Consider the following 144,179-nt stretch of genomic DNA (forward strand, 5'->3'; position numbering starts at 1 on the left):
TTCAGGCTTATTGGCTTTTTGCCTTCTTCAAAAAGTTCATTTGCAGCTGCAATGCTTCGTTCTCTCCAAAAACTGTCAAGTTATTTCTCCCTCATAATGGTACTAAAAGCTTGAGTACCCTGAGGATTATTAAAATATATATATTAATTGCATTGAATTAATGGAAATTTAAAATCATAATAATAAGGCAATATCCAATATTCTCTGTCTGTGAAATTGACACACTGTAATAGAGAAGATGTCCTGATACTTGCTGATTTTCTGAATATTTTCAGTGATAAATGTACACTTCCTAATATTAAGTTGGCTTGAGTTCATGAAAAGTCTGTCAGCCGGAGGCATTTGAAACAGGGCAATAAGTCAAGTAGACATCTCATAACACACCTATGAATTGTAACCTACTTGCAGGAAATAAGTTAAATTCCTGCAGGGACTGGCCACTGCCACCCGCAGATGGAGTGATGAGCATTGGTAAGACAGAGTATATTGCAGTGAGAAATGTCTCAAACAGCAATCTTGCTCTTGGTCAGGTGTTGCATTTTGAATTTGCAGTTTCATCGAGCACAGTGGACGAGGTGGAGGTGTGTATCACTTTATTTTAGCTCAGAGTCTCCTGGAGCAAACCCCACCAAAAAAGGCGGCTATGAATGTGGCTTTTATGATCTTTTAAATCACTGAAGGGATTTTGCTGCATCATGCACCAGTGTGCTTAAAACTGACCCAAGAAGCACAACACAGGATTAGTGCACAGACCTCATCACTGAATGAACTGCATGAATTGTGTGTTTCCAAAGAGTTTCCAAATGAACAAAAAGAAACATATATCTGGTAAAATTAAAAACAGGCTCAAATAATGATTGGAACTGTTCAGACAGGTGCCTGTGGTGTTTCTTTAACGTGTTGAGTTAGTTAAAGCTGCAATCCGGGGCTTTTTCCAGTAATAAATTGTTATTTTATCCACCTGGACCGTGGAGTCAGGTTACACAATACCAATTGGCAGTATTACCATGGTTGGAGATGCTTTCCATAGACTGCTATCAAAACTTTTGACCAGGTAGGACAAAAGTCTGCTAACTATCCAGTTAATGTTAGCCAACACAGGTTACCTGCGCTGGGTAGCTGAGTGCCACAAGCTAGTTAGCATATTGGCCGACCCAAAGACCTTACACTGAAAATAATTTTTGCCCAACCTGATTGATATGGCACACACTGTACGCCACTGTTACTGTCAAGGTGCAATATTTACACCAAGCGATGTTATTGCCTAATTTCATTATAAAAGTTACAATCATTGAACGTCAAACTACCTGGTCTGCATGGGGAAGCCATTTTTACTATAGGGGGAACTACTGGTGAGCTGATGGCACACAAGCAACACCAACTGCTACACATTCTGTATATGGTTGTTTGGTTGTAGTCTGAACATCATTTCAAATACTTTTCACCACCAGAGGGGGAGACAAAGCAGAGAAATCAGGGAAATCCTGGATTTCAGCTTTAAAGGGACACAGAGAGAGAGAGAGGCCAGTGTTTCTGAGCAGGTCGACTGTGCAGTCAGTCTGTCTAAACCCAGTTCATCTCCCCTTTGAAGCAGGCCACCAAATCACATATGTGAACCCTTTGCCTATATTAAAAAAGTAATGTCTCTTCACCTTTGGAAGTAGCGATTCAGATGGCTGGTTTGTTATTTGTAAGCATTTATTTGAGAAAAAAAAACAGAAAAAAAGAAAAGTGGCTAAACTGCAGAGATTGCTGGCTGGAGAGAGGTTGCAGGGTTCTCAGTTCTCAATTGGGGCTGTTTGGACATGAGTGTGTTTTTCTCAGAGGTTTCAGTGTGACCAGCAGGGCTTCCAAAATGGAGCAGATGAGAAGAGCTGCAGTCTGTGCCATCTCAAATCTCCGTCACAGCCGGCTCAACTGAAGTCTCTCTGTTTTAACATCACTCAGTTTTCTCACTTGTTGCCAATCTGCTTCCCATAAAACGGTGCCTGCAAGGATCTGTTTAGCAAAACAATTATGAGACTTCAGCTAGAAATACTCCTCCCCAGTTGCTGTAAGAAATCTCATTAAACTAGTCCCTATATGAAACCCAGTGATATGTTGCTGTTGTAGCATTTTTCATTTCTCTTTTCATTCGGTTGCAGTAGAAATAAAAAAAAAATTGACATGTTGTTAAGGTGACATTTAGTGAACGCATGTTTTGTAGATCTAAAACTGTGCCCAGAATGGTGCCATGTGCTTTCAAACCAAACTCCAGTTGCAGATACCAACTGATATTATTTCTATGTCAGAATTTCATCTTTCTTCCTTTCTGATGAAACTTTCCTGGCCATTCAATAATGCATGTCGATAACATAATTGTAGTAATTTGTGTCTTCAATGCCAAACTGAACCTTTTATGAGTAGTGAAAACCAAGAAATCAATGAAGAGGCTTATTTTCCACATATTCCAGGGAGATAAAATGGCGGTTTGGGAGTGGAAAAAGAGATTCATTCATCACTTATCAATTTCTTACATTCTGTTGTTGACGTGAGCCCACTGACAATCACCCTCCCACCGCTTGGTCTCACACACACAGGGCCAGCAGTCAAGTCTAATGAAAGCTATAGTGTTCATCGGATAGACGATGAACAGTTTGATGCACGCCGAGCAAACTTAGAGGTGTCCAGACTCTTCCTGTTAAATTGAAATTTGTTTTACCTGAGGGAAATTTAACTCTGATGGCATTCAGTAGAATTAGGCTGTATTGATTGTGAGAATTATGTATTCAAAAGGTGTCCCTCAGCTGGGGTCAGCTCTTTCCTTGTCTAAGTAATAAGAAAGTCACTACCATAATGAATACAGTCTGGCCCGGCAAATTAATTATTTTGATGTATATGTATAATTCAGCAGTGTCCTGAAAGTGTAATGTGAAATGTGAATGTGCCCACATAATATAGACCCTTGGTATAAATTCACTGTCAAGGTAAAATACTGTTTGAGAAGAATCCATTTAATGTGGATAAAAGTATTCAACTTTTGCGGATGTTCTGGTGATTGGAAGGTCTGCAGTTTAAGCCAGGCTGCAAGGACAAGTGGTGAAAGACGAAATGCTTGCTGTTGGCCAGTAACCATTGGTTACACAAGTCTGGTTTAATAGCTCAGTCAGCTGTCAGATAAACAGCATACTCTCACAGTGTCAGGCAACTGTAAACGATTAATCTATTTACCTTCCAAGAGTTTATCACCAGATATTTTCATAAAATCAGATGAGATAAGATAAAAAATAAACTTTATTGTCCCTGCAGGGGAATTCATCATGGGCATCAAATCCGCAGCACCAAGGACATAAAAACGGTCAAAGAAAGCAACAACAAGCAGCAGCGCAGGACAGAAACATCGTGCATCATACACCCAGCGCCATGTTTAAAAAAATGCAATCAATCGCTCCTTTAGATAATGCAGCATACACACATTACAGGGAAAAATATGTTTCTTACAATCATATAATCAGTCACTACACGCATGCAAAAAATTAAGATTATGAGTCCTAAGATCATAATTTTCTTAAAGCAAGTGAAGAAATATGCCAGTAGGGTTGGATAGGTTAGGATTAGGTTAGGTTTCCCTTGTTTCCAGTGAAAATCCAACTTGTTTCAAGCAGTTTGTAGAATCAAGTGTCATTTTCTTGATAGTATCTACCTTATTCTTCAAGATATTGACACTCATTTCTAGAAAATTCCTGAAACAAGTGAAACCGCTTTGGAAACAAGTGGAGTTATCTCACCCCATTTGCATCATTTTTCTCTTGTTTTAAGAGAAGTACGATTTGAACTGAATATGAGACTAAATGACTTGTTAAGATGGACGTTTTTTGCGGTGTATCATTAAACAGAGCGGAAAGTGATGGTACTTGGGTGTTGGCACTATGATCTTGTGACAAAACCTGTAACTTGTGGGAAGCTGCTAGGTTTTTGAACCAGCCACTGATCCCATAGCATAATGAATTCACATAATCAGTATTTGTTGTTTCATCCCAAAAGCTCTGAGTCGATGTAGGGAGTGCAGCTGTGTGTCCGAGAGCACAGGCTCTCTGCAGTACATGTATGTTCCAACACAGCTTCGTATCTCTGTGTAACTCAAGGTGTTTGTATGTGGCTGCCTGTTCCATGGCAACTTGTGGAATTGCCACTGGCTGGTAGTCTTCTGCTGATGCTGAATTGAAAAACATCTCCTTTGTTTTGTTTCCATCTATCAGGAGGAAATGGTCGTCCCACCACTGGGCAAAACTGTCAGTCACAGATGTATGCACTGCCATGTTGGATTCTGTTTTTATCAAGTCAAAGATGGCTGAGTCATCTGAGAAAATAACAATGTGGATGTTGGGAGTATTGATTTTACAGGAATTAGTGTAGCCTAGAGTGTAAAGAGAAGGGGGGGGGGCTGGGGCACCTCCAGTCTGAGAGAAAGTGTCATTAACTTTAACGAGGTGGGTTCGTTAAGTGAGAAAGAAGTGATACCACTTGAGTATGTGAGGGTTCACTTCTAATTCATGCAAGTGTCTGAGTAGCACGTTTGGAGGTGTGACACAGATGCAGGATTAAGGAACCGTTTTGTATGAATGACACCGTAACGGAAAAGTTCCTCATTCTGATTCAGCCCCAGCTGTAACCCTACAAACAACATCTAGCTTCATCCATGCAAACATGAAGAGAGTAGAAAGAAACTGTACCATTGTCAGCATATATGCTCTGCTTTTACTGCAGACCGAGGACTATAATGTGTTTGTCCACTATAAATACCCTGGCCCTCCATTGCCCTTACATTATGGTTTGTGCACAGTGTGGCTATAGAGGTATGCTAAAAGCATGCTGGTCAGCACTGGCCCACATTAGGATACTATACCACCATTACGTTGGTAATGAGCAACAGATGCACATAGTTACTGAACAACAAATTAAAAACCAGAGTGCATACAATGTACCATACCCATAGAAGGCTCAGTGTGTGTGTGCAGCCTAGCTGTGCAATGCAAAAACTCCCAACTACAACATGGCTCCGTATGTGTGATGAAACTAGTCAAAATTCCTCCCACACATGCTAATCCTCATTTATCTTTGAGACACAGAAAGCAGAGGAAGATGGCCACCTGTTCAGTTTAATCTCAGCATGAAATGTAATTATTTTGTGAGCTGTGAGTAACTTTGAGAAGCTTAAGCTCCATAAGTTAAAGCTACAGTCTCTGATGTGAGAAGAAAATTATGAAAATACTGCACTTGGCAAATTTGCACTTTGGCAGCCCAAAATGGTGGTGGGAGATCATTTGAATTTGAAGGACTTCATTACCCAGAAATCTCGTGATATCAGTGAACTGCACACTCACTGGACTTAAATTTCTTCTCCTTAGAAAAAAAATATTTTAATAATATTTTCAATAATATAGATTCAACCATCCTTGATGAGCGCTCGCTTGCTGCAGTTTAGTAGACAGTTTTGTATGTTTGATTTGTCACTTCTGGTGCGATGAGAAGGTTTCCCGCCAGCGACCAAACCTGACACCAGAATTTCATTTGGGCAAATTGGGCGAATCTGCTGGGTTTCAATTAGTGGAGATGGAACGCTCTTCTCTGTTGCAACCCCAATTCATGATTTAGACTGATAAGATGGGTGTATTTTTACCGGCTTTAATTTATTGCATTCATGAAGATGAACAATAATATGCACTTGTTTCAGCATGACATGTATGAAAACAAACAAGTAGTATCTTGCCCAAAATTAACAGAATTCAATTATGTAAAAAAAAAACCTTAGAAACGGCTTAGAAATTGTGATATTTAACCTATCGTTTTTTACAGAATTTTCATTGCGTCCAATGGCTTGCAAGCTTGTAAGAGCTGAGCACAATTAATATTTAGCATGACATGGCTGAAACACTTCTAAGTAATTTCTTTTTCTGTTGTAATGCATATCCATTCATGCATTGCTTGTTTTAACATACCCTCTTTGATAACACTATCACGTCAGAGCTGATATGAACCTGTAGGTTGAATTGCTCTCTTGCTTCAGTGAGGTTTGACATGAGGAATTATACTCGACCTTTGACGAAAAAATAAACATATTTGTCAAGCATGAAATGACACTGTAGCTTAATGTCTCTACATAAACCCCTTTGCCGTTTTTGCATAAATATTGAATGCCTTAAGTTTATCTTGAATGCTTTAAGTTTATCTTGTATAATGTGGTAAAACATTTTGTATTTTTTATGTGAAGTGAAAGCAAAGCACAACACTAAATCATTTGATGAGATCATGTCTGTTAGTTAGGAGATGGGATATTTATTGTGTTTTTACTATATTGCAACTATCTCATCCACAACTGCATTGTGTTGTTAAAGGATGATGTATTTAGGGATCTGCACAAAAAACAAAGGCTCGAAGCACAAGTACCACTGATTGAAGCAGCATTGTATTAATTTGAATGGGGCAGTGTTTGAATAATGGAATTATAACTGTCTATTTTTCAAAGATAGATTCATGAACAATAATGGATTTTTTTTTTTTTTCATTTGCTGTAACGAGAGCTATCATAATTATTTACTGTCTGCCTTCATCTTGCTCATTGCTCTCATTCAATTTTCAACACGGAATTTATGTGACTAGTAAATTTCTACCTTTCATGTTTGAGGTGTTGTGGGTGAAAAAAAAACGAAATTGGAATGAATTCAGAGGAGCAGATAATCCTCTTATTGTAATAGTGGTTGGTTGTTGGGCGATTGTTAAATAAAGCTGTCAGCTGTCAAGATGAGAAGTACTTTTTTATTTATTTATTTTAAAGAAGAGTGGGCAAGCCAGCCGCCTCTAAGTATTTCTGTAACAGTATCAAGAGAAGAGGGACAACAAAGGGAGTAGGGAGATGTGACAGTATAGTGTCATGGACATTGTGTTTTTTTCTTTTTTGTTGCAGGCTTGCTGGTGCATTACAGAGGCTTGGAAAAGCTAAGCTTACTGTGAAATATTATTCATTAGATTTTCCTTTTTCTTTTTTTTTTTTTTGATGTGCATAGTTGAATCGATCGGTGGGATAGGTGCAGTACAGGACGATTTTTATAGCATAAGCAAAATCTAACCTCACCAGTTGGAAGCGGTTGACACTCCACTCTAGCTTGCTCTCTTTATCTTGTCTTTTCTCTTGACATCATCAGCAGCATCATACTGCAACACCTCACTATAGTTAGTGATGTTACACCTGAGGAACAAAACCAGTGGGAGAGTCTTCTATATGCAGAAACTTTTCCCACAAGAAAGCAATCACATTACAATGGAGCAATCAATATACAGACTGAAAAACAATCTTTCTATTTGATTCCATTTACTTTGGTAAGGTGACACAATCTGACACACACACACACACACACTGACTATACTAGACTAGTGACTAGTGTAGGCACTGTGTAGGCTTTTGTGAGATACACAAAACAAACATGTAGAAAAAATACAAAACATATTGCACACGTAAAGGTAACGTAAAGCACAATGATGTTCATTCACAACACCAATAAGATTTGTTTGATTCTTCTATCACTGATAAGACTATGACATTCATTGTCATGCTAATATGCATTATGAAAGTGCATATTAAAAAATATACAACAGTGGTTTTGCCTCAGGCAAATAAAAATAAGAAAACAAAATTCTGATAGTCCATCTCCTTTGAGTCCTCTCTCTCAGTCTAAATAGGCCTGTTGAGGACTTGTGTACATTTGTGAGGATGTTTGGAGTAGGTGTGGAAGAGCGCTTGAATAACAATACTTTGAACTTACAACCTCTAGCCCTTTAGCCAGAATAATATGGTGTGGAAGATGAGGGAGAACAGTTTGGCAACAAGGTGCAACATGCATTTTAATGAAGACCCTTATCAACTGTGAGCAACATGAGTATGCAAAAGAAATTCCAAAGATATAACCTAAAAAATAATGCACTGTTTTTTAAAGATTACTTTATGGCCTTTCTGTATTTTGTGATTGGACAGATGGGAGAGATGCTACTAAGTTCATGAGCTAGTTTCAAATCCACGCCACCATGAGTACATGGTATATGCCATTTAGTGAATGCTTTTATCCAAAGTGCATATATTTTTAGCATGGGTGGGCCAGCTGGGAATTGAACCCCTAACTCTTGCTCTTGCAGTGCCATGCTCCGCCCACTGAGCCAAACAGGACGCCCCAAGAATGTTGTACTGTAAAATAAAAGGAGCAAAATAAACACATTAACAATCAGCTAGAATAAAGGCAAAACAGTCACTACTGGGTCCACAAACACCCACTCAGCAGAACCAAAATAGCACAAGGCTATGTAGCAGTGATAATGTCATACAAAACAAATATACATAACAAATTGCTCAAGGGAGGTTGAGGGATTGATCAAAAATAGCTTCAAAATACTTGCTTCTGATGACTTTTAAAAGAAGAAACGGTAACTTTATGATTTTCCAGAACCAGGCGTCCAGAGTTTTCCATTTTATTCATTCTCTCATGATGTAAGATTACTGATGTAAGAGCTGTGGCTGTGCTACTTCAGCAAGATGGCAAGAAGATCAAGCACCTAGTGAGGTTCTTTTCAAAGCAGCTTGTCCTCTGGCGACTCTGGCACAGATCTATCAAGAAAGAGATGCTTGCCCTCATCCTGGCTCTCATGCGCTTTGAGGCTGGGTCAGCTTCTAGCCTCCAACTGTTTACACTGACCACGGTCCTCTCTTAATACGACAAAGAAATCGTGCTAATGAATGCTGACTGTGTGACAGGAACGGGAGGTTGAAATCATTATTTTACTTGAGCATTTGCATTTCCAGTGTCACTACATGACGAATGTGAAAGAATAAATACGGCGAATCCTCGAGTGTGTGTGAAATTTTAATCAGACCAATAAACTGTCATTGGTCACGGTGGTTTGACTCTAAAGGAAAGCATGGGTGTCATTTTTCTATCCGGTTCACAAAAACACTGATAACATGCACATACACAAGTCCAGTTTATGTCCCTTGTTTGTGTTGAAATGGCAGGGATACACTTTATACCCCATTCAGGTTTGATCCAGTTAAAACTACAGTATTTTGTAACCCATTGACAGTGGTGGAAAAAGTACTCAAATCCTTTACTTTTCCTTTGAGTAAAAGTTCTGCATTCAAAAGTTTACTTAAGTAAAAAGTATAGAAGCATTAGCAGTAAAAAGTATCAAAAGTAAAAGTATTCATTCTGAAGAAGATCCTTTTCAGAGTGTTAAATTATTGATGAATTAGTATTAGTAAGTATTTTAATGTTGTAGGTCTAACTGCTCCATATACTGTTGGGGAGTTTAAACTCTAAAAATGCAACATATTAGTACTTGAGTAAATGTACTTAGTTACTTCCCACCTCTGCCCATTGATCGTGATTATTATTATTATCATTACCATCCTTATTTCCATTGTTCCTATTCTGCTGTCCTCATGAAGTCTGACGAATTCACGCAGCAAAGGCGGCGTGTCGAATCTTTCAACATATCAGCACAAAACAGTAAAGATATAATCAAGCATGACATTTAACGTTGAGTAAAGCTCTGTTGTTTCATCTGCCCTCTCTGTACAGGGACTTTGATGGGAGCCAGATACAGACTGTCTCCACTTTTGTTTCATGTAGTAATCTCACAACGCTGCATAAGCACTCGCAGTTCGCTTACTTGCGTGTTTCAAGTCAAAGCTGCGTTAGCGGTGTGTGATTCTTGAGACCAAGCACAGTGAAAGATGTTTTTTTTTTTGTTTTCTTTTTTTATTTATACCAGGTTCCCATTCATGACGCATTTGAATTACTCACTTCACAATACTCCCAGAACAGGGAAAGACAAAGAAAGTTCAAACCCAAGTAAGCTTGTCTTTATTGCCTGTGTTAACCTTCTCACCCAGACATGATTGCTTTGCCGACGTTGTAATGTATTTCTATTGTATTGCAGTCATCTCTGAACAGAGCGTCTTCATGGTCTGCTTAATGTTTACACTAGTTGCCACTTATCTAAAACATTTCTGAAAAACATCACAGCTTTAATTACCAATTAATTTCTAATGACAAAGAAAATGGTCATGTTAAACATATGAGACGACTGATTCCACAGGATGAGGATGAAAACATTGTTCATCTCTCTCTGATATACTGAAATAGAATGTCACATTATGTTGGTGAGAGATGGCAGGATTATCAGCGGTGTAAGAACAGTAATAAAAGATATTACACGCGACACGGTGATATTTGTCTGCATTTGCTTCTCCACAAATGCATTCTGTGTGGCTGAATGTCTCTCTTCATTTTGTTAGTTTGTATTGAATTTGCCACCCGCAAGAGATTTAATATCACTGATAAAAGCTTTGATTGAAGTCGACCAATCCAGTAATGTGAGGCAAATTGGTATAAAAGACAAACGGCTGATGTATATTCCCACAGTTAATGGTTTGATTTCACTGTCCTCCATCCTTTAGATCCCTACATGCTAATCAAATTAGGAGAATGCCAGATAACATTTTCCCCTCCACATATTAAGAGGCACGCGGACCACAGCTCACTGGCAAACCTTCTGAAACTGTTTTCAGTAACCTTACATTACAAGGTGCTTTACATAAAATAAAAACGAAAAACACTGAATACAAATAATAGATAAAGGAATAAAACAAAGGTAAGAGCGAGCAGTAGAAGTGTAATGAAAGGAAGGAAAACATACATACAGAAAAGCAGAAAAGCCCCACACAATATGATGTTAAAAGATGTTTTGTTTAAAATATGTTATAAAAAGATTTAAAAGAAGATAACAAGCAAAACAGAAAACCCCTGCATTACATTAAGATGTTAAAAAGGCCTTTTTATAAAAAAAATATGTTTTTAAAAGAGTTTTAAAAGAAGACACTGTGTTGGCTAACCAATAGAATTAGAGATTCCCTTTATTATCAGAAGCCTCTGCATAACTTCTTTTGACTGTTAATGTCTTCGAAGGGCAAATTCCAACAATGTCTCTTCCACTGTCAGTCTCACATGATCTTGAGAGGTAGAAAACTTGCATCCAGGCAGATTTGATCACCCAGCTGCATCCTCAGCCTCTGTGGCTACATTAAATATATCATATCTCCATCATTGTGAGTTATTCCATGCCCAAGAATAACCTCCTTCCAAAGTCGATTTGATAAGCCCTTGTGGGCCTTTTTTGTTCTTGCAATTTTGAGCAGTACTCTTTACAGCAGCCTCGTAACTTGAAGTAGTGTCGTCTTGAGGTGTGTTATATTTCCAGGAGAGCAGATTGTTGATAAAATCAAAGATAAACAAGCGGCCGTCCTGCGCGCCTCTGTGCCAGGTCTAGCCTGCTGTACCTCAAGGGGGAGATTAGCAGGTGGAAGACGGATTGAAACGAGACAGAGAGGGGATGATGAATTGGAGCATCAGTTCCAGGAAAATGATACACAGCACTCACCTCTGCTTTCCCATAGGGTCCTGGCACTGAGACTGAAGCTATTCACACGCAGATGTTCTAGCCGCTTTCCAGCTTTCATATCCCTATCTGCGCGTTCCTCTCTGTAACCTTGTGTTAGATCCTCAAATTCACTCAGTATAATTTCTATTTTTTATTGTCCCACATGGGGAACAGTCATTAAGAATTATAGAGCCATCATAACAACAACAACAACAACAACAACAGAAACATCAAGGTCAAAAAGCGATCAGATGCGATAATCGCAGATAGCGCAAATGAAGCCAGTTGGCCAATGAGATGTAGAAGCCATTAGATTTACTAGATTTCATTTTTGGTGCCTTAAAACAGCAGGAGGCAAAGCTTCATGCTCCTTATGGGATCCTCAGGGAATTTAAGATAGAAGAGACAATTCTGACTCTCCTTTGTACAATCTTTGTGCCCTCAGACAAATGACCTGACACTTACCTTAAACTCTGACAGAGTACAGTCATTTATTTATTTAAAAGGGACAATGTACAGTTCAAACATAAATGTCACCATTTGATGCACCGTACCAGATTATAGCTGCAAGCTAATTCACATCTGTAGTCCCTTGGCAGGTCAAAGCAAAGAAACAGCACAATAACAAACAGTACAGAGTAAAAACAACATACAAAGTTATACAAAAAAGAACACACAAGACACAAAATACAAAACTACACACAAAAGCACATCACAAATGTATGCTTGTCAAAAAAAAAAAAAGCAAGTCATGAAGACCATAAGATATCAAAGTCAGTGAGGACAGAGCTGAGCAGCTTTTAACAGACTTTTTAAGTTGGTTTTGAAAGTGCTGATAGAGCTGCAGCTCCTCACATCGTCAGGCAGGATGTCATAGGTTTACAGACATGAAAGTAATGTATTTTTGTATTTGTAATGTATTTACCTCTGGAAGACTAGACAGCATCACACCTCTTCAGATGGCATCGCTGTTAGCACAAAACACAGCTTCTTCCCAACAACAGTGCCAATGCACTTCAAGTTACGAACTTGCCTTAAAACCACTTCTACCCTAAAGGTCCCTCATGCGGGATCACCGTTACAAACACGTGTCGCAGCCAAGCTTTGTTCCTTATTTTAAATTCTAGTCAAGATCCCAAGGTTTCCCAAGGCAAGGAAATGTGTATAAAATGATGCACAAGACATCTGGATTTTTCCATTTGCCGGAACGATCCAGAACGGCGTTCCGGCACCTTCGATTAATAAGTAAATAAATCTGATTGGCAGTTTCATACATAATAATGTCAAGCGAGTTCACAGGGCTGCCAACTCTCACGCATTGACCGTGAGACTCACACAATTGACATTTTTCACACGCTCTCACGCCACAAGTCCATTTTCTCACAAAGTGAAAAACAAATTCATAACTGATAACGTCGCGGCGCGAGAAGAGACACTGACAGCGCAAGGACAGACGAGACAGAGCAGCACCGTGCAGCAGAGAGTTATTCAGACCATCTGAATAGCAAGAAATATACACAAATCTATTATATTGTAATTTATTCCCATGCATGGTGCTCAGAGTAATCTCAGTCAGCGGCTCTTCTGCGTCTCTCCCTCTCCTCTCGCGCCGTGCGCACGCAGGCAGGAGTGAGAGTGAGTTACTATGGTTACGGGGACGCTCTGTGTCTGTCGCTCTGAAACTTTCTTGCAATTCCCAAGGTTAGGTTAGTATGCCTATGCAAAATCATGAATGTAAGTACCTCAATGCTGAAATCTAGTAATATAACATAATTTTACATTTTTGGTTAACATTATACAGGGTTGCTGTTTCTTGACTTAATCCAAGAGGTTAGGTGGTGTAGAAATGCAGGAAATTTGTTTTAAATTACTATTTTTTTCTGACACCCCCCCCACCACCACCAGCACCACCACCAATTATGTATCTTACCCCCCCCCCCAACTGTCTGTAACAGGTTGCATCTGCATGTCAGGCAATCACTATCACTTTAGACCTAAAGATGAAAGCATAAAGCTACTAGTTTCTTTGGGTTGCATTGTTGTATGTAAAACGCTGACCATTCATAAATCCTTCAAACCAGACTGATGTCCTGAGCAGCAAGTGGTATTAACATTTGTTGCAAAAACCTAATGTGATTAGCGTTGCGGATGCAGCATTACATGTTGGAGTGGGTAAGAAAACCTTATTAAGGTCCTGTTAGGCGTGCAGACCGCTGTGGCTGCAGTGTGCCGTGCAGAGTGTGCCAAGTGGCTAGTTGTGCATAAAAGGAAATCATTGCTGTGGCTGAAGCTGCCAGCTGCTGTTTTGCACTTAAGTCAACTGTAATTGGTTTATTGTAATTACATAATACATTGTCTTTGTTTTTCATGAGTTAGATCGACTCTTCCCTGGTGGTTTCCAGGCCCCGAACTGGAGGAGAATCTATTCATCAATCTGTCTGTCCACTGGTGTGTGGGAGATGGCATTTGTGTGCATGTTAATTATCACTTGATTTCAGGTTTGGTTGCTCATCATGTGTAGGCTGAATATTAATTTGCACCATATTTTTACCAGTTTTACATGGATCACTGTTTACATGGATCACTGTTTTGCTGTGCACACTAGTTCTGTGTACAGGCCACTCCTTAGCTCTGGTGGCAGCAGAGCCCATAACTAAGGTGGCAAAATAGTAGTAAAGCTACGTTATTTTGTTTTAATAATTTAAAACTAACTTAAAAATGACTTAAATAACTTAAAACGGAGTTATTTTATTTATGTTTTCTCAGCCTAAATCAAAAGGTATAGAGAAGAGCGTCCCATCCCCACTAATTGAGACACTGCCCTATTTGCCCAGATTAAATTCTGGTGTCAGGCACGGACGCTTCTCCACCCACAGGAAGAGACAAATTGACAGTTAAGTGCAAAATACAAACTGTCTCCTAAAGAGCAGCAAGGGAGCGCTCCGTCCAGAGAAAGCTGGACTCATCGGATCTTTCGCCTCTCTCGTCCCTTTGGTATCAGTTGGCATAAAGCGATCACAGACCAGTCGGGTTGGTAAACATGAGTGTGTGCTGTGTGCAGTTTACTGACAACGTGTTACATGAATTCTGCGTATTTGCAGTTCAAATTTTTCAAACAGTTACTTCTTGCTGCCATTTGGCGCCGCCGATACGTGGAGTTGCCAAGTGAGTCTTTAAAGACAGAAGAAAAATCATTGATTGAGAGCCTTGCTTGAGTATTTGGCCCATCAAGACGCTGATATAAAAACATCAGTGAGTGTAAGGTGGCGTCTTTACACCTCCCCTGCTCCTGTATGCAAATTGTAAGGGATCTAATACACTTTCCATCTGTCTGAAAACCATTAGTTGCATCGACCAGCTGTTTATTAGAGTTAAAACCGGACATAAATCTCAGACCCTTCCAAGTAGCCTTTAAGTTCTCGCTCGGCCTTTAAACATCTCCACCCTCACCTCCTTTCTAGCTTTCCCCACTGCAGCAACAGCAGCATCACCAAAAGCTGCATTCGTTTTACACAGCAGCCCTCTTTTCTTTTTTCTTTCCAAAAATCCAAGGTTTATTATGAAAGGTTTATCTTTAGTAGGACTTATCTGAACAGTGACACAGCGATGCTTTGGTTCCTTCCTCTTAGTATTTTGGATGTGAATTCAAATGATGTTTATGAGGTGTAAGCACAGAGGGTATTTTCATCTATATTAGATGAACCGTTAAACAACTACACTCCTTTTTTTTTTTTTTTACTAAAAGCTCCCCAAGTCTTGGTCAGATGCAGCTTATATTCCTAGAGTTCACAATAACCTGACACAGCCATCCATTACACGAACCACACATCCATTACAGTGGAGTGTGGAGCCAAAACATCAAACAGCGCGTCCTTGTTCAAATACTTAACGGAGCTCGCAGTAGCCGCACACCTCATCCGTGGGCTCATCAATATTGTTTGTGGAATCGTGCAACACGGAGCGATCCATGCAGTCAAAGCGGCCCTGCAAGACATGAGAGCAGCCATTGATCCACTCTGACCTGCCGCTTCACTGCCTTCTTCCTCTGCAGCCCCGTCTCTGCAGGAAACCGATCTATTGTGCTGCGTTTCAAAGGTTTCAAAGGTCTGGGCATGGGTCCCTCAACACACCCGTATACTCCATGAATAGAGGGCAAAGCAGAACTCCGGGGTCATCCTGACTAGTTGGGACTTATGCTTTGGGGCAGATAACAGGCCAAAAAAACTGCTTAGTGGTTGTTTCATATTACAGCGATATTAGAAATCTCCCCGTATGAAGTTTAGGAGTATTAGCAGCGATAGGCTTCAGCCACAGAAATGCCCCTTTCTAGCAGAAAATGTCTAGGCATCATCGCTCTCACACCCCTCGTGTGGAAATGCAAGCGCAACTTATAGTATTTCCGCCTTTGAAGAGGATGTGGCTAATGTGATTTTTACACGTGTTTTGTTTGGGTCATGGCTCTCAAAACCGGCTTCGGGAATCTCTTTTTAATTGGTTTGCAAGACTTTCATCTGAGCTGAAAAGTACCTGCGTGTGACAATCATCCACATCCTTACAGCCGCACTTCTTTTATATTGCATTTTCTGTATTCCTCTATGAAACCACACAGGAGTGCTTCATCAGGGTCAGAGCATTACGCAACTGCTTTGAATTTCATATTTCTTCTGTACTGTGACACTGTGATGTGCCATTTCATTGAGTAATAGCAGAACCACAGCTAACATGTTTTAACCAAGCACAAGTCACGGACTAAAGTAAAAAAAAAAAACACATTCTCAGATCAAATTGTTTCACATTGGCACTCAATGCTACTTTTCATGCAAGTTACATTACATTACATTACAGTATATCATGTAGCAGACGCTTTTGTCCAAAGCGACTTACAAAAAGTACATTTTGTCAATAGTAGAATATCACCATATATCACTGTTTTCATCAGCTAAGCTTTCAATAGGAATAAGTGGCATTCGTAGAATCAGAGAGGTTTTTTTTAATTTTTCTTTTTTTATGTCTTTCTTTTTTTATTAAGAGTAGAAGGGGACAGATTTAAGACTTGCTGTTTTTTTCTTTTTATCAGTACACCCTAGATATTTTCACACACACATACACACATCTAAATGTTTATTTCTTGCTGATTTCAACTGTTTCAAATGTATGTTTTTATATTTGTCTTTCTCTGCACCTGGTGCCCTATAACTGTATGGCTCTGCTGTCACCGTGACAAGCCATGGTGTGTGTGCATACAGTTGACAAAGCAATTTTCTTGCTTTGAGGTCTAGAGCTGGAGCTCTTGGGCATGCTATCATCTCGAATCAGTACTGCGGCCTCCCTGAGCGGTAAAATGGCGATGTCTGAGAGGTTGATGGCCAGCCATTGAACTCTGTCGACCCCAGTCAGGGTATCTGCTCCCATCAATAGCTGCATCTATCTAGCGCTTTGGGTTCAGACACTATAAGGATCTCTTTCCAAAATCAATCCAGGCGTGGGGTCTTAACTTCAGCCACCTCTATTAGTTACATGGGAGAGGTGTTTGTGAATTATTGCTCCCCAGGTACTCAAAGTCTGAATGGGAATGATTGGAGCGCCTATGTTGAGAAAATGCCAAACCCTGTCATCTTGTGTGTGTGTGTGTGTGTGTGTGTGTGTGTGTGTGTGTAGTCATGTTTGCTTGGTGGTCTTCTTGACAATCATCCTCTCTTACACTATTCAAACATATTCTTTTCCAAAGACCACAGTGGAAATAAGCTTTTTTCGAGCTTTATTGTGTCATCCTGATCATTTTATCGATGTGTACTTGAAGATGTCCCACGCTATTTTTTAAAGATTATCATAAAAAAAAATCAACTCAATCAACAGCGTGTCAGTGCTGCTGCTCTTCACCACCGTTTGCCGGAAGATATTTCCATTACCAGTCATTTATTCTTTATCATGTTCTCTGATGCCATCTGCTGGATCCTCACACTCACACTGATCAAATTCATTTCCCTGGGAGTTCAAAGTGGCAGACCCCACTCACAGTAAGCTGCACACTGTGTACTCTATTTCTGTGTTTACTATACAGTACTGTATGCTGGATAGTTTGCATGATATTTGGTGATGTTTCCATATTGCAGCGGCAGAGCTATGGGGTGAGCAAAGGTGGTGATTACTTGTCCCTCCTCTGGGCTTAATCACCAATGCCCCTTTTCTGCTTATTGATTTGGTGTGGAACCTCTGATAAACAAATAAAGAGATACAAGGAGAAAAGTGGAGAGGTGAAATCGTTGGCAAGGCCACAAACCTGCAAGTCTTCTAGCCAAAAAGCCTAAATTTATGCCCTGTCATATTTAATACAAGTAGTCCCAACATACTGTAGAGATAATTCAGAAGTTTGGCTGGTAGTGGACAAACTGTCTTCCACTAGAATAATTGCGCACCACACATTCCTAATGAAAAATCATCATACTATTCCTATAAAATACTGTATCTTTAGGGATTTTTACTGTCTGCAGTGTCTCGATAGTGAGTTTATAGTGACCTTATGGTATTGTTTTACCCCTATGGTATCACTATAGTAGTTCCTGTGGTATATTTTTGTCCTATATATAGTAGTTGCATGTGATATTTGTATAGCATCCTTCTAAAATTTACCACAGCAACAGCAATTCTTTCTTTCTCAAAAGGGATGGCCCACAGCCAGGTCATCAGGCAGAGTAAAGAGAGGCAACGCTTTGCATGCTTTTCATTATTCAAGAAGGCATCAGGCTGAGTGTGGTTGCTGGGGGTGGAGTTTGTATCTCAGGGAGCCCGGTTGATGGAGACAGACCAAGTGCCAAAGTGCATCTGAACAAGTGGAGCTCGGAGGGACCAGTGAGGCAGCAACTTGGACGCCATTCACAAGACGAGATGGAGGAACCAAAATAAACGGCCCGCTGCTGCAGTCGAAGGTATTTATCATCCTCTTACACTCAGCTTTTCCAGGAGTTCAACTACCGGCGCGATAACAGTAGCAGGCTTGTTTACTGTTTCTGCCAGGAGTAAAAAAAAAAAATCAATTTCTCCGTTTTTCTCAGTTTTCTGTGGCTTTTCCTATTTGCTGTACAGTTACATTACGCCTCAACTTGGAAGTTTGGTCGTTGAATTCGTGTTGCATCGCGTTTATAGGCTACTAACATCGAGCTAACTTCTCTCTAGTGGAGCGAACTTAATGCAACACAATGTGGCCAGATATCCCTTTAAACTTGTTTTTTTTTTTTAATTCTAATATCTTTTAAGGGAAAATGTCATTTCTTTTTCACCCTAAAGCAAATAGATCCAAAGTCCATTTGTGTGACACTGTGTTCTCAAACTGAAAGCTGCAGCGAGGTTAATCTTTAAGCATATTTTGTAAATGTAATACTGTATATTGCCCCAGCTCTTCTGGCTGAAGGCGCCCAAGTGACCTTTTCTCTCCACTGGGCCGCCAGGGTGATGATAGTGCAGTGATCCGCAGATTTAACTGCCTGTAGGGGGCGCTGTGTTGTGCAAAAGAGGTGAGGCGACTTGAAAGGGGTCGCAAATTAAAGTACAAAAAGTACAAAGACCAAAGACTCTCTAGGTTAGATAAATCAGTCAGTGTGGTGAAAAACTGGCCTATCTTTGCGGCAGTCTCTTCCTGCAGTCTCTTCTGCATGACCAAGCACTGATCAATACCATAAACTGGAAATATAGCCTATAAAAATAAAAGGCGGGGGGAAATGGTGGGAAACTGCGCAATTAAAATAGCAGGAAAACAAAAAACAAATTGAGTCAAGTTGGTAAAAGTTTACTCTCCCTTGTGTCCTTTGATCTAAATTGCCCACACAAAATGTAAGCGCTGGCCTTAACTTGCACCCTGCATTTTACTGAATGTATTTCATCCATCAGTCACAAATATGAATAGTTGTGTCTCTTGTGGGTTTCACTACAGATTCATAGTGCAAAGATTATCCTTCAAGCTCCAATCTGTGGGTTGTCAGTTTGTCAGTTTTGCAATAAGCCTATACCAAGGGATTCTCAAACTATGACCTCCAGATGGAAAAACAATCTAGGGTTTCCCAACTTTTTCATTCCACTATTACTCAACTACAAATTCAGTTTGCACCATTATCAGCATTTCAGTTCAGTATGACTTGTCCTTAAAGGGAAATTGTTATGCATGTTAATGTGAACAGAAAATGTATTTGACATCAAAAATGCTGTCCAAAATTAGCTTCCATATACAATAAAAGTAATGATATGCCTTCACTTGTATCAGTAGTACTGTAAACCGAAAATGTTTGCAATACCATAATTTAGATTTCCAGCCTTTTGTTTACATTCAGAGTGAGGATTTTTCAGTCATTTAGAAATATAGGCCTACTCATACCATGAAAAGTTACTAGAAATTCGTTTTTGAAGGCAGGTTCAAACTGAAGCACCTCCAGGAAGAGCGCAGCCCGGGATCACCCAGGCATTTTTAGAGGAATAGTGCACTTCTACAGATTTCCAGCCGTCCCTCGTGAGAGAGAGAGAGTGTGTGTGTGTGTGTGTGTGTGCCTGCAGGCAGTGGATAAAACGGAAGCTTGAACAACTGAACTTAGCATGTCTTTCCTTTTTGATATTCATAATTCCTTCTGAGTTATTTAGATAAACCCCTGGGCCATCAGCCGAGCAAAAAGACTGAAACTATGACCGTTGACTTAAGTTAATGTACATCGTCATGCCTTGTATATCTCAAATATCCATCAAGAGCCATCGATAGGTGACTTTTTTTTTTCTTTTTTTTAAAGGGAGACAATGAGATGTTGTTGACCATGTTGATGCAGAATGCATAAGAACATAATCACCTCACTGTAACTGGATATGCGTGGTGTTCACCTCACTGGGTCTCCTGTTTTCCACGGCCACAGTGGGTGCGAGTGTTTCGGTATATGAAGCCCCTCCCACGCCAGGTAGATAATAGGCAGGTAGTGGAGGGAACAGGTGCAGTTTGCAGCCAGTGAATGGTCCTATTGTGTGTTAACCCTATACTCACACAGAACAGTGTGGAGGATAGGCGACCCGATGAATAATTACTGACTCTGGATGACGGCTTTTTGTCGGGTTTTCTCTCACCTGTCACACGGTGGAGTTATACATCGTCTTCCAATGCAATGTGAAGCTTGTTAGTAAAACGTGGAGATGGACGATGAATCAGATGTGGGTTCAGGAGGTTGTGGCATGCCTGGGATGTGAGGGAAGGGTGAACTGACACCCTTGATCCCATGTGGTGTTAGGTTGTCATCATGGAAAGTCCTTCCACTTTGCATTCAGGGGATTTGTAAATGTTTAACAGCACTCTGTACAGTAGTGTACTACTTCTCTGAAAGTCCTGAGAGGAAAAAAAAAATAATAGAAATGCACTGGGAGATTCACACACACAGACATTACTTTTCTTTAAGCTGTTGTCTGCATCCACCATCAGCAGTATCCTACTTGTTGCATGTGTTTCTATTCAGGAGGCCATTAGCATAGCTGGAATTAACCTTGAGCGGGTATGTACTAACATTAGGGCTTGATATCTATCAATTATTCATCATGCTCTGCTCTGCCTGTGCAAATCCAAATAGTTCTCACCATGGTAACAGCCTTCTGTGTCTGCTGGAGGGTATTGGTTTCCCTGGCCTGCTGACTCCAGCTCTGTTTCTCGGTCCAGGCTGCTCCGCTCCGCTCTGCTCTGCTCCACATTCTGACACAGATACACGCCATGGACCAATCCTGGTGTAATTTTATTTTACAGTTCATATTCGATTTTAATGTAACAGTTAGAGATGAAGTTCAAGTTTTGGTTCAGTTAGTTTTCAGACCTTTTAGATGACCAGAGTGTATATCAGTGTATTGATAGTTGATGAGGGGCCTGTTTATTACTGGAGGATCTTTTTTTCTTTGCCCGCTGTATGACAATGTTGACTGAAAACTGAAACAAATTTGTTGATCATTGACTTGTTCGTGTGGATTTTTATTTTACTTAAGTTATGTTTGGAGGCATAAAGTATAGCTTCAGTTGTTTTTTTCATGCACTTTTTTGTTTTATTGTGAAACAAGGTCTTTTTGCAGCTTCTTTTTTTAACTTTAATCTACAGCATTTATAATAAACTTGTAGGGTGCACTAATTTGAAAAAATCATCGTCACATTAGAATGTGCAAAATCCTGTTAATGCAGCACAAACAATTCACAATTGGTAGATGAAGTAGGACACTTTCTATAACAGCTAGTTTGTATTCCCCTAGTAATGTTCTCCTCACCACTGAAAGTAGACAAACTGTCAAATGGCTAAATTCTACAGATATTGGATAATTCTGTGTTTGTATTCTGTAATTGTGTGTGTATGTATAACTCCAGTTGTATGCATGTCAGTAGACCTGGCCGCACATTATTGGTAAAATATTAACCCAGTGACACCTGCACACGTTTACTAGGCCTGTTGAATGATGACAGGACTGCAACCAAAACCCAGGAAAAGCTTCCGTGTGAGAGAAATAATTTGCATCCCCTCACTGGATGAATTATGATCTGTTTTCTGTTTTCAATGAACAGTCTGTTTTGGCTAGGTTCAGGTCACACATTCACCCAGAAAACAGATAACTGTGTACATTTTGTTTGCACTGTAAACTGCAGGCCTGATTTCAGTTGTGTAGGCCAGCAAGAATTTAATCAGCATTTGCAGGTATGAACATCTCTCTGTCAAATCTAGACAAAACAGAGCCAAAAGTCAAATCTGTAATGTGATGAAACTGTACTTGACTGCAGTATTTAACTGTGAAATGATGCCATTATCCTTCAGTGCGTGTTTTCCTGAACAGTAGAGGGAGCACTATTACCACAACATCTTTTGCCGGTTCTTGACGTTTAATTCTACATTACAGTATCCAGTTGTCTCTGTGTGTAAAATAGTTTGCACTGATATCTTACAAGAATTTTAACGTTTGTCATTGTTTAGTTTCCCATAGGATTTTTGGTGTTGTGTTTACTTGCAAATATAAACATGGATATGGGGAGGAATAAACACTAAGTGGGACAAGATGCCTTTGAGATGGTATAAGATGGAAGAAGATCATTTCTTATGGACAGAGAAAAGTGTTTAAAATTAGACTAAAATTGAAGATTAAAAGCTCAAACAAAGAAACTTGAAAACTTGAGTACAGTAAATGGAGTACAGTAGTAGTAGGCAGGGGTTAGATGTTAACTGGCTTCCTTTTTAAGCCCATGTGTGTTTGTGTGTTACTGGAGAATGTCTTTTTTTTTTTTTTTTCATAGGTCTGCTGACTCAAAGTTCAAATCCTTGGACCCAAAACAGAAAGCACGCCTTTAGATGTTGTGGAGAAATTCTCTCTGGTTTGTTTGTTCTGCCGCTCTTTATAGTATGACAACACGATAATCCCTGTCCTGAAGGAAGTTTTTAACTAGGTCAGGAGCAAGCCGAATGGTAATTGTAATTCAGACTCCATTAATCCGCAGGAGTGTCAGAGAGACGATGAATGTGCTGTGTGTAGTGTTGGACATATTTCTCAGGTTTTGCTCTACAAGCATTCCAGTGAAAGTTTTCTTTAGGCTACCTTTTTCTTTGACAGGTGGATGAAAATTAAATTACAGCTGGACTCATTAGATTGTTAAAACTTGTTGCCATGGGGCTCCCTGATATCCTGGTTGACGTAGTGCAGCATGTTCGGTCAACTTTTAAAGGTAGTAATATGTTTAGGTATGACGTTTGACATTTTAATTGGGGGGCCGCATTTTTCTACGCCGTAACGCTAATCCGCGGAAAACAAATCAGCAGCCGGAGAACAAGAGCAGTGTGGGCCAGTTGTTCCATGTTCTAACTGTGGTTTCTTTCTAAAACAGAAAACGCCTTCACACACATACACAGGGTGTTTGTATTGCTGATGTAGGTCAGACTAGGAAAAACTGGTTCATGTGGTAGGTGTGTCCAGTTCATGTTCACTTGAGGGGCTGAAAAAGATTGATTGAATAGAGCGTGAGCTACAAGCTGTGTGAACGTTGGCTTTGGCTTTTCTTCTGAGTAACTTTTGCAGCAATTGATGGTTTCACACTTTTCTCTCATTTCCTCAATGACACCAGCCCTGAACGTCAGGAAATAACGCAATGGGAAGACTGGACGTGCAAGACACTGCTGGGAATGTGCAGAATCCATGGAAGCAGTATGGACCTTAGTTTTCTGCATGTGGAGGATGGAGTTTTCTATCCAAACATCACAAAATATGAGGAGTAGTCGTGTAACTTTTAAATACTGTTTTTTTATGACCTGATCATTAAAGAGGTGAATGTGCATCTCATTAGGGAATGAAAACAGCCAGGAGCGTGACACGTCTGTTAGCCTTCGATGTAGACTCTTAGACAAATAGAGGATATTTATTCAGGAATACCTTGTGGACATACAGTAGGCGGTAATGTTGTAGCTGTCAGAGCAACATTTGTTCCTGCTGCCTCTCTCTCTCTCTCTCTCTCTCTCTCTCTCTCTCTCTCTCTCCCTCTCTCTCTCTTTACTTACTGCTTTGCCCCCTCTCTTCTCTGCCTCTCGCCTTTTCGCTGAAAAGAGGAGGGGCTGTCTAGTAATCCAACACCTGCCCAATTCATGAATGTTACTGTAACTTGCTGAACTGCCCCGACAAGTGCAGGGGTTAAAACACATTAACAGAGCGGAGCTGGCATCTCTACACAGGAGACGTTTCGCTACTTGACTGAGAGAAAGAAAAGAAACCGGGCTTGTGAGCAGGAAAAAGGAAGAGGAAAAATTAAACATTACGCTGAAAAAAAAATCTCACCCCCCACCCCCCTCTCCTGACACAGCTTCAAATGACTGCTTTGGAAGAATGATTGAAGTTGCAGTGGGCTCCCTGCCATCCGACATGTCTTTAGAAGAGAGCGCTGTGAGAGACATGGCTGAGAGTGAGACGGATTGCTCTGAGGGACTGGATGAGGTTGTCCTGGGGCGCATTGCCAGCTTACCTCTGGATCTGTTCCCACCCAGGGACTTCAGAGGGAAGTTTAAAAAGATGCGCCATAAGAAGAGGCCAACCATTCTTGAAAGTAGGTACTGCTTTAGCTCTGCGGAGCCGCGCCGATTGCCTCGAGAATTCTTTATTTAATCTGTGAGAAATGGGACTTTGGAAAAATGCTGTGTAGACTTGAGTACCGGCAGACTGATATTGGACACATTTCAGCTACTAATACTGCCATCACTTTGTGAAATACCTCACCTCCCAGTTGTATTTGACATAGGTACCGAGGAATCTGGTGGCTTGTTAATAATGGACTCAGATAGTGGGAGGGTACATCACATAATAAGTGTAATAAGATGGGATTTAATTGGCAGGTTATAATTTGACATCATATAGTTTGAACTCTTTGTCACTGGCTTCACTTTCCAAAACCGCTCCTCGTGTCCTCAGAAAAAGAAACATCAAGGAAACTGATTAATATCCTTAACCAAGTAATTTGGGATATTAAAGAATAGAACATGTGAGGGGAGAGAGAGTGAAAGAGGAAGAAACGAGAGGCGCCAGGGGCAGAGAGTGAGTAAGAGGGAGTCAAGAGTTTGAGCTGATACCACAAGGATGGCTGAGCTGGACAGACATGCCTCGCATTCCTCACCTTCATCAGAGCTTGATAATGCTTTTAATAAGTGCTTAATGTGACGGAGCCCTCGCCCACTTAAAGCCTAATTAAGGAAAATGTTTACAATCATTTTTGTAATTAGCAATGCCTTTCTGATTGATGCGGCTTACAGTATGTGTGTATTACTTTGAGACCGATGCTGCCAATAAACAGATCTGCAGGTTTTGTGCTAATTATGAGTGTTTCACCTCAGCAGTTCCCATTTCCTAAGCAGTGACACGGCCCATCAGTATAAGCCCATGTCTTATATCTAAATGTTCGGTAGCAGTGTTACCCATGACAAGTTTAAAGACATCTAGATATGGTGTTATGCCCTAAACACTGTATTAAAGTTCCTCAAGAGTGACAGTATAGGCCTGATATTTTCACGATATCCACTTGTGGCTGTTATGATACCAACGCTGAGTTTTCTTCTCTGGCGTATTCATTAGACAAATCTGTGATCTACTGTGACAGCTGGGACATCTGTAAACCTGTACGTTTCACTGCTGTCCAGCACGGTGAACTCCTGTCTCTCTGAAAAACAGATCCATTAGACGAGCTATTACTGCTCCTCACATATTGAAGTTATGAAGAAGAAGCGCAGCCTGTCAGGAGAGGAGAGGCTCGTAAAGCTCATACCCCCAGTGTTATGAGGTATAAATGTATAAGGAAACTAATGTCTTGTTACTTCGGGTGTTGCAATATTTACTTGTGAGTTTTATTGCCAAGTTGTAGATAGTAGGGATGCACCGATACCGATACTGGTATCGGTATCGGTGCCGATACCAGGCTAAAATGGAATATCGGTATCGGAGATTTTACCCAAGACTAAAATCTGATACCGAAAGCCATGAGTAACATGTAAGAAATAAAAGCAAACTGTCTTGATTTTATGCATTTGTGGCACATAGAAGCCTGTATTTCTCAAACAGTGGGAAAAACAAGGATTTTATCTCAATAATTTTGTCCATTGACCCCAAACTAAGGAAGTAAGCCTGCGCTGTTCAGTAAAAGTAATGGATCAGATCGGTACTCAGTATCGGGCGATATTAAACTTTCATACTCGGTATCAGCATTGAAAAAGTGGCATCGGTGCATCCCTAGTAGATAGTCATATTATGACTTTAGTTGATATCACATAGTTTCAGCTCCACAATGATATTCTGATTTTAGACTATAGATACTGTATGGTTGGTCACATATTTTAGTATCTTTTTTCTTAAATGCTCTATATGCATAGTGTGGTTTATTTGTTTTCAAGCAGAAGTGGTTCCTAGTTTTGTCTTCTCTCCATTCAACTCAAGACGCGGGGAAGTCTGCGATGTCTCCATCCGTCCGCCTCCACTTTAACTTTTTCCTGTTTAGCAGCCTTGTTGAAAAAAACTCTGAAATTATTCAACTAGGGAATTACATAATCATTTGCCCCTGGGAAGGCCTCTTACTGGCCAAGTCAAGCTGACCAGATTATAACTGATGGATAAGGCAGGGAAGTGAATTGTGTGTGTTCAGCTTTTAAATGATCCATTAGGGCCATTTGCTGTTTTCAGTAATACTTTAATGAAGTATTTTGCTGTAATGGGCCAAACGATTGCCAAACAATTAGTCAAATTATCCACAACTATGAGACAACAAATTAGTACTTGTCAAATTATCCAAACAAATGTGTTGTCGCTGTTTGGCGAAACCATTGGACAAATCTGAAGCATTACGTTTTCTGCAGACAACGTGACAAAGATTCCTTTCTGAATGTGCCCAGATCATATCTATCCACAGCTTCATCATGTGGGAAAAATGCCACATTATCATATTACTGATAATTTGCAAAGAAAGGGCTGATTGAGTGTATAGTACGTGCTGTAAAAACCCACAGAGTGATACAGTATAGTGTAGTTAAAGTGTTCTTCCAGCACAGTGTTGTTACTGGTACATTGCATTATGTGTAGTCAGAGTACATGGTGATTACTTTAGACTTGAGGCATGTGGCTGAGAGGGCAGTGATACTGACATTGACTCATAACATTTCAAGATTCACTTCTAGATAAAAAAAAACAAAAGAAGCTAACATTCATAAGGCATAGCCACTTACCTTCAGTGAATCATTGAATTAATGCGTGGAAACACACAGTACAGCTGAATGATGCAATAATAGCTGGGAAATGTAGATTTGTGTGAATTGTATGAAGCCTTTTCACCAAATATATCATCACCATGTGATTGTGATAATGAATATCAGCACTATGTTCTGTAACCTCTGAGAGCTGCTGTTTTTTTTTAAATTTTATAGTATCAGTAGCAACTTCAAAACATGAGCACATAATGCTTTTCCACTGTGCTCATACCACCCACTATGCTGATTGTTCAGTGTGTGATTTGTTTCCATAATTAGCTGGTGCTCAGTTCCTCTAAAGCGTTTAGGTCTACAGCATTGAATGACAACTTCACACTAGCGAACGAGTCACAGAACAAATAATAAGCAATGTGTTTTGTGAATAAATTGTACTGTGGATAACTAAAAACTCTCAAAAACGTCTGTCACTTTTCTAAGAAACAAACAAAAACCAAAAACAAAGCGTGAAATGAATCCTGAAAATATTGATCTCTTTATCTCACAAAATGATTGAGAAATTAAAGTTGGCCCAATCTTTAGATGTTGTGTTCAAGCCATCAGCTTCATGCAAAATCATATAAACCCATAATGGTATGACATAGTTAATGGTATGTTTTGCCATGTTGCTGGGAACCAGCTGTACTGTTCATTTTACATTGTCAAGTGAAAATGAAACATCACAGTCCTTTCACTGCTTCATCACAAAACTGCAGCACAAAAACAAACTCAGCAAATACGGGAACAAACAGGAAGAAAGAAGCAAGCAAGCAAGCATTTTATTATTTATTATTTATTTACTATTAGTTTTATTTTTAGTTTGTGGAGATTAACATTGTGATTCTTCATTTGGGCAAACTGGAGGAGGCAAAACATTGAAGAAACAAAAAAAAATCAGCTGAAGTGGTTGTAAATTGATAGTGTTCATTTCTTCACCTTCATCTTCAACTTTTCATCTTGAGTTAGTGTTGAAGCAGCAGTGAGCAGGTGAACGGGGTGAAATTAGAAGAGACAGGAAAACCTCACTGCAGCTGTGGTTGAACAGAAATACTAGTGAGGAAAAAGTCAGTTTGTCAGAAGGATGTGTATGGGTGGTTGACAACTAAAAAAAGTTTTTGGTTTTTTTTTTTGTGTGTGATTTTTTTGCCGACCCATAAATATCCTATGGTGTGACATCTCAATATTGCGCAACGAGAACCATTTCCCAAAACAGTGTTACCACACTAACTGAAACAGAAATTTACACCCTTGAGGTAGTGTTAATGTTGTTATGACTGAATATTAGTAATTTTATTTTTTCCAGCCTTTTGCTGGTGTTCCAGAGTGCTTCACACAAAAGATTAATTCATCTTTTGTGTGAAGCACAATGTTTTGTGTTTTAACTGTTGCACTGTTGTTCCTGTATGCTACACCATAGGACAAAAAAGTTTGTTTGTTGTCAAATCAATCATTATTATGTTCACTTATCAATGTTATACGAGTGGGGTGGGGGTTGGGGGGGAGGGGGTATATGATTAGAAGTATTGATTGGGCTAGCCTGCACCATAGTATGTCAATGAATTCTTAAACTTGGTGGCATTCCCCTTTAATGTGAAATGCTTACATGTAGAATCGTTATCAGCATAACCAGTCGAACTGCTCCGCAAAGTATACAGTGTCACCAGTCATGATCTTAACATATTTAAAAACGAAAGCAGCCTGGCTCCATTCCCTGGAGTGCAAATCGGTTACAGCCTGACAAATGCGTGAGTGCGTTACGTAATGAAGGTCAAGTGGTTATCGCTTGATGGACAGACAGAGTCCTGATAGGATTAGTAATAGTGCTGAGAGCCGATAGAGGAAGGGGGGGTTGGGAGACGTATTTTATAGCTCACATGGTTAAAGTTATGCATCTGCTCTAGAATATGGCAAAATGTAGTCAGTATTAGAAGTAAGCAATGAATGCGAATGGGAAATTGTAGCAGAAAAAAAGTTAATGCCATTTTACTTGGAATTGGAGTATGTTTAAGAACTTAATAGCATCCATATGAAGACAACCAGGGAATTGGTTTGCCTATATGGGGCGTGCCTGTTTCTTGTTATTCACCATGGAGATGAATGCATAGTGTACAGTAATAAGGAGCCTTGCCTGTTCCCACCCACTTAGGAACAGATTGATCACCTCTTCTAGCTCTGTTAGTTCGGGCTTGTGGACCAATGATGCAAACGCAGGAGTGTTTGATATCAGATTTGCAGCCTGCCTTCCTGTTTCTTTCTCTCTCTCTCTGCAAAAGTCAAATATTTCTTCATTGATTTATGGATTTTCTGTAAAGCAAACAGCAGTAATCAGGGGATTGTCTGCTGCATGAAGTAAGAGCCAGAGTGAAAACTAAGGGTAAATATTGACTAGCTTAAGTTGCTGCTGTAAAGAAGCAAAAGGGTTAAAAACCAACAGTCAGCCCCTGTCTCCCAGATCCCCCGGGTACAGTCAAGGAAAGCTCTTTAATCCCAGCAGCTTGCTGACCACTTGAGTGTCTCCTTCTTTGCTCCTGTCTCCCAGATGCTCCCTGTTATGTGTCATGCCTCGATCCTGCATCCTCCATCTCCTCTATCTATCAGTGGCGGCTGCCGGGCAGATGCTCCCAGGCGCGCTGAAAGACGCACGAGCCCATGCGCTATCATGGTTATCAGCCTCTGCACGCAGACAAACAGTAGTTATTATTAACTGCGCTCCGCTAAGAGGATTGCTTCCTGCACTCTCAGCCTCCACGCAGTTATTTAAAGGGAGCTTGCATCGCCGCCCACTGCCTGCCACAGCTTTAGAGAAACAGAGAGAGGGACAGAGAGAGAGAGAGACACAGACAGAGAGAAAGAGAGAGGCTGGGAGAGTGTGGAGGGGGCAGAGGGAGGGAGATTGAGAGAGAGAGACGGCTGACGGCCAAGGACAGGACACGGGAGGAGGAGGGGTAGAGGAGCGGCAGTGTGTTTTCTCTGGGTCTCGTCAGCGCCACAGCATTGCGCGCGTCATAGAGAGGTGACAGCAGGCGCTACCTGCTGGTCCCAGCTCAGCTGCTGCTGCTGCTGCTGCTGCTGCTGCTGCTGGAGGGAAACCACAACTAGAGGGGGGGACACACTCAACAGGGAGCTGCAGCCATGGCCAGCCAGCAGGACTCTGGCTTCTTTGAAATCAGCATCAAATCCCTGCTGAAATCATGGAGCGGCAGTGAGTAGTAGTTTACTTGTTTCTTGCTGTTGTTGTTGTTGTGGTGGATGTTGTTGTTGTTGTCGTGTTCGTCTCAGGGGGCTAACTGAGGCTGCTTTTCCACTGGGGACCTGACTTTATAGCCTCTTTTTCCTGTTGTGTTCAACGGAGAGGACGTGCTGTTGATCGAGCCGAGCGTGATTTTGCTGTTCCCACCAATTGGTGAAAGTTAGAAACATTTCACTTTTAGCAAAAAGGGCACCGCACTTCAAAAAAGGGCTTTAAATTGTCTCATAGCAACAGCCGGAGCCATAACTACGACTCCAAGCATCTACTGGCTGAGAAAGAGCTGCTCATTGCACACAGGCCCTTACTGCACCAGTCACTGGGCATGAGGGTTAGGGTTTAGTTAGTTAACATGTTAGATTCAACATGTCATTTCTGCTGTTTTCGTTTTAGCTTCCAGCTTTATTTCGCTGTAGGTGAGTCTGCCACTGAGCCTAAATAGCTCCTATTATGTGCCAGGACACTGTAATAGGATTAGTGGAGGTTCAGCTTGGTTGCATGTCCTGTCCAGAGCTCACAGCTCCATTGCCTCCCATCATGTCCATACGGATGAGATGGGATGCCTTGTGTGCTTTTGATTTGAGGTATGAGAGGTTGATTTGCAAGTTGGACTCTGTTTGGAAGTCTACTGTATACACACAGAAAGAAACAGGCAATAACATAACCGGGAAGTAACATCCTAGCAGGTTACACACTGGCAGATTCCCGTCCAAACAACTGACATTTACACTTAGATTATCGGTAAATCAGATCTAAGCATCTTTTTGTACTTTTGTTCAGAGAGACTGGTAGAAAGTCAGCTGTAACCCTCAAGCACCATGATGGCACCATGATGTGTATCTATTGAATCTGAACGTAAAGAGATACCACAGCACATGCCGTCCCTGTCTACTCACTGAACGTTGTGCCATCTCCTGATGATGTTGCATAATCCTCAGAGTAGGTCACTTTACTGATAAAGGCACAGACAGACATTGTATCAGCAGAGACCCACGGCTATGCTTTTAACTTTTTCATTAAATACTATGTGATCTCCTAATCTCATCTCCCCCCCCCCCCCCCCCACCAAACACATTGCCTCCATTTATAGGAGCCATTATGCAGTGAATCACAAGATGGCAACAGAGACAGCATAGCTAATGAAAACTAATCTGAAAACACTACTTTTGTGTGGGATGTCAGAAATCCCAGCTGCTGAGTGGGATGTCTAGGTTAGCGTTGATCTCTTTATTTTTTGGCTATTTAAGGAAGGATCCTCAGTGATCGTATGTGGAATAGTGCATTGAACTAGGATGTTTCGCCGCAGTTCGTCGGTTGCTGTTTGTATTGTAACTGCAGTGTAAATAAAGAGAAGGGCCTCAGGGTCTGGTCTCTCATAACAAGTCAATGTATCCAACTCTAATAAAAGACTGTGGACTAGCAGTACAAAACTAGCATTGTGAGGCAGAGGCGTCAGGTCTGGTGTTCAAATGTTTTTTTTTTTTTTTTTTTTTTACTCAACGCCTCACTCCACCACCCATGCCCTAAGGATGGTCCACTGTCAGCCAATCAGAGCAGGAGATGAGCTGCAGTGAGCCAAGAACAGCGGTGATCTCTAATGATTGGTCGAACATGTGGTGTTGTGTTGCCATTTCGCTTCTGTTGTCCAATTCAGTTGTGTTGATTTTCTGTTCTTTTTTTGTTTGTGTCTTGTTTATATTTTTTTTTATCCTTTTTATCTAGCCTGCACATTTTTGGTATTTTTTTCTCTTTTTGTATTTATTCTTTTTCTCTGTTATCTGTCTGTATCATTTCACTTCCATGTTTTATCTCTGTGCAAGTAAGCGAACCCAACTAAAGCTTCCATGTGAGGACATATGACCTGAAACAATAAACAGCATAGCTTCATCGTATGACTTTGCTGTATCTTTGAAGAGTTGGAAACAGGATTTAATTGCAGAAGGTATAGATGAATCCCCTCCATTCGGCTGTAAGAGACAGACGTAGGCTACGTTTTAGCAGGGACTTATATAAATGGCCTCAGATGCCCTCTCACAGCAGGCGGCAGTTTCCAGCATGATGTCAGCCTGCTAAAACAGGACTGATGGTCAATAGTTTGAGACCGACGTTTTAATCTGCTTTTCACAGAGGTCTGTAATCACTCTCTCTCTCTCTCTCTCCACTCTCTCCCATTCTCGTTAATTTTTTTTTTTTTAGAGACACTCAAACTGCGAACTTGAAACATGTGATAATGTATTAGTATTAGGATGTTTGTTGCTCCATTGGCTCCAGCTGTTGCCTCCTATTTTTGACAAATAGCTCAGCAACCAAAGGCCCTACAGTTGGTGAATTTCAACTCCATTCCCAATAGCATGCCAGACAGGCTCTGAGGAAATTGCAATGTTTGGGTTTTATATTTATTGCAGAAATTACAGTCTTCTCTCTGAAATCAGGGTCAGTTGTTAATGACTGAAGTAATAAATTGGATGTAAGCTCTAGTGATTTATTCGCTTTCATTTTTAATATGGAAATATAGCCGTTGTGGGACATCTGGCTGTTAACAGGGGCTTGTTTCCTTTAACCTAAAACGTAATGACCTGAACCAGACAAAATTTTCCCCTGCATTACGTGACATGACGCAAACCTTTTTATTAACACTTACCTTCAGTGAAGCACCTAAGCACAATATCCCTTTATCCCCAGCCTGGGTGAATTACATGTTAATACAGGGGTGGAGGACAGGATTTAATGGTAATGTTTTGCCATTACAGAGCTTGAAGTGCCCACTACTCATTCACAGAAATGCAACGTCAATGTTTCTCACAGCAACTGGACATAGTGCTCCCAAAGGTCTTTGTTGACATTGGAATTTCGGGTCCAGTTAAGGAGGTCAGTGGTATCTAAATATCCACCCACTCTGTTCACAAAGGACCTCCAAACTGGCTGTTTACTCAGTGGGACAGTCTTTCTGGATGTGGATAGGGAACTGCATTCTTTGTATGCGTGTGTGTGTGTGTGTGTGTGTGTGTGTGTGTGTGTGGGTGTGTGTGTGTGTGTGTGTGCATGTGTGCGTGTTTGTGTAAAAGAGGGAGACGCTTGTTATCCTGTTTGCATTGTCCTCTAGGGAGCACAACCATGCTCAGGGAGTTTTCAGCATGGCGATGATGTAATGCACACTGTGCCCAAGCCCCTTGTTTGCCGAGTCACATGTGGCGTCTCAGTCTGAGTACAGCGCCCAGTTCCCAGAACGAGAGAAAGGGCTTGATATCCACACTGGCTTCTTTCTTCAGCTCCCATCTCCAGCTAAAGCCATGCAACATGAGACCAATTCATTCAAATGAGATAAATGTGGAGACGTCGTCTCAACTTCCTCATATTTCATTTAACGTGCTGTGCTGCGTTAAATGGCCATTTGGCATTAAATCAAATTGTGTTTGCATTCAGACAGTCTGTTACTGGGAAGTTGTAACCTAATATTCAGCTGTGCAGACTGATTTCTGTTTATCTGTCTTGGTACTTGAAAAACTAATTAAATCTCTGTTTGAATTCCTTAAAAACTTGCCTAAAGTCCTGCTGCAGCCTGACTTGGCTTCAAGGGAAGTGTGCTGCGGCGGTGCCTGACAGAGAATGGTGTTTACACTCTGGTGGTCTGTGCCTCGTGCTTTAGGAGCACAGAGGTGGAGGAAAGGGGAGGGCTGCTCTGTCAGTATAGTGTGTACCCCGGGATAAATATAGTCACACAACTATGCCACCATAGCATGTTGGACCTCATCACTGTGCTGTGCCTCAGCTAAAAATTCCTGCCTGACCTTCACTCTTGGAAGGCACTGGTTGGTCACAAGGCTAGAGGAAGCCATAGCAGAAGCCAGCGCTGGGACAGATCGACGTCTACAGATTGCGTAGTCTCCTGTCGCAAACACTACTCCCGCTTTTTGAAACACACCCGCCGCCGGCTCCGTGCAAACATGGAAACTATGCCCAGGAGGACGGAGCCAACTGACACACAAGACATGGACGTTGGTGGATTGTACTAGGGTGCGTTTGTCTCGAACTCGGAGCAGTCCTGGATACCGTACCCTCCTTCCCCACTATGGACGGGACGGCCGTGTGCTGGAGTAAGGCCAGCGTTATCAGCTTCATCAAGGGCCTGGGTAGGTGCTGACGTGCCACGGGTGAAAGAAGCATGTTCCGAAAGTCATGCCAGATAGGCGCGCATGCCGGGCGTTCCTAGAAAGGCATGTGAAAATGCTCCATGTGCTGGAAAGACCTGGCGAAGAAGACCTGTCCACCGATGCCAGACCCGTTCTCCGGCACCCCCCCTTTGTGCAGCTTTGCCAGGGCTGCATACTCTACCAGCCACTGCTTAAAAATACTGATCATGAATCTGCTTCAGTAAAAAGTTCCAGAACATCTATTCACTAACAGTACACAACGTTTCGACCTGTCTTCATCAGGTGTGACCGAAACGTTGTGCACTGTTATTGAATAAATGTCCTGGAGCAGTATGCTGTGCGGATCAACTTATTACTGATGCATTTTTTTATCCTGAATGCACACATAGCCGTATGGTTTTTCACAAATCTGCTTACCTCATGACACTTTTTCTGCTCCGTACAATATCCACCTTCACCTGTCTGGCTGCCCTGCTGTAACATTTGTATACGTTGCCTTCAGCTATCAGTAAAGTAATTATTTTGAGTAAAGCTGGTTAAGAAATTCATTAGCGCTATCGTCATCCCTTACCCCTTTGACCCACGAGTAAATTGATGTTGCTGCTATTGGTGCCTCTTTTGGCAGAGGACAGAAGTCATTAAATTGAATTAGCACTTGTCCGATTCCTCTGTTCGATACATGCTGTAGGTCTTTGTCTGGTGACCGCTTGGCTTGATGGACATAGAGGATTTAAGGAGTCGTGTCGTGATTTAAAAATGATGTATATGCCTGCTGACTAAACCCTGATTAACGGAAAAGCTGAAGTTCTGTTCAGTCTGATAATTAGCAAAATAAATAACCGCCTTTCAAAACTGCATCAAGTTTCTTCACCGCTGTGATAAAGTGTTAGAGCTCTCAGCTATAATTTATCTTTATTTTGTATTTATGTTTAGTCAACCATTCAACAATTCAGATCTCTCTTTATGAAGACAGTAGCACTGTGCACAGGTATGCAACAAGACCAAGATGTTTTATTTTAATATACTGTACTTTGTCTTAGGATCTCTACCAAACTTTAACTTTTTTAAGAGGGATTTTAAAGTAATGTGTGTCAATCTTTATTCGTAATTGCACAGCAAAAAGTCTGGCGTTTGATATGCGACTTTGACAGGTGTAACGGTTTCTGACACAGTGCAGGCTGCGCTTCAACTTTGCTGCTGCTGATCTGCTTGCTGTCCAGTCTCATTTATTTATTACACATATACACACACGGAGAATGCAGCAGCTGAAGAAAATGTGGTTCTCGTTCTGAGGCAGTAAGTCTAGTTTGGCTGTCCAAACGCCTCTCTGAATATTTTACACATCAGATTTACAACAGTTTGACATGCAGCTATGGGTTGCAGTGATTCAGGCTAAATGGGCATTTCACACTTCTAATTAGACGTTTGTACACTGTTCTCTACTATTTATAGCACTTTTTGTCTAGAGGCATCAGAGTGTAACACTGGGGTAAATTTTAACTTGTGAGTTAGTTTGTGGGGTTTTATGGGCTAAGCCAAGCCATCAGTAATTAAACATAGGCCACATCACAGCACTGGCTGAAGGATGGTCACATGCAGGAGATTTTTGCTTCCCTCAAAGGGCAGTGACATCTTTGGTGCAAAATGAAAACACCAGCTGCCGACCGTGGTGTTTTCATTTCCATATGCACTCTGAGCACTGTAGCGTTAGGAAAGAAAGAGCAGACTCGGGGCAAGCCGGTGCCCTTTGGACAATCTCCCTCAGGAATGTTCGACATGTTGGGAACTTTATGTCCATGTTTGGAAACTTCACAGTAATACCCTATTCGGTGTTCCTCCTTTGTAAACAGATCTGAGACTGAATCCGTCCCACACATTTGTGCTCGAATTGGCAAAGTTTTAAGTTAACAAAGTTGTTTCCCAACCGTTGCTTTTTTTGTGTCATTTCCGCAGCCTCGCCCGTGGGGAACGGATACAGTAAACCCCCCATCCCTCCAGTCTGCTGCCCTCAGGGAGAGAAGGGTCCCCCAGCCATGATGCCCATCAGCATCGATCCGGAGAGCAAGCCGGGCGAGTACGTCCTCAAGAGCCTGTTCGCCAACTTCACCACACTGTCCGAGCGCAAGATCCGCATCATTATGGCCGAGCCACTGGTGAGTCGGCAGAGAGTGGCAGTATGATTACTTCCTTGGGATGTTTGTTGTGGTTGCTCTGCTTCTCTTTGTAAGGACGTATACAGTACAGTATTTGATTGTTGAGTGTGTTTTGTAGGGATGAGACGATATGCTTATCTCACGATACAATTCAATACACGATATGGGATTCACGATTCGATACAACCACAATACGATGTAATAAGTAAAAGTTCAATGACAACAAAGTCCGACTGTGCAGAAATATGTATTTCTGAGACACAAATCTTTCTAGCAATGGCACTGGCTTGCTAGAATGAAAACAACAATTTTAAAATGTCATTACAAAGTGCGAATAATATAATTTGGATGGAGAGCTTGTGAAATTGTGATGAGCAAGCCGTCTCCTTTGTGATTACTACAGCAGAATAAAATGGAGCTAATATCGCGATTAATTTTTCTGCCCCACGATACGTATTGTCACATTTTTGTATTGCGATATATTGAATTTCGATATATTGTCCCATCCCTAGAAGGGGATACAAAAGCAAAAAAAAAAGTCTGTTGGTTCTGTCAGGGGGAAGTGAGGACAGGACATTAGTACTTCATAAGAAGGTCAGGCAGGAGGCCAGGTTGACAAGTCTGCAGTAGCTGGTCTGATGGTAATGAATTACACACTGTCAAAGCACAACCTTAGGGTACTTAAATATAACCACTGACATGCAGAATAACACCTGCATGATTATCACAAGGTCCTTAATTGAACTGGAGTTGCCTCTGCTGCAGAAGTGTGAACGAGGCTCCTGTCTTGAAGTCTCTGCCAGAGCGTCACCTGATCCACGATACTTATTTTCTGTGAGAAGAAGCAGGCAGCAGCAATCATCTGTGTCCTGCTAATAAAACCTTTAACGGGCTGAAAACTCAACAGTGATATATTACTGCCGGGGCCTTGGGCATACAAGTGAATTTCAGTAACAAAAGGGGGAGGTGTTAAATACCTTGTCATGTTTAATTGCTGTCAGCTGAAGGGCCGGGTAGCTCCGTGTGAAACAGCAGTCCCATCAGCACATCTACAAAGAAACAGCCTGGGGACAAAGTGTGCAAGTAAAAGTCAACATCATACTGCATGTTCTATTATTATAGGCGTCAGCTGAGTTTAATATATGAAAGCGCCGCTGTAATACGCTTGGCTCCAGGCAATTTAGAACAACTTTTTTGTTTTTACCATGGCTATGGTCCTCAGGAGTCAAAGCCAGGCCAGTCAAAAAGAGAGAGACGCCTCACTCTTCTATATCTGGGCGCTATGAAAAAATCATTTTCAACATTAACAAGTCATTCCCACCACTGGAAACCAGAGCCAAGACTTTCTAAATTATATAATTAAGAAATAAATCCTGGAGTTGTACCATTTACAGTGAATGGAAGACTTACTTTGTGAACATGGTGAACATTTGTGAATAGTAACCAGGGGGATTTTGTGAGAATAAGGGCACATTCTCTGGCTAATAAGTGTTAGCAGTGCACTGAAATTAAGCTCATTTAGATGGAAAAAGTAAATTGTCAATGAAAGAGTTCCAGGTTTTGACTCTTCATAACATCACAGATCAGAACTGTGATTCTCTGGTGTCCAACTTTGGAAGAGAGTTGGTCATCATTGGCAAGATGAATCTGTTCACCAGATTTCACAATATTGCTCCACTGGAAAATGGCCAGTACAGGTGTGAGTGATGCCCCATAGGGTTTGGACTAAAGTCAGACTGCATTGTTATGTCTAAAAGGTTGAAAGAAAATGTTTGTCTGACTCTCAAGCTTTTAAATTAGAGCAATGTCTCATATGCTCATATGAATTGTAAATGCAAAGTCAGAATTGAATACATTAAATTCTAAAGCTTTAAGGTTTTCCCTAATGCCTGATATTTTGCATAGGGAAATCAATAACGTACTTTTATCAAATTTAAAGGCACATGAGCATTTCAAAACTTCAAACGCAGGTATACGACTCCCTCATGTTTCCCCACCATATTTAATAAAGTCCATTAGGAACTGATTGATAACTCTGCCTTGTTGTTTTTTTTATCTCTGTGTTGTGACTACAGATATTGACCGATGAGCAAAACTGAAAAAAATTAGATGAAGGGGGAAAGCTGCCAATAAAGTCTTTGAATTTGTCCAGCGGGGGTTGGAGCCGGTCGGTAGGGCCAACAACAGCTGTCATAAATAATTCTGTTGACAGACAGACGAGGAAGAGCTTGTGTGGGTTAATGTGGGCACCACTCACCACCTGCTGCTAGGCCTGCATTAGTATCTTACCAAGTGCTGCTGAAAGTCAACTAAAAATGACCAACTAATCCATATTACCAAGAAAAGCCTCAGACTGCAGCTAAAATACATGCAGCAGTAGTTGCTGCTCACCCTACATGTTTGTTTTGAAGCTCAGTTAGCTACCTTTCTGTGCGGTTCGAGCATGTTTGATGTGCTGTAATTGCTCGGTTTACCTCTAGACATTCATCAGGGTGTTTGCTGTGGACATGCAGTCCCCAGTTCCAGGGAATGTGATTGGTAGGAAGCTGTTAGTCATTGGCCTTGGTCCACAGGGAAGTGTTAATTACCATAGGGAAAGTGTGCATCCCCTGGTTTCAGTGTGCTCATCTCCAGAGGGCTGCAGGGAGGATGTCTCTCTTTGTTTTTCCTTTCAGTGGAAGACTGACTGAGTCATTATCTAAACCCTGCCTTGTAGTTATTGGCATGCAATTGTCCCTCCTGCCCACCCTCATCATTTCAGCTGAATTTGTTTATCTAAATCCAGTATGCTCAATGAACTGTAGACAGTATTAATTAATTGAACACAGACCAAAAGATATAAAAGTCTGTACTATTATTGAGAGGAGAAGATTTCTTAGTAATGGCGCATGAAATCAAAGTTGCAGAAAATGAATTCACCCAGAAGCCTGTGGAGTGATTGAACATGAATAATGGTGCTGTATCAGCGTGCCACCAAAGGGAAGTGAAATCCTTTAAACCCCAACAGTGCATGAAGCATTGACTTTTCTGTCATTCTCGCACAGATGGGTTTCTCAGATGTAAGCATTTGTCAAAAAACTAAAAGGGTCATTAGAACGGAGGCTTAACTGGCATTCCAGCTGCAACAGAGAGAGAGAGAGAGACGGCACCATCAGCCCACGCAATGTCAAAGTCAGACACGCTGGACATTTAGCTGTTTGGGTTGAATCATCAGTTAAGTGATGCGCCGTGTTGTCTGGCCAACAAGACAGCACAGGGATTTACCTGGAAGCATAGAGTAAGCAAGAAGACCATTATTAACTTGGGATTCTGCAATAGGATTGTTGGCCTCCACTAGGGTTAGAGTGATATAATGGTTTGCCGATATACTGTATATACACATGTATATATAAATATTGGCCTGTTATTAAATAGTGGATATCATCGTTAAAGTCTGTAAAATCTGCAGTGAAATGTTATTTTCTTTGCACATTTTATTTATTAATTTAATTGAATAATAATGATTTTTGTAAATGAATTTGTCATTTGAAGTTAGTAATGTATCCCAGTTTCCCTACCATTGAATCGGTGTGGTGGGTCACCCTGCCTGGGCTTCAGTAGAGTTTTAGTGTCACATGATGGTCTCAATGCTGTCAAATCTATATGTATTGAATATTGGCACGTATATATTGGCAAAATATTGGTTATCAACGATATCAGTCTAAAAATTTAGGTATTTATCCCTAAAAAACCCATATCAGTCGAAGCCTAGCCTCAACCCAAGGCTTATCTTATGTTGTTGTGAACATGGTTTAGAAGAATTTATGTCCCGGGATAGAAGGTACTGCTTTACTTGGCAGTACATTCATACTTGAAACCAGATATCATATCTATAAAGCCTGAATACGAATTTCATAAAAGCTACGTAGCACACTCATGAATACATAATCCGTGTCTTCTGTTCGCTTTCATTTGCTTTCATACATTGTAGTGCTGTTTATTTAAGACTCAGATCATTTGTGACACAGACTTACAGTGGCAGAATGTGCTAAAAAGTAAAAGGGCTCTGGTAATTATCATTTCTCTCAATTAAAGTTAACATGGGGCATTTTTCAGACATTGTTTACTATGCATTTACTGTATATTACCCAACTTTCATGCTCTTCTGTGGACATATACCAAGCAAAGAGCTGCTTCGTCTGACCGATTAGAATTATCTGACAGCGCTTACTGTCCAAACACACCAGAATTAAATATCTAAACATTTATGAAAGTTGACATAAGACATGAATCATGTATTCAAGCATGCTGCATTCTTTTAAGAACTTTTTATTCAGGTGTTACACATGTGTGGTTAACCAGGTTTCAAGTTTTACCACATTGGCTGTCTGTTAAAGGTGTTTAGTTTTGAACTTCTAACCTCTAACAAGCTCAGGAAAGTGCAGTGTGCATTAGGCGGCACATAATTTCCATTATACTCCCCATCCTGAATAACAGCTCCTTAGATCTCTACACAATCAACCTTCATTTACTTGGAAATAGGAAGTGCCACTATGAACTGGTGGGGCGCAGGAGCCAAGAAACCATCCGGAGGACGTTCCTTAGTGCAGGAGAAGAGTGTGTCGAGCCCAAATCCCTAATGAAGGGCATTATCCCAGATGATAGAAGACTGTAATAATGGGAGCTGTCATTAATGTCCCATCTCTAATATCTGACCCAGCCTGCTCATGACTGGCATCAGACTGATTGATGGCTCTCTCATTACTGCTGACCTATAATATAAGTTACTTTTCAGAAAAACTTCACACTCTTCGGACGGGGCAGATAGAGTCATGAGGCAAACTTCAGAGAACTTTGCCAGTTCAGATTTGTACGAATGAGAATATCTGCACAATTTGTAATATTCCCCTCTTTCTGTGTTTTTCAGGAAAAGCCATTAACAAAGTCGCTGCAGAGGGGTGAAGATCCTCAGTTTGACCAAGTAAGTACTGTGAAATGCAGCGGACGGGATTAACAGCAAAAAAGTGATATATTGAGCTGATTAGCAGCATCTCTGTTTACTACACTGTCTTTGTTTGAGTTACTATAAGATACATATGCTGGGTAAGAAAATGGACATAATGTAAGGCTTCTCAAATAGGCTTAATTCAAGAACCAAAACAAAGGGAAATCTGCACTCTCAAAAAGATATCTTGATTGATTTATTTTACATGTTTCGAATAAAAAATATATGTGGCTTGGCAAACTGAAAAGAATGTTTCACCCGTAGGTCTGTAGGCTTTTCAGTTTGCCAAGCTGCATATTTTTTTTATTTGAAACATGTAAAATAAATCAATCATGATATCTTTTTGTGCAGATTTCCCTTTCCCTTTTGGTTCTTCACTATTAGATAAATACATGAGATGACATTTGATGAAGGACAAAGCTTAGATCTGCTTTTTGTCTGTTTCAAATCAAAATGTTTGATTTTGCAAGTGATACAGGCCTGTCTGCAGAGATGTAATTATTTAAAAAGAAAAGACATTAACATTGTACCTCTGAACTGGTTCACTGCTCCTTCGTACGAGCAGCTACACAGGTTCATTTTCCCATCTTAAATCCTGCTCTAGCATGATGCACTGTAACATCACATGAAAGGGCTGCTGCATGAAAGCCCTGCTCACATCCCATAAAGGTCTTTCAGAGCCAGTCAAGGGCAGGAGTGTTTACCTAGAGAGCTGGCGCTGGATCCGCACTAGGTGTGTCCAGCAGGTCTGCGGCTCTGCAGAGAAGGCCCTTTCACTGCCACAGGGGCGTGTTTGTGCTGTTTGTGCCGCGGCCCGAGGCCATTCAGCAGCCGCACAGAGCCGGGATTCTTCTCCGGCCCGGCGCTGAATGAAGGGCTCGCTGTGTTCCCCGCTCTGACCAGACTCTCCTCCCTTCCTGTGTGCACGGCCCGTCCCGCCTTTCCTTCCTTCCCTCCCTCTCCCTCCCCAAGGCGGACAGAGGCCGCCCCATGGGCACCTTGTCTCTCTGCACAGTCCCACAGAGGACCGGCTCTCCCTTCGCCCTCTATTTCTCTCCCTCTTGTAGCCTTGGACTCTTCTAAAAAAACTCCCTCATCTAGCCTTAGTAGATTTATTATCAAGGGTGGAAGTAACTATTTACATTTACTGCAGTTACTGTAATTGAGCTGTAAGCTTTTTTGTGTACTTGTACTTTTCTGAGTACTTACTTTTTTGAGTCAGTAATTGTACTTAAAGACGAGATGAAATGAAAAATGCCTTTTTAACCCTTTTAGATCACATCCCCGGTCATACTGTGCACCTATTTAACAATATATGCCAAAAAAAATACCAAAAATCAATTTCATTGTATTCTTATATCAAAATTCAATCATGTTTTCTTCCTGTAAAACAAAATATGCCGTGTGCTTACGTAAGCATGCCCGTAACTAATTTCAACCAATAATATCATGACATCCACCCATCAATCAATCTTCAACTTTTAGCGCACAGAGCTAAGAGGCTAAGATTCATTAGTTAGCTAGCTAGCAACAGCACACCCACTTTTCAACGTTCAAATCAAATTCCTCCCAACGTTATGTCCCGCCTGTCTTTCCTGTTTCACTCGGAAATACGTCACGATACGGAAGTTAGATACTCTCGAAATGCCGTTTCATCTCGACTTTAAGTACATTTTTGCTGAAGTATTGTACTTTATTATGCTACATTTTAAATCACATCCATTACAGAATACAAAATTCTCCATAAACATCAGAAACTAGACAGTCATAAATTGGCCAATTGTGGAGCCATTCACAATGAACGATCAGTCAGCAAAGAATAATCTGGCTTTACTTTGTTCATGCATTTTATTTTGTAATTTCCAAACTTTCAAGTGAAAAGAATAGAGTTTGAACTCTGTCCTCTCAACCTTTTTGGAGTTGCATGGAAAAGATCACATCTAGTTCTCTTATCTAAAAAGTAACTCAGTAACTTTTACTCTGAGTATATTTTAGATGAGCTACTTTTTACTTTTACTTTAGTAGATTTTTACACCGGTAATTTTACATCTCTTTAAGTAAAATATCAGCATAGTAACAGTACTTTTACCTGAGTAGGATATTCTAGTACTCTTTCCACCACTGTTTATTATACAGTTTAAGAAATGTGAACGCTAATGCGAATGAATCCTTCACAAGTGCTGTAACAAATTCTATAACCATGCCGTAACGAATCAACACAGGAAACACTGATCGTTATCTGTTATTTTGGAATGTTAATTGCCAAACATGAACATGCATTTGCACGATGTATGTCTTGTTTCTTTCAGTTGATAAGCACCATGAGTTCTTTGGCGGAGTACTGCCTCCCCTCCATACTGCGCACTTTGTTTGACTGGTACAAGAGACAGAACGGACTGGAGGAGGAGTTGCACGAATACCGACCAAGATCCAACACCAAGTCCAAAAAGTGAGATTCATAAAGGAATTTACTCTGTCACAATATATCACAGATAGTAAAATGAAAACAATGCAGAAGCATAAATGCTGTCAACTAGTTTGTATGATTGTAGCAAACCTGTTGCTCTTGTTTTTTCTCTCTCTAACAGCGATGAGCAGCAGAGAGATTATCTACTTGAAAGGAGGGATTTGGCTATTGACTTCATCTTCTCTCTTGTACTTATAGAGGTTTTGAAACAGGTGACTAGATTGCACTTACTTAACCCTCTAGACAAAAGAGTGATTCACAGTACTGTAAATGGCAAGCTTATTAACTACTGTAACGTTTGACTAGTTATTTGAATTGTAGAAATAGATCAGTGTTACCTTTTTCATCATTAGAAACAACTCACTGACACAGAGCTGCTCTGTTTAAGTACTGCTGAAACATAAACTCATCATGGCCGCCGTTTGAACACACATGAACGTTCATTCTCATGACGTTGTCTTTCTTCTGACTAGATGCCGCTCCACCCAGTCCTTGACAGTTTGGTCAATGAAGTTATTAACTTAGCCTTTAAGCACTTTAGATACAAAGAGGGGTAAGTAAGCTTTGGCCTTTTTGCAAGACATTTCATTCTTCCTTTTTTAGTTTGTGTTTTTTTCTGACTTATGCTTTGTTTCCCACAGATACCATGGTCCTAACACTGGCAACATGCACACTGTAGCAGACCTCTATGCAGAAGTCATAGGCGTATTAGCCCAGTCCAAGTAAGTTACAAAGTTTTAACAAAAATACTGAACCAATGCATAATAATTATATGCATAGCTATTGATAAAGAAAGAACCACATTAGATTCACAGCTGAACAGAATCAAAAGTTATATAATTTAACATTACTGTTGTTTACTACATTTATGACCCTGCCATTGTGAACATCGCTCTCCTTTCCATCTGTTTTCATTAGCTATTAAGTCTTTTATTCACCGGTCTGTTGTGGCTTGGTGTCATGCCACATGATGATGGTGTGTTACCATTCCTCAAGCCTTTCTGTAAAACATTCCTTGGTTCAAGAGACTGGAACATACTGTAGAGACACACTTTTGGACAAGTCCCCTTCACACCAAACTAGGACTGGAAATTGATGTCTGTTTATTTGAAGTTTTCAGATCATTGCAGCAAGGAACAAACCCTTAAAATAGAGATATGGTCGGTGAGCAGTCTGCATACCTCCTCTCCAAAGTGCTCTCTGCTTAATTTCCTGCAGGAGATGCTTCACTGAGATCTTTGGGACGTTGCTTAGATTCAGAGGTCAAGAGTTTAACTGCATTTTGAAATGATTCTGATAAAATTCATCATGATATTTGCAATGTCTTCAGAGAAGTTTCTCAGCCGCTGTTTGCGTCTGTGGACATGATAACAATTGCTCCTCACATGACCAAGAGCAACTCATATCCAAGATGCAGTAACAGCTGTATTCAGTTTCTTACAAGCGCAGTACTAGCCACCGGGGAAGAGGTTAAGGGGTGCTGCTCACATGGGCTCCCATGATGAATTACCTTCTAAATTTAGACCAACAGAAGAATCCCATCTCTGGTTCAATTTGGGCAAGGGATCAGGTGCTAGACGAGGAGTTTATCTTTGGGCACAGACTCGCAGTCTGCAGACAGAGGGCAAGATGAGGACGATATTCTTGGGAGGCGTGTTGTCGCTTCGCGCGCGCCCCCCCGCATCACAGCCTTGTGAGACGTCTCCATTTTAGATTCAGAATGGATGAGCGGAGGCAGTTCGGAAGTGCTGTTTTGGGATTTGTCTCACTGAGCTGCCTCTTTATATAGCATCTCATTTAGTGATTTTTTTTCTTCTTTTCTTTTCTTTTCCCCTCAGGTTTCCTGCTGTGAAGAAGAAGTTCATGACTGAGCTTAAAGAGCTGCGGCAGAAAGAGCAGAGTCCCTATATAGTCCAGAGTACCATTAGTCTCATCATGGGGGTCAAGTTCTTCCGAATTAAGATGTATCCCGTCGAGGATTTCGAAGCCTCTTTTCAGTTCATGCAGGTACAGCGGGCTTCAATAGCTGAATGATATTTCAGTCCCTTTGGATTTGCTCCAAATGATCAATCGATTTCATTGTACAAAAGAAACTGATACTTTCCAAACTTCCCTTACTGTACAATATATCTGTCACCCACTTTGTGTGACTGCAGACATGACGGCACTAATATTTATATATTACAGACTCACATGACTCTTTACTTTCTTTACTTACTTGTTGGCTTTCTTGTATGTTTTAATGGTGGACCCAAATCAGTTTAAGGCTCATATTTCTGTTTGTTTGAAGAATAAGAGAATATCACCAATGTGTATATTGGCATATTGGAGAAATTTGTAAAAGAAAAACAGAAAAATACAAAAATACAATCCTGCCATTACTAGGAATCTGTGCCCTTTGACCTCGACTGTACTTCTCATTAAGCTTTGGCAGAAAGTTTGTGTATGACATTCAATTTTTAATGCATTAAGCCTGTTTACCTCTTGGGTAAATCTTTCCCTAACACTCTTCATGTATAGATTTACAGTGTGACTATACAGTAAGTTGTTATTGAGTGTTAAACTATTTTTTGCAGGAGTGTGCCCAGTACTTCCTGGAGGTGAAGGACAAGGACATTAAACACGCCTTGGCCGGCGTCTTCGTAGAAATTTTAGTTCCTGTTGCAGCGGTAAGTTTTCCTGCAATACGGGCAAATGTGGCATGCATTACGGCACATTTTAGATTTTGATGGAAAGGCTGGCGTCCTGTCATGTGTCATGTGACCGTGTGCGATGTTATCCTAGGCTGTGAAGAATGAGGTGAACGTCCCCTGTCTGAGGAACTTTGTGGAGAGCTTGTACGACACAACGCTGGACCTGTCCTCCAGAAAGAAGCACTCGCTGGTTAGTCACCCAGCAGAAAAAAAATGACGCAGACTGTCCGGCCTGTTTGTTTGTTTTTGCACACCCCCAGCAGTCGTAGCTCTGACAGCCTCTGCCGCGCGCTTAGATCTCTTGAATGCCTGTGGTCTCTGTGAGTCCTCAGGCATTTCAAGGCCACTCTTGTGTAATGTTCCCTTTCAACGTCAGCTCCTGCGCGAGGAACAGTTCACAAGGGGGAGACAGGCAGCCGTGTCAAAGCGGAGAAACTGCACCATAGCTGTGCGGTATAAACTAAGTGTATGTGATGTCTGTTGCCCCTACAGTATCTTCATTACACACCGTACCAGTTCACAGTGTGCTGGAAAGACGAGAATCCTTATGGAACAGCGGCTTTCTCTTACAGAAGGCCTGCGTTCCCCTGAGGCGGCGATTGTGGCTGCAAAACACATTTTGTGAGAGATGCATTGTCAGTGAAAACACGAAAAATGAAGAAAACCTCATTATGCCTTAAAAAGAAACATCTTATATTGTATTTATGCAGATATAATTCAGATTTCATGCATAAACCCCCCCAAATTATCCATTCAAAAGACAACCTCAGATATATGTATGCACTGCGATAGTTCAATCTTGTGTTTTCTAAGCTTATATGACTCTAAAAATTGTACCGTGTGATAACAGATGTCTAAATACTTACTGTCATCCACACAGGCTTTCTACCCGTTGGTGACATGCCTGCTGTGCGTCAGCCAGAAACAGTTCTTCCTCAACAGATGGCACGTTTTCCTCAACAACTGCCTCTCCAATCTCAAGGTAACGTAACCCAGAAACCGGCAGCCATTAACTCACATTACAGTGGTCTTGGTTGACGATGGAGGAATATCTGGATGAAGGCAGAGTGAGTGTGTTTCCCTGTCAGACGTAATATTCGTCAGCATGACAGTTGTCAAACAGAATCACTAGAGGCACGCTAACCTTCATCATTATGGTATTTTATTGTCTGCATGGCATGACAGGAATACTCTGACTGCTTCAGGCAGCAATTACCTTCCCTATACTTGCCAGCATTAAATATATTAGCAGTGTAATTATAATAATAATAATCTCTATCATCGTGTAATTATTTTATGTTATGCTATAAACTGTAATTTGTCTTTTTTGGGGGGGTTAAAGCGTTGCGTTTGTGCCTTTATCGTTTTTTTTTTTTTATGGAATTCATTACAGAGTAAAGATCCTAAAATGGCCCGTGTTGCCCTGGAGTCCCTGTATCGTCTGTTGTGGGTCTACATGATCCGCATCAAGTGTGAGAGCAACACTGCAACACAGGGGTAAATATTTTCGCTCCTTACATAACATTAATAATACATACATGTACATGCAAACATTAATTATCTGCCATATTACAGTTTTCCTGATGGTTTCGAAAACCTGTGACACAAGACCTGAATCTAGACCCACAGGAAGTTGCACCAAGTCATCTCATCAAACATTTTTTCAGTCATTTCAGTTGGCAGTTTTACACCAAATGCTGCCCCTTCATTGCCTCTATTTTATTGGGTGTGGAAAAAGGGGGATGCTCTGTCCTGTATGTAAATGCACAGGAGTCTAACAGACCCGGGGTCGGGCCACAGCAGATTAACTGTGCTGGTGGCCTAGGGTTTTACCAGCAGCTCACAGACATGATTACGAGCCTTGAGCCCACATGAGGAATCACAAACAGGTCAAGCCAGACTTTTCACACGTGCTAATTAGGCCCGAAATAAACTTGTCTTAAAATAAACCTCTTTTCAAGAAATGGAACAACATCAGTGCAAAACAGGCCAAATTCATACCGTATTCCATGTCGTTTCAGTTTATATACACCGCCTCAACTGTTTAAATGGGTGTTGAATGGGTGTTACAAAGTATTTTTACACTCTATGTTTTCTCTACCCACAGTCGCCTCAACACCATTGTTACAACCCTTTTCCCCAAAGGATCACGCAGTGTGGTACCAAGAGACATGCCGCTCAACATCTTTGTCAAAATCATCCAGTTTATTGCACAGGTAAACAGGAAGATGTGGTAATGCTGTCAACAGACGTTACAGTGTCATACAAACAACTCTAGATTTAAACCAGTACATGGTATTCTCGTGCCATAGTGGCTCGTACAGTAGCTGATAGCGCTGTAACATCCATGCCATCACACTTATCTTTTTTTCTCTTCTTTTATTACAGGAAAGACTCGATTTTGCCATGAAAGAGATCATCTTTGACCTTCTTTGTGTTGGGAAACCCGCAAAAGCCTTTAGTCTTAATCCAGAGGTACACTTTTTACATTTACTTGTATTGTGTTTTTAGAGGCAAATGTAAAAAATAGATTTGCTGTTTATTCACAGAGGCTAACTCGGTTTCCCCCTTCATGGGAAAGAAAAGCTGTCAGCTGTATTTGCTGTAAAATAATATTATTGAGTGAAAACTGGTATTTTGTCATTAAAGTGTTATTTTCAGTCATACATATCTTGGCCAATTTAAAAATTATCTTAATATCATTTTCAAAGATAACCTAATAGGCCCACTGCCTGAAAAAAGGATAACAAGCAGCTGTCACATTTAACAAACAAAACTAAACTCCATGACAGTGATGATAGTAAAAAGTGTTTTGAGCTCAGATTCAATCACAATACAGAAAGGAAATAGAGAGTTAGGTCATATTTGGGACTTACAATGTAGAGTAATCACAGATGTGTGAGGCACACATCTGTGATTACTCTGCATTATAAATAAAGAAAATGTATAATTCTAATAATAATGTGTTAAAAATGACATGAGAGAACCATCTGTAATCCATTTCTCATGTGAAATACAACCACTTCATATTTGAGTATATATACTTCAGGGGCTAGTAGTCACTTAAAGTCAGATATGGACTACTAGTCAGCTACTATTCATACAACTGTATGCACAGCATCTAGCTCTGTATCAAAATGACTTAAAAGAAACACTGGCGAAAACATCCCACTGTTGCTAGGTAACTTTATCTCTTGTAACTGTAGCAACTGCAGGTACAATTGATTTTCTCTGCTGAAGTTGTTTTCAGTTTCAGTGTCAAAATGCCAGTGGGATTAATAATGCATTCAGAATAAAACTGACGTTGTCACTTTCTGCTACAGAAGCCTTGGAAATTGATAAGAACATTTTTTTTTAAAGGAAAAGTTACATTTAACCCTCAAAAGACAGAAAATAGTAGATCACTATGAGGGTTGTAGTTAGATTTGTGCATCTAAGTGAGCACTTCTGTCCATCTACATACATATCCCACTTAACTTTCTGCCAGTAAATATATAGTAATGTAATATAAGTGTTTCTTCTCTGTTCAGAGAATGAATATTGGTCTGAGAGCATTCCTGGTCATAGCTGATAAACTGCAGCAGAAGGACGGCGAGCCTCCCATGCCTAACACTGGTTGCACTTTGCCCTCTGGGAACACACTCCGCGTGAAGAAGACCTACCTAAGCAAAACACTGACGGATGACGAGGCCAAAGTCATTGGTAAGCAAGGCGCACTGTATTCAGGAATCTTGAAAATGTCAGACAGGTTACAACGTCTCACAACACTGACGACTTTAGCATCAAATTTGGTATCAGATGGGAATACGCAGATGAACAACAGCGATGTTTTATCTCATCTGCTCTATAGGTATGTCGCAGTATTATGTTCAAGTCCGGAAGGCTATTGACAACATCCTCAGGCACCTGGATAAGGAGGTGGGGCGCTGCATGATGATGACTAACGTTCAGATGTTGAACAAGGAGCCTGAGGACATGATCACGTAAGTGTACGATTCGTCTCTGTCATCCCCGCTGCCAACACAGCTCAAGTTGGCAAAACTCCTCCTGAGTGACTCATGAGGAACAGCCGTGCTGAACGCGCTCCAGCGCTATCCTGCTGGATCCTTTACTCAGTATGACAATGTAATGATTCATCGCTGTGCTTGTTCTGCGGAACAGTTTGACAGCTGTAAACATGTGTCATTAAAAAATGTGCACTTGCAGGGGTGAAAGGAAGCCCAAGATTGACTTGTTCAGGACTTGTGTCGCTGCCGTCCCTCGCGTCCTGCCTGACGGGATGTCCAAGCCGGAGCTGATAGACCTGCTCTCTCGGTGCGTATCTTGGGAAGCCCGCTGCGTTAGAAGTACACCGTTCCTTAAAAGCATCTTTCAAAACGACACTTCTCATTCCACACAAGCTGAATTCCCTGGCAACGTGCTGCACGACAGTCTGATGAGATTATTAGATGTGTTATTAGAGGTGTAATTAAGTGTTATTTATTCTGGTTAGGAACCTTTCCAAACTTCTGGACACGTTTTGGAGCGCCAGCCAGGATAACAGCCTGAATTTCCTGCCTAGCCCGGCTTAATGCCTTCAGCTCAGTGTTTTATTGGTTACATAATGGTTATATATAATGGCCGTCACTTTCTAGCTGCAGTGTGTCACAGTAAGGTCATTTTGTTGAATAGGGAAGAAACAATATATAGCCTACACTTTCATTTCCATTTTTATAGACTTGCTTTTTTCATGAAGACTCTGAATTCGGGATGTTATTTGAATGTTAGTTAAATAAGCCCATTGCCTAACTTAAAATAACACTTTTATTAAAATGCAGCTATGCAATAACCCCATATTTTCAGTTGGCTTTAGAGAATTGCTGTTCCTTTAGGCTTTATTTAGGCAAATAGGAAATGCTTAAAATACATGTTTATTCCAGACTCTAGGCAACTAGGAACTTGTTATCCTGATGTTAGTTAAAGGAATACCTTGATACCGTTTAAGTTTCAACTGCTTAATGATCTTAATCAGACACAAAATTACTACATTTGTCCTTTAATTCCTCCAAAATGGCTTTAAGCGCTGTTAGCATTACCCATTGAAACCAAGAGGCACAGTTAGCTGCATGCTAGATACTCTGATATCCTCATGATGTCCCGTTAATTGATGCTGATCACAATATGGACACACTGTGTGGTTTTAGTCAGTAAAAAGTGACCACTCCCAACTTTCTCTTTAGTCTGGGTGTTGAGGTTGCACAATGAGCACAGATTTTGTGATGCCTCATTCCCTGAAAAAAAAACACTGACTAATGATGGCTACTTATTGCTTCTCACCAATTATAAGCCAACATTAATAATGCATTAATGCATTACATTAACAGTCTGATTGTTCTGATAGCTGTCTGAAATAAATTATAAGTATAGTCTGGCCTTCCTGCTCGCTCCTCTCTGAAGATATGAGTGTCTCCACACAGCAGAATTGTTTAATATGAATGTGCGTGAGGTGAGATGTATGTACATTGTCATTGTTACCAATTATAGTTTATTTTAATAAGCAGCAGGCTTCTTGTAAATGGACCAAATAAAGGAGTGCATCAGTGGGGCTTGGATCTGCATGTCGTTATCAGATTTGTACCGCTGCTGTGACGGATACAATTTTTGTGCTGTGAAAATCCTGCTCGCCTATCGAGTAATCTTCAGGCTAAATTTATCTGAAATTAAATCTACTTGCCGGTGGTAAATGGGCGACTTACATTTCACTCTCTGGTGGTAGGAAAGAGATTACTCTAATTCTCACCGTGAAACCTATACAGGTTGATGATACTGTGTGTTTATGTTTATATGCCTGTAAGCTTGCATTTATTAAGAATCACTCTGTTTTGTTTTTGTCCTATTTGCCAGGTTGACGATCCACATGGACGATGAGCTTCGACTCATCGCCCAGAATTCCTTGCAAAGTCTATTAGTGGATTTCTCTGACTGGCGTGACGATGTCCTGTTCGGCTTCACTAACTTCCTGCTGCGTGAGGTCCAAGACACCCAGCAGGGCATGCTGGACACCTCCCTCAAACTGCTGCTGCAGCTGCTCACACAGTGGAAACTCACCCTGGCCGTCCCAGGGAAGAGCTGTGACACCGCTAAGATACACACCGCCGAGGTACGCTCTCTCAGACTGAAATATGAATATGACTGTTTCCATTATGGCAGATTTTTGTTATGGAAAGCCTGTATATTTGAATTCGTAACTGTTAAATTCCAAATTCATCCAAATCCATTAATGGGATACCTTGCTATTTTAAATCTGTTTTTCTTTGCTATTTTTCTACTATTGCTATTTTAACTGCCTTAACAACAGTTTCAGCATTGTTAGTATTCCTCATTTAAACCAGTAGGTACCACTAATCACAAGTTAGCTCATCAGTTTGCTAAAGCTGGTAATTGTTGTTAATAAAAGTTAATAAAAGTGCTAAAAGTTGTTTTTCAATTAACTGAAATACCAAGGCAGAAGCTTTTTATTGCGACTTTTCAAAATTGTGTTTTCAAAAAAGTGTCTATGACAAGAAATAACCAAGTAAAATTCAAAATACCAAGGTACCATTTTAGTAATTTAACCTGATGACCGACCCTGCAATAAATACAATAAGTCATCTGTTATTTGATTGTGATATTTGTGTTACAGCTGCTGCAGACGGGCTCCAGCCACAGGATCCCTGCGGAGCGAAGCCCCCACTCCACTGTGCTGCACGCTGTGGAGGGGCTGGCGCTGGTCCTGCTCTGCTCCTGTCAGCTCAGCACCCGCAGACTGGCCATCGCCATACTGAAGGAGATACGCAGTCTCTTTATGACCATCGGACAGTCTGAGGTAAAAGTGACGGAAAACAACAAAAAAAATAGCAGAATTTGGTAATTGAAGTTACACTGACTGCAGTACAGAATGTTTAACCTGATTTTATGTTTTGTCAACTGCAGGATGATGATAAACCAATGATTGAGATCATGGACCAGCTCAGTCCTGTAATCCTGGAGAGTTTTGTCAATGTGGCAGTTTCTGACACAGTAAGTTTTTGACTCGATGGCTTAATTCCTATGAACTGTTGGAGGACAAACAGAGACACTTATTGAATATATAAACTTTTTATTTTATCCATTCTTGGGCTTTTTCTTAGATTTTATTCATGCTGTATAATTTAATTTGACTTGATTTTCCAGATTTCCCAGTGATATGAGATGCTGAACAGTTGTGTCTACTCCACAGATTCAAGCTTCTAGCTAGCTGAAGATCTTGTCAGCTTTCACTGATCAGTTTAGCCATGTGTGGTCAAATTTTCCTTTACCGAACAGCGAGTGCTTGCTACATTGACTCAGCAACAGAAGTTTGACTCAGTTATCTAACATGTAAAACTGAATTAACATCTGGAGCTGAGCAGCTGCTGGCTATTTGACTTCGTTTATGTAATAATGAAGCTGCCAACATGACGCCGAGAAGACAAATTTATTGAGAACAGGTTAATGCATAACAGTTCTTTGCATAATTAGATTTGCATTTCAAAATGAAAAATCATTTCTGATCTGTGGTTTCCCTTCACTGCTGCCTTTCTCACATTTAAATAACTGTTCTTGTCTGTGAGAATGAATACGCTGAGGGGTGAAATTGTTCTGATTTGACGTTTGACTCAGACATGACCTCTGACCCTCGTCCCTGTGTGACTTCATGTTCTCCCTCAGGCCGCCATGCCGACGGGCCACAATGTGGACCTTCAGTGGCTAGTGGAGTGGAACGCGCTGCTGGTCAACAGTCACTACGACATCAGGAGCCCCTCGCACGTGTGGATCTTCGCCCAGTCTGTGAAGGACCCCTGGGTGCTGTGTGTCTACAGCCTCCTGCGGCAGGACAACCTGCCCAAACACTGTCCCACAGCGCTCAGCTACGCCTGGCCCTACGCCTTCACCCGCATGCAGCTGCTCATGCCCCTGGTCGACCCAAAGTAAGTGTCCTTCAGCCCTCCAGTGCTGCAGTAAGGCCAAAAGGGACCCATTAACACAGTGATTCTCAAGCTTTTTCATATCAAGGACCCTTAATTTACTTCACATTAGGGCCACGGACCCCCATTTGATGAGATTTTGTCTCTCGGACCCAAATCTGAGAATATTTTTAGTGTTAAATATGATTTTGTCCAGACTTCCACTACTATCTGTATTGAAGGTAGAGAGATAAAAGTGAAACTATGACCAAAATAGTAATTCTTCTACATTCTCTAATTGTGTTAATTTCTTGTACATGAAATAGTGGTGAAGTTTAACAATTCACCAATTTGCTGGGGTCCCCCTGGAACTCCCTCAAGGACCCCTGGTGGTCCCCGGACCACTTCAGCAGCTCTTCTATTTTACATTTTCTTTATATATCCCAACATAGCATTCTTATTTCAGTCGCACTAAGTATCGCCACCTGACAGCAGTTCCCCATTGCATATAAAAATCACTCATGAAAATTACTTCTTCTTTTTTATCGAGAGATCCCCCTGTGAATTATAGTACAGCTTAGGACTGGGCGATATTGACAAAATCAAATATCGCAGTATTGTACACAGAATACCTCGATATCGATAATGTGATGATATTGTGGGAGAACGAGCATTTGTGCTTTCATAAGATATTTACACACAAGGAAATTTTGAAAATCAGTAATGATTATTAATGTGTAATCAGTAATAAGTAATGTGGATATGATGAGCAGGTTAAGCCAATCATTGTTCGTTTTACTCAGCCAGAACAGGCTAATAAATTCAGAAAATTGTATCACTTCACCGTAACACAGCCTTTAAGGCCAGGAAGAAGTAACATTTAAGTTATTTCACAATATTACGATAACCAACGATATCTATTCTCATATCACGATATCGTTATTATACGACATATCGCCCAGCCCTAGTGCGGCTAAAACTAAGGATCTAATAATATTGGCTGCTCTTCTTTTGTTTGCTGTAACTCAGTAACCCAGTGTATGCGAAGAAGACCAGCACCTCTGGCGGCGGGGACAATTACGTGACCCTGTGGAGAAACTATCTGATCCTTTGCTTCGGGGTGGCCAAGCCCAGTATCATGAGCCCCGGCCATCTGAGAGCGTCGACACCTGAGATCATGGCCGCCGCGCCTGACAGCGGTGTCAGCTACGATAACAAGGTAGCTGCCTCCCTGTCCTCCGGCCTCATTAATTCCCCCAGCGCTTTGTCTCTCCAGGATCAGGTGTTCATACGGAGCTTGTTGACATTCAAGCTCAAAGCATCAAATTACACAGCAGCTATCTTGAAAGGAGTGGAATATGAAGCTCATATATAGTCGCAACTGCATAGAAACGTATTTACATGTAATCCTGCGTAGTTAGCGGTGTTTTATGCAGTAAAGGGAGATTTGTCTGTCTGAAAGTGATGGTGTTTGATGTTGCAGGTAATTGGGAGCCCATCTGTGGCTTGGCTCCTGAAGCAGTTGGTCCCACTGATGAGGGCAGAGAGCATTGAGCTGACAGAGTCATTAGTTCTGGGCTTCGGTCGCACCAATTCCCTTGTATTCAGGTAAATCAGAAAGTGATATCATAGATCTTTCACTTTAAAGCATTTTGATTGCTGGAACCAATCAATTTCAATTTGAATTTCCCCTTAGTGAAGATTGTTTCTTAAACTTCCTCATCATGTACAGTCAAAAGTTTGTACACACACATTTTTCTTTATTTTCACTATTTTTCACATTTTAGAATAATAGTAAAGACATCAAAACTATGCATTTAAGCATAAGTCTTTAGATCAAAATGGATTTAAGATAATGAAAAACATAGTACATTCAATCAGGTGTGTCCAAAGTTTTGACTGGTAGTGTATATGATTCACACATGAAGCTAGATAGTAGCACAGCTTCATGATTTTTAGCTGTTGTTTGTTTGCTGCAGTTTTGTTTTTGTCTTTTTTTAATGGGACAAAAGCAATGAAATGGAAATTACTGCACAATCCATTACTTTCTCTGTAATTAAAGTCCATGCTGACCTGTATTTGTGTGGATTTAAATGAGAGATGAACAGGGGATTATAGTTGAGTGGTGCCTTACTGCCATTTACAGTTGCATCTGATTTTTTTCCTGGAAATCCGATTTTAGCTCAAATACCTTTTCCTTGGAAAAGTAATATCAGTTTTACTGCAGAGTTACCCTATACCTATTTCTCCTTTATTGAATCTTTGATGCTGCTTGATGAAGCAGTTTTGGTTTCTATCTCATGATTTATATTTGTTATTATTTCTGTATGTCTACACAGAGAACTTGTGGAGGAGCTACATCCCCTAATGAAAGAGGCGTTAGAAAGAAGACCCGAGGTTGGTTGATTGCATTTACAACATAGTGCAACATATCAGTAAAATCAATTACAGTGAATTCTTTATTAACTGAAAAGGGGGGTATAACCCTACCAGGGAGTTTGCATGTGACAGCACTTCTGTCATCTTTCTTTTTGATTTTCACAGAACAAGAAGCGGCGTGAGCGGCGAGACCTCCTGAGACTGCAGCTGCTGCGGATCTTTGAGCTGCTGGCTGACGCAGGTGTCATCAGTGACAGGTCAGTGTGGCTGTAGCTGACGCATCGCAGCCTCACACTGGTCAGCGTCACACTAGCTGACAGAATGTGGCCCCACGCTGGGGGAGTACAAGTCAGACTACACAGGAATCACACAGGCTCGCCAGGATTCAAAACAAACTATTCTAATTACAAGATTGTTTTGACCTTTTGGTACATCAGCACTTAACACCAGAGGTGGAAAGTAACTAAGTACATTTACTCAAGTACTGTACTTAGGTAAAATTTTGAGGTACTGCTACTTTACTTGAGTATTTCCATTTTGTGTGACTTCATACTTTTACTCCCGTACATTTCAGAGGGAAATATTGTACTTTTTACTCCACTACATTTATCTAATAGCTGTAGTTATTAGTTACTTTGTAGAATAAGGTTTTACATACAAAACAGAAAAAGCTCATAAAATATGTTGCATTGTTGGAGTTGAAACTCCACAACAGTATATGGAGCAGTTATCTAAAACATTAAGATACTTCAATAATTTAACATTCTGAATGGGACCGTTCTTCAGAATGAGTACTTTTACTTTTGATACTTAAGTACATTTTACTGCTAATACTTCTATACTTTTACTTAAGTAAACTTTTGAATGGAGGACTTTTACTTTTAATTGAGTATTTTTTCATTACTGTATTGCTACTTTTACTTAAGTAAAGGATTTGAGTACTTCCACCACTGCTTAACAACTTATGGTTAATTGTATTTATCACAGTTTTGCCAAACGTTGAGAAAGAAGTTGAAAACATCACTGTTGCATTCTGTCCTATTTGGTTGTATTTTCCTTTCATGGGGCATTTCCCTGTTTCTCTGTGTTCCCTGTCTCTTTTCCCACAGTACAAACGGGGCTCTGGAACGTGACACCCTGGCCCTGGGCGCTCTGTTCCTGGAGTATGTGGATCTGACCCGGATGCTTCTGGAAGCTGAAAATGACAAAGATGCAGAGATCCTCAAGGACATCCGAGCTCACTTCAGCGCCATGGTGGCCAACCTCATCCAGTGTGTCCCAGGTGAACACAATAGATTCCTTTACCTGGCTGATCTTGAAAGGCCAGTCATTGACGATTGCTGTGCAAGTCAGATTGAGTTATTTCTGTATAAAGTCTCTGCAGATTTTTAAAAGCTGTACATGTTTTGCATTTCTTCTATACTGATGTCTACTACAATCCAGCGGGGAATGTCCCTTTCAGCCATTTGGGGATTGTGAATTATGAAACAGGCTTCAATTTGGCTGGGGTTAGTGCGGCACATGGAGCACAAGACTCTTGACATTGATCTTGATTTGGACATATCCCAAGGCGAGTAGCTCCAAAAATAGTGCAGCTTAAGGACGGCGGAGGCAAGGGCAGGTGATGACTCATGGGTTGCCAGGAGCCGGGCTTTCAGGAGTCCCTGATGAATAGCAAATGATCTGTCAAGGGGGGAACAGCACTTTATTATCGCCCTCTCAGAAAATGCACTTTTAGTAGATTGTTAAGTATATAAGACACCTGAATGATTTCGCTGACTCTTTACTCTCTCAATGACGGACTTGCTTGTCCCCCCTCCCCCAGTGCACCACAGGCGGTTCCTGTTCCCGCAGCAGAGCCTTCGGCATCATCTCTTCATCCTCTTCAGTCAGTGGGCCGGCCCCTTCAGCATTATGTTCACCCCTCTGGACCGCTACAGTGACAGGAATCACCAGATCACTCGATATCAATATTGTGCCCTCAAGGTAAGCACGCTCTCCGCAAACTTTTGACCTCCACAAGCTCTTGTTCCCCCCCCCCACCTTCCACGCTTAGGAAGAGAGATTCATGTTTCTTGGCATGGGACTGCTCTGACTTAATCAAAAAACAAACCATATGTTCAGGAAATAATCCATAAATTTTACCATAAATCCATAAATTTCTTCTGTCTTTTGCAAAATGAAGCAGTAATATTTGCTTTGTGTAGTTATTGCGCTAAATCTGAACTCATCCATCTGAGTCGAATTTTGACTCCACATGACCATTTTCTAACTCAAGAAAAAATTTTAGCATAGCATGGCATACAATAGAATTATATTTACAATATATAGGCCTAGCTGGAGTCAAGCCTGAGTCATCTGATATCATAAACTTTGAGGGCTTTAAGAAGTGAAAAACCAACAACTATGGTTTTCACCCATCCATGTCCAAATTCATCTGGAATGACCAAGCTGAGGTTAAATGTGGTCCTGATTCCTCTCGGGGAGTGGAGCAGTTTCATTGCAGCATGCAGGGGAAGAGTGGTACTGTAAAGGAGTTTTCCTTGGAAGTTGAAACCTGTAACATGTCAGCATTATTGACTAGCCAGTCCAAACAGTCTATTCAGAGTCACTGCAATTTATTTCCACAGGATGTGTTTTTTACATGAATAAATATCATAAACAACTCTGTCCCCATAATAGAATAGCTGCCTGAAATAATTGTCTGTCTATCTGAGAGGGATTTGTGCTGTGTTGTTTGTTCTTGCAGGCCATGTCTGCTGTGCTGTGCTGCGGGCCTGTGTTTGATAATGTTGGCCTTTCTCCAGATGGATACCTCTATAAGTGGCTGGATAATATACTAGCCTGCCAGGATCAGCGGGTATGTGGCCAATAATTTACCACCGTGATGCATTTAAACAAAGAACTGACCCAAAAAGCCCCCCTGATAGTTTGCTGAGGCTTGCTTTATAAAAAAAACCAAGGCTGGTCCCTGCCAACTACTCACCATTATCTTGCTGGAGTGCTGGCAAGAAGTGAAGGATGGCTTTTGTTTCAAAGTAAATTTCTTGCAATATTTTTTTTCTTTCAATTTACTGTGATACATGATGAAGCACCTGTCTTTGTATATGTATGTTTATTACACTCATTCTTTCTCCAGGGCAAAGTTGACTTTCAGCTGGTGCCCTTTGCATTATATGGCCTTCCTTGTGATGAATAGAAAACTATAGCACTAACTGGGCAGGTTGCCCAGAAAATGTCATTTGTCATCTTTTTGGTATGGCAGAACTAGAGCTTTGTGATCCATCACTTCTGCACTGAATACCATAATCTTTCAAAGTAGATACAGCCTCAGAAAAGCTTTAGAGTGAAATCCGAAATACAGGGGATCCTTATAAGAGAGCGAAACTAAGGAGAAACTGCTGTTTTTGTTGGTTTCTCCTCCTGGCTCAGGTCCACCAGCTTGGCTGTGAAGTCGTCATCCTGCTCCTGGAGCTCAACGCCGACCAGGTCAACCTCTTCAACTGGGCAGTGGATCGCTGCTACACAGGCTCCTACCAGCTCGCCTCAGGCTGCTTCAAAGCCATAGCTACTGTCTGTGGCAGCAGGTACGAAGCCCCACAATCTCTTCGTCTAGTTGCGTCAGCTGCCTGTGTCATGGCTAGTTACGTCCTCATCTTTTGCAGTATAAGCATTACTTTTCGGATTATGCACTCCACTGTTTGTTTGCACGCCGCCTATTTGAGATGCAGCTAATTAATGATTTGACTAATTAGGTTAGAAATGCTCTGGATCTTCCAGATTTCTCCTCCTCAAGAAGAAGTGTGGAAAGTGCTGGCAAATTAGCTTAGGCTTCAAAGCGTCACCTCAGCTAATCCTCTTAAAGAGCTCACCATTCATCTGAGATTGGGTTTCCTCTCTTGTTTTCTCTCAAAAACATTAGCCTGAGCAGCAACTGGAACACACAGCATAAGCCACACTTTACACTCTTATACCTCATCATACTGAAACATTACTTCATAGTGTTTTTTTCTCTCTTTTCTTACTTGCAGAAACTACCCATGTGATATAGTGACATTGCTGAATCTGGTGCTCTTTAAGGCATCAGACACCAACAGAGAGATCTATGAGATTTCAATGCAGCTAATGCAGGTGAGAAAAACGGGCAGAGTTGTCGTTCGCTGTGTAGTTCTGTTTTTATGAACACAGTGCAAATGGCACATCCCTCCTCTTTGTTTCAACAGATTCTTGAAGCTAAGCTGTTTGTATACTCTAAGAGGATTGCAGAGCAGAAGCCAAGCAGCATCCTCTATGGCACCCACGGTCCGCTGCCACCTCTTTACAGTGTCTCCCTGCCTCAGCTCTCCAGCCAGCTGGCCAGGATGTACCCCGAACTCACACTTCCTCTCTTCTCAGGTAACTGTGTGTGTATGTATGTGTGTATGTGTGTATGTGTGTGTCTAGAGTGGAATTAGTCATGGTATTTTAGTCCACAGTTCTCCACAGCCTTGTCATCTTCCTTTGGTTTCCCACTAAATGCTGTTTGCTCATCTTACAAAGAAGCCTTCCACTCCCACTCCCCAGACACTTACTGTATCTATGGAGACTCCCACTAACCACAGCAACAGCGAAATATAATTTTTCTAAGGGACTCCCCGGGTTTAAGTTGAATTCATATGTGGATCAGGATTAAACCGGCAATTATGGCGAATCTGAGTATATGTATGTGATTTCCATGTGGCGTATAAACACCGCAGTCCCCACTGATGTTATTCTGATGTTGTTATTGCCTTTCCTCTGCCTGTCCCAGAGGTTAGCCAGAGGTTCCCCACCACCCATCCCAACGGGAGGCAGATCATGCTAACCTACCTCCTGCCCTGGCTCAGTAACATCGAGCTGGTGGACAGCGGCCTGCTGCTGCCGGTCTTCACCCCTTGCACCCCGGACTATGAGTTTTCTGGTCGGACAAACAGCGCGGGGCCGTCCCATCCACTGAAAGGCAACGGCTGGGGCTCGCTGCAAGCCACATCTATGGTTCTCAACAACCTCATGTTCATGACTGCCAAGGTACGTCATGTTGGGACGAGGCCTGTGCCAATATGAACATTTCATAGTACGATTATCTTGACCAAAATTATCTTGTTATATGATACATATTGATGAATACTGAAAGATGAATACTTTATAAACATCTGTAATATACTTCAATTACTTAAAAATGTATCATATCAATCATAAGACATTTGACATTATAAAATGCTAATATAGCTTATAGAAACTACAAGGATAGCTTTAAATAAAACAGCATCTAAAATAAGTAGCTAAGTGCTACTGGCCTGCATCCACTTTAACTCAGTCAGCAACATTGAATTAAACATTTATCAGAGAGCTCCAACTATGGGGGAAATAAAACATCAATGACGACAGACTAGTCGCAGTTATCACGGTGGTCACGGTAATGAAAATTAGTGGTGGCGTTTATAACCGTTGTTGTTTTTTACTGCGATATATAGTAATACCGGTTATTGTCCCAATTCTAGTTGGGACACCAAATCAATTTTCAAATCATATTGAATAGAGTTGAAGGATGCAGGTAATCTAAGGTCAAATGAATTACACAGCTAACAGGATGCTATCTGTTATTTCTGCCCTGCCTGCCAGTATGGGGATGATGTACCTGGACCAGAGATGGAAAACGCCTGGAATGCCTTAGTCAGCAATGAGAAGTGGAGCCACAATCTGAGAACCACTCTGCAGTTTCTCATCAGCCTGTGTGGCGTCAGCAGTGACACCACCCTGCTGCCCTATGTAAGTGTCAGACCTGCAGGAACTCTTGAAGCTATTCTGTATCTAATGACTCTGCTCATGCCAGGTTTCTCAACGGTATTCCATGATATGCTTGCTCAGATCAAGAAGGTGGTGATCTACCTATGTCGGAACAACACCATCCAAACCATGGAGGAGTTGATATTCGAGTTACAGCAGACGGATCCAGTCAACCCTGTGGTGCAGCACTGTGACAGTCCTCCCTTCTATCGCTTCACTGCCACCAGCAAGGCCTCCACAGCTGCTTCAGGTGCAGTAAACCTCTCCACACATTTGTTTCAGTTATTTCCCACTGTGTCTGACTGAGTGGGACAAGAGTGTAATCTAGCAAGGGGGCCAGAAGGTTGTCGGTTTTTACCCCAAACAGCTCCAGTGGAGCTGCTTAGTAAACTATGTTTGGTCTGGGCAGCTCCCAGGTACGAATGTGAAGCAGGGCGTTGGTGGAAAAGAGCATGCTCGGTTGACTTTCCCTGGACAAAAAAAAAAGAGAAGTATTTTACTCCTTTTTCTGGCTCATTTCTAGGCACCACATCCAGCAGCAATACTGTTGTCCCTGGCCACGAGAGCTTTCTTGACACAGATGATACTAAGGCCGCAAAGGAGAATGAGGAGAGGTAGGCGATGAGGTTTTTTGACACTGAAAAACGTCATTCGGTTTATTATTAGCACAGGCATGAAGATGAACTCTTGTTTCTCTGACCCCAGGCTCAGCCATATAATGCGAGCCCACAACCGCCTGGAGTCCCGCTACAGCAACAGCTCAGGAGGCTCCTATGATGAGGAGAAGAGTGAGTATTATAACGCTCAAATCACCATGTGAAAAATGTGGCTATTATGGTCGGGTGAGTGTGGGTACGCTGTCTGGGCTGGAGGGTAAGATGGTGGTCAGGATGGTGTCATTGATAATGCATGAGCGGTGCAGAGTAGCCTGGAGCTCTTAGAGCCTTCTGTGAGAACTGGCACTGAAATAAAAGCAGTCACTGCACTGCTGCCAGTGACCCGAAAACAGCTTTGTTATACTCTCTTGGTCCGAATTAGTGCTGCGGTCCGATGTGAGTTGCAGTGACTTGAAAAGCATTCTTAAATAGCCTCAAAACCTTAACTATGTTCTATGAGATGGCTAATTATCATATTGAGATAAGTATTTTAAAAAGTATTTGAACTGTGCTTGACACAGAATGCTCTTCATGTTTTCTTTGGAGAGTGACATGCTGTTCTTTTCTTTGTGTGTACATGCCACACAAGTCCAGTTGACTCCACAAGACCAGTTTTTGACGAAACTGTAATTTTTGTTTGTGGTTTTCCATTATTGTCATAAATGTCAGCAGTATAATGTTTTGTAACCATTCAGGTGAACCTCTGCCCCCGTACGCTGGTTGGCTGATGACCGTTGTTGAGACCAGTCAGCCCCATCCTCTGCCCATGCCTCTGAATGGAGGATGCTGGGCTCCGCTGGTGGACTTTTTACCAGAGACCATCACTCCCAGAGGACCTCTGCACAGGTTCGACTGTTGCACACAATTATCCAAAATGAGCTGATTCTAACTAGTAGTCTACTTTGAAATGCCCTGACAAGAAAAAGGTATAGCTATATTGTAAGCATGAAATTAGAGGGAGCATTTACTGTCAGATCTTTGACCAAACTGATCTTTGACTTATGATAGCCTGTCACACTTCGCTCTGATTGATCAATTATAAATGGCTACAGATGGAGACAGAACCACACAGCTTTTCCACAGCAATGCAATGCGCTAAAATGTCATCCTTTTTCCGTTCAGATTGGCTTTTCAAATTTCCCATGAGATATCCCAATGGTCTGAGTCTTTATGTGTTTTTGTTGTCACAGGTGTAACATAGCAGTCATCTTCATGACAGAGATGGTAGTGGACCACAGTGTGAGAGAGGACTGGGCCCTGCACCTGCCCTTACTGCTGCATGCCCTGTTTTTGGGTGAGTTCACATCATAGTCAGTCATCCCCTGTAAAACAGGGTTAAAAACAGGGTTACAGAAGAATGAAAAACAAATGCAACATTAATAAAATATATAAAACCAAGTTGTATGAAAGCTCTCTAATAAAAGTGTTTTTCAAGAAGGGATTTAAAGAATTTCAAGTGCAATATGATTCATGGACACTGTTTATATCTCTAAGCACACATAATAGAGTTGGAGAAGTCAGTTAAAATGGCTCTTCTGCTGTGTGAAATGCTATCCTTCATCCAATTCAAGAGCGCTCTTCTGAATTGGTAGGACAGCCGTTTATTGTGGTAGACGGCAGGTTTGGGTGGGAAGGCTGAAAAGAAACTCAAGCTGAAAAAGAAACTCTGGTGCTTGCTTTCACAGATGACACCTGTCATGTGTCACACTGTGCTTAAATAGATTGAGCGGTGCTGTATCCTGATTGTGTCTCTCTCTCTCTCCAGGTATGGATCACTACCGTCCAGAGGTGTTTGAGCACAGTAAGCGTCTCCTCCTCCACCTGCTCATCACATTATCCTGCAACAACAACTTCCAGGCCATCGCCTCTGTCTTGCTGCAGACACGTGAGATCAATGGCAGCAAGACCCTGACCAGCAAGCCAAGCCTTCAGCCAGAGTATTTAACTTCAGGTAAAAAAAACAAATAAGGCTTTATGCTATGTTGTTGGCTTTATTTATACTCGTTTATGTGTTTCCTCAACTACGAGTGTATCCGGAGTTTCCTGAAAGGTTGGGATACCCCGGGGTTCAGTTGACACGGCAGCTTGAAATTTGACATACTTCTCTTCTCTCTGGCTAATATAAACTCGAACATCAGGAGGGAATGGCTTGCATTCCTTTTAGAGGATAGATAAGTTTCTTATCTGGGGAGAAAATATTTGGACACTGCGCCAAAAGCAATATTATGTACAGAGGACATCAAAGGTCTTGATTAAAGCATTCCATTCTGCTATTTTTATCCTCTTGCCCAAAATGGGGCCATCTGCAAAGGGCTGGGAGGGGTTGGTTTGTTGTTTTTTTTATCCCCCCCTTAATTTGTTTTGCAAATGTCTAGACATTTTTGAAATGCTCAGAGTAGTCTGTATCCATTTGTTTAATTAAAGAATACAATTTGTGTGCCAGAAATGGTGATATTGTTAACAATGTTATCACAATGATAACATTGCTGTTTTATCTCATATTAAGATCCCAAGAAAACATCCCGTCTTTTTTGCATTTTAATTCCCATTTTTACCCAGTAGGGTCGCAGGTTTGCAAAGTCATCAGAGTCCCCCTGGTTATGGATTGCATGTTTGAGCCTTACCAAAAGTACCAAATATTGCTTAAGTGCCTGGTACAAGGGAACCTTAACTCTGTGTATTATTACAACCTTTATTTATTCAGGTAAAATCCCATTGAGCTCAAGATCTCATTTGCAAGAGAGACTTGAATTACATAAAAACCTTATAAAACTAACAAACAATTCATAAAACTAACAAACAATCTAAAAATGTATAAAATAAAATAATAAAAACAGTAAAATTCAATAAAATAAAATGCGATGAATCAATACAATGTAATGTAAAACCCCAGACCTCCTTCGAATACGAAAATAGAGACAGCATCAAGTTAAAAACAATTACATTCGGCTATAGAAAGACTTAAGATATATAAGTATATGTGTACTGACATGCTAATTAGCTCATATTAAATGCCGAAATACAGCGCAGTATTATATTTATACTTGCAAAAATGACCAGTTTGGAAATAAAATCAACAAATATTTGGGTAGCACATTATTAGTTAAATGCGTCTCACCTCCCACTCCCAGTTCCATCCTAAAAAAAAGTCCCATCGGTAGACAGGACTAATTGGATTCAAATTCCAGAGATGCCAAAACAGCTCATGCTGCTCACCACATCTTCTCTACTTAAAACTCCCACCATTTCCCAGGAAGACTTCTGAACATTACAGTTTGAGGAAATGAAATCAAACATCCACATGAATTACTGTAACCTTCTTTTTTTTGAAATCACGTTGTTCCTCTGTTGCGTCCAGGAGGAGGTTTTGACTTCCTGCGGGAGTGCCAGGCGTCTCCTGTGCCGGACTCCGGTCTCAGTTCCTCCTCTACATCGTCCAGTCTGAGCCTCGGGGGCAGCAGCAACAACCTGCCTGAGATCTCCCAGGAGGTGGAGGAGCTGGTGGCCTCCAATGAAATGGATGAGAAGACTAACAAGCTCATCGAGTTCCTAACTACAAGGTACTGTAGCTGGTACTGCTGTCCGTATGTTACTCCCCTGGTAGAGAGAGCAGATACCGGCAAGTGTTTGAGCAGTGGGAATGTAGCTTCACCCAAGAAAATAAACAAAAACATCAGGTCTTAAGAGATGCCGGAACTTTTTTCCAGAATCACTATGTGTTATACAGCTAAAAAGGTTTAAAACATACAGTACATTCAGCATATCCTTGCCTTTCTAATGTACTCTCTTTCTCATATTGCTTGATATAGATTACCACCTAGTGGTTTGATATGCATAGTGCAATAGACTCTCATAGGACTCAGTACATTCAATTATCCTATTAGCCTAATCAAGACGGGTGCGACAGGCTTTGATGATGATGAATTACACACAGTGGAAATTTTAATTAAAATTGTCATCAAGCAAATCCTTCAAATTGTTTTTCGATTTTATTTAATTGCAATAGCCTTTGTTGGTTTATGCATTTAAGATGTTGCATAATGATAATATGATAGTGCTCCACATAGATGATTTTCATAAGTCTGGCTTTGTGTCATTTTATCGAAGAAGCTGATTCTGTATGTTGTCAGTGACTGAGGCAGTGTTGCTTTACAGAGCCTACGGGCCGCTGTGGTGCCATGAAGACATTTCACCAAAGAACCAGAACTCCAAAAGCACCGAGCAGCTGACCAACTTTCTGCGACACGTTGTATCTGTGTTCAAAGAGTCCAAGTCAGGTAAACCTCCAGTAACCTATACCCAACCTTAATAATTAATAACCTGCACTACACAGCACTGTCTCTGCCGCTCAATAATTCTATATTCACTTGACATGTACTTTGAAAATCCTCTGTCTGTCCTCACTAGATTTCCACCTGGAGCAGCAGCTGAGCGATGTGGCCCTGCAGACGGCTTTGTGCAGCTCGTCACGGCATTACGCTGGACGTTCCTTCCAGGTGTTTCGAGCCCTCCGCCAGCCCATCTCAGCCCACGCTGTGTCCGACCTGCTCTCCAGGCTGGTGGAAGTAGTGGGGGAGCATGGAGAAGAAGTGCAGGTTCGTGCTTTATCTGTGTGCGTGCATGTGTGAGTGTGTGTGTGTGCACACTGTGTATTACTGAGCTCAAGTACTTAAGGATAATCCATGTAGGATTTTTTCTTTTCTTCTTTTATCTCTGTCTAATGCCCATCAGCGCTACAGTTTATACTAGAAGGCACTCAGTAGAGTGCAAACCTCCGCCAACGCTGAACAACTCTCCAGCCTGCAAAGCTGCAGCCTCCGTAACGGTTTATGTTTGTTTATCGTCTGTCTTCAGGCTTTGATTTTCCAAGAAGATAGCACACAAATACAATGCTGTTTAGCAGCCTCAGTATAGTAGTTATGGTTAAAAAACAATATTCAGGGGCGCCCCGGTGGCTCACCGAGTAGAGCGTGTACCGTAAGGCTCAGTCCTTCCCGCAGCGACCCGGGTTCGAATCCAGCCCACCGTCATTTGCTGCATGTCCTCCCCTCTCTCTCCCATACCTTCCTGTCTCTCTCTCTCTCTCACTATCTCTCTGTCAATAAAGCATAAAATGCCAAAAATAAATCTTAAAAAAAACAAAACAATAATCATCTAATGGCAGAAATCCCCAGTCTGGATCATCACCAACATCAAATCCACTGATCCTTGTGCCAAGGGCTACCTGTGTACCAGACTTCATCCACATCCCTTTGTTACTTTTTGAGATATCTTGCTGACAGACAAACAGACAGGGGTGAAAACATAACCTCCTTCTAACTTCGTTGGCAGAGGTAAAAAAAAATCCCTTAAGAACTACTTTCTAGCAGTATATATCAGTATTTTACCTCTGCACTGCTTTTGATGTGCAACTTCACAGTTTACCTGAAGGGATCCATCAGCTTTCACAACAAGCGGAGCCTGAGAACTCCCAAAATCTCATTGAAAGCACAAAGCAGGTCATCAGGGCTACAGTTTGTGAAGACAACACTCTTTTTTGTCAGCAATTAAATGCTGCGTTACAGCTAAATTCATGATAACGAGAAAATCCTCCACATAACTGCAGTTGCCTCTCTCTCTCTCCCTCTCTCTTAGGGCTATGTGATGGAGGTGTTACTTACACTTGAATCTGTGGTGGATAACTTGGCAGAATGTCTCAAGAACAATGATCTCATGGCTATCCTGACAAGGTTTGTGTCTCCTCCATATCTCCTTCATATTCAAAGAAAGTGGTCATATTGCTTAGAGATCCAGGGACTTTCATGTATTATTTGTTGCGTTTCAGAGCATCATCTCCAGATTTCCTCACCAATGGCAAGCTGACGTCCAACAGGAAAAGCACCGGGCAGCTCAACCTCAGAAGAGCTGAGAGGAGCCGACATCAGAGGAGCTCCTCTGTCCCCAAGAAGTTTGGGGAGGCGGACAGGTGCTCCGACCCGCCTCGCAGCGCCACGATGGACCGCATCCAGGCGTGCGTCCAGCAGGGCGGGTTAGCCAAGACCCGCAGCCCGTCCTCGTCTAAAGACAACATCACCGACCCGACCAGCATCAACCACCCCAGCAACCTGCTGGCCACCGTCTTCTGGGTGGCGGTGTCGCTGATGGAGTCGGACTTTGAGTTTGAGTATCAGATGTCTCTGAGGCTGTTGAACAAGCTGCTGGGCCACGTGTCGCTCGACAAACAGGAGAACAGGGAGAAGCTGGAGAAACTGCAGAGTCAGCTGCAGTGGAGCAGCTTCGCCGGGCTTCAGCAGCTGCTGCTGAAGGGCTTCACCTCTGTGTCGACCACCGACCTCACCCTGCAGCTCTTCTGCCAGCTCACACCTGTGTCCCGAGTGCCAGTGGTGGACACTTCACAAGCCATAGGTACACTGCAGGGTTTCGACCAGTATTTTTGAAGATATTTTATGCAATATCTCAGTTCAATATCTTTAAATTTGATCATTTTCATACCAACACATTACACGTATTCAGTGTTTCAACCAGAATTTTATTGTTGGCAGCCTCTGAAAATGCATTTAGAGCAAAAATACTAAAACTCTCTATTGAAACCCATACAAATTAATTTCTTTTCTGGGATAAATTAGGCTTTTAAATTAAGAAATAAATGATAAAAAACATCATTGAACAATTAAATTAATAAATAAAATGCAAGAAGAAGTGCAAGAAAATCTAATTTCACTGCAGGTTTTACAGACTGTTTTTATGTAGCTGTGGTCAGAGAGGAACTTCCATCATATTGGCAGTGGATGATATGAATAGCTGATATTCAATTTTTAATAAAAGGCCAATATCAGCATGTTCATATATTGGTCTAACTGTAGTACACAGTATTCACATGATTTTTTTGACATTTGCACAAAGTACATGCCTGTGAGCGTTTTCCGAATGGATTTTTCAGTGTGAATATATTCAGTGTAAATAAATACGGGTGAAATCTGTCTGTTTCATCCCACAGGTTTTCCCTTGAATGTTCTCTGCCTGCTCCCACATCTCGTACAGAACTTTGACGGTCCTACGCAGTTCTGTCAAGACGTCGCTGAGAGGATAGCCCAGGTTTGTCTCCGTCCCATATATTTATATCCACTCACAATAATACAAACATGTCAACAAACCTGTCTTAAACCAATCCGTTTTTCCGTAGGTATGCCTCGAGGAGAAGAACGCCAAGCTCTCCAACCTTGCTCATGTCATGACGTTGTATAAAACTCACTCCTACACACGAGACTGCTTCTCTTGGGTCAATGTGGTGTGTCGATATCTGCACGAAGCCTTCTCTGATATCACCCTCAGCCTCGTCACTTACATGGCAGAGGTTTGTACAGCTGTGCTATAGCTAATCATATTTATGCTGACCACCGTAGAGGGTTTGAACTAATTGTTAATATTGTAACTTGCTGTCATTTGACGCTGACATCTGACAGCTGTTGGAGAAAGGCCTCCCCAGTATGCAGCAGACCCTTCTGCAGATCATCTACAGCCTCCTGAGTCACATGGACCTGAGCGGGATTCAGGCCAAACCCTTCAACATGGAGGTGCTCAAGACAATTGAGAAATTTGTCCAGGTGAGTTAAAATAAAACATAAACAGTTCATTATATTTCCTACTTAATTAATTTGAACCTGCGTTGACTGTATACAGGCCTATAGACGTCTAGAACGCTAACTATAAAGATAGCTAGAACTATAAAAGACTTAAATTGTTTGAAGTAGCTTGGGCCAATATTCAACAATATCGAATATCACAATATTATACAGTATATCTTGGGACAGCGTTGCGATTTTTTGGATATCACCCAAGCCTAGTTCCCACTACAGCGATAACTATAACTATAACTATAACATCCAGAACGTTAACTATAACTATATTTTTGGTTCGATCTCAGAACGATTTTTTGGATGCTGAGGAACTGATCACAGATATCATTGTAGTGTGAAAACTTGAGCAGCAACGTTTTGTTATATAGTCATTCTAGATGTGAATGGGCCTTACCTCTCCTAATATCGCTTCGTAGCTACTAAGTGAAGGAATGGCAGCTGATGTGTGTAGGATATTTGTGTGGTATCTTTCCCTAACATGCTTGTAGACTTTGACTAATGTAGACATTTGAATCACCTAGATAATGTTTATGATGTGATTAGTGGAAACCTTTGGGCATCAGAGAAAGGGTCTGGTGTATTTCCTGGTTCCTTTTGTAAGTGTTCAGGAGGGGAAAAAAAAGAAAAACTCAGTCTTGTGTCAGAGCCGTAAATTTGCAGGCACACCCAAACTGACTCTATAAACAGTCTGCCTTTCTGCAGCAGACTAGGCCTCTGCTTATTCTCACACTCCATCCATTTTACTTTGGCTCCTTACCGTACCTTTCTTTATGGTACCTGGCACCTCTGTCTCCACAAATAGAAATAGCTGGGATTTGTGACACATACATTATAACACACTAAAACACATTTGTGGTTGTAGCTTTCTAAACATGTGCTTGTGTTGGTTTATGTTTGTGTGTATGTGTGCGTTGACTATAGACTGTCCATTGGAGGGAAGCGCTAAATATTCTGAAGCTGGTGGTTTCTCGATCGGCCAGTCTGGTGCAGCCTGCGTCCCCATCGAGCGACCTCTTCTACGAGGACGTCAGCCGTGTCTGGGACAGGTCCTCCAAGGCCTTGCCTGGGAAAACGCTGGACTTCCACTTTGACATATCTGAGGTTAGAGACCGCTCCTTTCGCTTTCATCTGACTGTGACATAACTACCAGGGGCTGAAGTGATTTCTCTTTAAGAAGCATTGTGTGGAAGGTTGGTTTAAAAGTCTTCTGCCTATATGTAGAGTGATATGTATAGTCTGATGTCTAACCTATGCCTTCACTGTATGTGAGGTCCTGTTTTCACATATGTGTCAGTATGTACAGTGCTACTCTGTTAGTCTGATAGAGGTCCTGTTGTCCCTGCACCATGTAGAATGCCCTATGCTAGTGTTTTAGCTCCTGTATCTTTTCCTGTATTTTCCAGGGTGTGGTGCTTGTTGAGGTTGTGCGGACATGGAATCTTTTTCAGCTTTTTGGAAAGGAAACATTTCTTCCCCTTCCTTGTTGCTGATATTTCTTTTTGACCGAACCCCATGAGATTAGCTCGAAAGCTTGAAAGGTAAACACAATTAGCAGTGCAGAGCTGGAAAGTGATGGTAAAGATACAGGGTGGTGTATGTGTGGGAACTGAACAGGGAGCTATTTGTGTGGTTTATGAATGGCAGGAAATGATGTCAGCTCTTGCTGCCGTCCTTTGTATGTGAATCAGCGAGTTCAAACTAGTGGACAGCTAAGAGCCAGTGTGTTCAAGCTTGAGGCATACTGGACAAGCCACTGATTTTTCTTTAAATACCCTGGTATTTTTAGACTGAGGGAAGACCGATAAAACAACTTGCTTCTAAAAGCAGAAGAAATGTACGATTTTTTGCCTCAATTGCTTCAGGCAGTTGGAATAAAATCTGCGCTCACTGAGACGAAACAAATCAATGCCAGCTTGTGCTGAAACATTGATAAACCACTTTACAATCACTGTGGAACTGTAAGAGGGCCGGGGAAGCAGGAGCCGCCATGGAGCCTGGGCCATGGATCTGCTATGCAGAGAAGAACTTTCTCTTCTTCAAACCTCCCCTCCTTGTTTGACTCACCGAGGCTTCTGTCTGCACGTTTCTGTTTCTTTGTGTCCATGCTGGTAGACGCCGGTGATCGGCCGGCGGTACGATGACCTGCAGGGCTCCCCGGGGCGAGATGGGAAAGGCAGGGCCATAGCAGTGACCCGCAGCACCTCCTCCACCTCCTCTGGATCCACTTCCAACAACGTCCTGGTGCCTGTCAGCTGGAAGAGGCCACAGTCTTCACAGGTAAACTCTTCTTCTCATTTCTCCTCAGAGTGATGCTCATAATGTGAGGAGAGGCAAGCGACAATCTGATTTTAACTGATTTGAGAGGGAATGTAGAAACCAATCATGGGAACGTCACATTTTAATGCATTTGATTATTTCTCTTATGGTGAAGAGGAATAGACAATTAGAGTTACATTTGGAACCTATTTAGCAAAGTCAAAATGCAAAAAGGTTCAAGTGAGATTGCATTATCTCATCCAATTTGACAGTCTCTAGTGATATTTTCCACAGAAATCCAGGCTTTTGTTCACATTTTTTCAATTTTCTTCCCCCTGCAGAAAAGAACACGGGAGAAGCTGGTGAATGTGTTATCTTTGTGTGGACAAGAAGTGGGGCTCACGAAAAACCCTTCAGTAAGATAAAACACATGCAGCGACGCTTTGAATCTCAGCTTCTTCGGCCAGTCTTCAGTAACATCCATTCACGAACAGTCTGTAAGCGACTTAAATGTGTAATTCTCTTTCTCTCCTAACAGGTGATCTTCTCCAGTTGTGGGGAGCTGGACCTCATGGAGCACCAGCCCAGCCTGGTGTCCTCCGAGGACGGGACCCGGGAACCAGACAACATGGACGACACCACCTCCGAGCAGCAATTCAGAGTCTTCAGGGACTTTGACTTCCTGGATGTGGAGCTGGAAGATGGAGAGGTGAGTTCTGGGACATCGAGGCTTCAAAGCTTTGGAAAAACAAGTCATTCGTCCTCGTTCAAATTTCCTCTGTCACATTTAATGGAGATTTCATGGAGAAACAAAAACAACAACAGTGAGGAAGTACTGACTAACATTAGCATACAGATGTCAGAGCTTCCCTTATGTAAAGTCTGATAATTTCTTGGGTCAGCTCTGCCTGCTCTGTATAATGGGGTTTCTTTTTTTTCTGTTTTTTTGTCTGTGCCATCTAGGAGCTACAGGTAAGTTCAGTCATGTTGCAGTGCTGATTGCTGTGTTCCTTAGATGAGTGTGGTGTTTGTTAGTACAGATTATACAGTGGAGTGAGTCCTGATGGTAAAGTGTAGCAATGTCTGTGCATGTCATGCAATATACTATACATGTTTGAGTGTAATTTTTATAAAATATTAGATATTCACTCAGTCTTAAGTATTAGATACACAGTATATTCATCATATTTCCTATAGACATCCCCTGGGACTAATAGTCAGCAGCAACATGCATGGCAACACAAGGCATCCTTAACAAGGATTGCTACTTTTGGAGCTGCACTATGATTTTATCTGCAGTTCGGTTTATTTAAGCATCATTTCACAGTTTTACCTGGTTATTAAAAACACAAAACTATTCATCATTCCATTTTATACACAGCTCTCCTTTCACTTATGGTTGTTGCTTCTAAGCATGTGTACATGACTTACAAAATGACTGGCTTGATTTTCACCAATCTGATTTTTTCCACTATTCTTGGATAATATGCCAGTAGCAGTCTGTGTTCAGTAGTCTTCTATTCTTCAAGGCAAATGTAGCAACTGTAGTATGAAATATTATAGATTTTTTTGTTTTATTTATTAAACACATAAAATTTCTTGCACTTTAAAAAGTCTTTACAATATCTCACTGACACATAGAAAGTGAATTGATGGCCCCAGAAGTGGGATTTTAGAGGTTATAACAGAGAGAAACTACTGTGGTTTAGTTGTGGATTGAACATCTCGGACAGAATATTAGCTCCACCCAGTGGCACAATAGAAGCAGGTGTGTTCAGTTTCAGCTATTCTAATGTCCATCACACTGAAATCTGTATTTATACAATGCTAACAGTAAGCATTATCCATACTAATTGTACTTGAACTGTATAATGTTAATACCAATTGTTTAGTAAGCTTGTGCAGTAAAAAGTACAACAAAAAAAAGAAGAAGAAGAAAAAAAATCAATATTCTATCTGGCAATTTCAATTCATTGAAGCCAAAATGCTAATGAGTTCCAACACATCACTCATGTTGCATTGTTGCATTCTGGGTGTTTCTTTACTCTGCTGTTTTCCACATAGTACTTTTCTGATGTAAATGTAAATCAAACCTGGAAACCACTGTAATATCTTGGCATTTTCAGTATCCTGATGTTGTAGAAGAAATGCCTAAATTTTATTGTCATTTTTAAATTCAGCATATTATTGAAAAATCCCACTCATCGGTTTGAAGCACAAAGTGTTGTGGACTATTGGGACCGGCTGAGCGCTGCTGCTCACCCTCCTGTCTTTGTGTCTGAAAAACCGCAGACCTTGGATCCTGGAACACAGTGTCAGCTTCTCTCCATGTACCTGCTAAAATTTCAGATTGTCCGGAAACTAGAAAAAGTGTCAATTTATAATTTAGTGACACACACAGCAAGTATAACAGTCTGTCAAAATGTGAGGAAAGTTTTCTGCTTACACAGAAACTTTGTTTTTGCCCTCAAATCTAGTATGCTTCTCCTTCAATTTTGTTTGGTAAAGGTAAGGAAGCTAATCTATTTTAATGCTTTACCTAAGCAAACCGTACAGTACAGAAAGTAAAACCCCTTGCTTTCCAACAATGGCACGTAACACGCTCGTCACCACAGGAAGTCTCTCTTGTTTGATCTGTTGATCTGGAGCTTTAGAGGAATGTGGAAGTTGGCCGACGTCTCCAGAGTCGTGTCCAGATGAAAAGTCGCTCGGCATCTTAAACAAGACTGAAGCCAGACTCAAGGGATTAAAACCTGTAAATATTTGCAGAAACCGACATCTACGCTATTTTTGATCAAGTCTCCATGTCAGGATGCACCGTGAAGGGTTCTTGACACTGTGTCAAGGTCCACTACTCCCTCCATGCTTGGCTAGAAGGGGGAATAACTCACCCAAGGACTGCCCCCTCCCTTGACTTGCACTGCATGGTTGTGTGTGTGTGTGTGTGTGTTAGAGAAGAGACTGCGCTGTGCAGCTTGGCACCTGGAAACTCAAGGCTGTTCTCTATATTACAGGGTGAAACTATGGACAACTTCAACTGGGGCGTCCGGAGACGCTCCATGGACAGTCTGGACCAGAGTGACCTGCTGCCCCTGGAGGAGAGCCAGCTGTCCAGCAGCATGCCCAGCCTCAGCAAGATCACCCACGAGGACTCAGACGAGTCGTCCGAGGAAGATTCCCTCACTGCCAGCCAGATCCTCTCCCACTCACAAGTTGTAAGTTCACCTCTGTTTATATCCCACTAATGAAGTTAATGAAACTTCCCGCTCTTTTCCCTTATAATAAGACTGAGCTTTTTGAGAACTTAGCTGTTGTTTTACATTATCTTTCTATTTGTACATGACCAGTGGCGTTATACAGTGTCAGTTAAGGTTTATGGAAACTGTAGTAGCAGATGGAAAGCCCATGTGTCCGGCCAGCTGTCATCCCACTCCTCTCTTGTTCCTGATTTGTCACTCGCTCTTTGCCACCCTCACAGTGCTTTCAGTCAGTTCAGGAATGTCATTGGTCAGCATATTCACCACCATGCTTGCTTATAACAGAGATCTGCGAGTGTGGCATGATACGGTATTATAGTTTTCACTCCGGTGTCTTGTTTCAGCTAAAACATACCGTGCTTGTTTCATACCTCTCTACCACATGCTTAGCGAGTGTTTCTAAGTGTAATATTTAGACAAGACCACCAGACAAGTGTAATATTTAGACAAGACCACAACAAGTTTTGATTTTGTCTCTTTGCAGATTGTCAACCTTTCTCCAACTGCAGAGATCAGTAACATGGACTCTCCTTCCGCCTCCTTTGATACATCCTCAGCTGACCCACCTCCTCTGAACACCAGAAATCCTAGTTTCGAGGTCCAGCTGCCAGAGGACTCGAAGCAGCGGGTGAATAAGGGATTCAGAGTGTCTGAGATACTGGGAGCCACTAACTCCTACTCCTATCGCAGTTCCATACTAGAGTTCTTTACTAATTTTGCCAAATAGAACTATTCTGTTACGTCCTTTCTTGTGAAATGCATTGGATGCTATATGTGCTACGGATTCACTCTTGTCTTAAGTATTATTTTGTGGCGCTGTGATTTTTCTACATTTCATCTCTTCAGATTAGAGCATGACCCAGTCTTTTCTAGACATTTCAGTAGTTGCATGCTATAGGAGAATGAACTAAAACCTGCAAGCGGGCATTTTATAATAACACTTTGGGCTATGGGCTGGTTTGTGCCTTACTTTAATTGTGGCATAAATTGCCATATTGGGATTTAAGGGGGTGTAGCCAGAAATAGAAAATTGTCTCTATCTCTCTGTGTCTGTCTGTTTAAGGCAATGTGTATACCTATTGCTTCTGTGTGGGTGGCTCTAAGCAACAACTAAAACACTCTTGGCATGTGGGAGGTCAAGAAAGGTTTACACATTGCCTGTCCCAAAACACACGAGTGTGCAGGGCCGTGGTGCTGGTCCTATCAAATTATTTTATAATCTATTCAATTGACACAATTTATGCACACACTAAATTAACCAAATAAAAGAAAACACCACAAGGAGTGTCCATAGTGTCCCATGGAAAGGTTAGTGTGTCCACTTTACCCCCAAATATTGTATGTTGTTTTATGATCAAGCATATTAGAGGGAACATATTTCAGTTAATATTAACCATTACTGCATGCTGCCTCAGTATTTGTATTTGTTTATAATTGTTTTTTTCCTGGACACTGAGGAAGCGTGTGTGTCCCTGTTCCTCCCTTTCAGCCTGAGGTGTCAGCAGAAGACGAAGACACCAACGGCCATGAGGACGAACTTTCTCTCTCCATTAATGAACTGCCCCCTGAATTTCAGTGCAGTGACAGTTTCACGCTGGACATGGCTCATGGTGACTACAAAGGAGAGCTGGACCTCGACAGCTGTCTACCCAGGTGTGCTCTCACAACTTTTCTACAGCAAATTAATTACCTTAATTACCTAAATTACCTGGATAGTGGTTATGTTTCCCCCCCAGTCCATCTGTTTGTCCGTTAGCAGGATATCTCAAAAGGTTCAGAATTGATTTGCACAAAACTTTGGAAAGGTTGGTCATGGGGCAAGGAAAAACGGATTAACTTTTCACACTGATTGGCCAAAGGGTGGCGTTGCGGTGGGCTTGGCTTATCACAAAAAGGCATATAAGTTCCGAACGGATTCACATTACACCATCAAACTTATCAGCAGATGTAAGAAGAGGCAAACCCTCCCATTGTTGGTCCAATTAAAACATCATATGGGCACTGGAGAGCTCATTTCCAGTTTAGACATAACTACCCTGCTAATTTTGCCAAAATTTGGTGGCAGAAGGGCAGCCCTAATGGAAACTGAACAGATATAGAGCTGATTGGCCACATGGTGTTACGATAAGCAGGTAAAATGCTTACAATTGTCTAGAATTTGTCCCATTTCAGGTACAGTCATGAAAATATGAACATGTGTGCATCTCCTAATGTGAAACAAGTTGGTCGTGGGGCATGGAAGAAATAGTTAATTTTTGGTGAAAATCTGTGGAACTGGCATATCTTGACAATTGCATAGTGTTGGTGGAGATACTGTAAGCGCTCTAATGAGTGCCATCTAGTTGGAAAGGATTTTACATTAGTAAATAAATCAACATATATGAATTTTGTTTCCTTAATGACATGGATGTGTGTCTGGTCCACTCAGTCTTGCCGAGGAGGAGAGAGACGACATGCTGGAGTGCCGTTCTTCCCCGCCGCCGTCACCCTTCTTCTCCGCCATCCTCGCAGCTTTCCAGCCAGCGGTGTGTGATGATGCGGAAGAGGCTTGGCGAAGTCACATCAACCAGCTAGTGTCTGACTCAGACGGATCATGTGCGGTCTACACTTTCCATGTGTTTTCTTCACTATTTCAGGTATCGTAATGTGGCCTTTTATCCAGTACAGTTGAATTACATTAACAGTGGGCCTGGTGAAACAGGATTAGTTATCTGGCTGATTAACCTTGAAGCTGCTTTTCAGAAGAGGTTTCCTTAATTACGAAGGATTCTGTAGTTACCTTCAACTTGATAATCACCAGAGATTCATTAACCAGATGTTGTTCACTTCACTGACCAAAGCTGACAGGGGAAGACTTCGGAATAAACCTGGAATAATGACGGACCATAAGAACCTGTACTGGTTTGCGATAGATTTTGACAGCATCACAGCTAGCTTGTTATTTTGCTTTGCAGAGTATCCAGAACAAATTCTGCTCGTTGACCTGCGACGCTGTGAGTTACCTCGGTGATGGACTCAGGGGAATAGGATCAAAGTTTCTGAGGTCATCTCAGATGCTAACATCATGCTCAGAGTGTCCAACTCTGTTTATTGACGCAGACACTGTGAGTAACTTGACATTCTTCGATGTGTCTTTGAAACTGTCTTAACAGTATGACATATTGTTAAAGGCCTAACAAGTGAAACAACTCTTTCCTTTCACAGATTATGTCATATGGACTCCTCGAAAAAATGAAATTCAGTGTACTGGAACTTCAAGAGTATCTGGATACCTACAACAACAGAAAGGAGGCAGCTCTCTCTGTAAGGAGATGGAAAATGTAGCTGTCTAGTCAAAATGCCACCTGTGTGTTGTTGTCCATGTAGTGATCATGCTGTCTCCCTTACCCACAGTGGTTGAGCAACTGTAAGGCCACCTTTCCCAGGAGTGCTGGGGGCTCAGTGATAACATGTCAACCAGCAGAGCATGAGGAAAAGGTAAAACCTTAGTTATACAGTCAGTAACCATATAATTTGTTAGGAATTTGAATATTAAAACTGTCCTGCTGTCTTATCAATTGAAGAATAATGTGAAATGCTGGTTTAACATTTTGTATGGCTTAATTAATGCTTTCATTGAGTGTGCCAACATACAAAAGGCTGTATAATTTTGAGAAAATGAGATTACTACAGATTCCATTTCAACTGACCTTTCATACTGTACTTTCTGCCTTTCGATTACTCTGTGATACTGTAGTTCTGTGAGTGTTACCCCTTATTTTCTCACAATATCTAAATGTCAAGTTTTCTGGACAACCTTGAGTTGCCGCACGTCACATTGATTCTCTCATTCCAATGTGCCTTGTGATCATTTTCAACTCTGCTGGGCATGGGAGCAAGTTCTCTTAAGTTGCATTTACTCTAGCAGTAAACAATTACACTCACTTGATACCAAAGGGAAGGGAAGGAAAGGATAGCAAATGGAAAACAAACATTCAAAGCATGGGAAGGTGACATAAGCTAAAACTTGGCACTGGTAGGACATGAAATGATAACATGGCAGGTCAAGAGACTCCCACAAAAGTGAGTGCATTTGTGCTAATGAAAAGGCAAAATTGTTAATTTGCTTGGCTTTTTAACTTGGCTTTTTGATGACTCATGGGGACCACAAACCCTCCTTTCAGTTGTTATTTACACCTAAGTCAACCCTCTCTTTCCTTCCTCTGTGCATGTCAATAAAATGCAAGCATTTTATGACCTATATTTTCACCTATACTCTAAATGGAAATTATAAGGAATGCATGCCCTTCCTTTGATTCTCTGTTTTCCTCTTACTTCTTTTCTGTCTTGTAACATGCTTGCTTTGTAGCAAATGGAATCTCTGGCAGTAAGTTGTACAAGGCTTATTACTCTTCATTGTTTTAAGTAGTCCCTGCTATTTTTTAAAAGACAAAACAATTTCTTCTCCTTGTAATGTCATGTTTGGTGCAGAGATTGTTATCAAGTCTTCTGTATAGTTGCAGCAGGTTTAGCAGTAGTAACAGTAGTTGCCTGTAAGTTCATTATCCACCAAACGCAGACCTCAAGAAATGACTCAATACAGTAGTTCTTGAATGGAGAAACCTAGTGCAGTACAGTGACCTATTGCTAATGACCATTGTACTCTTTATTTTTCAGCAACTGGAGCTCTGTCAACGAATCTACAAACTCCACTTTCAGCTATTGCTGCTCTTTCAATCCTATTGTAAGCTGATTGGACAGGTCCATGCGATAAGCTCTATTCCCGAGGTAGGTGCATCATGAGTTTGATGCTTAACCCCTTGCATCCTGAGTTTCCCCTTAAATGTCCTCTTAAGTTGCTTCAAAGTTATGGTTGTGTGATACACACTGTCTAATCCATTTCACTAGTTGGTAATATTAATCCCTCTCAACTTTCAGCTGACAAATATGTCCAGAGAGCTGAATGAGTTGAAGAGCAGCCTGAGGGCAGCAGCGGCCTTGGTGACGAACGATGACCTTTCTGCCCATGAGAGTTCCTACTCTGAGCCCACCTTCAGCTCCTCTGAGGCTGCTGTACAGGCCGTCCTGGAGGGTCTGAAGAACAGCGAATTCCCCACAGCCATCCGCTGTATTCGTGAGTGCAGGTGAGAAAGGCAAAAGGCTTGTTTATCTGTGCATCATGAGTGTATGCTGTTAAATGTTGTCCTCAATCCGCAAAAATATGAGCAGAGCATAACTGTTTTTTTCATTGCAGAAGAATGTGGCCTAATGACATCTTCGGCAGCCACTCTGAGGATGAGATCCAGACCTTACTGAACATCTACTTCAGACATCAAACCTTGGGTCAGACGGGAACTTTTGCTCTGGTGGGCTCAAAGCAGGACCTTACAGAGAGCTGCGTCAAGCTGATGGAACTCAACGGAGAGATTCGGGACATGATCCGCCGAGCCCGGGGCTACCGAGCCATTACAACTTTCCTCCCAGATTCCAGTGTTTCGGGCTCAAGTCTGTGATGGCAGTCTTGCGGCTTTTGACACCAGTCCCTGCACAGCAGCCTGTCAGCACCCTGTCCCACGCTCAACCTGTGGTCCTGTCTGGGGTTGCTGCTGTCATATCACCTGGGAATATCCAAACTTCACTTTCTGTACCTGCTCAGAGTAAAGACACATCAGAATGTCATGTGTTCAGATCTTCAGATGTGCAGCAATACTGTTGGGTCGAGCGAGATGAGAGACTTTGCTATAGCAAAGAAACGTAGGCTTTTATTGCACTAATAATAGATAATGTCACAAAGCGACCACTTGCTACTGAGGTCAACAACTTTCACATTTAACAAATGACATACCAAAGCTAAGTGATTCTCCTTCAGTTATGTTGTTTTAATTTTCAAGGGAAAACGTGCAATGCTTCACGGAAGTGGAAGACTTTTACTGTATCCTGAAAGAATGTATTTGAATTTCATAGCTTTTGGCTCACGTGAAAATTCTTAGTACAGGAAAAGGGAGGCTTCATTGCTTGGTTAAAGTAGTGTGTCTGTGTGTGTGTGCGTGTGTGTGTGCGTGCTTGAGTGTGTGAACTTCAACCTGACGACCATCATGGATGGAATTATGGATACTGATCCGCATAATATTGTACACATTCAACTACTTTGACATGCTGCAAATCTACTGTAATGTCTCATAAACTTAGATGCCGCTGTGTGGGTTATCTGTTACTTAAAACATTTTACTGTACGTTTTTACTGTGCAGCTTTTAGCAAATAGACAAATTATTTATATTATTTGCAAAAGATACATGCTTTTAACTGACTAGTTTTATAGAAAACAAATGTTTTGTTCCATCTGTTAAAACTGCCAAGCATGCAAATTGTATGTACTATAAAGTGTAATAGTAATATTTATGAACATATAATATAATAAACTATTTTAACTGAAAAATTGTACATAGTGCAATGGGGGCTTTGCTCAGACTTATAAGATTGTATTTTTATGAATTTAATTTACAATTTGAGTTGCATGTAGACTGAAAGAAATACATATTTGTAAAGCTTCCATAGGAACTGTTGTAGCCTTTCACCTTGTAAATACTACTGCCTTTGCAATGTACTGTACTTTGGTGTTCTGTACACTTCTGTAACAATAAAGAATAAAAACTACATTTGTTAAATGGTTTCATTGTGTGATCTGTGCAACGAAAATAGTTGTTTATAAAAAAAATATATATAATAATAATAGTAGTAGTAGTAGTAGTAGTAGTAGTAGTAGTAGTAGTAGTAATGATGAATAATAATCTTGTAATGACAATTACGTGAAGCTATCTAGTCAAAGACATCCTGATAGGGATACCAAGCTTCACGTTTCAAGTTCTGTGAGCGAGACTTTTATTTTGAAGTCGAGCTCCGGTGGATGGGGTGCGCGCGAGGTTTGTTTTTGTGGGCAGGGCTACTAGCTGAGTAGGTTCAAGTAACGTTATACGTAGAAACTCTAATATCATCTTTTCATACTTTATCTTTAAGATTTTGTCAGGAATTTAATCGCGGCATGAAAGACAACATATCCCTACGCCACCATGGTATGTCAAAGTTACTATAAAGCCAAAACTGTCTTTTTCCGGCTTGTTCTCTTGGTAAATAGCTCATGTAACGTTACCCGGTTGTGAGTTCCAGTGAGTTAGTATATCTAGCTAACGTTAAATTGCTGTGTTTTCTAATTATTGGGAACCAGCTAGTGACGTGTTAATCGCCTGCAGCGACAACAATAGTGAGGCTGACGTTACTTCCTCGACTGTCTCTAACCGGTTAATATCTGCAACTTAAGTTCGCTAACATTAGCTAACGTAGTTGATTAGCAGCTGTAACCTGTGGTCGGAAGCAGAGAGCCTAACTGCCCTCTATGAGAAACCAACAGCAGCAACGCTAGATCAATATCTGCTTTCAAATTGTATTTTGTTGAAAACTTTATCTCTGCAGGTCTGTCACCTAGCCAACTTTAGAGATTACTTAACTCACGTGGAATGGATTCACCCTCAAAAAGCATGTACGACACATTCAAAGATGAAATATGGGAAGGTAAGATGGATAACTTCCTTATTGGTTCGTTGATGTCACTTAACTATATCTACCTGCATAATCACCAAACCACACTTACACCACCTAACACAAAGGTTGACAAGGTAACTTAGCTTGAAGTTAGTGTACTTAATGCTGATATTCAAACATGTCCCATTTCTTTATTTTTCAATGTAGAGCTGGGACCGCTGGACCCCAACTGGTTTGATGCACTGACAGTTAAAGCTGATGAGGGAAATGTCTCTGAGCAAGATAACTTCAGCACCGTTAACCAAGATGGGAGTTTCAAAACGCCATTTGATAAAAGTTCAGTGGAGAGCCAGCTGTTTTCAACCCCCAAGGTTTTTAGACACAGTAGAGTTGTGTCACCCGAAACTGAGGATGAGCAGTTCTTCTCTGCTGAACAAGGTAACATTTGATAAAGGGTTAACTGTTGGTGAAACGAATAATGTCAGACTAAAATTTTTGGCATGTTTCATTAACTTGTGGTAAATGGGAGCATGGCAGACTGGATAGGACTTTTGAATTGGACCCACTTGCCAAATGAAATAGCCTTGGTATATGCATTGAAGCGCCTTCTTAATATCTGAGAATATTATTTTCTGTGGTGCTTCTCAGAAAAAGAAACACTGCCATGGACAGTTGCGAGTCCATGCTTGTTTGAGACATCAAAAGAGGGGTGAGTGCAACAAGTGTATGAGACTTTGCTGTCATTGCTGTTTGTGAGAAAATGCATTTAATATTTTTTTATTGCAAATGAATTTTGCATAGTTTGGATTTTAACAGCACAGTAGGCACTGTGCTAATTCAAGTGATATTTCACTTTGCTGTAAGATTTCATGAATAGAGAGCTATGGTGAATAGGTGTGGAAAGGACCCGTACATTCAAGTGTTGCAAAACATGGAATAACTACTTTTTCTTGGGAGGATGTATGTCACCATTATTTATGTGTGTTAGAAGTATGATTTTTAGACATTGTTCTCAATGGAAGTGAATTAAGCTTTGAAAAAACCTGAGATAACAGTTGAATATTGTTCTTCTACCTCATTAATTCAGTGTTCACTGAACCCATTTCATGGTAATTATACCAAGTATTAGGTCCTACTTGTGTTGTTTCACTGCTGTAGGCAGTTACTGATGCCCTCTGGGCTTTGACACTGTCCTTTTCTTTTCAGAATGTCAGACGCCAAATCATACGGAAATATGCAGCCTGAAAACGGTTTTGGTAAGCTAGAAATTCGTATTCATATTTCTTCTGTCAATATTGAATTTCATGTTCATGGGTTGATCTGTTTGCTTTTGTCATCTGTACAGAGCTGCTTGATACCCCCCAAAAATCTGCAGTAAGTGTATTTTTTTTCTGAAGATGCAATTTTTATTTCAGCATTTGCCATGATTCCAGTACTTAAATGTGAAATGTGGAATATGGAATGACAATAAAGTTTACCCTCTAATGTTACTCTTTATTTTTCTGAATGATAAAGGTTGACTTTGCCCGGCATATATCTGAAAGTCTTGGTGCACAGATTCATCCTGACATATCATGGACCAGTTCACTGAATACCCCACCCGCTGTGCACTCCACCCTGATTTTGTGTAAGCACATACCTATTACCTTGTCATTTGATTGGACATTATTGGTTGTTTTAGTAATCTATAGGAGTATTCTGTTAAATGATTGGTGTGCTTTCTCACTGTTGTAGCTAAAAATGAGGACAGTCCCCTCCCAGAGAGCCTTTCTGCAGACAAAAATGTTATTGTAAGTACTCTGTCCAGTCCATACACGGTATATTTATTTCTACACTTTCTAGAATGATACTGAATGTAGGGTAGATAAGATTCTCAGGCCCTGCTGTACAGTACATGCATCTCAATGTTGAATCAAGCCAGTGACACCCAAGTTTATTTTTGACATTTGAAATGTGCAAGTTAAAAAAAAAAGCTTCTGCCTATGCTCTAATACTTTAAAATGTGACCATGAAAAGGTCAGACTCATTAGATGACACCATGCGTGCTGCACATTCATGTGATCCAAAATGTTAATTTCATGAGACAGCAAGAAGCAATGTTGCACTGAAAAGTTCATTTTTCTATATGTACCCTTACAGCCTACTGTCAGCTTGGACTTAGCTGCAAGTACACAGTTGAAACTTGCACTTAATAATTACAGTAGCAGTTTAAATTTGGACTAATAGTTACACTAGAGTGCCACTTTGAATTGCACCTGTAACTCACTATTTTTCTTTCTTACTTTTTTTTAGTTTGTGCGGAAGCTTTTCCCCTCTCTTTCAAATGTTACAGCAGTGTCACCTCAAAAGAATGGGCCCACAGTTGATCAAGGTAGAGTGTGTTATTCCTTTACATTTTGATAATGTTTAAGATGGTACAATAGGTCTAAATATGACTGAAATAATTGTATATTGCAACAGTTTGACGGAGTTAGATTGCATAATGTGAAATAATATTGATTGTTGCTCTGAAATCAACAGCTGTCTATTCCCCTGAGGCTGGTCAGGATAGAAACTCTCACGACTCTCCAGAGTGTTCACTGAACCAGAGTGTCAGCGAGTGGAGACAGACGGTACCGGATGCCATTGAGGATGGAGAAATTCGCAGCACAGTGGCAAGTGTTCTTGATGGAGCTGAAAATGTTCTCTCCATATTCTTCACCAACAGTAGTTCAGCATTGCGAAGAGTGAAAACTGACAGAATCAAAAGGAAGCAAAGCATCTCAACAAAAGAACATGGCTGCAGCTCTACAAATATCTTCACAACAAACGATGTGGCGTCCAGTGAAAGAACAGGTGAACAGAGAACAGATGATCAGGAACTTGGCAGAGTTCCTTCATCCCCACGCTCGAGAGGCCAGGTCAGAACTGGAGATAACGGGATCACGCAGTGGTCTCCATTGAGTTTATCTGAAATTTCACGCTGTGCCATGGATACGTCTTGCAACGTTAATGATGCTGCTAAGCAGTTGGAATCCAACGTTGCAACAGAACACCTGGGAAGTGACACTGATCCAGGCCAACTAGTTAGGCCATCATTCAAAAACACAGACCCAGTGTTTACTAGGAATAAAAGAAGATTTGTTTACACTGTTCAGAAGTCCAAACCCCAAGTACAAGGAAAAGACATGCCAACTCAGAAGACAGAATCATCAACAGGGAATCCAGTCTTTGGTAACATGTTCTGATATTCTTCTCTAAATTAACACATTATCCTCATAATCTGATTTTCTCATGCTTGTAAACATATTCATTTGGAAATGCTATAATGCAATCATTTAATTCCTGTGTGAACATGGAAATAAATCCTTTTACTTATTATGCTTTATTTCAGGACAAGAGCTGAATGTGAAGCAGATGGGAAATGTGCCAGATGAACCACAGTGTAATAATATCGGCAGGAAAACCTGTGATGGGAGAAATGAGATGCAAAAACAGGGAAACGTGGTTGAAGAAAATCTGGCTCCCTCTGTACCAGCAAAAGGCCAGGATCTTGACGTATCACAGCTTTGCAGAGCTTTTGCACAAGACTTCACTCCGATGCCAGACCCTGGTAAACTGAGCAAAGTGGAAGAGGATACACCTCGAAATGGCTTCTCCCCATCAGCTTGTCTGTCAGCCTTGAAACAAAGAAATAAGCAAAAATCAAGTCAAAGGGGAACAAGCCTTCACCATGACTGTAATGGCATCAATCACAAAAGACATGTACCTAGCACTTACCTAAAGAACTCTAAAATTGAGGGCACAATGAGTGACAGCGGGTTTCAGTCCACCATGGCAGATGTCACTCAAATGACTACATCAACGTCGGTTCTTCCCAGCTCAGAGAAAGATGCTCAAAGTCAACCATGGTCTGATTTTAAAACCGGGATCACCAGGACTACTCCTTTTCAAGCTTTAACTAAAGAGAAGGGAAACACACATTTGGGTGATGTTATGGAGGAAGCTGTAACTGATGCCAAGTTGTCCATCAGTCTTGTCAAGCAGATCCCTGACACACAGAGCAACTTGTACACAGAGAGCACATCGACACGATTACCTAGCAGTGCAAAAGGAGCTGTCAATGAGAGAAACTGTATTCAACAGAACAGTCAAGTTCATGCCAACATGCCACAGCAAAAAACTGTTTCTATTCCCCCTATCCATGGATCGGGATTCAAAACGGCTTCAAATAGGGGTATAAAGATTTCCTCAGTCAACTTGGAGAGAGCCAAGCGTCTGTTTCAAGAGATTGAGGGTGAAAGCCCTGTAGGCGATCAACCCACCAAATGTAGCCGTAACCCTGAAGATGAAATTGACATGACTGCAGTGGAAAACAGCATCTCTAGTGCAAGCCATCCACCTCCTTCAAGGGTAAAGTGTGGAGATATCCAGTGCCCTTTGACAGCTTCACAAAAAGCTGATGTCACAGACATATGCAGTCTTTTGGAAGATGCAGATAGCCAGTTTGAATTTACACAGTTCAAAACCGCAAAGCTAAACCAACATTCTCAAGATGATGCCCCTCCTCCCCAAAGAGCTGACAAAGAACTAGACCCTGATTTTCTCAAAGGTATAGATTTTGATGACAGCTTTAGTTCAGATGCTGAAAAGCATTTGGCAAAGACGATAACACCTGACAAAGTGAGCTCAATTTCTAATGGCAAAACAAGTTGTAAGGCAACTATCATGAAAAGTGTATCCACTGGTATGTCATTCTGTAGTGCAGCAAAAACAGAAAATACCTCATCTGGAGAGGCATTTCCCATTTCCAAGCATACCTCTGAAGGCCTAGCCAGTATTGTTCCGACTAAACTGGACAAAGCTGGACACAGTGAAACAAACAAGCCTGAGAACAAAAATCACTTGATGTTTGGTGTGGGCTTTCAAACTGCTGGAGGAAATGTTTTGAAAGTTTCTAACAAGTGTCTGAACAAAGCTAGAGCTTTGTTTGCAGATTTAGAGGAGAATCCTGTGACCATCTCAGATACTGATGACAATGATATCGTGACCACAAACAACAAACAAGCTCAGAATTCATCTGACCAGCAAAGTGGTGAAATTGATGTGAAAATCAAGCACCAACACACTGTGGACAGTAGTGCCACTCGCAATAATGACTTTTTTCATAGTAAAGAAGGTGACTCTAAGTTCACAGTTAACCATAATCTTAACACTAGGGAGAAGACTGAAGTTTGTTTTTCAAATGTGACAGACAGAAGGATCTCAGGCATTCGAAATGATGAACACACTACAGAAAGTTATGAGCTTGAAAACAGCAAAATGGACACAACTACATGTCAAAGAGGGTTCCAGATGGCCAGTGGGAAAGGGATCACTGTCTCGACAAAAGCTATTCAAGAGGCAAATGCTTTCTTCAAAGACTGTGATGTTATGGACAGTGATGATGGCATGTCAAAACACAAGAAGTCTATATTACCTGTGATTGGAAGTGTCAGGGATAAGAAAAACAGTTCTAACTTGAACACTTTTGAAGAATCTGTCAAAGGTTGCACTGGATTTGAAAATGTTGGACCAGCTGCCGACCATGCAAAGATACTACGTCATGATGATGAGCAGATACATAATGGTGGTTTTAAGAATACATTGGCTTTGACTAATGCAGCTTCTTTCCATGGAAACCCATCTTTGATGGCAAAGCCACTCTCTTCCCCCTTGTGCACAACATTGAACAGTGGTGGTTCCTCTGTCATCTGTAAATTGAGCAATGGCAGTGGTTTCTGTACAGCCAGTGGAAAGAAAGTAGCTGTGTCTGATGATGCAATGACAAAAGCAAAGTCTCTTTTGAATGAATGTGATGAATTTGAGGACATAAACAAACAACACAGACAAAAAGCAGACACTTCAAGAACAGGTAATCTAACCAGTCCAATTCAGGCTTCACCACCACCACTACAAAAAGGTGGATTTCAGACAGCCAGTGGCAAAGGAGTAGCAATTTCAACTACGGCTCTTAAGAAAGCAAAAGCCATGTTGAGTGAATATGATGGGGTTGAGGATGAAAAGGAAAAAAGGCCAATACATCCCAAAATTCCAATTCATAATCCACCACCAAGGAATAGTGGATTTTTTGCAGCCAGTGGAAAGCCAGTAGCATTTTCATCGGAGGCCCTACAGAAGGCAAAAGCTCTTTTCAATGACATCAGTCTCAACACAGAGATCCCAACTGTTTCAGACACAAAGAAGACTGATGCAAACCATGAAGATGCTCAAAATAATACAGAGAAAATAAATTGTGCTTTCACAACTGCAAGGGGAAGAAAAGTCCACATCTCAGAGAAAAATATTCTAAAAGCAAAGAACCTTTTGAATGAATTTGCTGATGGTGAGAGTCCAGATTCTACAATTACTCCAAGGTCTTACTCGACAAGCTCATTTGACACCCATAGGTCTGATCTGTCAAATGTGAATGTTTTGGAAACCAACTCAGATCTCACCACAGCCAGTAAGAAAGAGACTGACTGTGTAAAAGAAACTTTTAGAAAGCTAGGTGTACGTGGTTGCAGTTTTAGCACAGCAAGTGGCAAATGTGATTCTGTGTCAGAGAAGGCACCTCAAGAAACATTTAAGTTCAAAGAGGACGCAATTCCTCCTTCAGGGGAGGACAATCTCCATGGCAGGCCTGGAGAGAAAAGGCCAGGAATGGTGGACTGTGGAATGAATCAGACCAGCAGCAGTAAGACGCATCAGTTCACAAGGCCAGAGGGGCCATCATCAGTGCTAAACGTTCAATCACTTAACCTCAGTGGCTGCACCGACACCCAGCAGAAGTTCTTTGCACAGGAAGCCATGGACTGCACTAAGGCTTTGTTAGATGATGAGGATCTAGCTGGCCAGAGTCTTGCCATGACTTCAGAAAAGATGCCGCTGCAAGATAATCCCGAGTCCAGCAAAGGATCTGGAGAGACACGAAAAGGAATAGGGAAAAGATCAGTAGAGGATGCAGATATGACTGGTAAGTGGCAATATTTGAACGCAGTAATTCAGTAATTCAGTAATTCAATCAAACTGAATAACTACACCAGAAATTCAAATAGTTTAATGTTATTTATTAGGACTGCATGATGATGGCTGAAATAATACTCTCAATTATTAGATAAGATATTTTGTTGTATTGTTTGTATGCACAATTTTCAACTTCATCAGACATTCTAAATGAAATTAAATCTTTCCTTATTGCAGATATGCCATATTCTGCAATCAGCTTAAATGTTGACATATGATTAAACTCAATGAATGTGCAGCCCTAGCATTTTGCATTATTAGCATTAGCAATAGTTCTTTCTTTCTTTCTTTCTTTCTGTTTCACAATTTTCTAGGTCAACCTCCCCTGAAAAGACGATTATTGGAAGAATTCGACAGAACTGTGGGTAGTCCGAGAGGGTCAACACTCCATGCTGCAAAAAGTTGTGCAGATGGTAAATCACTAGCAGTGTAACAAATTACCTGTAGCCTGCATATGAACTCTAATAACTGAAATTACTTTTGAAATATATATTTTGCTTGATTAAGGTGTAACGAAAGACCGGAGAGTTTTCAAGTACAGCATCTCTCTTCATCCAAACATCACCAAGCCTAACAGGTAAGCCGCCTGTTAAATGTTGACCATGTTTGTCAAGCAATTGTCACAAAAGTTATCAACCCACTGACATCTATCTTTTTATCTTACAGAGATGGAAAAACCTATATGGAAACCATATTGCAAAAGACAGAGCCACTGCTGGCAAAACCACATCCAACCCTTGGAGAAGGTAGACCTTCACATTCCAAGATGGCAGCGTTTGTTCCTCCATTCCAGAAGAAAATGATGATGGAGACACCCAAGAGCAACGCGCCAAAAGACAACACAAGAACACCTCCTGTGTTTAACCCTCCATTCAAAAAACAAAGAATTACTGTCAAAGAGAGCTCACCTAAGCCACAGACAAAGGAGGATAAATGCCAACATACCTATGTAACGCCTACTGAAACCAACACTTATGTCCCACCCACTAAGAAAACACAAAGCCTTACAGAAGTAACTGAAAGTAAGGGCAAAGAAGACATTCAGACATTGGCCGTAGGTGACACTGCAGATGACAAATTTCCTTTTGGCCATGGAACAGAGGATTCTGCTGCAGAGACATCGGGAGTGGAGGACAGATTATCTAGAAGCCAAGGTAACTTCTTTTTTGGATGAGGTCAATATAATACACTGTATAACATGATATATAATGATAATGTTGTGTTTTGGTCTATTAACAGACATGGTTCAGAATCTTCAGAACTTACAGCTTGTGCGGGATATGCAGGACATGAGACTCAGGAAAAAGAAGCGTCAGACCATTCGTCCTCTACCGGGGAGCTTGTTTCTCTCTAAAACCTCAGGGGTGGATAGGATCCCCTTAAAGGATGCAGTAAATGGACAGTCCCCTGCCCAACACACCCCAAAACAGGCAAGGCCAGCGTTGCAACTGTGCTTTTGAGGTTTTACTGGCTATAGATAACGTTCGGAAACTGATATTGCTACACATCACTTTTGTCATAGTACTTTTTGATTGTAGTTGGTTGAAAATGAAATATGTTTCATGTAAACGATTCTGATTTTTGTTTATGTTTTTTCTTTTTCAGCTGTATGGATATGGAGTGCATCGGCATGTGTCCGAGATCACTAGTGAGACTGCAGAATCTTTTCGCTTCAATTTCCAGCATTTCTTCAAACGGGAAGTATTCACAGACGGAGGTGGTGTTCAGCTTGCTGATGGAGGATGGCTGATTCCCAGGAATGATGGGACTGCAGGGAAGGAAGAGTTCTATAGGTATAAATCGGACTTTAACATTGTTGAACTGATCGTAATGTTTGAGAAACCAGGTGTATCCCAGTATCTGCAGATGCAACAGATTGTACTGAATCTCGATCGTTTTGTCCTACACCGTCCACAGAGCATTATGTGACACCCCAGGCGTGGATCCTAAACTGATCAGCGAGGAGTGGGTGTACAATCACTACCGGTGGATAGTGTGGAAGCAGGCCTCCATGGAAAGATCTTTTCCGGCAACAATGGGCAGTCTCTGTCTCAACCCAGAGCAAGTTCTCCTACAACTCAAGTACAGGTATGTATGATTCAAGTTCAGTATGTAGTTGTAGTAGTAGAATTAGTATGATTTATTTATGATTTATGATGGCATAGTCCGATGTCCTCTATAGTCACCATTTATGGGTTCGTACATGATTCTTTTGACTTCTGAATTGGGCTTCTGTATGAATGCTCCCCTTGGAAAAAAGTTTCATCATGGGTTTACAAGACACATCCATACATTTTGTTGCAAAATGCGTGTGTAACAAGCATATTCCTAAACAAACTCTGGTATCATACATAGCATATTGACATTTTGCATAGGCTTCACAAATAGTTTTCCACATAGAATCCACCTTTTCTTAAACATATCTCAAGTCTTTTATAAGCATATAACAAAAAGAAATTAAAGTCATTTTGCTATAATAAAGTACACTTTTTGGCTCATCATATAAAGAACAGTAGTATTCGTCATTCAATGAAATTTGATAATCTGATAGTATCAATGTTTGTTTGGCAAAAAAACATTTACAGTGTTTGTGTTTTATTCTTATACGTGTTTGTTTATTTTGTCAGATATGATGTAGAGGTGGACCACAGCCGCAGGCCGGCTCTGAGAAAGATCATGGAAAAGGACGACACGGCAGTCAAAACCCTGGTTCTCTGTGTTAGCGGAGTCGTCTCCAGGGGTCACGACCCGACCAGACAGAGTCGGAGTGACGTCAAGACCCCACAAGGTGCTGATTCCAAGGTTGAGAACCCAGTTGCAGTCGTTTGGTTAACAGATGGATGGTATGCCATTAAAGCCCAGCTGGATGTCCCGTTGACTGCCATGCTTCACAAGGGTCGACTGGCCGTTGGTGGGAAGTTGATCATCCATGGAGCCGAGCTGATGGGATCCCAAGATGCCTGCTCGCCTCTAGAGGCACCTGAATCTATCATGTTAAAGGTACTGTCCCAAGCAACCCAACCAAATAATACACAAGTTGCTCTACCTATCCACACAGACCAAGATAACAAGCTGACTTATCAATTTTGTTTTAAGATTTGTGCCAATAGCAGCAGACCAGCGCGATGGGATACTAAGCTAGGATTTCACAGGGATCCCCGGCCATTCCTGCTCCCTGTCTCCTGTTTGTACAGCAATGGCGGGTCAGTAGGATGTGTGGACATTGTCATACTGAGAAGCTACCCCACACAGGTGCGTTTAGTGTTGTTGCATCAGTATACTGTGACTCCTGGCTGTTAATTTTATGATGGTTTTTGACAGTGTGCTTGTAATTTCTTCCCAGTGGATGGAGAGGAAACCAGATGGAGGCTTTGCGTTCCGTTGTGACCGTGCAGAGGAGAAGGAGGCGAGACGCTACAACAACAGCAAGCACAAAGCTATGGAGATCCTTTTTGCCAAGATTCAGGCTGAATTTGAAAAGGAGGAGAAAGGTAGGGCATGTATTTTAATTGTGCGTGTCAAGTATTGGCTAAAATGGAATTGGTTTTAACAAGTTATGATCTTCTAGGTAATAACAAACCTCGAGGTAGAAGACGGACCCTCAGTCGTCAGGATGTTGAGAGTCTGCAGGATGGAGAGGAGCTGCATGAAGCGGTGGAGAATGACCCACTTTACCTGGAGGTGATGAGAGACTCTGACCTGACATGCACTGGGTTTCTCAGTAAACAAAATAACTTGTTGCACCCTATTGCTCTGGAATTTTAATCGCGTACCAATTTTTCTTTTTTTTTCTTTTGTGTCCAAGGCTCATTTGAGTGAACAACAGTTGGAGACTCTACATACCTACAGGCGCTCTCTGGTAGAGAAAAGGCAGGCGGAACTGCAGGAACGGTACCGTCGAGCCCTGGAGAACGCACAGGAGGGCGATGGGAGCTGTCCCAAACGAGACGTGACCCCTGTTTGGAAACTCTGCATCGCTGACTCCAGGGACCAACTTGGCACGAGTGGTATGTCTTCATGTTTCTATTCAGCTATATACTAATAATGACTTGTTCTCTTATTCTCTAGTGTAAGCCTTGCCATTAGGTTCTCTGTCTATATTCCATATATTGATGGACCTTTTCTCCTGCTTTCAGTTCACCTACTGAACCTTTGGCGACCTTCCACCGATCTGCAGTCTTTGCTGAAGGAAGGATGTCGATACAGGGTCTATAACCTCACCGCTTCTGATGGAAAGAAACGAGCTGGTATCGCAGCTGTTCAGTTCACTGCCACGAAGAAAACACAGTTTCAGGACCTACAGGTACTATAAAAACAAACTACCTGTGGCACACACATATTCTGCATATAGAACTATGCATACTGTATGTTTATGTAAAGAGAAAGACATTTTCTCAGATGTATTATTTGTTTTATCATTCAGGCCTCCCAGGAATGGTTATCAGTGCATTTCCAGCCTAGGATATCTGCCAATTTTCTTGATCTTCGAAGTCCAGAATTCCACCCACTGTGTGGAGAGGTTGATCTTGTTGGATATATCATCTCTATCATAGATGGACAGGGTAGGTGTTTTTTGTTTTTCTTCAGTTGCTGTCCTTACTGCATCGTTTATTGAAAGGTTTACTGTATTGTTTATTGAAATGTTGTGTGACCGCTTTTGAATACAGGTTCCTTCCCTGTGTTGTACCTGGTTGATGGGAAGCTGAACTTTGTGAAAGTGCGCTGTTGCACCAGCTTGGCTCAGTCTGGCTTGGAAGACATGGTGAAGCCACTGGTACTCTTGGCTCTGAGCAACCTTCAGCTGGGAGCTCAGTCCTCATCTCCCATTCCTGTCCTGTATGCTGGAGATCTGACCCTGTTCTCCACAAACCCCAAGGAAGTACATCTACAGGAAGCCTTCACCCAACTCAGAAACCTGGTCCAGGTATAATATAGTCCAAGAATTGTAAAGCTACCATTATGTTTGTTATTTCAATGCAATCTTTACCATCCACTGATTGTAGGACACATTAACTGGTAGGGCTGGATGCTCCAAGTCAGATTTTACTTGCACCTTTTGAGCCTGAGTTTTTCCTGAAGTGATCAGGATCGCATTAGCTGATTCAGTCCAGCTATTTTTATGCAAATTTTGATGCATCAAATTAGAAATGCGAGTGGAAATGGCAGAATTTCCTCAATATCACAGAAAAAGATTTTGCGCTCACACTTTGCAGCCAAATGCTGTCAAAAATATCTATCCATCATGGCCGCCAGAAATAGTATAAGAAGTAATAAGTAATAAGTAATAAGACGCCCATCTGGGTTGTATGGCCATTAGATTGTGTATTAATATATTGCACAAGTGCATTTCTTTCTGTTCTTTTTTTTGCCCTCAGCCAGCATGAAGTATGGTCAGCATTAACATTAGAACAATAACAACTTTCTCAATATTAATCAGCTGTTGAAAGACTTTTTCCAGTTTCTTGCAGAGTTGTTTTTTTCTGACATAGCTGTTACAATAAGGGGCCTATTTATTTGCCATGAGATGTGTCATGGTGAACTTCACTTGACAGTTGAATGGAAACATCTACCATGATCAGAATCCTATATAGCCCGTACGCAATCCTGTTACAATTTGCATATATAGCCATGAGACACATAATGGACATTTTCAGGTCAGGTTTGAATGCCCAGATATGTGATGCACTCATGGTCTCTCAAATCAAAAGATCAAAAGATCTCAAAATTATTGTTGAGGCACCCAGAGATAGTTGAAGGGTTAAGTGTACAACTTCTGGGCCTACATGTGTGCCTGGGATGGAACCCACCAGAGCTTTCTTTCCTGTTTCCCCCTCCCAAAGTCTAAATAAAGAATAAAAAGTGTTGAAATAACAAGCGTGACCATAACTTAACCAAATGTGTTTTTAATCCTATTTTCAATGGTGAAATAAAAGGCTACAGAAAGAAAGCTGACTGTATAGTTTTCATCGTGTGATTTCAGGGTCAGGAGAACTTCTTTACAGTTGCTGAGGAGAGACTTTCACATTTCGTCCAGTCTGACGGCCGGAGCTCCGTCTCTTCTCCAGCTCTGCACCCGAGAACTATGGGCTGTAGAACGGACACAAGACAAGACACAAGGACCTGCGTGAGTTTTTGTAAAATGTATTCACTGTGGTATATTTGAGGCTGTTCATTGCGTTTGCTCTATGTTACCACTTCATGTTGCTGAACATTTGTGTTTTCTGTCCTGCAGGTGACAGCTCAGCAGCCAATCAGAAGCTTTGGATCCTTCACGCCTCTGAGCAGGAACCCCCCTCCAGCAAACTCTTCAGCGGAGAAAGACCCGAAAAGCCTGAAGAGAAGAAGAGCTCTGGACTATCTGTCTCGTATCCCCACTCCACCGCCGCTCTGCCACCAGGCCACAACGGCCTCTCCGTGTGTAAATAAGACATTCAACCCCCCTCGGAGGTCTGGGACACCTAGCACTTTAAAAACTGTACAGACTCCGGCTCTCAAATCTGTCGTTGCACCCGTTGAAGATGAATGGGTGAACGATGAAGAACTGGCTATGATTGATACTCAGGCATTGCATGTTGCCGATTTAAGTAGATAGATTGTATGATGATGATGAATGTGCTGTGACTTGTAAAAAAAAAATCTTGTCAAATGAGTGACTGTGAAGTTCTGTTGTTGTTTTTGTATTTTCACTGGTCAATTGTCACATTAAAAGTAAAATTCATTTCATCACTCCATACTGCTCTATATTCTTTTTTTTACCTGTAACATCAAATTAATGAAATTTAGTACCAATTTCAGAAAATATGTTTATGCAATATTTTATATTTATTATATTATATATTATAAAATATATACACTACCAGCCAAAAGTTTGGACGCACATTTTTCTTTATTTTTACTATTTTCACATTTTAGAATAATAGTAAAGACATCGAAACTACAAAATAACACCAATGGAATTATGCAGTGACCAAAAAAGTGCTAAACAAATCAAAAGTATCTTATATTTTAGATTATTTAAAGTAGCTGCCCTTTGCCTTGATGGAAAGGCAAAGGCTTTGGAAAGAAATTCATACATGGGCATCAACTTCACCATTTATATTTGCCTAAAAATAAATTTCAAGCATTTAAGCATAAGCCTTTAGATCAAAATGGCTTTGAGATAATGAAAAACATAGTACTTTAAATCAGGTGTGTCCAAACGTTTGACTGGTTGTGTATATTATTATATTATATATTATATTGTATGGACATGAATCAGAACGGTTGCCATACCGTCGGTTGATCGGTGGGTGGCGACAACGTCAATTTTGACCTGTCGTTAGGTTACGAAGAAGAATGACGTCACTTCCGTAAACACAAGGCGCACGAAATGTGGAGGTAGCATCGCATGCCGGGTGTTCGTTGTTTCTGTCATTTTCACACTTTTATCGTTACTTCAGCCCGAAGGGATACAGTAAGCATACATTATTAGCTATGTTTATGTATGTTACGTTCTAGTTATAAATTATGTAACGTCACACATACTGTCACCTTTTCGGTGTAATTTTGTGATTAGCTTAAGCTAACAGTCTTTACTTTCGTTTTTGGACCGTTAAACTACAGCATACTAGGGGGTTCTTGCTTGCTAGGGCTTATACGATATTATTAACCAGAATTTTCCTCCTATCCCATGTAGATGTCTCATGGTGATTTCTCCTGTACATCTCATTATGGAGAAAAAACATTCGTGGTAGATTCATTGAAGAAGAGTCAAAGTACAAAAGACTGTGGAGATGAATCTGCTGACAAAAACACAAAACAAAAGAGAAGCGACTCTAGCAGTGTCAGGGAGCGTGTTTTAAAGCATGTAGGATCCACCAGCACCTCCTTCATCGGCCCACCATGTCGTCCAGAAACAGTCACAGTCAAGCCCGACATTGAAGATACACTGAGTGAGTTTTACAAAGAGCTTGAGAAGACTGATTCAGTTGATGGTACTTATGAAGACGCAGGTTTTGTTCAACCATCCAAACATGTCACAACACCTACGAGCAAAGAGATGCTGCACACAAGCTTGGAGAAAAATGGTAACATGACCAGATCTTCAGACACAGATGGTTACCAGAAAAGCATTGAACAGAAACACCCATCTTGGCAACACTGGTATCAAAATGAGCCATACCACCCGAGGAGACCGAGGTCAGATATGGACCTGATCTCTGGTAGGGCTGGTCCCACCCAGGATCACTGGCGTCATCCTCCACCATTCAAGAGACCGCCATCCCCCAGATTTCAAAGACCCCCATACGGTCACCCACCACCTCCATCTGCTTTCCCCAGTCCGCAAGACTCGTTCCCACACATGAATCAACACTGGAGGGGTTCTGGCAGGACAAACCAGTATCAAGAGGAATTGCATTTTCCACGAGTTGGCAGGTTTCCACCACCTGATGAATGTAGTCACCACTTTGCCAGGGACAGACAGGGTTATAACTATGACACTGAGCCAAATGTCAATGTTGGCTGGTCTGCTAATGCACATGAAGGATGGTCTCAACACGATTCTGACTGGCAGCAGAGAGCTGATGCAGAAAATGAACTGCGTGAGCAGCAGGGCCGGCGGCAGCCTGCTGATAAAGCACATGTCCACGATTCATCCTTGGTACTGATCTTGATGAGGGGATTACCAGGCTCTGGGAAATCAACACGGGCTAAGTAAGTCTGTGCACAATCTCAGAAGTACATGGTTTAAGTCAGCAAAGTCGTAAAAATGAGTTTATTGTCAGCTTAAAAGTGTTGCTTCTGATCTAAAACGGTTTCCAAGCCTATATGGTATGCATTGTCTTTTATTTATTCAAATTACTCTTTTATTTCTCACAGGGAATTGCTGTCCACCGGTCCCAGTGGGTTAATATTGAGCACAGACGACTACTTCGCTCAGAAACATGGCTACCTCTATGACCCAAGCCTGCTTGGAGCGGCACACGAATGGAACCAGAGCCGAGGTAATATCTCATGAAATCCCGAGATTAGCTAAACGGTTTGGATAAAATGTATAAATATTTGCATTGCATCATCACAACGTCAGAATTCAGTCAGGACACTCTTCATTTAAGTTTTGTTACACTGAGGGTTTTTTCACCCATATTAGATGAAGAGTTAAGATGGTCTCAGCTAAACCAACTTTCCCGGTGGGAAAGTGAAGGAGTAACATAATCCCTTCCCACAAAAACTACCATTTAGGTGCCTTTGAGCAAGGCATTTAATCACCATTTGCTCCAGTGGGAGCAATGCTAAAAAAAATAAAGAGCATGCATTATCAGTGGATAGATAAATGTTTAAAAAATGTGGTTTGAAACAGTATATGACTTTCAGCGTCCTGTCAGAACTTGGTTCAACCTTTTTTTTTTTTTTCTTAATCTTCTTTCAGCCAAAGAAGCCATGCATCAAGGCCGCTCTCCCATAATTATTGACAACACAAACATCCAAGCTTGGGAAATGAAGCCATACGTCCAAATGGTGGGTGCTTCTTTTACACATTAATGAGTATTTAGTTGCAGTATTTTAAATTACCACACCAGCCGCATAGGACCCAATGAAAAATGTCTAAATTGTTACAGGCCTTGGAGAGAAGATACACAATCCACTTTCATGAACCTGACACCAGATGGAAGTTTGATCCTTTTGAGTTGGAGAAGTATGTTTTTTTTATTTCTAATTATTTGTATGTTATATTTACATAACATGACAGTACAGATCTTGAAAAATCAATATCACAAGAACGTCACATCCTAATAACACACCCTACATGTGTTCCCTCCAGGAGGAACAAGCATGGCGTGCCTCAGGAGAAAATCGCTCAGATGTTGGATCGCTTTTCATCTCCCGTATCTGTGGACGTTGTCATGAGTTCACAAGAGCCGCAGCGTGTGAACCCGAGACATCGACCAGAGCAACGACAGATGAGGAGGAACAAGCGTCATTTCCGCTAATTTCTACCAGGTTTCAACCAGCCAAATAATTTGCCTTGAAGAACAACAGATTTGCAATGATGTACATATTACCAGCATTTTCTACTTGACCTTTAATATATTTGTTCTATACTGTAAATTTATGTAAAAGAGAAGTTGAATATATTTTACTATAGAACTTTGGGATTTTTCAATTTTCATGTCCAACTTTTTTGAGAATTTTGCCATGAAAAAGAGATGAATTTTAATTATTTTGCTTTTTGTATTCAACTGACCAAATGTTATTTCAATGCTGTCGTTCAGCAGGTGTTTATGTTCAATATACAGAAATATACAAAGCCAAGAAGTTGTCCTCTGTTCTCTCTCTCTTGTTAGATTCTGGTCTCAATCAGTTATCAGTTGGTTGCTCACATTGTTTACTTGTGATTCCTTGAAATGAGCAGAGCAACTGCAATAATTCACAGTTGTGGTAAACCGCAAGTTTCACAGCCAAGTTTACCATTTTGGTTTGTTGTGTGCAAACATGTTTCCACTCTGGAGCAAAGGAAATGTATGTTGTTTCTTCCTCATACCTGCAAGGGGCACCAGAATACAATTTTACATTACAGTCTCCTAGAATGTGTCAACTTTGGATTTGTGCGTTTTGTGTTACACTAATCCAAATTGTTTAGCTGGTGAGCTCCGTCCTCAGGGGACTTGTTGTGTGTTGTATCATCTAAACAGCTGTATGGTTCCTGCCAGTGGACAAAATGTTATGTTCTCCTTTGTATGACTACTTCCATGAAAGTGCTGCATGAATATTGTAGCATACAGATTAATTTTTTTACTCTGGTGTCTCCAATTTGGTGACATTATTTTCCTCCACAAATTGTGTGATTCTCTGGGGAAATGAAATTCATGTATGGCAGATAGGCACCGTCACAGCTGAACTACCATGCAGAGATGACATTCGTTTATTTTACAATATTTCTTAATAAAATGACTGTGTTTCTAATTTATTCCTTTTTAGTTGTGTGCAGAAGTGTAACAGCAAAAGCCCTGAAGAGAACTCATCAAGAAATAGTAAATTAGTCTATAAAATAAATGTAAACTGTGCTCAGTCTTGGTAAATAGACAAAACCTCTCATGATACTATTGGGCGTAGACAGGATTAGCCCACTACACACTACACCTGCAGCAAGACACTCTGGGAAAAGAGGTATAGAGACCTTTCAGAGCCAAAAAGCTCTGCTGTAGAATAACAGTGGCTGTGTAGAGGGCCGTGTCTGAGAACATTCATTATTGTATCCCAAAGGAAATCACATTGTGTACCAGCATATTCCCTCCAGTGTTCATTAAACCGGCACAGAAAGGTGCTGTTTTGCTGCCTTCATCAGAGTCTCTGTGTTTTCCAATCAGCAGAGCCCTGTCTTTGTTGAGCGTTAAAGGGCCTGCAATTATTTTTTCCCTTGACCTCACACTATTTTTGCACCCAAACAGCGTCTATTTGGGCTGGAATATGCAATGCAGTCTGGGATACTGCACAGTAAAAAACAACAGAAAATGTATGTACATGGCTATGCTATATGGTGCATACATGATTAATATGGTATTTTTTATGGCCTTATTACACTGTAGTGTGTCATGATTTTTGGTAAAATTGAGAATTTTTGGAGCAGCTTTGTGTGAAAGATCTACCTTTCCTGTTCTCTGCTGCGCTCCATCCCTCATTATGTGGACTGCACTGTTGCATGTTAAAAATAGCACAAGTGGAGAACATCCAAAATCGGATGTGCAACAACTTGGACTTTTTTCTTTTTTTTTTTAAACCAAGCAAGTCCTGAATCTGGGCAAAGACATGATCCTGAAGCCGTATGACACTGACAGTTAGTGCAGGACACAGGCTTCAAATACTTGATTTGGCAGCATCATAATATGCAGTTAATGTTTAGTCTGCAGTGAATGTAAACATGACCGAAGAACCTTTTCAAGTTTCAGAAGAATATCAGCGTCATCTGGTGTTTCAGAAGTTGATTTGGTCAGAGTCCAGCATGATACTCTTGACTCACATGAGTAATGATGTAGACTGCAGTATATCTTGTGCTTTTATTCTCAGCTTCCTATCTTTTTCCTGGAGGTTTATTAACACATCGCTGCCCTTGTTCTACAGTATCCAGTGCCTGCCGACCTGCAAGCCAACCTTTAGCAGTCCAGGGGATAATGTTGATTCCACGGTTACTTCTGCAGTAAAAAGGTGTATGAAGGGCCCAAACATCCTTGACTAAGGAGAATCTGTACAGAATAACCTGAACAGTGTAGATGTTGGGCAGTAACAGAGTACATGTATGGTTTGTGTGGGGTTGCAGTAATCTAATAACAAAGATCTAATTGTGCTCTAGTCTGTTACAGTGACTGGAAAATAAATACTGTATAATCCGATTACAGGTGCTGTTGATGGAAATAGATTACTGTTGAATTACTCAGATATTTGAAACAAAGAAAGGGGCATTTTAAATTTGGACATTACACACATATTATACACGTATTAAAATAATGGTTGATAATAACTCCAATCTTAATGAGACTGTTCCAATTACAGCCTGTGAATTGGAATAATCCATTACAGTCTACAATTGGATTAATTCTGACATAGCAACTATAATCTGTAATGAATTACATTTTGGTAATAGCCAATTTCTACACTTCTACAATTTCACACTAAGGTACACATGAAAATCACCATTTCAATTCCTGATATTCAATATTCCGTTAGTAATGCATCCACTGTTAAAGGAACATTTTGTGTGAAATTCTGACTGCATCCGATTGCAAGCGTGTTTTTGGTAGACTATGAAGAGAAGTAAATGTTTCCTCAGTATCAACTAACCTGATCTCAAAGGGAAATGAAAGAAAACAGAAAGGAGACAGGTGAGTCATCCATTTTAATGACATTTTATAATTCACTCTGTCATCTATTTTAAGGAAGCAAAATAAAGACTGATTAGGTCTTGCTATCAAAGAAGTAAAAGTGACTCAACCCTTGCCACAAATCCTTGACTTTTAGTAGAAAAAGGTGGTTAAGCTCTTTAAATGGGTCTCATTAAGATAATCGCATCCTTGTGTGAGAGAATCAGGCGGCATGCAATCAAAGGAGCTTTCAGAAGGGCTAATTTTCAATAAATCCTATTGATTGGTAATGCAACCCTGTCTCTAATAAAGCAAGAGCAATATGAGCCATTTTGAGTAGTAGAACATTTTTTTCTCAGGCAAAAAATGTCTCAGATCTAATGAGATCTAAAAATGAGAAAAAATGAGAAGGATTATGATTTTCAACAACACCAATGAAGGAAAAGTCACTCTAAAACAGAATTTATGTGAGCTATTCCTCTGATTATAGACAGGTTAGTCAGAATTTCTCTACTGGAAGTGATTTTGTTAACGATTTCTGATTAGATTTGCTTGACTGTAACACAGTGTCCTTCATAGATTTTTTTCAGAGGCAGGGGAGCTTCATCCATCACCATTAGGATCTTTAGTGCAGAATGAACAAAAGGGAAGAATCTCTTTGGAGATTATCGAAAAAGAGAGAACAGTTGAGTCATATCCTCAACACAGAGCAGCGTGGCAGCAGCCTGCAATATCGCTGAAATCACAGCCTGCTCTCTGAAATCCTTGAGCTGCTGATTATCCTTTACCTCGATGCAGCCAGGGCCAAACAGTATGTGAGCAGGACTTATGGCACAGCTGAACATATGAGCTGCTCTGTAACACTGTACCACTTATTTCCACGGAGAAACAAGACGATCCTGTTTTAGAACCTGAGCCGACAGGAAAGGCTTTTCAAATGTTTGACTTATTACAGGAAAGCTCCTCGTAAACACGCAGTTGTTAAAAACTGGAAGTTAATTTGCATGATGTGTAGATAATCAGAGACACAAGCTCATATAGGAAACCACAAAGTTATGTTTGTGATTTGTACTGGTGGTTATTGTGATTTTATTTTTTAACTTAATTTTTTTTTATTGTAACATTTAGTATAATATTTAGTATTTTTGCACTCCTTATATAGTGACTGGTGACCTATCAACATTACTGGCACTTGGTGTCTTCCATACTCTAGCTTCTCATATCTCTACACTCCTCACTGGGATTTCAGTCATCAGTAGGACTCTCTCCCAGAGTTCCTTGCTTCAGTCAGCGTGGGAGTTAACCTAACAAACCCATTTCTGGTGCATAAAACTCTCAACAACAGCTGCAACTGGAATAAACTTTAACTTGGTCAATTGTTTTACAGGGACACAAGTTCCTGTTTTTCAATAACAGGAAATGTCAGGAAAAGGGAAGGTCACAGAAGTTTCATCCCTGGGGCAGCAGCTAACAGGTCCATCGCTGTCGAAATGTCAACAGCAGATGAAGCTGTTTACCTGCGCTCTGACCCTCTGGTGAAATGTGAATATAAAATTGTATCTCACACAAATATGCAAAGAAGCAAATTTTCGAGTCACAGTGTACCTGATATTATGATTGGGTATAAACTCGTTCCTAATGTTTCAGTTAAATTCTCAGTGTTTGGCAGTGCATGTTTACAGACATTCAGTATACAAGCTTTAAGGTTTTAGGTCAGGTTGGAGTTTCAGTTATCCATTTATACAAACATTTTTCAGCTGCTCCGGAGGCAGAAATAATTTCATTTATTCATTTTCAGTTAAACCTCAGTGGGCGGAGCCAAACAACCACTGTTTTTTTTTGGCGCAAGTTAGCTAACTGGCAAACTTGAATGGTAAAGAAGGAACTCTGGTCAAAATAGAAATGAAAAATAGAAATGGCAATGATCTTTTTCATTTATCCATAGCAGTCATCATCTTGGAAGGCTAGCCTGAACTTCGCGCGTCAGCTAAGCTAACCATAATGTAGTGTGGGTAGATTGCATTTTTTCAGGTAGCAGCAGACGCACTAGGCTTCATAATATTAGCTTCTTCCTCTCTTACCTCTTCTTTATTTTCACTGGGCTTCAGTCTAACTTCACTTAGGTAGAAAAACGTCTTCAGATTTAATTCAACCAATAACTTTTCTGCCTCCAGAGCAGCTCCTGTGATGAACGTTTGCATAATTAAAACTGCATGAACCTGCAGGCCGAGGGCTGCTGTGACTAAGAGACCTTGAAACATAAACATCATGTGGGACGGAGAGACTGACTGACTGACTGCGATGTGAATCCTTGATTGAATAGATTAAACAGGCTGATGGAACAGAAAGTGACAGTAATGGCAGCGATGTGGAGGTGGAGGTTTGCCAAGTCACTGCTGTTTATCAGCCACCATGCCACACCTTGAGGGGACAAGTGTTTCTCCTTCTTCTCCTTCAGTTTCCAATTCCTTATCCCTGTTGAGTAGCTGTATGAACATGAAGGAAAAGAGCTTGTGTGCTTTTGTAGATGATATGAATGACATGATGGGCGCTTGTGCTCAGAGACTAGATGGGCTGTGACGATCTTAGATTGATCTTAGCCACTGGGGAAGACAAAATCTGAGCATGGACTGTGAGCAGTGGGTTTAAAACAGCAGCACTGACACCCACACTCTCTACGAACCAGTAATCCCTTAAAATAACTTTACATTTACATTAATTCAGCCCGTAATTCATGCAAAATCCCCTTAAAATGAGTTAAGGGAGTTATTAATGGAGGAGGCCCCATCAAAACCATCTAAAACACCTCATAATGTTTGACTGCTTACTTTCTAATTGAATGTAGAATTCAGGGAGACAGGAACTTAAAAAACATTTTAAAAAATCCCTTAATTACTAGTGTCTCCACGAATCAACCCATGAATAAATCCCTTAAAAACCCATGATACTAACCTTACTTTTTTTTTTTAAAGCTATGTTATTTTTGATGGATAATGTTTATGTAATGAGAAATTAAGGACATTTCAGGGATAAAATTAAGGGGTTTGGAAGACAAGAAAACCAAATTCCCCAAATGACATGCTAAGACAGGCACATCCAATGAGGACACGCCAAGCTATAACAAAATGGTGAAAGGATGAATTTTATGGTGTTCTGACTTCATTTAGATCTACTTTGTTCATTTCTACTCATAGGTTTTTATGTAGGCTAATAGCTGCAACACTATGGCCGTAGTTCTGTTTTTCAGCCATGTCTCATCTGCATGTGGAGGATCAGGGTCAAGAAGCACTGTGACAGACAGGCACCATGTTATCTTATGCTCATGATGAAGCTTTGTGCTAAAGTGAGCTAGTCTTAAATGAACATCTGTTTGATATATACTTGCTATACTATAAATTTACATCTCAAAGATTTCTGTAAGCCTAAAAAGGAGGGTAAACTGAGTTTTAGGTGAGTTTTCTCTCATTACATCCCTGCTGTAGCCTTTAGTTGTAGACAGGTGTGGTAGTGGAGAGTAAAGCCACTTAATTTGAGGGGGGCTGAAGCAATGCTTTTCTTAAACTAATATTGATTATTGTTCATATTAGTGGTTGTTTTCCTTACAAAGACCGACTATACTTCCCCCACCTTATTAACCAGAGGCTACATCACTAGTTGCAGGTGGCATCAACAGTAAACATATGGGGTTCCCGTGTTTTCTTGTTGGCTATAAATCTACGGTGTTTAGTGTCCTGGTCACGTGAGGTTGCTATCCAATCATAATCGTGATCTGTAGCTGCACAGCGTGTCATCCTCACAAACCAACAGCCAATCAGCTGCGTCAAGTGAACCACAGTAAGACCAGAAGTAAGGCGATTTAGCTTTCAAAATAAAGACGTAGAATGTGTCACTTTTGACATAAACAACAATCGTATCAAAATATTCAGTGGAATCTGTACATTAAATATACAGTGAATATCTAGGCCTAGCTGTAAAATAGATGCTAAAAAGATATTGATTATATTGTAGGCTATATAGGCTACATATTTGATGACACAAAGTCAGTCCTCCTTAGTTAAATTCTTTAATTTTAACTTTACTTTAATTTATTTAACTTTGGTACTTTGTAGCTATTACTCAAAAATTTTGCAACACGTTGGTCAATATGGGTTTTATTTTAAAGCTTTGACCAGAAGCTCTACTTTACATTTCGTGATCTTGACACTGGTCTGCCACTTCTCTGTCAGCTCTCATAGCTGCAGCCATCCAATCACAAATGCCAGAATAAGACCGGAACTAAGAAGATTTGCCTTCAAAATAAAATCGGAATTTGTCACTTACAGAAAGAATATATTCTATAGACTAGAATAAAATAGAATAAAAAAAAAAATTGTAGGCTATGAAACATCTTTAAAACAACGGCTTGTGTGTGTCTTGCACTACGTATTCTCCATGTTTTAGGCCTACCTTTTTACTGTATTTTACTGTTTTACTGTTTACTCTTTTATGTGTTCTTATTTTTCTAGTAGGCTATCCCATTGCTAAGCACTTAACCATGGTTTAGAAAGGTGCCACATAAATAAAGTTTTACTTAGGCCTAGCCTACTTCCTTATAGAAATACCCAGTGAAATTAAATATTTACTAAAACCTTTATATTGTATAATGCTAAATGGTATTTCCTGATGAAAGGTTGCTTTAAACTTTATTTCCCAAATGACGTTTCAACACGTTCATCATGAAAGCCTTTATTTTGAAAGCTGATACCGGAAGTCCTGCTTCAATTCCAGCTCGCTTGACGGTTGTAACGCTCATCATGCTATAGATTTGATACAGTCCGGGTGCCAGTAACGCTGCTGGCGGACAGATAGCCTGCATCAGGTAATAACTCTCTACAGCTTACATTATCCGTCGTTACAATGTTGTTGATGATGTGCTCGGTGCTGCTGTGTCGAGCACGCGCTTCTGGATCGTATGACAGATCGATGATGTAGATTGGATGTATGTGTAGAGAGGGAACTTCACCTCCGAGCGACCTGACAGGAGGTGGATGATTGCATGGCGTTTTGCACAGTGTACGGTAAGTGGCTTTGCATTTTCGGTGGATCATTAGTGTGTTGGAGAGGATGGAACTGACATGATGATTTTAGTTACTGCAGCGCGCTAAACATATCCAAATTTACTAAACCCGTTGTTAATTCCAACATTTGTCTTGTTCTAGTTTTGAATCCATGCATTAGAGAAACTTTAATGGGACAAAAAGTGGTATGCGGAACAAGTCTAATAGATAATATGTAAATTTAAGATATAACCTGTTGTATCATATTTTCAGAGATATCTTTCACACAAAAATTGGCCAAAAATGTGTTTGCACATATAGATGGCATTGGCTGAAATTGTATTTGAGTGAATACTTTGGATATAGCCTTTCTTGCAGATCTATGTTGTACACTTATGTATGTACTCAACAATGTATTTCCATTGTCCAAAATAAATGTATGTCATCTGCATGTACAAATACATGTATGGCCAATTTCTGTGTATTTTGAAATATATTTATATTCTGAAATATGCATAGGCTAGTTTATATTGCAGTATGGGTAGGGCAGTTTTTGTTGTGTTAAAATTTGTGATTAGAACAATTAAAGCAGCTCCTAAACAGTGAGGTTTAGTAGGTCTTCCTTTCAGCACATGTTGATGTTGGCTCGTGAACTGGCACACATGATGGATAAACCTGTTCTCTGTGGCTGCTTTTACTCCTATGGTGGTTAGTGGCAACTGGCAGAATGACTGTCTCGCCCCCCCTATCAACAATAGCCTATTCATAATGACATCACTAATCTTGCACTCACCGCTGAGGTCTGACCTGTGGGTTCACACACTGTAATTGTGGGTCATGAATATTTGCTTGAAGTTGTTCTATATGCAGGTTCATGCATTGGATTTGCTTTGAGCCCATTTGGCTATTGATTTAGATTACATTATTGGCTATATGGCTTATCAAAAAGTCTCATCCATAGCCCAACACATTTTGTTATAGGACTCACCTACACTGTAATTTGTAAACAGAGGATTTAACAGGGAATCACAACCTAGCTGCAATAGACCATAAATTGTACCTGATTTTATCTTTGTCCTTTCAAGCAAATTTCCTGTCTAAGGCAAATCTCAGTTTGCCAGGCATTACCTCTGTCTTGTGATTTAATTTCAGTCCCCATTGTCAGCCAGAGAGGCATTGCTCTGAGCCTCACAGCTGCTGGTTACATAATGTCGGCTGAGTGTCACAGTTTAGTGAAGAGAGGGGGGAAACTCAGGCTGAATTGAGCACCGGCAATACTGAAGCAGGCCAAATTGCGACGTTACATAAGGGATGTTTTCCTTCCATTGGCTGGGATGGTGGTCCAGAAATAGGTCTGAGTGAAGATGTAATGCTACATGCTGCATTTACCAAACAGAGGACACACGGCTCTTAATGCTGAGAAAGGGTACCGAAGATGTGTACACAGTTTAAAGCATGAGAATGAGATATTTGCATTTTGTGCTGCCTTCAAGCAGCCTAGCACAGGTTGTCCCAGATTGCCAGTTTCCTGTGTTTAATGTTCCAAGTAATGATCAGTGTGTACAGACTACAGACACCCGATCTGCAGCTACATTCAAGGACAGTGCTGTCATGTCTTTCAACAGAGGCAGGGAGAAGTATAGCACTGAGAATGCACTGTGGCATTACATGATTCTTTACGTTGCATTGTTCTGTGGATTTGTTGGTATGAATTTCCTTAGAGACAGGCATTCCACTGTCAGTCTTGGGGGGGGGAAAAGTAGATGTGGATGCGTAAAACTGTTTCTAAACATGCATTAAACGATGTGGAAAATGTAATCGTATCACATGAGGCTGTCTTGCATCTCAATTGCCTCACTCATTTCTAATCTAATAGAAAGAAAAAATCATATTTTCAGCACAAATTGCACTGCAGATGAAGCTATTGGTAATAGGTAGATAATAACATGGTGTTATCATACCGGTGTTATCATACCATATAATGGGACATAAACCGAAATGGCAGTGACTCATTTTGTACAAGAGGATGTAACTGTTTTTGTATTTACCAACTGACTGTATCATGAAGTTTGAAGATGCATCCAAACTGCAGCTTTGTATTGGTTTTGAAACACGGGTAACTAGTGTGATATGATGCCTGCTGGGTTCGGTTGGCACTGACAACTTCCATCCATCATAAGTGATTTTATATCAGAGTTTGGTACAAATCAGATGTTTGATGCTAAAGAGGGAAAGTGACAGCTAGCATCTCCACTGGCCATATTCAGTTCTGAGAAAGCAGCCCTTATTTTTTTTGACATTGACAAATTCAAAGTGATTTCTTTTTCATAAATTACAGACCAAACAAACCTCTCCAGAAGTTGAAAATGTATATATAGTTTTAAAAAAAAATTGTAAAAGCGCAATAATGTCTTTAGCAGTCCACATTTGATCAAACTCATTAAAATCAATCATTGTCCCGTTTAAGCCTTTTCACACTGAGTTTCAAATGCAACCACCTCAGGACAACATGATGGCTTTTTCTTGTTATTGTTAAATAATTGTAATATACGAATCCAACCAAACAAGTCAATTAACGTTAATTAGCAGTTCTGTTACCAAACAATATTTCTGCTAAATCCCTTTACATGAATGCCTGCTGTAATCATTTTCAACCATAAAACCCATTTCTGAGCAGCTTGAGATAATTGGTGTCATGCTGCAAGAAAACGTGTGATGAAACGACCCATAACAAAAGCATGCAAATAGCTGTTCCGGCAATTTTATTCAAATGAGTACAGCTTGTTGGATCAAAGTTTCATCAGCTTCAGGAACACGTGCAGTTTGCACACATCATCTGAATTTTAAGATCCCCTTGTGGTCAACATGTGATGGAAATCAGCAGCGCATGTTTTTGTTTTACATCCTATCTCAGATGAGTAAGGCAGTGGAGCATAAAATCAATTAATCCAGAAGATCATATGCTGTGACAGACAGCAGAAAGGTCAGATGAGTGCTCCGCAACTACCAGCTTTGCATATTGATATATATTTTTGCCTAAAATGGCTGGATTTGGTTTAGAATTAGCCTTTAGATGCTTTTAAACTGGAATAACCTTGGAAACTCCCTGTTCAAATAGAGCTGGACTGCACTGAGGGAGCCACAGCAGCAGCAGCACTGCAGGAGGTAGTGGGCCGCATCCTAATAAACTGAGACACACTGCAGTAGAGGAGGGGAAACCGACTAACATAAACATCACAATTACATCATCCCCCAATTTGAAAATGATTTCTGCAGTCCTAAAATTCAATAATAATGTATTTCTATATGTTTTAATGACATACAATATGATCCTTTTTACAAAATTGTCTATTGCGAACAGATGTCAGAGGCGGTCTTTAAACCGAATCTCCCCATTACTCTATTTTTGGCTTAACTACAGTCTTTCCCAGTAAACTGCAACCTCTAGGAACATTTCACAGCCGAATAAAAAAAAAAAAAAAAAATCCAACTGTGAAAGGATTCCCAAGGAATCAAAACGAAACATGAGGTACTGTGATGTCTTTCGGGAGGGAGAAACATATTTTTTCACTTAACAGGAATTGCAACAAAAGCTATATCACAATCTAATGGTATTTAGTTATTTGATGCTGTCAGATGATGGAAAATAATGTAATCAAACTGAAAATCTATCCGATTGTATGTATGGGCCTTGGATTTCGAGGGAATTTAATTTCCCCTTTGGGATCAATAAAGCTAATCTTATGTCAAAGTAATTCCCAGAACTGTGAGTTGATGCTGACATTTCCCACGGCTTGTTCCGTCATATTAAATGTTCTTACTTGGAGCACAACAGTAAACACAGCAGCAGCCTGATTTCAACTCACAGGGTGTAACGGGGCCAGCCGGGGCTAATTAAAATCTCTGTCAAGGACTTTTCACCTAAACATGATTGATGTTATTCCCTTTGCATCTTGTTGCCAACAAGTATGATTTATACGGTGGGCTTTTTGCTTCGATATTACTGTATAAATAATTTGACTTGGCCTAATCGACTAAACCTATTCAACCCTGCTGTGGGAACGTGACTACTGACTTCTCTGTGAGGTGGAGAGCGCTTCCTTCCTGCTACCTTGTTTGTAATTTATGGATCCTGTTCTCGTTTTACAGTGGCAGGAGATTGACGACAAATTAAAACATGATGACTTCTATTTATTCGCAGTACTTGACATTGGCCTGTCCTCAGAGGCCTGCAGAGCGGATGAGACTGGACGAGGCGAGGCTGACTGATCGTGACGCAGTAGGGGGTTGAAGTGCTTGGCGGGGGGTTAAATGTTGAATTGCCCCCGCTGCTTGAAAGACGTTTGAGTGTCTCCGCTGATTAAGAGAGGATTTGACCTTAACCAGCATGTTGACAGGAACGGCGCCGTGTTGTTCGTCTCAGGGTTTCACAGTCTTATTGATGCGTTCCATATCCTTTAATGTGATTGACGAACTGTTTGATGTAGGGATGGGACGATATGTTTATCTCATGATACGATTCGATACGCGATATGGGGTTCATGATTCGATAAAACCACGATACAATGTAATAAATAAAAGCTCAATGACAACAAAGTATGCAGAATTCTGTTTATTTCTGAGCGACAAATCTTTATAGCAATGGCAGTGGCTTGCTAGAATGTAAACAACAATCAAAAAATGTCATTACAAAGTGGAAATACTATAATTTGGATGGAGAGCTTGTGAATCTGTGATGGGCAAGCCGACTCATTTGTGAGTACTACAGCAGAATAAAATGGAGCGAATATCACGATTCATTTCTCTGCCCCACGATACGTATTGTCACATTTTTGTATTGCGAAACATTGAATTTCTATGTATTGTCCCATCCCCAGTTTGATGTATTTTGTCGTATTTATCATTTGGACATGAGCAGCCAAGGTAAGGCAGATGTGTTTGTCTCTGCAGGCATGATGCTGTGAGGCTGCTGTAGGAGGCGGCCTGGACGACCATGATGGAGGAGGCTGCCAACCAGCTGGAGAGAGACCATGTGCACAGTGTCTATGACAAGATTGCTCCATATTTCAATGACAGCCGCTACAAAGCCTGGCCTAAGGTACGCCAGTTCCTCGTGGACCTGCAGCCGGGGAGCATCGTCGCCGATGTGGGTAGGTGTCACTGTTCTTCCTGCAGATCTACCATCTTGACAACTGACGCATGATTAGCACAGTGTGTACTCAGTTAGTTTCATGTAGTTTTACACCATTTATTCTTTTGTTTGTTGTTGAAATGGATCTTTTTGGGGCTGGGCGATATAGTATGGCTCACGCATGCGAAATCACATGTTAAATAATCCAATTAATGTTCATCCCATTGAACTGAATGGTAATGTTAGGTGTGATGTCAAACAAAACTGAAATTTTCAAATAATATTCCTACCATACCTCGTTTTGTCAGGGTTGTTAAATAATCATCAATTTAAACATTGTTTGTTATATCCCAAAATTACCATATCATCACAATATGATTCCACTGAAAGACAATAAACGATAATATTGAATTATCACCCAGCCCTAGATTATTTATAATATGTTGTTTACTGGAGACACTTGGAATACCAATTAGTAATTCTGAAGCTCTCTTTCTTTCTAAAGAGATTTAAAATCTAACTAAAGTGCAGATCTTTCCTCATGGTTGTTTTAAAATGTTGATTGTCTCCTCCACTGCAGGCTGTGGTAACGGCAAATATCTCCACATCAATGAGGAGGTGTTCAAGCTGGGGTGTGACGTTTGTCGCCCCCTGGTGGACTTTGCCTGGAGCCAGGGACATGAGGTCCAGATGTGCGATGGGCTGCATTTGCCTTACAGAGACGGCTGCTTCGACGCTGTGCTCTCTATTGCAGGTAGTGGACACACAGTGGGGGAGGAGGGAATCACTCATTCCTCTCAGTCAGTCACATTCGCTCTCTCCATGTGCATTATGCTCAACTCCTGCGGCTGTCATTTGCTTCAAATGAAATGAACTTATAATAATAATCAACATCCATTTACAATGAGCATGTGTTGCCCAGCCAACAGTGGTTAGACAGTGTGGATATAATCCATGGCTCTTGCTCAAACACAAAGAGTGTAATTATGAGCACAAAGATGACAGCAAACACCCACACTATTAATTTACATTGGGTGCCATTCACATAATGTGTTTGGTGACTCAGACATGACGTCTAAATGCTGACTGTGACACAATATTACTGTAAAATAAATGCCTTCCCACTGTCAAACTTGTTTTTCTGACCAATAATTTTTTTCTCGTAGTCATCCATCATTTGTCCACCAAAGAGCGGCGTATTCGAGCAATAAAGGAGATGGCGCGCACTCTGCGGGTGGGAGGACGCATCATGATCTACGTGTGGGCCATGGAGCAGAAGCGTCGTAAATTTGAGAAGCAGGACATCTTCGTCCCCTGGAACCCCAACCCTCATTCTCCCTCCAGCTCCAGCAGGGAGCACGCCAAACCCAGGAGGAGGGGCGCAGCGCAGAGCGTGAGCGAAGTCATAGACAACACCGACAAGCACAGGAAGGTTAGAAGCACATCCTCCATGGTAGACGAGGAAGACATGACCTGCACCGCGCAGCAGCAGAGAACCCAGAGACTGTGGTTCTTCTCCAGGTCCCTCGATTCTGTGTTCGACTTCGGCAGCTTAGCCATCTCCCGCTCGTCCTCCAGAGACCTGAGCACTTTAGCCTCACCCACGGGAGAAAATGAGGGGAACAAGACCGGCCAGCGCGGGAGAGGACAAGGCCTCATCAAGCAGGTCTCCAGCTTCTTTTCCCCTTCGTCTGTGATCAGCTCGGAGGAGGACGTCTTTGACTCGGTCACAGACCTGCACAAGGGACAGAAAGACGCTGGAGGCACCACCAACAGCACAGAAAACCAGGGCGTCTCTGTAGCTTTAGTCCAGGAGTGTGGCTCTCTGGCCCTGCCGGATCTAGTCCCGTACCAGAAGGAACACCTCAAGCAGTCTGGGGACAACGAGAATGACGGAGGCTCGCAGGGAAAAGAGCGAGAGCAGCAGGAGAGCACACAGAGTCCTCAGGAGAGCGAGGGGCAGGTGGCAGGCTCCTGCCTGAGGTACTATCATGTCTTTAGGGAGGGAGAACTGGCAGAGCTGATAGAGAATCATGTTGAGGAGCTTCATGTCACACACACCTACTTTGACCACGCCAACTGGTGTGTAGTGGCAGAGAAAATTCAGGTATGGAAAATATGATTTTAACATGTTTGATTTTAATTTGCGTCGCCTCTGCCTCAAGTTTTAGCATTGAATGACACATTCAATGTTTTTTAAATTGCCATAACTGTACAGTACACACACTGATGTAGCCATTGTAGAAGTTCCACGTTAGGGCATGCAACAGTAAACTACGCTACTGCACTGTTGCACTGCTGCTCCACCTAATTGTTTGGAAAATTACATTTTTTCCTTCTCTTTTCAGCAGTCAGTAGGCACAAGGAATGGTCCTGCAACCAGCTGTGTGAGAGACATAAGTTTTGTGTTTCAATATGCCTATCCAGTTCTAGCATTAAACATTATTGTAGAAAGAATGGCTACAGTGTCCACTGCAGCAATAGTGGAGGATAAATGAAGTGTGTTCTACGATGGCTACCACTGTATACTGTACCACAATTTGTAATGTGTTGATCCTATTTCAATACAAGAAACTAACAAGCAGTATCCCGATACCCATTGGAGCGTTCCCTTAGGTGTCAAGATCTTGTCTTGATTATCAAACTATAGGGAATTCCAGTGCTGCTAATGATGATTTTAACTATTTTTTTTAAAAATAATAGCGTTTCTGCAAGGGAGTCATTATGAATTTTACTGTTCTTCTCTTTGGACAAGACTTTTAATATTAGCCAAAGAAGAGTTTATGAGATTATACTCTTCCACCTGCTCTTAAATGTTTTAAAGCATTGATCATGGTGGAAAATTCTTATCTCATACCTTTTGTCTGCCTGTTTTAAAATTGCACAAATTGTTCCTCAACACCGGACACGAGGAGCCAACCTTGCAGCAAGTATCTGTTATGTACCTCTTGGTAGGACTTTCTATAAACCACCTGTGTGTAATCCATCATCACAATGTTGGGGGAAAAAAAGAGCACATAGCTGTGCAGAATAGCATTAACATATCTTCCAAAACATTTGTGCCATTTGGTTCTTGTACTTTATCCTACCCAGGTGTTTCAAAGAAAGTGTTGCCAATGTGTCTGCTTGACATCGATATTTGTAATTGCCGTGTTTTGTCTTGTGTTGAAGTATCTTGCTGAACTACACCAGTAGTATGTTTCAGCAACTCAACTGCCTCATATACTGTGAATAAACATTGCACTGTACCGCAAGTATGTCGCTGCTTGCTACTTGATGTCAGTGAATGACATAAAATAGGTAAAACTTGAAACATACTGTCTATCTGTACTCAGTGTGCCAAGGAAGGTGCATACCCGTATCAGTACAGCATGTCTGGACCAACTGTGTTTGTTCTTAAGTGAAAGTGGTACTTTATCGTTTTATGTGACCTGATGTAACTACTTTCAGTTCGTTGTATTTGTTTTTCCTTATTAAAAACTTTCACGAGGCTTGTTGAGTTGCATTTACTGTACCTGCATCAATGTAGGAATTTGAAAGATCAGCATTTAGTGACAGACAGAAGTTATGTGGTTCAATGCCTCAATATTTAATAGTCATGCTTTTGACAATTATTACTTTATAAATACTGATACAGTATCTATGATGAGGTAATCAGCAAGTTATACATCTGCTTGATGCATTCTTCAGAACACATGCCACCATAATAGAAAACCAGTTATTCTTACAGTGACCATCAACTTTTCAAATTAAAATAGATTATCCTCAGGTTCCTCTTGAGTCAGGAGATGAAGGTCTACATTCCACATTCTCTCCATACCTGCAACATGTAGAACATCATTACTATTTTCTAATACTTGTTTATATACTACTTGAGTGTATTTAATATACTGTATATATATATAATACACTACCAGTCAAAAGTTTGGACACATTTTTCTTTATTGTTACTATTTTCCACATTTTAGAATAATAGTTAACAAACGTTTGAAATGGCACAAATGGAATTATGCATTGACCAAAAAAGTGTTAAATCAAAAGTATGTTATATTTTAGATTCTTTAAAGTAGCCACCCTTTGCCTTTATAGAAAGGCAAAGGCTTTGGAAAGAAATTCATAGGCATCAAGTTCATTTTTTGTCTAAAAAATGAAAGTCAAGCATTTATGCATAAGCCTTTAGATCAAAATGGATTTAAGATAATGAAAAACATAGTACATTCAATCAGGTGTGTCCAAACTTTTGACTGGTAGTGTATATTTAGAATATATTTAAGTTTGTAATATAATTGTGCTTAGGTCGGCATCGAAAGAGACATCCAACAAGAAGCAGTATTTGCTGTACCTGTGTTGCTGCTCTGTGGACGATGGAGTGCCTGAGGGCCAGTTTGTCGATGTCTCTGGAGTAGCCTCCTCCAATAACAGCAGCTACAGGAACGCCTCTGCTCACGACGGTCTTCATCACATACAGATCTCTCTGATACAGCCCTAAGAGACATTAAAAGTGACTCAAAAACGTCTATAAAGGCATTATAACTAGAAACACTTGAGGTCAATTCTTATCTCTCACCTTGGTCAGTCAGACGGAGCCTCCCCAGTTCATCTTCCCAATGAGGGTCGACTCCAGCATCATACAGAACCAGATCTGGGCGAAAGGTGTCCAGCAGGGAGGGAAGATGGGCCTCAACTGTTGAAAGAGTCATTTTTTAATTCCTCATGAAAGCTCAGATAGGCACAGACATGTTAGTTCATGGAAACAGCCTCATTATTCAAATGACTTGGACCTAAACACTGAATATGTTTCATGTCGTTATGCCTTGGGCTTCCTGGTTGGAAATGGAAACTTGCCTGTTGAAAGATACTCCTTGTCCTCCATCCCATCCTCCACACTGACATCTAGGTCGCTCTGCTGTTTACGGAGCGGGAAGTTTTTCCCACAATGCACAGAGAATGTGAACACGCACGGCTCCTCTTTAAAAATGAAAGCAGTGCCGTCCCCCTGTTGGATCCACAAGACTACAGTTTCACTAAAGACAGCACAAAAGGTTCAGTCTGTCCACTGAGAAACAAAGACAAATGCTCATTGATGGTGTCGTAGTTCAGCTCCCTCTCTGTTCTGCTGACCCAGGTCTCGTCAAAGTGTTTTTCCATTTCCCCCCTACTTTGTGTCCCTCTCAGCTTTCCTTCTGTCTGTCTCATTATAGAGAGGCTACTACGGGGAGAAGACTGCACTCTCCTTTAGAGTTTGACCGACATGGGTTTTTGAAGACTGATGCAGATATTTTTGTATTGAAGCTGGCAATAGCTGACATTTTGATTAAATTTGATCATTTTTAGACCCAAAAGAATTGCAAGTATTTGCCGTTTCCTCCAAATTTGTATTCTTGTCAGGGTGGAAAAGCCTCTGAAACAGCATTTAGACAATGGGACATAAAACTCCCCATTTAAAAGCCTGTACTAATTAGGGATGCACCGATGCCACTTTTTCAATGCCGATACCAATTACGAGTATGAAAGTTTAAGTATCGGCCGATACTGAGTACCGATCCGATCCATTACTTTTACTGAACAGTGCAGGCTTATTTCCTTAGTTTGGGGTCAATGGACAAAATTATTGAGATAAAATCCTTGTTTTTACCACTGTTTGAGAAATACAGGCTTCTATGTGCCACAAATGCATAAAATCAAGACAGTTTGCTTTTATTTCTTACATGTTACTCATGGCTTTCGGTATCAGATTTTAGTCTTGGGTAAAATCTCCGATACCGATATTCCATTTTAGCCTGGTATCGGCACCGATACCGATACCAGTATCGGTATCGGTGCATCCCTAGTACTAATGAACTTCTCTTAGGGTTAGCAGGATGACTCACCGTACCTATTCAATGGTAGGAGAATTTTCTTGGATAGAATTGGAAGAATTGATTTGCAAAAACGCCTGAATTAAATGAAAAAGTAAAATGTGAAGAAAATCCAATTTCAATGCAGGTTTTACAGACTAGTTTTTATGTAGCTATGGTCAGGGAGGAAGGAGGTGGATGACATGGACTGGCCGATAACCGATATTTAACAAAAGCACAATATTGGACTGATATGTCGGCAAACTGATATAGCAGTGTAACCCTACTTTCCTTAACAACAACAACAACAACAACAACAACAACAACAAGTATTAAGGGCAAGTTAACTATACCTGATGCACATCTAGATCCACAATCAGCACCTTCCGCCTGGGTGAAGAGTTGCCCATCAGGTATTTAGCTGCAACTGCCAGATCATTGAGTAGACAAAACCCTGAACCAAAGCTCGGAAAAGCATGATGGGTTCCTCCTGCGGTGCTGCAGGCGAGACCCCTCTGCAGCGCTATTTCTGCAGCTAGGACAGTCCCACCTGGAAACAAGAGGGGAATGGGTTAGGGTTAGTTTTTGTGTTGTGGACTTTCAGGTCATCCAGCTGTTAAAGTCACCCAGACCCTGGATGTTCTCACCTGTTTCATATCGGCAGCGTCTCACTATGCCTTCGCTCCAGGGAAAACCTGTCCTCTTTTGCTCTTGCTCATTTATTTTCCCATTTATGAAGTTGTTCAAGTATTCATCAGTGTGCACACAGCTTAGTAAATCTTCAGAGGCAATTTCAGGCATCCACACCTACTGTAAGAAAGGAAATTTACACTCAAAGGAAAATGTGCATATGACTGAGAGAATACCACTACTACTACTACTATTACTACTAATAATAATAATAATGCATTTTAATAATAACAATAATACTAAACTTTATTTATAAAGTGCTTCTTGAAACAGTTATAAAGTGCTTTACAGAAGAAATGATAAAACAGGTACAGTGATTAAGAAGGAAAGTAAAAGAGTACAATAAATAAAATAGACATTCATAAAAGCATACAAGCCAAATGACAAAATATAGAAGAGTACTAATAGAAAGCAGTAATAAAAACAGTTAGGATTTTAGTCCCAAATATCAATGAATCACTCACCTGTTTATCTGTAATGACTTGGTCCTTGATTAGAAAATGCAGCACCCGGGGAAACTTCCCCATAGGAAACCTGTGGTTGGGTGGCAGGTCACACACATACTTGCTATGATGAACTATTGGAAGTCCACTGTCTTCATGTCTCATCTGTGAAGTGTTATGCAGAAACGTTATGTCAGTTTTTATGCAGTGCACAAAATGTGGGCTGCAGGCATAGCCTAGTAGTAGCTTCTGCAGCAGTAGTATGAGTAAAATGAATATTTCACGAAATCCATTTTTTTCAAACTCTTACTTGTTCAGCATGGAAACATCTGCAGAAAGTGGAAGCTGCACCAACCAGCTGCCCGAATTTCACCCGAGGTCCTTTAGAAAGTATCTGCTTTATGTAAGTCATTTCTCTAAACTGACAGACTAATCCAAGCCGAGAAAACGGAAGGCTAGACTTCACGTTAGCAGTAAAATCGGCATGCGACCTGCATTGTACTATAAATAAAGTAGTTGTTACAGCACGTGCAGTTTATTATTGCAGGACGTGCCAATAACCCCGAGTAGACATGGGCCGAGTTGTCCTGTTTGTTGACGGATGCATGGCTGTGCCCATCCTCTCCTCCAGCAGCACTCTACTGCCATCATCTGTCATGGAGGGGGAATAATGCACAGCATCGCTTATGCTTCATGGTTGGCAAACAACTTGAAGGTTAGTAGTCCGCCACCCACTGATTTGGAGTGTGTATTGGGGATGACAACATCTCTAATGGTATAAAAGCTTAACATTTTATCTATCAGGCATGAAACACAACATTTAATGCATTTAATCTCAATCTTCAACATTCTGTTTACATTAGCCTACATTCAGAAAATAAAAATGACCCAGTAGGTGATCATGACAGGCAACACCACCAATATTAACAAAAATCAATCAATCAATCAATCAATCATATTTTAAGAATCGATTTGTCGGTTTTTTTCTCCTTTAAAAGATCCCATCTTCATAGCTTAGCCTACATAAGTTTGATAAGACCTACTACTTAAAGCCTAAAGTATTCTGAAAATAAAGACTGGGTAAACTTGATTTGGCATATTCCTAGATGCCATACTTTTACGTTACGGTTTATGTGGAAAAACTGTCAGTGTACAGATTTACCTGTCAAGCTGTAACTTTACATTTCCCGACATTGTGGTACACATCGCATGCACCGGTCAATTTGAATATTAACCGACAGCGTGGTACATAAGGTCAGTCTGTACATTTACCTGCGATGTGGTATGTATATACGCGTATTAATCCATTTAAAAAAAAAAATACAATTTAAACCTATATGACCAAATCTTAACCTGGTAATGACCTCAAGTTCATCTCTTGTTATGTTGGCTTGTTAGCTTTTAGCATGCTATCTGACAGAGTTTGCTAGCAGCATGGTTGCTGATGTATTCTAAGCAGATATGTTGGCTTGTTAGCTTTTGGTTAAACTTTTTGTCTTTTCTCATGCTGTCAGTGGTTCGATAGCAGTTTTAGTTTGATGATTTATTTTATGTCCTTAAATCAACCCAACATAACTTTTTCAGCAAGGTTTTAGAAGCTGACCCATATGCCACACTCCCACAGTCCAGAAATGATCTTATCAGTCCTGTGGGCTTTCAAAGCTGATCTATCCACTCCCCATTCCTTCACAACCAAACTAATCCAAACTAATCTTCAAAACCTTCTTACATTTTAACTCTTGAATATCTAATAGTAGGCTACTTAACCTCTCCAAATAATGTACAAAATGGCAAGCCTAGTCATAAGACTATGGTTGGTCCTTAGTAATTTATATATTTAGAGTAAACACTATAGTAAAGAAATATTAGGCTACAATAATACCACACCCTATAAGTCAAGGACCTCACAGCGATTATATTTTCTGTCTTTACTATATTATTTGTCGTTTAAACATGTGGGGAAATGAGATTTAGATTTCTTGCCATTTATTCCCTGTATTTGAACTCTTAAAAGTAGAAATACTAGGTTTTTTTGACTAATATTAGAATAGAGACAAATGTTCAACTCCCATTTGTTAAAAAATTACTACCCATATGGAAAAAATAAATACATCTCATACAGGCTACTTCAGAATGTAAATATTATATATTTTTGGCCAAAATATATTTTCGAAATGTATATTTCCAGCATCCAAAATATATTTCAACTGAATATCATGTACATGAACACATACATTTTTGGCCAATTTTTGAATATCTTGAAACATACTGTATCTCTAAACATATTATGAAGTAGGCTATACATGAAATGCATTTTTTGTAGTATTTATTGTTATTATTATTAGTAGTATTAGTATTATTTTCACGATTCAAAACTCTTTGTTGATGAGCCTTTTGTTTACAGAAGGGGCCTAGATGTTCCCGTGTCTGGCCTCGGGGCTGCATATTTAATCCACATATCATTCTTCAGATGCCTCGGGTGTTATATCATCTCCACCATCCTGTGAGCTGCATCTGTTGAAGCAAGCTGCTGAGATTCCTCTGTCTCTGTCATCATGTCTCAAAGTTATAGGGGCGTTGAACACAGTGACTTAGATACACTGCCATAGGTAAACCTTAATACAGATATACAGTTGATTAAATGCAGCCTCTCTCCTAATAAACAAATTAAGTAGCCGATTTCACTTGGAGCCAGGAGTCTATTCTTAAAAACACTACTCAAAATTTTTGATGAAATATTGAACAAATGAAGATCAGTGAAATTCAATAAACATTTTCAATGTCATGTCAATACTAGCTCTTTCAACTGATCATAACATATTACATTGCATTGTATCATATCGTATCATATCGTATCGTATCATATCGTATCGCATCGTATTGCATCATATTATACTATATTGTATCGTACCCTGTTGCATCGCATCACATTGTATGATATTGTATTGTAGGATATCGTATCGTGTCATATCGTATCGCGTCATATCGTATGGTATCGCATCGTATGGTATCGCATCGTATCACATCGCATCGTATGGTATTGTTTTGTATGTTATCGTATTGTGTCATATCGTATCGCATCAATCACATTGTATCGTATCACATCGCATCGTATTAATGCCCACAACTAGCTTTTATCCTATTATACAAAAACCAAATGGGCAGGCTAAGCCGATACTTTTTCTGCATTCAGTCTGGTTCCTTTGTGAGGACAAAGACAGGATGAGTGGAGGCCCCATGTAAATGAGATGAAGTTGTCAATCATGGGGCACTCTTCATTCTGAGCTCACTCCCTTTTTCTCTATTTTGTCCCTCATGATCATCAAATCTCCCTCTCGTTATATTCTGAGTTTTGAAATGACAGTTTCATATTGTGGTCCATAAACAGCAACAGAAGAAGTCGTTGTCCCACACCGAATGCATGACAGAGGGCTTGTCCTTTCCATGCATTTACATACAGCCAAGAGAATACATGCTTTTCTCAGTTGTGTTCACTAGATTTCCACTGTGTTCGTCCGTTCGTCTATTTCCCTCACCATCTTTATTTACTCCTCCCCTGCCCTCTCCAGCCGTCCCAGTCAACACCCCTCCTGTGAAGCTGCCGCGTGCTGTGGCTGATTGAAAGGGGCGGTCCCAAGCTCACAACTGACACGACAGTGGCAGAGGTTCGTTCTGGTGTCACACTGAAATCATGTCAAACTAAGAGGTTGACAGATTAACTGCCTTTCACACCAACATATGAGCGTTAAGAGTGACAGGGGATCCCGTAAAAGGGTAAGTGATATGATGCAAATTATTTACCCAGGTCTGTTATGTATTGCTATTGTAGAATTACTTGTATTTTTCAGTTTTACAATATCCTTAACATTTTAATGTATACATTACAAAGTGTTACTGGTTTTTAGGATAAAAAAAAATTTGTTTCTTTAGCTGGTAAAATATCATAGTTTCCTTTTTATTGTACTGAAATGGCAATTGTTTACCTACTTTTTGTCTTTGGTACTGCCTCCCCATCTGTCTCTTTTTTACATTGCTGGAAGGCAGCTCAAGGTCACTGTCTGGCTTACTGTGGGCCATGGGGTTCTCCCAGAAGGCCTTGTGTGTGTGTGTGTGTGTGTGTGTGTGTGAGGGTGAGGGTGGTAGATGGGGATTAGCACAACCCCCTTGGGAGGGGCTAGTGTACCCGCGGGCAGATAAGAAAATAGGCGAGAGCGTTGGTCCCAGGTGCAGGGGAGAAATCTCCTCATAATAGAGAGGGGAGATTAGAAAGGGAAAATCAATTACTGAGTTCAGCGTTGTTAATGGGCCTTTCAATTGTAGAAGGAGGAAGGAGGAGTGGGGGGCCTCTGTTTTTTAAATGAAAGACACCGATATCCTGACATAAAGATTGTTTCGAGTTATTTTATGTACAAGTTTAAGTAAATAGAGGTCAAATTCATTTAATTAACGTAGACATTTTCTTGCTTTTGCTTTGATGTTTCTATAAATTGTATTTGATCTATCAAATGTTTGGATTTTTTCCAAGTGAAAGAGAAAAGCACAGTTGACAATCAGCTGTATGTGAGCAGCAGTCCGCTTCAGCTGTTTTTCAAGGCCTTGCAGCTCGGTCTCATTCCTGGGAAAGGCAATGGAGGAAACGGGTGTTGAAACAACTGCTGAGCTTAGATCTGTAACTTGGTCTTTTCCCTTCTCAGTCCAACTCACTGTGAAGCTAATGTTAGGGATTCTGACTAACTGTGTGGGCTGAACAAGTTCACTTTTCACCTTTTATCTTCTCACCAGGCATTGTGATGTGCAGTCATAATTTGCAGTGAAATTACAAATGGGGTCACTGAGATGTTTCCTCGCTTTGAACTTGCACGTTAAGTTTATACAAACAAAAAAAGCCACAAGTAGACTTGACTTACTGTACTCGTTGGACCATACACAGGGTGAGGATTTGGTTCACACATGGATGGGATCAATTTTATGCTGCACGCACTGTGTGTTTAACCAAATGAATAGCCCCGTCATCCCTGAATAGCCCTGTCATCTTGGCATGTTTTTTCACGTTCCTGGAAGCGAACATGAGTGTGTGTGTTGTCTGACCCCGGTGGAAGGGGGTGTGAGGTTTGCATCAGACATTGCATTCAAGCGGCATACCTGTCAATTACGCCGCAATCACAACATCCAGCCCACCACCCCCGACTCACCCTCCACCTCACAACTCTGAGCGGAAGGAATTTGCTTGTTTGATTGCGAGCGCTGGCGGAGCGTGTTGCAGCAGGCGAGGATAGGGGTTGTTGTTGGAGTGAATTAATTTGCAGTTGCTCTGTATGTAATGTAATGTCTCAGGCTCACTGCTTATGCCCTGCTGCCTTAACCCTCCAAGGCAATCCCCAGGTCACATGAAAAGTCCAGCTGCTGCGCCACACGTCCCTCACTATGCTGCTATAATCACAGACATGCTGGGGAGAAGGGCCTTGAAATAACAGTCCGGCAGTAGGCTATAATTTGCTATCATTTTAGTCAATATTTACACCTCTTCTCCCATGATCACTGGAAATGACACATTTACTCTCTTATGCTCACACATTGGTTGGGGATGTCTCCACCGCTATTAACTAAGTTGCGACATCTCGTGCGGTTGTTGTGCGGTAAACACCGGGTGTTGTCAGCATGTGTTGTCAACAGGCGGGGAGCGTGTCAAGAGCCAATGAAATGCCTTCGTAGAGAGGAATGGGGCAAAACAATATACTCCCAAATATTTGCCAAGCCCATAAGCATTTTTTAGCATGAATCACACCTCAGACATTTGCTGTCAAATTTAGGAATATATTTCCAGATGTTCATAATTTCGATTTTTGTCAGCATTGTATTGAATTTTAAACGGGAACAATGCAATCATGGTGTTTGACGTATGATTGTATGGTTTTGTAAGACTTTAACCTTTGTACAGTACTTACTGCATACTATCAGATATGCACGTTAAGCATGGAGAATTCAGACACGCTATCTCTAAGGCTAAATCTAGATAAGTAGATAACTTAAGAAGGCAAAATCATCTGTGTTTGAAATCAAAACACGCACATGGCAGTTCCTGAGTTGAAGTCAACCACACAATCTTTTGTTTGTGGTATTTATGCACTCCCTTCAAACATACCAGTCTGAAGCCTTCAATATCAAACAGTCTCACAAATAACACTGCAAATAAAATGCATAACACAAAATATGTTTTTCCTTCAGAGATGATAATATCATGGGCTATTTTACCATCAGAAGAAAGCTTGGCTTTTCCAATGAATTATCAATCCAAGTTAACATCTGTTGGTTTACAGAGATAAAAAAAAACTCTCCTGGGTTATTACAGAAACAGGTGGGAGCTAATACGAATTAATTCACCATACTGTCAGGGTCTTAAGGCCCTGAATAGGCAAACAGCATTCAAATGATAATAGAGACTATACACTTTTTAATTAAACAGCAGTCAGTTTTAGTTAAACTGTCATATGATGTAGGCATCCTTTTGTTCCATCAAACCTTTAAAAAAATGTAGATACATTTCCAAATATATCTTACTTGTATATGGTAGCATGTTTCATTCAATATCAAATACTTGAGACTTGAGACTCTAGACAATAAAAGCTACATCAAAAGTCTACGGAGACCTACTTTATGTATTGCTTGAGTAAAATATGGGCATTTATCTTTGTTCACAATATTTTATGATGATTGATCAGGTTTAAGGGTACAGACAGAGTGAAACTGCAGAGAGAAGAGATAATGCAGAACATCTGCCCATGGTCTGAGGAATGCTGGGAATCCGCAGGGGAGTTGAAAAGCAATGGAGATATTGAGTCAGACTGTGGTATTACTGGAATGTTTACCAACCATGTTTAGGTTTTGTATTGTACTCGTGTGTTTTCTAGGGTCGGTATGGTTCGTGTTACATAAGAGAGCTGTTTTGGCATGACTGATTATCGTTTCTTAGCATGTGATTTGTATGCTATGGCTCATACCTACTAGTATACTTCATATAAACACAGCACAGTGTAGCATGAGGATATTAGATTTCATTTTTTTTTAAATATTATTTCGACATCAGAGGGGAAATCCTTTATCCGTGGTCTAGTCCTTAGATACAATTTTAACATTTAAAGCTGTCAGTCTTTGCCTCTCCTAACAGACTCACCCTTGTTGTGTGCAGCAACAACATGTTGTGTTGCTGGCAGGCAAAACCTCAACCTTCAACCAGAGAGCCACATGTTTCAGCAACACAGCTTGCTCCATTCTCTTTCCCTCACTTTTAATCTCACCATGCCATGTGAAGACCACAGGCACTTCAAAACTTCTGTCCTGTCTTGACAGCCATGTTGATACCGCTGATAAGGGGAAGAGGGGAAAAAAAGAGGCAGTGTAACAGTGAAATGACAGTGCAGTATGTGTTTCTCCTCATGCACTGTAAAAAATCGTTTCAAGGTGTGATAAATGAGACGTAAATCATTCAACTGTTGTTATGGCTACTATTTTAAGTGAAAGTGGAGATTTCAGTGAAATTCACATTCCAGGAACTTACTATTGTATGTAATATTGTGACTGTAAATCAGTATTTTGAAATCACTATTTTTAAGTGAATGAATCCGACCCAGCAGACACAGCTTTAGTATCTCATTTAAACTAACTTTATGTCCATAACTGAATGAATGAATGAATACATTAATTTCTTATTGATTTGAAGAATTACAACTGATGCAGTGAGCAGAATTGCAGAATTTAACTGATTGAACTGACATTGGTAGTTAATGCATTAGGTTTATGGATTCCATTTTAATCAGTGGTGTAGTTACTGTTCTATTTTTTCTTATTAAAAATAAGTAATTGCTTTAATTAGCTAAATACTACATCCAGAAGACACTATCTTAAATGCCCAAGTGGGTTGCAACCTATACTGAGGTTAAATAGAAAAGAAATGTTTCAATGTCAAATTTATCAAAACAACTGAATTAGTTGACTAACATACATTGCTTAAGGTGAGCATTTGTTTTTTTTTAACAGTGTATCAGATGGCTGTGTGTACTTAAGGGCCATTCTTGAGGCTGAAATATCTTGCACAAGCTTGAGTCAGAATGCTGCTACAACAGAACAGAATAAAATGCCAAATAAATTGGGCTGAATGGAATACAACGGGAAAGCGGAAAATTTCTAATTTATCTTGAGACTTATCATAAAGTGAATGGTATTTCGTCCCCTTAGGTACTGCAATTCCTCTGTGACTTGGGTCATGAACCCTGTCAATCTCAGACATCTCTACATTCACTCCTGCTGAAGTGAATGGGGAAACGAGTGGGAAATTATCATTCTTATTGCTCTGTAAGTCAGCCAAAAACAAACAGTGATATCCTCTCAGGTTCACATTTGCTCTTTCTGGAGGGTTTGGCACTGAATTCCTCCGCCTGCTGAGGATCTCGGTCCAGGCCTTGGTATGCTTGCCATCTCTGGCAGTTTGCTTTGGCAGCCGCTCCAGGTCCCCCGGTCCTGTCTTGACATAGCTGTCATAGCCGGCTCTGCCTGCGGGAAGTTGCTCCACATTGCTCACAGCTCACCAGCAGAGCAAAATCAAATCAGTCTCATCTCGTGTCAGTTAACTTAGCACAGCTCTATTTCACTGTTATTGTAAAAGTTACAGTCACTGTCTATCACGAGTAGATGTACTTTTTTCGTTTCAACCACCTTGAATGAAGAAAATAAAAGCTCAAACACACACACACACACGGGTTTGATGGATGCCTTTATGATGCTTTAAGGATCATGCAATGTAAATGTGAATTTACCTGACACTTCAGAACTTGTTTTCTGTGAAAAGTAGGGTTCCCATGGGCCTTGAAAATCCTTAAAAGTTTGTGGATTTGAGAAAAATGTTCGAAAATGAATGAATAGCCTTGAAAGTATTTGATTTTCTTTATTAAAATATAGCACCCAAATTCATCAAAAAGCCTCAGCTCTCTCTGTCTGAGGATCAACAATTCACATCCTGAGGAAAACCCTGTGATGGAGATTTATGTTGATATAGCTGAATGATTTCACCACCTATGACGTCTATCTAAGTACATGCCTGCCAATAATGAGTCCTTGAATTTCACCAAACAAAACCTTGATAGTAATTGGAAAGTCATTGAATTTGATGTCCAAATGAGTATGGGATCCCTGACATCACACAAGACTAAAGAGAGTTTGAAGACACAAACTCTTTGAGCAGAACTGTAACATCTTTACAAGCCCAGGGCAAATTTAGTCTTTCAGCTGCGGTGGTGATGAGGGTTTTAGTCTTTCTCGATCAAACTGGAATGAACAGAACTGTGAAGCATACAGAGAGCTTGGGGTGTTTTGGTCGGTGTGAAGTGCCCACTTGTAAATGCACAAAGATTGTGTTCAGCCCAGGTGCCGCTTCTCCCTCCTATCCCCCGTAGAGGCATAGTCAGTCTTTTTCTTGCACGGACACAAACAAGTCTGTTGTTTTTTTGTGTGTTTTCAGCAGTTTCCCTGGTTAGCTTGTCAGAACATCCAGCTGTGTTTGAGCAGAACTGTTCTCACTCCCACTGGCCTTGGACTGTTCACCTCCACAGCTCAGATACGCCGGGCAGAAAAAGGCAGCCATTCATTAAGTGCAGCCAGTTCAATTTGGCCCTCCAAGCGTTTCCTTAATGTTTTTTACCATCAGAGGGACACATTCTCTCTCTCTCTCTATCTCTCTCTCCTCACACATACGCAAACACACACACACACACACTGTCTCTCTTCCACTCTCTGTTCTTTCCACTCTCTTTCTCTCTTTCACACTCAATGCACACACACGCCTGCGCACTTTTATTGTGTTCCCCCAGACAGTGTCAATATGATCTCAGCTTTGTCGGACATTATTTGTCAGTTGCTCCATCAACACTCTTGGCCAATATCAAATGTGACAGCCTGTTAATGAACCGATTTTACCCACACCTCTCTACATTTATGAGTTATCTTATGGTTTTCAGTGACGATGCTGATCAAGTTGTCTCTACTTGGTTATGTCCAGTTGACAAAAGTCACATCTTTTGTGCACTTTATGTAACGTTTTCATATAACCTTTCTGACGGGGAAGGGAAATGCAAACACATACACCCACCAAGGACATCAGGAATGTCATTCATTTTGAACAAAGGCTCAGGAAATGTAAAAACCTTCCAGACTACTGTACACATACACCTTATCTCACTGGTCAAACAGTGGAGTTCTTACTATTTCCATGTTGCATGGCTGCTGTGTCGAGCATGAATGATTATAAGGAGGTTTTGGGTATTCTTAATTATATATCAAAGTTATTTGCTCTTAGCCTTTAATAACTGGGTATTTTGTTACCCAATCTTTAGAAAATTAGGTTTAATTTTGGTGTACTGCTTATGTATCAGTATGGCTGCTTTTTGGGTGGACTTAGCTATTTTTGTCTAAGGTGTTATCACAGGAGGACAATGGCTTCTTGATTGTAAAATTTATTTCATAGAGTGCATGTATTTACAACAGAAGGGTGGAGGCTGAAGGAGAGTTGTAAAAAAAAAGAAAAAGGTGTGTTTAAAACATTGTTGACAGGGAATGATGGCCATGGGCAGATTTCAAAGTATTTTGTGAATGAGAGAAGTCATTCAGTGCTCGTTTTCTCCCCCCTGGCTAGAGGTCAAACAGAGTCCATGTGTTGATTTGTGGCCACGGCTTCACCGGGAGCGAGGAGGAGTGCCGAGGTTGAATGAATGAATGTATGAACGTATGAATGAATTAATCCCTCCGTGGCATAAAGTCAGGACAATTTACAGGGTGTGAACTCAAGCGTTCCTTTTGCAACACTCATCTTCTATCAGGGAGCCCAGGACCAAACGTAAACAACAAGGCCTCAGCCAATGAGCAGGCAACAGCTCGGGCATGCCCCTTTCAAGTGTGAGTGTGTTTACCCTTCGTGCTCATCTCTCACTTTCACTCCCATCTACTGGTTACCCACAATCCCTATAGTTAGTATACTTGGCTCTATCTTCATACATTTTTTTGTTTTACCTCATACTAAACCATGAGACGACTGTTGTTTACTGAGGAATGCTTTGACTCTTCGTTCCAAGTTAAAGGGGAATTTGGTTCATGGTTTATCATTCCTTTATCTTCTGTTTATCATTCATGTCATATAGGAGGAATCGCCTGCAGCTTCTGTCTGACATTTCATAGCGGATAGCATGGAGAAAAACACCAGTTAGAAACTCTGGATAGAAAACGAACCAGAGGACACACCCAATACTTCCATTTTATTCAAATAAATAAAATATACAAATAAAGAATGAAGATATTTCATCTTCTACACCTTAATTTGACATTTTCTCCATACAAATTACAAAGCATATCTTTGATTATTTGGATATTCCTTGGTTATTCATATCAATGGATGCTTTTCTATTGACATTAACCAAATGTTGAGATATGAGTGCTTTTCATAACAGTTACATCAAACTTCAGCATTTTAGTAGCATCTTGTCATTTCATGTTTTATAGTGTGGCTGCTGCACTGCAGATTGTTCGACTGTGTGATACAGACTCATAGCTGAAAATTCGTTTTTTTTTTTTAAAGCAATGTCAAGTCAAAACTTGAGGAAACCTACTTTTGGTTTCAGTTTAGTATTAAATACCCTCCTAAAGATATCATAATGTTCTCCAGTAAATCAGCGCACTTCACAGCATTCCTCCTGACTTGAAAGCATTCCTAACCCCGGTGTTTTTAAGTGATAGGTCGTGGCTCCGGTCCATCTCGCCGGTGCACAAGTACAGCCAAGCGAAGTCAGTCAAACCTCACACCGTATTTGTGAGAGCTGGAAACCCATTTTACGTTGTTCTTTCACAGTGCCAGCTACTGCTCCTCTCTTTGCCACCCACCCCACCTCCCTCCCTCTCTTCTCTCTTCCCCCCCCTATCTCCTTTCTCCTCCCCTTTCCATCTCCCCACAAGTACACATTCTCCTTGCTCATACGCATATTCTGAATGGTTTAGTCACTGCTAGCCGAAGACTCCAGCAGCCTCCAGGGATACACGGGGGAACAGTTGTGATGACAACCTTGCCTTTTGGTGGAATAGCTGATTAACATGCCTATGGGGATATAAGTGTGACTCTGCCAGGATCTGTCCAACCCCTCTGTCTCTCCTCTTACAGGAACTTGCCTCCCAGCCTCACCAGTGTTTTGTCATGATCTCAGTGACACTGTTTGGGCAACAGAGACGACTGTTTTCCACTCAGCAGGTGAGTCTTTTGTTTTGGTTTTCTGTTTCCTATGAAACGGTCTTTAAAGACTCAGTGATGACCTACAGGTGCTTAAAATAGATAAACTAAAGATAGCTCTTATATTGTCATTCATTAATACTCATTAAGACAAAAAATGAAAAAGTGGATATTAATGAGGCTATGTTGAGAAGGCTTTACTGTAAGAGAGAGAGTTCAACTGTACCTTATCATTTAAAATTCTCCAGTACTGGATGTTTGTCAAGGGTAAACAACTTGTGGTCTTGCTAGTCAACACTCGCAGCTCATTTTCACTCTGTGACTCCCTCCCTCAATTTAAATCAACTCTGCATTCACTTGAGAATAATGAGACCTTCTTTTCAAAGTGTTTTTTAAAAGCGGGACTTCTTGGAAGGAGCCCTAATCTCCTGTACACTCAATCACGTTCACCAAGTAGAGGCAGGTTTTACAACGGGCACTGACAGCATTTCCCTGACTAATAGATTAATGTAGTCATATGTAATTGGTAAAACATATGCAGGATTTCTCATCATCGCATATGATTTACAATTATTTTTTCAGCGTTAGATTTTGTCCTTGTCTGAGGGTGCTTTATCAGCTTGTGCCCCAAAAGCAGATGCGTGTGTGTAAGTGTCTGTGTGTGTTTATGTGTGTGTATGTGTGGGTGTGTGTCAAGTATCTCAAGGCCATGGTAAAGGCTTTGCCAACTGCAGCTTTCTCATAGAAACAACATAGACCAAGGTGTGCAAGAATTACGCAAACAGATTTTTCTTAGCTGAGTTGTGCATTTCACAAATAGAAATAACAAATTGTGTTCTACAGTAATCTCTGGCTTTCATTCTATATAATTAAGTGGTCTTTAGAAGTGTTTTCAAAAGATAAAGAAAATCCCTTTTGATTGGACTAAGCAGGTCCTGTGTAAGTGATATTTATTTGGGAAGTTTCCTGGTTTAATTGCACTCTTATCTTGTTGGAAAATGCCTGCTGAGGAAAATGCCAGTCTTTGTAGTTGGACAAAATGATAATCCTCTGTAGTGGCATAATAATGCAGTTGCCTTTGTTTTTCCATGTGTAGTTCGGATGCCTTGGACAGTCCAAGGTGTGTTTTAAAGAAGGGCTTAATGAAGGGGTGAGTGGGATGTTAACCACAGTCGACCTGGGACATCTTCTGCTCTGATGAATGGTGTAGTGGATAGTAAATCACCGACTGGGGAAGAGCAGTCAGATTCCTCTGTGCAGTGATGTCACCGCAATCGTGTGTGAAACAGATCCAGACTTGAACAGCGCAGCCTGAGCCAGATGTTCAATTTCTCAGCAAGCGCCTTGCTGGATGGCACGTACTCTGAGCTGTTTTGCGCTGCTGGATTTAGCAGCTTACTTCAAACTCTGGCAGTATACCGCCGCTTTGATAGTCACAGGACAGAGACAAGCGGAAGCACTTGCAGAAGTATGTATCATCCATCTTGTTGTGAATTTATTCTGATCTTTGAAAACAAACTTCATCTGTTTGTCATATATGTATTTATGTGCCATTCACACATTTGTCTTTCTGTCCATTTTAGGTAATCTGCTGTTTGGTCTGACTGAACAAAGCTTTACCATTGCTCATCTGGGATAAAAATGGCCAACCAGTACATCAAGCACAAGTACCTGTGGATATATGTTTTGAATTATGACAGACTGTGAAACGGAACAATAATGGAGAACCCACCAATGGTGACTTCAGAGGGACGTCAGTCTCTGTCGGTGTCAGGATCTCCCACCATGGCCTTTTCAACGCAGGAGTCTTCTTCAGAAAGCTCCGCTCTCACAGAGTCTTCTTCACCTAACAGCTCACCGGAGCACAGAGGGGACGATCGAGCCGAAAGCTGTGAGCTGTCGGAGCCGGATCAGGACATACCCAAGCTAGAGGAGAATTTTGATGGAGTCAATTACAACAACATTGAATTTACGGAGGCGGTGTGCTTTCAGGAGCCAGGCCGAGTGTCAGTCCTCCCTGGGGAAGCCCTTCTGGATCTGAGTCCACCTGCCTCAGCTGAGTTTCATGAACCTGGTATGACGTCTGCATCACTCAGGTCAGTTGAGGACTGCTGTGGAAACTTTCCAGTTACTGTTCCTGTCACAGAAGGACAGTCAGACCAGGTGGGTCAGAACAATTTCGCTGCTAACATATCTGTCGAGAATGCCAACCGTCCCGGTGAGGCAGAAGACTTGAACTCTGGATATGTACCATATAGGAAGATAGAGGTCGAGGGTCACCATAAGCTAGAGCAAATGCCGAATGGTCATGTCGTTAGGCCTCTGGCGGAGGACACTTGCTCCATCCCCACTCGAGACTCCCCCCACACCCTCTCCCTCCCTGTGACTGTCTGTGAAACCTCTGATTCAGGCCGGAAACTCCTGGATCTCCCACGCATCGTAAAGCACAAACCGAGCTCCATCACCTTCTCAGACTACGCCCGTCCCTTCGGTGCCAACCAGCGCGCTTTCACCGAGAGCTCAGACGACGGGGAGTCTTCACACGAGGACGATGATAATGACGATGATGGTGATAGTGATGGTGATGACGATGATGACAATGTTTTCCCAGAGCTGCCTCAGTGCAGAGAGTTCCTCGTCAATCACAGACATAGAAGCGCTGGCAAAGACAAACTGAGGAGGAGAGGCGCCGCGAGTTCCCAAGCAGAAATCTCTCACACCTCCAACAACGGTTATGGTTATGAAGTGGAGGGGGAAACCAGCAGCAGGGAGGTATGCTGCTATTCATTAAAAAAAAAAAAATCAACAGTTAATGTATGACTCTTTTTACAGATCAGTGGCACATGCCTAACTTTCAATGTTAGGAAATGAGAGATATTTGGAGGCACAGACTTAAAACAAAACTTAAGATCTTACAGGTGTAGAAATCCAGAAAGCTGTATCCAAAGAAGAAGCAGGTTGGCAGCGCATTTCTGTCTGTACAAGGAAAATACCGTAATATATATGTCTTCATTTGTCAACTCCCCACAGCTACACTGTAAGAAACATCCATCTTAACAAGTCATTCAGTCTCATATTCAGCCTTCAAATCTTATTTTTCTCAAACCAAGAGAAAAATTCTGCTGGTGAGGTGAGATAACTCCACTTGTTTCCAATGCAGCTTCACTTTTTTTCAGGAATTTTCTTGGAATGAGTGTCAATACCTTGAAACAAGTCAGAATAAGGCAGATCACTGCACTACTATCAAGAAAATGACATGATTTTACAAAATTGTTGAAACAAATTGATTTGCATTGGAAACAAGGTAAATTATGTAACCCCATTGGCAGATTTTTTCACTTATTTTAAGAATATTACGATATTTATGACTCAAATAATAGACTGAATGACTTGTTAAGATGGAGATTTTTTGCAGTGTGACATAAATAGTTGGTTTAAGTGTGTAGGAGTAAACTGACTTCACATTTTTCCTGGTGGAACGCAGACCCAGAAGGAATGCAAACAGCTACTGCTTTCTCTCCACTCCCTCAGCAGGCAGCGGTGTTTTGACAGAGTCCGTCGCAGGGCGTATTAGCACTGAACTTAGCCTTCCATTACCAAACAGCTCCCTTTTCTGTAACAAGTCAAGGCAGATTTGTCTCTTCTTTTCTCACAGCCTTTACCCTGACCTTGGTAGTAACCATCCCGTGACCTCATCCTCTCTTTTTATTGCCCTTTTAAAATGTCTCATGTGGACATTCATAAATATGTTCAAATGCGTTGGATATGTTGTCCATTACAACCGGAGGGAACATATCTAATGGCACATAACTGTCATGCTTCTCTAAACAGCCTGCAGATAATAGCTTACAGTAAAACATTGTAGAGAGGAAAACGGCTGGTGGGGATTACCTAAACTGTCTGTTGATAGGGCGGGATGAGGATGTTGGGGTGATGTTGGCTTTACAGGCAGAATGACACAATGCTCTCAATGGGTTGTTTCAGAAAAGACTGGAAGAATGCAGGGAATCCAGGGAACCTGATGTAAATATTATGAATGACAGAGGATCAACGCTTCTCATGTGGTCACAGCAGACGCTATGTTATCGTATATTGGCCTACAATAAGAATAGTAACAATACTACTACTACTACTACTAATAATAATAACCTTTATTTATATAGCATTATTCAAAACCAGGTTACAAACTGGTTCACAATCAAGAGAAATAAAAGATCGGTAAATAAAAGATAGATCGATACAACAGATGGACAATGAGGTAGAGCAGTGATAATAAATATTGAAATAAGATAAAATGAAACAGAATAAATAAATGGTTCCAGCCACAAGGGTACAACAAATGGAACAAATAACAGACTAGGCAGATAGAATAAAATAACAGACAAGAATAAAACAAACAGAACAAACAAGAATAAAAATGAATAATAAATAAATACATAAAAATGAATAAAAGCCAAAGATTATAAAATGGCCATATGATAAAAGTAAGCTTTAAGAAGTGATTTAAAAGCAATTCTAAATGTAATTTATATAAAGAACAAAAAGTGTTGGCAAAGTGTTGGCATTGATTACACAGGAATATACAGTATATACATGAAAACAACCCAGTTGCTTCCCTCAGCTAAATATCACTTGAGTTGGCTTCTTACTTTTTGTGGTTGATACCAAAATGTACAAATCTGTCTACAAATTTTGTGAAAACATTGAAGGGGAAGGAATGTTATTAGAAAAGCAGATGAATGCAGTTTTTAAAGTTAACCATATGAGGGCACTATCTGCACAGAGTTTCCAGTTTGTCACTGCTCATTGCTCTCCCCTATATTGCATCATTTGGCTCAGCTATGATTGAACGGCTTTAAAAAATCCACATTTCTTCACCCATCCTATCTACTCTGACCGGGTTCAGTTGGTGTTTTGCATCATAGACCGTCAAGAGCCGTAATTTATTCCGCGGAGTAGCCAGGTAGCCGTTGCCCTTTCGCATGACCGGCCGCTACATTGGGATACCTCCATGGTGATCTCTGGCACTCTCTGTGGGTGGCGTAGACCAGGCACCGAGCCCAGAGCTCAGACACTTAACTCCTCATTTCCATGTCAAAGCCGCTGTGTTGTGGCCCACAATGTGGCCAATTTGCGCCGATAAAGTTATAGTCAGCCCACATTTTGTTGTCCCCAGAAGATAACATTAATGCATTTATCTAAAGGATTGACTCATACCATCCCAGTTGCCATGGTGTGAGGGCTTCGCACAATCGCCGGGGCCGGACCGGGGGCGGGGGGGGCCAGGGGGTTGGGGGGGGGGGGGGGGGGGGGGGGGGGACACCGGGAGATGAATCAAGGGCACTGTCTCACTTCAGCGTCAAGCCTTCTCTGGAATTTGTCTCATTCTGTGTGGAAGTGCCCGCATTCCTGACCAGCACCTTGTGGGGATGTCACTGAAAAGAGACAGTGTGAATGTGTTCCAGATTTGGCTCGAGCATGTGCCAGAATGGGGCGTCTGTTTCCTGCATTTGTGTTTGCCTGACTCTAGGGGTTAATTAGGATTGTAAATTGCGAGATCAGCTTCAGCTTCTTTACTCTCCTCATCTTTATACGTGTGTTTTCATTCATTTGGCTGCAGGGTATGAAGAATATCAAGATTTCTTTTTTCCCTCAAGTTGCTTTGAAGATAGCTGGAAGGGGAATGCCGCTGAATTTCAGCTTTGATATATCTAACTTTATGATACACTCGTGATTCCTGGAGGAGAAATTCCCTTTTCACTTGCCTCGCTCCACAAAGAGGTTGGAGCATTATGGTCCCAAAAGCTCAGGGACAAGAAGTTAAATCCTTGTCCCCATGGTCTTCTAGAGGATGGACAGCCTCCCTGCTCATCCTAGAAAAGCTTGGTCTGTCTCCCATTATTACAAATGACATAGCCTGTCCCTCTCCTAATCAGTGATTTCACCTTAAATGTACAGCTCCATAGAGAATGACTTAGAAAAGATAGAAACAGCAACTGCAACAGTATCTAGGATGATTTCCTGCGCATCAGGGTTCATTTCCGTCCTCGGAGCTGGTACCGCTGCCATAATATAAAGCTCATATGGATGGAAAAGTTCAGGCAAAGATCCTTCTAAGTCATTCTTCTATCGCTTAATACTAGGGTAGCTCCAGGCTGTGCGTTAGTATTAGACGTTACAGATTAGAATTTGTGATGTCTGGTTTCTGTTCGTTCTGTTTTGGAGAGAGCTGCTCATGTTCAAAAATTGTGATTGGACAGTCTTAGGCCATAACAACAACATATGGTCGCTGTCTAGTGAAAACCATACATCTTTTCAGAAAGAACTTTTCAGAAACTGAGAAAAATAGCCTTGTTTTTAGCTTGACCACCATGTATTTTAGAGGGTATCTAATGCGATTTTAAAGGGTTTCATGAGACCAAGGGTGGTAGAATTTTCTCAACCCGTAGAGGACCATGTAATCCTTCAACTGAAGTTAAAACATGTAAATCGCTAAAATTAGAGTTACAGGGTTTTCACATGACAACAGCGATATGCAAAATATGGAAGTGGGTGGTATTATCCTATAAAGCTTTACCCTATGGCATGTCTTAAGCAGAGGATTGTGCTGTCTAAACACATATTGATCCTGGAGCAGTCAGTGTTCACCGGTCAGCACCATGCTTGGGAGACACAGCAGAGAAGGGCAGCTCTTGCTCTTTTTTTCCTGCTCTCTCTGACCCCAGGCGACCCCTCAGGCCTCAGACACCCTGAGAGGTCAGGAGGGGATTGGCCAGATTTAGGTCATTCCTTGGGGATTGAGTGAAAAAAGGCACTTTCCCCCTATAGTGTTGGGTCAATCAGCTGACCCTGGGTGGTCAGCAGGGGGAATGGGCCGTCTGGTGTCTGTTTCGTTCATTCCTCATGACTTAGGAGGAAATACAACTGAATATCAGCTTGTCAACCTCTTAGTCTGTGATATAATTGTGAACTTCATGGAGAATGATTTGCAGAATATGGAGGTGTTTGCTCTCTGGTTTGCAGCTTTGAGGGAGTTGTTTATGTTGTTCATGTAACAAAAAGGAGGAATCTGCACACCAAAAAATGTAGTGTAGTGCAATAGAGGAAAAAATCTCAAAATGTCAGAACAAAAGCTCCATGCAAGACTTCATCAGAAGGTCGTATACCGAAAGCTTAACCAATAAACTGGTGCTTTTTGCGTAGCAGAGTTGTTTATGTTCACAGATACTGATTTGACTGTCTAAGGCCACAAGAATTACATGCATAAAATTAGAGTGGTATTTCCCTTTTAAACTACAATACCATTTGTGATTCCTTTGAATGATATTTCTCTTAAACTGGTGCTGAAAGCAAACAATCAATCTTCATTGGAAACACTGCAATTAGGTCATAAGGATGTCCTTTCCCCATTTGGACTTCTACTTCCAATTTCTCTTCTCTTCTCTACCTCTGTATAATTTTATTTAGCCCATAGTGGCTCCTGAATTAGGAATGGAAACGCTAAAACAAGTTTCTCATTTGGTTTAGCCACAATTCAATCAGGAAGGGCCCTCATACGTGGAGCTTAAGTGGATCGGGACCTTAGGATTTCCACATTCCAAAAGCTTGTCGGTGCCCTTTTGGCAGCGACCACACCCTTTCCAAGACGTCTGGTGGGTTACCCATCAGGACAATTATTTCTTTTTTAGTAATGACACCCTTCAATGGAATGATTGTGTTGGGAGAGACTGAACTTTGTTGCTCTGCATGACTTGACCAGCTATTCTCAGGGCTTAGTCAATGTTTTCAGATTTGATTCCAGGAAATGAATGAATAGCTTTGTTGTTCTGTTTCTGTTTTGACACAAAACACACACACACATGCACCTACCCTACACTTACGGATGGTGGACCAGTTGATTTTGATTGTGACTTTTGTCAAGGCCTCTGAGGATACAGTGTTCAATCCCTCATTTCTTTAATGAGATCTTGAGCTGCCCAACTTAAGATGGTTAGAAATGACTTTTTGAGGCAGGCGGTCTTTTGTTGTCCTGATGGTTTGGCGGAGGCAACAAAAACAGGATGGTGGTGATGATCACCTCTGGGCTTTTACACTAACTGTGGAAACACTGTCCTTACAGGTCATTTTTAATTTGAGATGGAGGCATTCTAAGTGAAAGGACATAGCTGTTGAGGATGGCGGCTGTACAGTGTCCATGTTTCACACACATATTATGAATATCGCTGCTGTTGTGTGAAAACCTCGTAACTGGTGGTGATGTTCATGTTTTCACTTCAATTGAAGGATTACATGATCCTCAATGGGTACAGGAAATTCTCTGACCTCTTGGGCAGGTGAAACCCTTTCAAAAACCCATTGAATAATGTAAAAATCCATTGTCATCAAGCTAAAAACAAGGCTGTTTTTCTTAGTTCTTGAAAGGTTAACATTTTGGAGATACAAAGTTTTCACCTGACAGCGACGATGTGTAGAAGCTAAACTGTAAACTGGTTTTGGTGTGAAGATATTGGTTCCTGTAGTTGAAAACCTTGTTCCTTATCTTCTTGAATGAATTGAAGATGAACTTACTTCTCAAACTCAAGCTCAAACTAATTTTCAACTGTTACCTTGGCCTTTGTAACTGCCATAGAAACTTAAACTTCCTGTGGCCGCCATATTCCAGGAAGACCTTCCTAGGGAGTTCATGATGCACTGTGTCAAAGACTTTGGAAAGACCCACAAAATGAATGAAGAGGATGTGATTTTGCTCACAGTGTGTTTGCTCTGCAGATGGCATACAGTGAAGATCATGTCCACTGTGGTTGTGTTATTTCACACTGAGATTCTGTCTGCGGTGACTCTGTCGATGAGCATGCAGAGCGTGAACTTCACCAGGCAACTGACAGGAGTGATGCCACTGCTGTACCCCCCAACACACACACACAGACACATACACAGACACACACACTGTCCTTTCTCTGTCAGTCCTGCTCTTGCTCAGATGGCAGAGCAACAATGTTAATTTATGCCTTGGTGACTGAGGTGCATCCCGCTGATTTATGAGGCTGAACCTCCAGATCCTCAAACACAGCTCGTGTCTGTGGGTGGACGGTCTATTTATATACACTGGCTGTCTGGGGAGTAGTGAAAGCCAGCGGCAGGGAATTCCATCATGCTCTGTGTGGCACACATGTCTGGAGTCCTCCTCGTTTGCTCTTTCACCCTGGGAAGCGGCTGAAGAGATCGCATTTCCATGTGTCGCAGCAGTGCACTCTGCCGTTGTGGTGTCTGCAATTTACAAGATACTTTTTTTGGGTTTGCCTGTAACTCTACTTTGAGTTTAGGGCAGTGTGGTAAATGCTCTCAACTTACCCAAAAAGCTCATAGGTGTTGAAAAAGCCTGACACGCAATTACACTCCATGACAAATAGGCTACTAATGAACCTGATTTTACTCATGACTCATGAATTACTTTTATTGCAGGTTTAAAACTCAAAATTTGAACAAATCTGAATTTTTGATTTGGAAACATTTTGCAGAGTGTGACAGCACTTTGTAGAGTGTTGTATGACTAGGTCTGTATCTTTGGAACAAGATAAAGTTCAGCTGAAGCATATGATTAAGATGGCAAGCAGAGTCATTGGATTTGATGAAGTGTCGGCAGCTCAACTTGACACTGACCTCATACTCAATAAGGCCTGGTCACTGCTGTACGTAGCACTGTGAGAGTGTGTGCGTGTGTGTGTGTGTGTGTGTGTGTGTGTGTGTCTGCACGTACATACATGGGTGAGTAGGTGTGGTTGATGTGAGGGTAAATGAGTAAGTGTGAATTTGGATATGTGTAAACTTTTGTTTTTTTTTGTCATTATTACAGTGTCTTGCACTGTCTTATCTGTCATACACTAAACTAACAGAATTACCATGCCAAGAAAATGGCAGAAATTTGAAGATTTTTTTTTAAGTTTGAAGATTTTAAAGATTTGAAGTTTAGAATCCAGCTTGCACCTTGTACATAGTCAACTTTTTGAGTGATTTTCTCCGGGTTTTCAGGGAAAAGACTGGTGAAAAATGATCTAAAACTTTATATTCTGCTTACAGAGGTACCTCATCTTTCCTCATCTTAGTGTTTCCTTGTTTACCCACAGGAGTCTCCGCAGGTCACGTCGCCCTGGTCGGAGTCTATGTGCCAGCTGATGAGGAAACTGGACCAGCTCAACCTGGATATAGAGGAGGCTCTGAGTGCCAGCTCCTCCCCCTCCGACACGCCCTGCACCACCCGCAAGAAACAGGTGGGAGTACGTTCGCATAAGCTGGTATCATGACTGTTGTCACTCATCAAGCAACATACTGTACTTTCTGATCAAACGTTTCACAGGGGATTGGTCAATTTTTTTAATATGAGCACTGAATTTACTGTTTGTAGTCTTTGTTATTTGCTGTTAATGTAGGCATGTGGATACCAGCATTCCAACTTTCGGTACCTAATGGTATGCGTACTGTACACATTCCTACGAAGCATACGCTGCATACTTGGTCATGCTTTTTAACTTTCCAAAATCAATTTACTTTGCTCTGCG

The 144,179-nt window shown here is 41.0% G+C and overlaps 6 protein-coding genes across 7 annotated transcripts in view; 5 read left to right on the plus strand and 1 right to left on the minus strand.

Annotated features, from left to right (window-relative positions):
* The first annotated feature begins 24,312 nt into the window (after positions 1 to 24,312).
* On the plus strand, positions 24,313 to 83,465 carry frya (furry homolog a (Drosophila)). Of its 2 annotated transcripts, none has more exons than XM_078283996.1 (61): positions 24,313 to 24,529; positions 36,555 to 36,754; positions 41,661 to 41,714; positions 44,048 to 44,187; positions 44,327 to 44,417; positions 44,679 to 44,758; positions 44,847 to 44,927; positions 46,044 to 46,212; positions 46,782 to 46,874; positions 46,990 to 47,088; positions 47,779 to 47,880; positions 48,292 to 48,395; positions 49,006 to 49,114; positions 49,287 to 49,373; positions 50,429 to 50,600; positions 50,749 to 50,881; positions 51,105 to 51,212; positions 52,782 to 53,037; positions 53,560 to 53,742; positions 53,850 to 53,936; positions 54,606 to 54,865; positions 55,871 to 56,060; positions 56,325 to 56,449; positions 57,181 to 57,238; positions 57,386 to 57,477; positions 58,330 to 58,502; positions 59,046 to 59,206; positions 59,970 to 60,080; positions 60,653 to 60,807; positions 61,252 to 61,351; positions 61,444 to 61,615; positions 62,010 to 62,266; positions 62,861 to 63,007; positions 63,107 to 63,275; positions 63,549 to 63,639; positions 63,731 to 63,813; positions 64,377 to 64,527; positions 64,872 to 64,975; positions 65,447 to 65,632; positions 67,040 to 67,241; positions 67,837 to 67,958; positions 68,089 to 68,276; positions 69,316 to 69,410; positions 69,506 to 70,086; positions 70,679 to 70,776; positions 70,865 to 71,035; positions 71,145 to 71,285; positions 72,240 to 72,419; positions 73,431 to 73,595; positions 73,916 to 73,990; positions 74,113 to 74,283; positions 76,589 to 76,789; positions 77,316 to 77,459; positions 78,321 to 78,484; positions 79,260 to 79,467; positions 79,786 to 79,935; positions 80,036 to 80,134; positions 80,225 to 80,308; positions 81,488 to 81,598; positions 81,749 to 81,954; positions 82,065 to 83,465. In XM_078283996.1, the coding sequence occupies exons 1-61, from the start codon at positions 24,313 to 24,315 to the stop codon at positions 82,321 to 82,323; spliced, it is 9,165 nt and encodes a 3,054-aa protein (XP_078140122.1). In that variant the 3' UTR covers positions 82,324 to 83,465. The 2 variants fall into 2 exon arrangements, with proteins under 2 accessions (XP_078140122.1, XP_078140123.1); XM_078283997.1 differs by lacking the exon at positions 24,313 to 24,529 and adding an exon at positions 30,327 to 30,405.
* Positions 83,466 to 83,748: 283 nt separating this feature from the next.
* On the plus strand, positions 83,749 to 98,120 carry brca2 (BRCA2 DNA repair associated). The gene is given in 28 exon segments (XM_078283940.1): positions 83,749 to 83,881; positions 84,279 to 84,377; positions 84,555 to 84,785; positions 84,996 to 85,056; positions 85,554 to 85,603; positions 85,693 to 85,721; positions 85,863 to 85,974; positions 86,082 to 86,137; positions 86,640 to 86,718; positions 86,868 to 87,329; positions 87,378 to 87,560; positions 87,721 to 91,341; positions 91,706 to 91,804; positions 91,899 to 91,968; positions 92,058 to 92,545; positions 92,631 to 92,821; positions 92,997 to 93,184; positions 93,309 to 93,479; positions 94,019 to 94,391; positions 94,488 to 94,643; positions 94,735 to 94,882; positions 94,960 to 95,072; positions 95,197 to 95,398; positions 95,528 to 95,694; positions 95,815 to 95,953; positions 96,059 to 96,315; positions 97,372 to 97,515; positions 97,624 to 98,120. Coding segments are annotated over 27 exon segments (8,205 nt in total). The 5' UTR covers positions 83,749 to 83,881; positions 84,279 to 84,322; the 3' UTR covers positions 97,984 to 98,120.
* Positions 98,121 to 98,742: 622 nt separating this feature from the next.
* n4bp2l2 (NEDD4 binding protein 2-like 2) lies at positions 98,743 to 102,319 on the plus strand. The gene is made up of 6 exons (XM_071925361.2): positions 98,743 to 98,844; positions 99,067 to 100,085; positions 100,251 to 100,375; positions 100,801 to 100,889; positions 100,991 to 101,067; positions 101,194 to 102,319. Exons 1-6 carry the CDS (start codon positions 98,779 to 98,781, stop codon positions 101,360 to 101,362), a joined length of 1,545 nt encoding a protein of 514 aa, XP_071781462.1. The 5' UTR covers positions 98,743 to 98,778; the 3' UTR covers positions 101,363 to 102,319.
* An 11,901-nt stretch (positions 102,320 to 114,220) lies between these two features.
* Positions 114,221 to 116,516, plus strand: trmt9b (tRNA methyltransferase 9B). The gene is made up of 3 exons (XM_071925388.2): positions 114,221 to 114,413; positions 114,975 to 115,148; positions 115,561 to 116,516. The coding sequence occupies exons 1-3, from the start codon at positions 114,257 to 114,259 to the stop codon at positions 116,514 to 116,516; spliced, it is 1,287 nt and encodes a 428-aa protein (XP_071781489.1). The 5' UTR covers positions 114,221 to 114,256.
* A 1,455-nt stretch (positions 116,517 to 117,971) lies between these two features.
* Positions 117,972 to 121,946, minus strand: hdac12 (histone deacetylase 12). Its single transcript, XM_071925382.2, has 8 exons — positions 121,675 to 121,946; positions 121,386 to 121,529; positions 120,879 to 121,038; positions 120,585 to 120,781; positions 119,240 to 119,390; positions 118,962 to 119,078; positions 118,737 to 118,879; positions 117,972 to 118,214 (listed from the first exon to the last, which is right to left on the minus strand). The coding sequence occupies exons 1-8, from the start codon at positions 121,774 to 121,776 to the stop codon at positions 118,191 to 118,193; spliced, it is 1,038 nt and encodes a 345-aa protein (XP_071781483.1). The 5' UTR covers positions 121,777 to 121,946; the 3' UTR covers positions 117,972 to 118,190.
* An 11,499-nt stretch (positions 121,947 to 133,445) lies between these two features.
* The window catches only part of stard13b (StAR related lipid transfer domain containing 13b), a 68,492-nt gene continuing 57,758 nt past the window's right edge, over positions 133,446 to 144,179 (plus strand). Inside the window, exons 1-3 of the mRNA XM_071925387.2 lie at positions 133,446 to 133,644; positions 135,207 to 136,395; positions 143,748 to 143,891. Coding sequence (XP_071781488.2) covers positions 135,343 to 136,395; positions 143,748 to 143,891 — 1,197 coding nt within the window. The 5' untranslated portion in view covers positions 133,446 to 133,644; positions 135,207 to 135,342. The remainder of the gene's footprint in view (positions 133,645 to 135,206; positions 136,396 to 143,747; positions 143,892 to 144,179) is intronic.

Source organism: Centroberyx gerrardi, chromosome 6 (genome assembly GCF_048128805.1).
Source record: "Centroberyx gerrardi isolate f3 chromosome 6, fCenGer3.hap1.cur.20231027, whole genome shotgun sequence".
Classification (NCBI taxonomy): Eukaryota; Metazoa; Chordata; class Actinopteri; order Beryciformes; family Berycidae; genus Centroberyx; species Centroberyx gerrardi.

Coding starts and splice junctions, on each gene's coding strand:
- n4bp2l2 (XM_071925361.2), top strand. CDS start 98,779: ATGCCGGGTGTTCGTTGTTTCTGTCATTTTCACACTTTTATCGTTACT. Junction 100,376..100,800: donor CGAATGGAACCAGAGCCGAG/GTAATATCTCAT, acceptor ATCTTCTTTCAG/CCAAAGAAGCCATGCATCAA. Junction 100,890..100,990: donor TGAAGCCATACGTCCAAATG/GTGGGTGCTTCT, acceptor AAATTGTTACAG/GCCTTGGAGAGAAGATACAC.
- frya (XM_078283996.1), top strand. CDS start 24,313: ATGATTGAAGTTGCAGTGGGCTCCCTGCCATCCGACATGTCTTTAGAA. Junction 47,089..47,778: donor CCAGAAAGAAGCACTCGCTG/GTTAGTCACCCA, acceptor TCATCCACACAG/GCTTTCTACCCGTTGGTGAC. Junction 73,991..74,112: donor GGCTCACGAAAAACCCTTCA/GTAAGATAAAAC, acceptor CTCTCCTAACAG/GTGATCTTCTCCAGTTGTGG.
- trmt9b (XM_071925388.2), top strand. CDS start 114,257: ATGATGGAGGAGGCTGCCAACCAGCTGGAGAGAGACCATGTGCACAGT. Junction 114,414..114,974: donor GAGCATCGTCGCCGATGTGG/GTAGGTGTCACT, acceptor CCTCCACTGCAG/GCTGTGGTAACGGCAAATAT. Junction 115,149..115,560: donor CGCTGTGCTCTCTATTGCAG/GTAGTGGACACA, acceptor TTTTTCTCGTAG/TCATCCATCATTTGTCCACC.
- hdac12 (XM_071925382.2), bottom strand. CDS start 121,776: ATGACTTACATAAAGCAGATACTTTCTAAAGGACCTCGGGTGAAATTC. Junction 120,782..120,878: donor ACGCTGCCGATATGAAACAG/GTGAGAACATCC, acceptor TCTTGTTTCCAG/GTGGGACTGTCCTAGCTGCA. Junction 118,215..118,736: donor TCCACAGAGCAGCAACACAG/GTACAGCAAATA, acceptor TACATGTTGCAG/GTATGGAGAGAATGTGGAAT.